The sequence below is a fragment of the Salvelinus fontinalis genome, unplaced genomic scaffold, assembly GCF_029448725.1.
Source record: "Salvelinus fontinalis isolate EN_2023a unplaced genomic scaffold, ASM2944872v1 scaffold_0633, whole genome shotgun sequence".
In the NCBI taxonomy this organism is placed as follows: domain Eukaryota; kingdom Metazoa; phylum Chordata; class Actinopteri; order Salmoniformes; family Salmonidae; genus Salvelinus; species Salvelinus fontinalis.
Window position 1 is genome coordinate 1 of NW_026600842.1, and position 113,926 is coordinate 113,926.

A 113,926-nucleotide genomic window follows, 5' to 3' on the forward strand; every position below is an offset into this window, starting at 1 on the left:
GCTTTTGTTTTCCATCTGTTTCAAAACATATGTTCCATATGTTCCTACCCTGTTCCCTCTCTCTCTGCCATGTGGAGGATGTCATTCATGATCTCACCCTGCTGCACATGTGTTGGAGTAGAGGAAGCACTACCTCCTGCCCCGAACACACACACACACACACACACACACACACACACACACACACACACACACACACACACACACACACACACATCTGGCTCAGCGTCAGGGTTTACATCATGGTTTACTCCTCTCTTGTCTCCCAACATCCTCTCCTCTCACCTCTTCTTCTCTCCCCTCTCAGCTCTGGTCTTTCTTTTTCTTCACTCTCTCTCCTTTCTCTCCCTCTGAGTTAATAACGTTGTTGGGAGCAGAGAGTACCCTCTCAGAGGAGGGGTAGCATCAGATGAGAAGAATGTAGGGATGTAGAGATAGCTAGAGGCCCGGGTTACATAAGGCCCTTAGCCACCCTCTCTCTGTTGTGTTATCAGAGTGACACGGTCACACAGATTCCTCTCTCTTCTCTTCCCTGTGTGAGAGAGAGCCTTGTATCCTGACTGACTGAGTCCTCTCTCTTCTTTTCCCTGTGTGAGAGAGAGCCTTGTATCCTGGCTGACTGATTCCTCTCTCTTCTCTTCCCTGTGTGAGAGAGAGCCTTGAATCCTGGCTGACTGAGTCCTCTCTCTTCTTTTCCCTGTGTGAGAGAGAGCCTTGTATCCTGACTGACTGATTCCTCTCTCTTCTCTTCCCTGTGTGAGAGAGAGCCTTGTATCCTGACTGACTGATTCCTCTCTCTTCTTTTCCCTGTGAGAGAGAGCCTTGTATCCTGACTGAGAGAGTCCTCTCTCTTCTTTTCCCTGTGTGAGAGAGAGCCTTGAATCCTGACTGAGAGAGTCCTCTCTCTTCTTTTCCCTGTGTGAGAGAGAGCCTTGTATCCTGGCTGACTGATTCCTCTCTCTTCCCTGTGTGAGAGAGAGCGTGAGCATAGCCTTGCTATTGAGAGAGGCCGCCGAAGACAGGCTATATGCACACTGCCCACAAAATGAGGTGGAAACTGAGCTGCACTTCCTAACCTCCTGCCAAATGTATGACCAAATTAGAGAAACATATTTCACTCAGATTACACAGACCCACAAAGAATTCAAAAACAAATCCAATTTTGATAAACTCCCATATCTACTGGGTGAAATACCACAGTGTGCAATCACAGCAGCAAGATTTGTGACCTGTTGCCACATGAAAAGGGCAACCAGTGTAGAACAAACGCCATTGTAAATACAACCTAATATTTATGTTTATTTATTTTCCCTTTTGTACTTGAACTATTTCAAGTTTCAATCAAGTTTATTTTATATAGCCCTTTGTACATCAGCTAATATCTCGAAGTGCTGTACAGAAACCCAGCCTAAAACCCCAAAACAGCAAGCAATGCAGGTGTAGAAGCACTATTTGCATATCATTACAGCACTGTCTGTATACATAATATGACATTTGAATTGTCTTTATTCTTTTGGAACTTTTGTGAGTTTAATGTTCATTTTTTGTTTATTTCCCTTTTGTTTATTATCTATTTCACTTGCTTTGGCAATGTAAACATATGTTTCCCATGCCAATAAAGCCCTTAAATTGAAATTGAATTGAGAGCCTTGAATCCTGGCTGACTGAGTCTGGCTCTGGTCAAAGGTAGTGCACTATGTAGGGAATAGGGTGCCATTTGGGACGTACCCTTGTACACTTGCTGACTGACTGGGTCAGTGCCTCCTCTTCAATAGGAACACAGCAGAGAGCAGAAGATTAGCCACCAGCTGAGAGAGACTGGCTGGCAGGTGAAACCCAGTTCCCTGTTCCCCTCCACATCTCCCTGAACTCCAGATGAAACCCACGTTGTCTGTCTCCTTCAGCACGCTGTGTAATGTGCTGCACTGTCTGTTCCGTCTGGCATGGCTCCTGATGCTTTCATTGCTCAGAGGTTATTTATTGGCATTATGTGGAGAAACGTTACTCCCACACTCTCTGCTTTTGCACGTTACTTTAGTCTTACCAGTGTATCAGTAATGGTGGAGGTATATTTGGAGGCCATATATAACCAACAATAACAGTGGTAAGTACCAGAGGTGCATCCATCCACCTTGTGACTGACTTAACATAGACCGTCCTCTGTAGCATGTGATAACGTTCAGCTGGCTGATATAAAGGGACTGTGGACTCATTCAGGAAGTGGCCCAAAATGGCACCCTATTGCCTATATAGTGCACTACTTTTGAGCAGAGCTGTATGGGCCTTAATCATAAGTAGTGCACTGCACTATAAAGGGAATAGGTTGCCAGATTTGAGACCTACACTCTGCCAAACGTCTCGCTGCCTGCCGTACGATAGTCAAGTTGCAGAGGAAGAAGGATACCATGGTGACAAGGTCTGTTCTGGGGGTTCCGGGAAACGGCCCAAGACGTTCTTCGGCCACAATTAGAACTCTGCCTCCTCCTCCAAGCTCTTGTCTCTAGCTCTGGGCTGCGTTGGTTGGAGCGACTTGTAATGAGCTTCACGACATGAATAGCTTACTGTTGACATACCAGGCGGCTCTGTTCACCTCTTAGTAGATGTAAATGGTATTTTTACCCACATCCTCTCTACAGTCTAAGATTCTATTAGGGAGAGATTTACTCTCAAGGTTGTCACAACAGGTTCACCCATTATGGAGTTCTGTGGTCACAACAGACATGCAAATGGCCATTTCTGTATCTTCGGTGTTGTGGTGACTTCTACATATCTTGTTGCCCACAGCTTCTTTAGATGTCCATAGCAGGATGCAGAGCAATTCAAGGCATTTCATGTGAGGTTAGGGTCAGGCCTTGCCATGTACAGGATTAGTGTCATACCTGGAACACTGAACAGAGAGTAGAATGGATCCTGTTGTGGGTTTTGCCTGTGTGTTACTGGTAGGATGGATCCTTTTGTGGGTTTTGCCTGTATGTTACTGATATAATGGATCCTGTTGTGTGTTTTGCCTGTATGTTACTGATATAATGGATCCTGTTGTGTGTTTTGCCTGTGTGTTACTGGTAGAATGGATACTGTTGTGTGTTTTGCCTGTGTGTTATTGGTAGGATGGATACTGTTGTGTGTTTTGCCTGTGTGTTACTGATAGAATGCATCCTGTTGTGGGTTTTGCCTGTGTGTTACTGATAGAATGCATCCTGTTGTGTGTTTTGCCTGTGTGTTACTGATAGAATGCATCCTGTTGTGGGTTTTGCCTGTGTGTTACTGGTAGAATGGATCCTGTTGTGTGTTTTACCTCTGTGTTACTGGTAGAATGGATACTGTGTGCGTCCAAAATGGTGCCCTGAATATCCTATATGTTTCATTAGGGCTGTTTTCCCCAAAAAGTTACAGCCGCGTCATGTTTTGTTTCCTTGTCACGATACTAATGAGTATCACGATACTGGTATGGTCCCAACCCTAGGCTCTGGGTCCTATGACCCGTTTGGGACGCAGCCTACAGTGTCCATGTGGAACGCCCCTTAACCCCAGAGGTGGTTCACACCCAGCACACCTGTTGTTCCCTCACTGGAGATGATCAGAAGGAAACAGGAAACGCTGGCGCTGACGAGACATCCTCTTGTTCATCCTGTAGTATCAGTCCTTCAGATCACTTTCTTGTTTGTTTTTTTAACAGAGAAAGTCCCAGTTGCACCTTTCTATTCATGGCAGTGTGAAATAGTGATGTCATCATAACATCCTTCCCAGCCTGTGATCCACTGGTTCAGCTGAGCCCCCGAGGGCTTTTGAAGGGAGCTGTTGCCTTGGTAACGCATTGTCGTCAATCACACAAGATGTTTGTTCCTGGGAGCAGGTATTGTGGTGTTGGAAGTCCCACTCCACTAGATGATAAGAGATGACTCTCTCTGTCTCTCTCTCTCTCTCTGTCTCTCTGTCTCTCTGTCTCTCTGTCTCTCTGTCTCTCTGTCTCTCTGTCTCTCTGTCTCTGTCTCTGTCTCTCTCTGTCTCTGTCTGTCTGTGTGTGTGTTTTTACATGTAACCTTTTATTTAACTAGGCAAGTCAGTTAAGAACAAATTCTTATTTACAATGACGGCCTACGCCGACCAAACCCGAACGACGCTGGGCCAATTGTGCGTCGCCCTATGGGACTCCCAATCACGGCCGGATACAGTGTCTGATGGGTCTCTAGTGTGACTGATCTAGACACCCATGGTTTCTGCTTTAAGCCTTTATCTGTCAAATGGAGGAGTCAAACAGCTGGTTTGAGCATCCTTGATGCTGTGTGGTGCATTAGGTCTATATCTGACCTGGTGATGGATGTCTTAGTTAATCTACCATCATTGTCTAATCCTTCAATGAAAGAATGTTTGTCATTATAGAGGATGATAGCCCAACATGGCCAGAAAAATACATTGTATCCAACCGACTGATTTAATGTACACTAGCCAAACCAATTAAACGTTGAAGTCAAACAGTTCACCACAGTTCATTCAGTGAAGAAGAGGTAACCACACATCTGTTCTGTGTTGTGGTTCTGCACCAACTACAAACAAACCCTTATAGTGTGTCTGTGTTGACAGAAGTCTTTCCTGATGCTGTGGGTGCTGATGGAACATGGTATGTGTCCCAAATGGCACCCTATTGCCTATATTGTGCACTAATTTTGACCAGAGCCCTATTGTAGTGCACTATATAGGGAATAGGGTACCATTTGAGACACATCTAGGCCCTCAGAAACCACCAGTCGCTGACTGAATGTTCCCACTGTTTGGATGGGAGGTGCTTGTTGAGATGGCAGGAAGAGTGAATGGTGAAGGAAGGACACAGGACAGTGTGTTGTCTGTGGTGACAGTTTGTTCATGTTGAGAGTCATGCTTAGATGACTGAGGTTGGTACACTCTGCGTTCCTCCCTGTTATGTGGGTACAGAGGTCTCATTTCACAGTGTGCAGCGGCTTGGAACCAGTTGTTTCAGACATGCAGCGCTTCACAAACTCTTTTAATACATTCTCCCTCAGTAGGGGATTCTGCTTTGTCTGGTTCCTCAGTTTAGAGTAGTTAGGGGTGCAGTGTAGAGCTGCTTTGTCTGGTTCCTCAGTTTAGAGTAGGTAGGGGTGCAGTGTAGAGCTGCTTTGTCTGGTTCCTCAGTTTAGAGTAGGTAGGGGTGCAGTGTAGAGCTGCTTTGTCTGGTTCCTCAGTTTAGAGTAGGTAGGGGTGCAGTGTAGAGCTGCTTTGTCTGGTTCCTCAGTTTAGAGTAGGTAGGGGTGCAGTGTAGAGCTGCTTAGTCTGGTTCCTCAGTTTAGAGTAGGTAGGGGTGCAGTGTAGAGCTGCTTTGTCTGGTTCCTCAGTTTAGAGTAGGTAGGGGTGCAGTGTAGAGCTGCTTTGTCTGGTTCCTCAGTTTAGAGTAGGTAGGGGTGCAGTGTAGAGCTGCTTTGTCTGGTTCCTCAGTTTAGAGTAGGTAGGGGTGCAGTGTAGAGCTGCTTAGTCTGGTTCCTCAGTTTAGAGTAGGTAGGGGTACAGTGTAGAGCTGCTTAGTCTGGTTCCTCAGTTTAGAGTAGGTAGGGGTGCAGTGTAGAGCTGCTTAGTCTGGTTCCTCAGTTTAGAGTAGGTAGGGGTGCAGTGTAGAGCTGCGTTGTCTGGTTCCTCAGTTTAGAGTAGGTAGGGGTGCAGTGTAGAGCTGCTTTGTCTGGTTCCTCAGTTTAGATTAGGTAGGGGTGCAGTGTAGAGCTGCGTTGTCTGATTCCTCAGTTTAGAGTAGGTAGGGGTGCAGTGTAGAGCTGCTTTGTCTGGTTCCTCAGTTTAGAGTAGGTAGGGGTGCAGTGTAGAGCTGCTTTGTCTGGTTCCTCAGTTTAGAGTAGGTAGGGGTGCAGTGTAGAGCTGCTTAGTCTGGTTCCTCAGTTTAGAGTAGGTAGGGGTGCAGTGTAGAGCTGCTTTGTCTGGTTCCTCAGTTTAGAGTAGGTAGGGGTGCAGTGTAGAGCTGCTTTGTCTGGTTCCTCAGTTTAGAGTAGGTAGGGGTGCAGTGTAGAGCTGCTTTGTCTGGTTCCTCAGTTTAGAGTAGGTAGGGGTGCAGTGTAGAGCTGCTTTGTCTGGTTCCTCAGTTTAGAGTAGGTAGGGGTGCAGTGTAGAGCTGCTTAGTCTGGTTCCTCAGTTTAGAGTAGGTAGGGGTGCAGTGTAGAGCTGCTTTGTCTGGTTCCTCAGTTTAGAGTAGGTAGGGGTGCAGTGTAGAGCTGCTTTGTCTGGTTCCTCAGTTTAGAGTAGGTAGGGGTGCAGTGTAGAGCTGCTTTGTCTGGTTCCTCAGTTTAGAGTAGGTAGGGGTGCAGTGTAGAGCTGCTTAGTCTGGTTCCTCAGTTTAGAGTAGGTAGGGGTGCAGTGTAGAGCTGCTTAGTCTGGTTCCTCAGTTTAGAGTAGGTAGGGGTGCAGTGTAGAGCTGCTTAGTCTGGTTCCTCAGTTTAGAGTAGGTAGGGGTGCAGTGTAGAGCTGCTTAGTCTGGTTCCTCAGTTTAGAGTAGGTAGGGGTGCAGTGTAGAGCTGCTTTGTCTGGTTCCTCAGTTTAGATTAGGTAGGGGTGCAGTGTAGAGCTGCGTTGTCTGATTCCTCAGTTTAGAGTAGGTAGGGGTGCAGTGTAGAGCTGCTTTGTCTGGTTCCTCAGTTTAGAGTAGGTAGGGGTGCAGTGTAGAGCTGCTTTGTCTGGTTCCTCAGTTTAGAGTAGGTAGGGGTGCAGTGTAGAGCTGCTTAGTCTGGTTCCTCAGTTTAGAGTAGGTAGGGGTGCAGTGTAGAGCTGCTTTGTCTGGTTCCTCAGTTTAGAGTAGGTAGGGGTGCAGTGTAGAGCTGCTTTGTCTGGTTCCTCAGTTTAGAGTAGGTAGGGGTGCAGTGTAGAGCTGCTTTGTCTGGTTCCTCAGTTTAGAGTAGGTAGGGGTGCAGTGTAGAGCTGCTTAGTCTGGTTCCTCAGTTTAGAGTAGGTAGGGGTGCAGTGTAGAGCTGCTTTGTCTGGTTCCTCAGTTTAGAGTAGGTAGGGGTGCAGTGTAGAGCTGCTTTGTCTGGTTCCTCAGTTTAGAGTAGGTAGGGGTGCAGTGTAGAGCTGCTTTGTCTGGTTCCTCAGTTTAGAGTAGGTAGGGGTGCAGTGTAGAGCTGCTTAGTCTGGTTCCTCAGTTTAGAGTAGGTAGGGGTGCAGTGTAGAGCTGCTTAGTCTGGTTCCTCAGTTTAGAGTAGGTAGGGGTGCAGTGTAGAGCTGCTTAGTCTGGTTCCTCAGTTTAGAGTAGGTAGGGGTGCAGTGTAGAGCTGCGTTGTCTGGTTCCTCAGTTTAGAGTAGGTAGGGGTGCAGTGTAGAGCTGCTTTGTCTGGTTCCTCAGTTTAGATTAGGTAGGGGTGCAGTGTAGAGCTGCGTTGTCTGATTCCTCAGTTTAGAGTAGGTAGGGGTGCAGTGTAGAGCTGCTTTGTCTGGTTCCTCAGTTTAGAGTAGTTAGGGGTGCAGTGTAGAGCTGCGTTGTCTGATTCCTCAGTTTAGAGTAGGTAGGGGTGCAGTGTAGAGCTGCTTAGTCTGGTTCCTCAGTTTAGATTAGGTAGGGGTGCAGTGTAGAGCTGCTTAGTCTGGTTCCTCAGTTTAGAGTAGGTAGGGGTGCAGTGTAGAGCTGCTTTGTCTGGTTCCTCAGTTTAGAGTAGGTAGGGGTGCAGTGTAGAGCTGCGTTGTCTGATTCCTCAGTTTAGAGTAGGTAGGGGTGCAGTGTAGAGCTGCTTAGTCTGGTTCCTCAGTTTAGAGTAGGTAGGGGTGCAGTGTAGAGCTGCGTTGTCTGATTCCTCAGTTTAGAGTAGGTAGGGGTGCAGTGTAGAGCTGCTTAGTCTGGTTCCTCAGTTTAGATTAGGTAGGGGTGCAGTGTAGAGCTGCTTTGTCTGGTTCCTCAGTTTAGAGTAGGTAGGGGTGCAGTGTAGAGCTGCTTAGTCTGGTTCCTCAGTTTAGAGTAGGTAGGGGTGCAGTGTAGAGCTGCTTTGTCTGGTTCCTCGGTTTAGAGTAGGTAGGGGTGCAGTGTAGAGCTGCTTAGTCTGGTTCCTCAGTTTAGAGTAGGTAGGGGTGCAGTGTAGAGCTGCTTTGTCTGGTTCCTCAGTTTAGAGTAGGTAGGGGTGCAGTGTAGAGCTGCTTTGTCTGGTTCCTCAGTTTAGAGTAGGTAGGGGTGCAGTGTAGAGCTGCTTTGTCTGGTTCCTCAGTTTAGAGTAGGTAGGGGTGCAGTGTAGAGCTGCTTAGTCTGGTTCCTCAGTTTAGAGTAGGTAGGGGTGCAGTGTAGAGCTGCTTTGTCTGGTTCCTCAGTTTAGAGTAGGTAGGGGTGCAGTGTAGAGCTGCTTAGTCTGGTTCCTCAGTTTAGAGTAGGTAGGGGTGCAGTGTAGAGCTGCTTAGTCTGGTTCCTCAGTTTAGAGTAGGTAGGGGTGCAGTGTAGAGCTGCTTTGTCTGGTTCCTCAGTTTAGAGTAGGTAGGGGTGCAGTGTAGAGCTGCTTAGTCTGGTTCCTCAGTTTAGAGTAGGTAGGGGTGCAGTGTAGAGCTGCTTAGTCTGGTTCCTCAGTTTAGAGTAGGTAGGGGTGCAGTGTAGAGCTGCTTAGTCTGGTTCCTCAGTTTAGCTTAGGTAGGGGTGCAGTGTAGAGCTGCTTAGTCTGGTTCCTCAGTTTAGAGTAGGTAGGGGTGCAGTGTAGAGCTGCTTTGTCTGGTTCCTCAGTTTAGAGTAGGTAGGGGTGCAGTGTAGAGCTGCTTTGTCTCGTAACAATGGGCTCCCTCAGAGTGCCAATGCTAATCAGCTGTTTCTGTCAGAGAGACAGAATTGTACTGTTTATGATGTGTGATGCCGAAGACCAGTTCCCACATTGTGTAGACAATTACATTGTTTTCTAATGTGAATGTATTTGTATGTTTTCCAGGACTGGGCCTTTGATGACGGTGCCCCTCCGCCCACTAAGATCGTAGATGATTGGCTGAACCTGCTGAAGACTAAGTTCCGTGAGGACCCTGGCTGCTGCGTGGCGGTGCACTGTGTTGCCGGGCTGGGACGGTACGGATCATTAATACTCTTCTGTCTTAGGGTTCTGATTGGGTGAGACAGTTGAGCCAAGCTCACAAGGCTGCAGTGTCACCCACCCACTGTGACGGCCACTGTCTCAGCAGCCACCAGTCTCTCCCCTTCTCCTACAGCCTGACCAGGTCCCTCTCTCTGCATGCAGACAGACCCAAGCCAAAGTCAACTGTTAGCCAAGGACCACTCCTTCTCAACTAATCCACCGTTTATTATTCAAAGCACAGAGGTTGAGGTCTGAAAAACGTTGAAGCAGCATTTCTATTGTGTCTCTAAATGTATCCTCTCAGATTGGATCTCTACTAGTCAGCTCACCAGAACTCTGGTCAAAAGTAGTGCACTATGTAGGGAATAGGCTGCCATTTGGGATGTAGCCAGTTGTCTTGTGAAATGTCTGTTAGCTGTATTCTGGTTGGCCATGCCCAGACCTGTAATGTATGTTCTATAGTTGAGCCTCTGGACTCCCGTTGGCCACGCCATACATTACTTCTAATGGTTGGCATGCCATACATTAGTTCTTATGGTTGGCATGCCATACATTAGATCTTATGGTTGGCATGCCATACATTAGTTCTTATGATTGGCATGCCATACATTAGATCTTATGGTTGGCATGCCAACCAACATAAGAGGAGTTGACTAAATAGAAGCACGAACTGATCTGGTTACCAGGCTCATTTTAGCCCTGTCCTGTCTGGTGTTCCTTCAGGTGTCCTCTATGTCAGAGGAGAGACAAGACAACGAGTCACATCTGTACTGATGAAGTATTAGCTAGCTAGTAGAGGAGAAAATGTCTCAAATGGTACACTATTCTATACATAGTGCACTACTTTTGACCAGAGCCTTGTGGGCAATAGAGAGCCATTAAACCAGGTTAAACCAGGCCTTTGGTACTAATAATGGTTGAGCTCATTGGTAGGAAGCTGAAGGAGACCCTCTTCCCCTCCCCTCCAGCCCCCTGACTTCCCCAGCCTCTTCCGTTCCCCTTCCTGTGTTAGCTGAAGGAGCCCCCTAGCCTCCCCAGGCTCTTCCCTCCCTCCCCTCCTGGGTAAGCTGAAGGAGCCCCCCAGCCCCCTGGCCTCCCCAGCCTCTTCCCTCCCCTCCTGGGTAAGCTGAAGGAGCCTCCCAGACCCCTAGCCTCCCCAGCCTCTTCCCTCCCTCCCCTCCTAGGTAAGCTGAAGTAGCCCCCCAAGCCCCCTGGCCTCCCCAGCCTCTTCCCTCCCTCCCCTCTCTGGGTAAGCTGAAGGAGCCTCCCAGCCTCTCCTCTCTGGGTAAGCTGAAGGAGCCCCCCAGCCTCCCCTCTCTGGGTAAGCTGAAGAAGCTCCCCAGCCTCCCCTCTCCGGGTAAGCTGAAGGAGCTCCCCCAGCCTCCCCTCTCTGGGTAAGCTGAAGGAGCTCCCCAGCCTCCCCTCTCTGGGTAAGCTGAAGGAGCTCCCCAGCCTCCCCTCTCTGGGTAAGCTGAAGGAGCTCCCCAGCCTCCCCTCTCTGGGTAAGCTGAAGGAGCCCTCCAGCCTCCCCCCTCTGGGTAAGCTGAAGGAGCTCCCCAGCCTCCCCTATCTGGGTAAGCTGAAGGAGCTCCCCAGCCTCCCCTATCTGGGTAAGCTGAAGGAGCTCCCCAGCCTCCCCTCTCTGGGTAAGCTGAAGGAGCCCGCCAGCCTCCCCTGTCTGGGTAAGCTGAAGGAGCCCGACAGCCTCCCCTGTCTGGGTAAGCTGAAGGAGCCCGCCAGCCTCCCCTGTCTGGGTAAGCTGAAGGAGCTCCCCAGCCTCCCCTCTCTGGGTAAGCTGAAGGAGCCCGCCAGCCTCCCCTGTCTGGGTAAGCTGAAGGAGCCCGCCAGCCTCCCCTGTCTGGGTAAGCTGAAGGAGCTTCCCAGTCTCCCCTCCCTGTGTTGGTGAAGCATCGTCTATCTGTGACGTACTGGAGACCTCCTCTGGGACTCGTCTGTGGTTTTTGACAGGGCGCCAATGTTTACTTTACTCTGAACTGTTTGTTGTCCTGTTAATCAGCTGGGGAGTTTTTGGCGTTCAGCTGGTACCCTCTGTGACATCTAAGTGGTCTGGAGGCTGATATGGCTCGACAGGGTAGAGTTAGATAGATGAATCTAGTTGAATGTCTCGTGTCCAGGCAGGCACCTCATCCAGCTTCAGTGATTCCTAGAAGTCCAGTGTTTGTGTTAGTGGTGTTATGCTCTTCAGCTTTCTATTTCCACACTGACTTACCGTAACCACAGCAACAACCCCATGTAAGGCTAGAAAAGGGGAAAGTGGGCTACAGCTTTTCCTAATGATTTGTTACCTGTAAATATGAGTGGCCAAATACAGCACAACCAGTTGCAGCTGTCAACCCACAGCAGGGCTTTCCTTTGTCCAAAGCAGAACAGTTTAAACCAGAATGAACTCCATTCCCTGGGAACTGGCTGTGTTGTGACAACATGGAGAGGGACGTTGCTGGGGGCATAACAGGAAGGACACGAATGGATGTCTTTAATAAAGTCTTACTATGTGAATGCTGTTTCTATGGTAACGTCCCAAATGGCACCATATTCCCTATTAAGTGCACTACTTTTGACCAGGGCCCATAAAGTTCTGACTGTGTCTTTAAGTCCCAGTATTAGCAGCAGCGTGACTGTGTCTTTAAGTCCCAGTATTAGTAGCAGCAGTGTGACTGTGTCTTTAAGTCCCAGTATTAGTAGCAGCGTGACTGTGTCTTTAAGTCCCAGTATTAGTAGCAGTGTGACTGTGTCTTTAAGTCCCAGTATTAGTAGCAGCGTGACTGTGTCTTTAAGTCCCAGTATTAGCAGCAGCATGACTGTGTCTTTAAGTCCCAGTATTAGCAGCAGCGTGACTGTGTCTTTAAGTACCAGTATTAGCAGCAGTGTGACTGTGTCTTTAAGTCCCAGTATTAGCAGCAGCGTGACTGTGTCTTTAAGTACCAGTATTAGCAGCAGTGTGACTGTGTCTTTAAGTCCCAGTATTAGCAGCAGCTTGACTGTGTCTTTAAGTCCCAGTATTAGCAGCAGCGTGACTGTGTCTTTAAGTCCCAGTATTAGCAGCAGCTTGACTGTGTCTTTAAGTCCCAGTATTAGCAGCAGCGTGACTGTGTCTTTAAGTCCCAGTATTAGCAGCAGTGAGACTGTGTCTTTAAGTCCCAGTATTAGCAGCAGTGTGACTGTGTCTTTAAGTACCAGTATTAGCAGCAGTGTGACTGTGTCTTTAAGTCCCAGTAGTAGCAGCAGCGTGACTGTGTCTTTAAGTCCCAGTATTAGCAGCAGCGTGACTGTGTCTTTAAGTCCCAGTATTAGCAGCAGCGTGACTGTGTCTTTAAGTCCCAGTATTAGCAGCAGCTTGACTGTGTCTTTAAGTCCCAGTATTAGCAGCAGTGTGACTGTGTCTTTAAGTCCCAGTATTAGCAGCAGCGTGACTGTGTCTTTAAGTCCCAGTATTAGCAGCAGCATGACTGTGTCTTTAAGTCCCAGTATTAGCAGCAGCTTGACTGTGTCGTTAAGTCCCAGTATTAGCAGCAGTGTGACTGTGTCTTTAAGTCCCAGTATTAGCAGCAGCTTGACTGTGTCTTTAAGTCCCAGTATTAGTAGCAGTGTGACTGTGTCTTTAAGTACCAGTATTAGTAGCAGCGTGACTGTGTCTTTAAGTCCCAGTATTAGCAGCAGCATGACTGTGTCTTTAAGTCCCAGTATTAGTAGCAGCAGTGTGACTGTGTCTTTAAGTCCCAGTATTAGTAGCAGCAATGTGACTGTGTCTTTAAGTCCCAGTATTAGTAGCAGCAGTGTGACTGTGTCTTTAAGTCCCAGAATTAGCAGCAGCGTGACTGTGTCTTTAAGTCCCAGTATTAGCAGCAGTGTGACTGTGTCTTTAAGTACCAGTATTAGTAGCAGCAGTGTGACTGTGTCTTTAAGTCCCAGTATTAGTAGCAGCAGTGTGACTGTGTCTTTAAGTACCAGTATTAGTAGCAGCAGTGTGACTGTGTCTTTAAGTCCCAGTATTAGTAGCAGCAGTGTGACTGTGTCTTTAAGTCCCAGTATTAGCAGCAGCGTGACTGTGTCTTTAAGTCCCAGTATTAGCAGCAGTGTGACTGTGTCTTTAAGTCCCAGTATTAGCAGCAGTGTGACTGTGTCTTTAAGTCCCAGTATTAGTATCAGCAGCTTGACTGTGTCTTTAAGTCCCAGTATTAGCAGCAGCTTGACTGTGTCTTTAAGTCCCAGTATTAGCAGCAGTGTGACTGTGTCTTTAAGTCCCAGTATTAGTAGCAGCTTGACTGTGTCTTTAAGTCCCAGTATTAGCAGCAGTGTGACTGTGTCTTTAAGTCCCAGTATTAGCAGCAGTGTGACTGTGTCTTTAAGTCCCAGTATTAGCAGCAGTGTGACTGTGTCTTTAAGTCCCAGTATTAGTAGCAGTGTGACTGTGTCTTTAAGTCCCAGTATTAGTAGCAGTGTGACTGTGTCTTTAAGTCCCAGTATTAGCAGCAGTGTGACTGTGTCTTTAAGTCCCAGTATTAGCAGCAGCTTGACTGTGTCTTTAAGTCCCAGTATTAGCAGCAGCTTGACTGTGTCTTTAAGTCCCAGTATTAGCAGCAGCTTGACTGTGTCTTTAAGTCCCAGTATTAGCAGCAGCTTGACTGTGTCTTTAAGTCACAGTATTAGTATCAGCAGTGTGACTGTGTCGTTAAGTCACAGTATTAGTATCAGCAGTGTGACTGTGTCTTTAAGTCCCAGTATTAGCAGCAGTGTGACTGTGTCTTTAAGTCCCAGTATTAGCAGCAGTGTGACTGTGTCTTTAAGTCCCAGTATTAGCAGCAGTGTGACTGTGTCTTTAAGTCCCAGTATTAGCAACAGCAGGTAAAGGCTGTTTCTTTGTGTTTCTCCCTCCAGGGCTCCTGTGCTGGTGGCTCTGGCTCTGATCGAGGGCGGGATGAAGTATGAGGAGGCAGTTCAGTTCATCAGGCAGTATGTACACCTCACCTCCAGATTCAGTTCATCAGGCAGTATGTAATCCTCACCTCCAGATTCAGTTCAGTTCATCAGGCAGTATGTAATCCTCACCTCCAGATTCAGTTCAGTTCATCAGGCAGTATGTACACCTCACCTCCAGATTCAGTTCATCAGGCAGTATGTACACCTCACCTCCAGATTCAGTTCATCAGGCAGTATGTACACCTCACCTCCAGATTCAGTTCATCAGGCAGTATGTACACCTCACCTCCAGATTCAGTTCATCAGGCAGTATGTACACCTCACCTCCAGATTCAGTTCATCAGGCAGTATGTACACCTCACCTCCAGATTCAGTTCATCAGGCAGTATGTACACCTCACCTCCAGATTCAGTTCATCAGGCAGTATGTACACCTCACCTCCAGATTCAGTTCAGTTCATCAGGCAGTATGTACACCTCACCTCCAGATTCAGTTCAGTTCATCAGGCAGTATGTACACCTCACCTCCAGATTCAGTTCATCAGGCAGTATGTACACCTCACCTCCAGATTCAGTTCATCAGGCAGTATGTACACCTCACCTCCAGATTCAGTTCATCAGGCAGTATGAACACCTCACCTCCAGATTCAGTTCAGTTCATCAGGCAGTATGTACACCTCACCTCCAGATTCAGTTCAGTTCATCAGGCAGTATGTACACCTCACCTCCAGATTCAGTTCAGTTCATCAGGCAGTATGTACACCTCACCTTCAGATTCAGTTCATCAGGCAGTATGTACACCTCACCTCCAGATTCAGTTCAGTTCATCAGGCAGTATGTACACCTCACCTCCAGATTCAGTTCAGTTCATCAGGCAGTATGTACACCTCACCTCCAGATTCAGTTCAGTTCATCAGGCAGTATGTACACCTCACCTCCAGATTCAGTTCAGTTCATCAGGCAGTATGTACACCTCACCTCCAGATTCAGTTCAGTTCATCAGGCAGTATGTACACCTCACCTCCAGATTCAGTTCAGTTCATCAGGCAGTATGTACACCTCACCTCCAGATTCAGTTCAGTTCATCAGGCAGTATGTACACCTCACCTCCAGATTCAGTTCAGTTCATCAGGCAGTATGTACACCTCACCTCCAGATTCAGTTCAGTTCATCAGGCAGTATGTACACCTCACCTCCAGATTCAGTTCAGTTCATCAGGCAGTATGTACACCTCACCTCCAGATTCAGTTCAGTTCATCAGGCAGTATGTACACCTCACCTCCCGTCTCTTGATGTTTTTAAGGAGAGTGGAAGTCCACACAACCTTTTTAGTGTTGTTCCTGTTTCATCTGACAGTTGTATATTTAGATGGGGACATCATGAGGAGGGATAAAGGGATTGAACCGCTCTCCACTGAGGAGGTTTATGGGACATCATGAGGAGGGATAAAGGGATTGAACCGCTCTCCACTGAGGAGGTTTATGGGACATCATGAGGAGGGATAAAGGGATTGAACCGCTCTCCACTGAGGAGGTTTATGGGACATCATGAGGAGGGATAAAGGGATTGAACCGCTCTCCACTGAGGAGGTTTATGGGACATCATGAGGAGGGATAAAGGGATTGAACCGCTCTCCACTGAGGAGGTTTATGGGACATCATGAGGAGGGATAAAGGGATTGAACCGCTCTCCACTGAGGAGGTTTATGGGACATCATGAGGGGGGATAAAGGGATTGAACCGCTCTCCACTGAGGAGGTTTATGGGACATCGTGAGGAGGGATAAAGGGATTGAACCGCTCTCCACTGAGGAGGTTTATGGGACATCATGAGGAGGGATGAAGGGATTGAACCGCTCTCCACTGAGGAGGTTTATGGGACATCATGAGGAGGGTTGAAGGGATTGAACCGCTCTCCACTGAGGAGGTTTATGGGACATCATGAGGGGGGATAAAGGGATTGAACCGCTCTCCACTGAGGAGGTTTATGGGACATCATGAGGAGGGATAAAGGGATTGAACCGCTCTCCACTGAGGAGGTTTATGGGACATCATGAGGAGGGATAAAGGGATTGAACCGCTCTCCACTGAGGAGGTTTATGGGACATCATGAGGAGGGATAAAGGGATTGAACCGCTCTCCACTGAGGAGGTTTATGGGACATCATGATGAGGGATAAAGGGATTGAACCGCTCTCCACTGAGGAGGTTTATGGGACATCATGAGGAGGGATAAAGGGATTGAACCGCTCTCCACTGAGGAGGTTTATGTGGTTTGAGCCGGGAGTGTCTTTCACTCAGCCAGGGCTCTGCACACCTCTGGATTCTTCTGACACTCATAGGCTCCACATTATGGGTCGGGTTCTCTGGAAAAACATCAAGCCTACTGCCCTCCCGGACTGAGCACCATGCTCAATGGAGAATCTGAATTGAAAGTGCTTTATAGTCAAGGAATAAATAGGCTTCGTGTGGATCCGGGAAAATCATCCCCTAAGTGAATTATAAATGTCTCTTTACATGAGAGCCTGTGGGCCCCTAGTCCCTAAATGTTCAACTGCTTTTAACCAGAGCCCTGTGGGCCCCTATTCCCTAAATGTTGCACTGTTTTTAACCAGAGCCCTGTGGGCCCCTAGTCCCTAAATGTTCAACTGCTTTTAACCAGAGCCCTGTGGGCCCCTATTCCCTAAATGTTGAACTGCTTTTAACCAGAGCCCTGTGAGCCCCTAGTCCCTAAATGTTCAACTGCTTTTAACCAGAGCCCTGTGGGCCCCTATTCCCTAAATGTTGCACTGTTTTTAACCAGAGCCCTGTGGGCCCCTAGTCCCTAAATGTTGTACTGCTTTTAACCAGAGCCCTGTGGGCCCCTAGTCCCTAAATGTTGTACTGCTTTTAACCAGAGCCCTGTGAGCCCCTAGTCCCTAAATGTTGTACTGCTTTTAACCAGAGCCCTGTGATCCCCTAGTCCCTAAATGTTGTACTGCTTTTAACCAGAGCCCTGTGGGCCCCTAGTCCCTAAATGTTGTACTGCTTTTAACCAGAGCCCTGTGGGCCCCTAGTCCCTAAATGTTGCACTGCTTTTAACCAGAGCCCTGTGGGCCCCTAGTCCCTAAATGTTGCACTGCTTTTAACCAGAGCCCTGTGAGCCCCTAGTCCCTAAATGTTGTACTGCTTTTAACCAGAGCCCTGTGGGCCCCTAGTCCCTAAATGTTACACTGCTTTTAACCAGAGCCCTGTGAGCCCGTAGTCCCTAAATGTTGCACTGCTTTTAACCAGAGCCCTGTGGGCCCCTAGTCCCTAAATGTTGCACTGCTTTTAACCAGAGCCCTGTGGGCCCCTAGTCCCTAAATGTTGCACTGCTTTTAACCAGAGCCCTGTGAGCCCCTAGTCCCTAAATGTTGTACTGCTTTTAACCAGAGCCCTGTGGGCCCCTAGTCCCTAAATGTTGCACTGCTTTTAACCAGAGCCCTGTGAGCCCGTAGTCCCTAAATGTTGCACTGCTTTTAACCAGAGCCCTGTGGGCCCCTAGTCCCTAAATGTTGCACTGCTTTTAACCAGGGTGGACACTGGTCAGAGGTAGTAAACAGGGTGGACACTGGTCAGAGGTAGTGAACAGGGTGGACACTGGTCTGAGGTAGTGATCAGGGTGGACACTGGTGAGAGGTAGTGAACAGGGTGGACACTGGTCTGAGGTAGTGATCAGGGTGGACACTGGTCAGAGGTAGTGAACAGGGTGGACACTGGTCAGAGGTAGTAAACAGGGTGGACACTGGTCAGAGGTAGTGAACAGGGTGGACACTGGTCTGAGGTAGTGATCAGGGTGGACACTGGTGAGAGGTAGTGAACAGGGTGGACACTGGTCTGAGGTAGTGATCAGGGTGGACACTGGTCAGAGGTAGTAAACAGGGTGGACACTGGTCAGAGGTAGTGAACAGGGTGGACACTGGTCTAAGGTAGTGATCAGGGTGGACACTGGTGAGAGGTAGTGAACAGGGTGGACACTGGTCTGAGGTAGTGATCAGGGTGGACACTGGTGAGAGGTAGTGATCAGGGTGGACACTGGTCAGAGGTAGTAAACAGGGTGGACACTGGTCAGAGGTAGTGAACAGGGTGGACACTGGTCAGAGGTAGTAAACAGGGTGGACACTGGTCAGAGGTAGTGAACAGGGTGGACACTGGTCTGAGGTAGTGATCAGGGTGGACACTGGTCTGAGGTAGTGAACAGGGTGGACACTGGTCTGAGGTAGTGATCAGGGTGGACACTGGTGAGAGGTAGTGATCAGGGTGGACACTGGTGAGAGGTAGTGATCAGGGTGGACACTGGTGAGAGGTAGTGAACAGGGTGGACACTGGTCAGAGGTAGTGATCAGGGTGGACACTGGGACAGAGGTTCCTGTAGGGAGTAACAGTAGACCTGTCTTTCTCTCCTCAGGAAGCGCAGGGGAGCGATCAACAGCAAGCAGCTGACCTACCTGGAGAAATACCGCTCCAGACAGAGACTACGCTTCAAAGACCCTCACAAACACAAGAACAAGTGCTGCGTGATGTGATGATGTAGTGACCCCGCAGCCCGCCTGTTCTGACCCATATAGAACCACTACATGAACTTTAATATTGGACCGACCTCCACCCCTCCCCTACGATGCGTTTAGGACTTGACCTGTTGTCTGTCTCCATGGGGACAGTTAGCTGCCACTGTTCTGTTGGGATTCTTCTGCTTCTCACTCTCAGGGCTGTTGGAGACCATCTCCTCTCCGATGTCTTTGAATGAACACGTTTGTCTCTAACAGCCGGCCAATTGAACTCGTAGAGAGGAAAAGTAAACAAGCCCGATTTACATCAAGTACACACACACACACACACACACACACACACACACACACACACACACACACACACACACACACACACACACACACACACACACACACACACACATTGACATAAACTATTTTGCACTGATTGTGACATACTGTGACATACACACACAGAGCCATTGACCACCAGTCCAACCCCTCAACCAGCAGCAACACTGTCAGCTTGGTCCCAGGTCTGATCGTTCCTCTTTCCTCCCTGCTGCTAGGTAGCACTGACCCAACCCAATGAAACACACCGACCCACCACTAGCTGTCACAACAGGTCTGCATCACCACACACCATGTTAACTGAAAGCCCCTGCTAGCCATGATGACATGAATGAAATAATCATGAAAAAGAACAGATTTTATGCTGTCTGTGTGTTTTTATCTCAATGTTTCAAGAAAATCCAGTTTAACGTCTTTGTTAAATTGAATGCCATCCACAGAGCTCAGCCATCTTGCTCCGTTTTCATAATGCATGTAAGGTAACACTTGTTAGAATCATTTCCTTGTCTCCTTCTTCTTTGAGGATATGGGGATGTGGGATGGGACTTAATATAGGACAAGGTTTTGTGCTGAGTCGCTGGTTTTTAAAAAGCAATATTTTTTACCTTGTGATATGAAATACTCTGGGATTAGGATTCTTCACCACTGGCTGCTTCTGTTGTACAACATGAAGGCTCTCAGTGTATCATGTAGGAGTGAGCTGAGCCTGGGTAGGCTTGGTAGGCAACACTGTCTGTGTCCCAGATGGCACCCTATTCCCTATATAGTGCACTACTTTTGACCAGAGGTCTATGGGCTACAATGCCTTGAAATATATACACACACATGGACTCGCACTGACCCTATGGGCTCCGGTCAAAAGTTGTGCACTCTATAGGGAATAGGGTGCCATCTGGGACGCGTACTATGCTTTGTGAACGTAAACATGGCGGTGCACCGTAGTCGTCTCTGGGATGAAGAACAGCCAACTGAACCGTCTGCTCTGAAATAACGTCTTGGCTCTGTATCTGTCAGTGTGGATATAAATGTCACTCATCTTGCCTCCGAAATGGCACCCTATTCCCCTTTTATAGTGCACTACTATATAGCACACTTTTGACTATAGTCCTATGGGCTCTGGTCAAATGTAGTGCACTAAATGGGGAATAGGGTGCAAGACGCAGTCTCAGTTAAGGACAGGTACTGAAGGAATGACTCGTATCCTAGGAAGAAAGCTGTCACATTTATCTGCTGCCTTGGAAGTAACCCACTTCAGATTGTTCACAGTTAATGAAGTACAAGAAATAAAGTAATTGTTTAAAGTATGCTGGACTGTTTTGTGCTTTATTCAGGAGTTGACTTGTGGGAGAACGAATCATTTAAAACAACCACTTTTGCCTTGTGAAAACAAGCTAAATGCCGCCATCTAGAGGCCATGTGTAGTTATTCACACATTATTAGTAGTGGCATTGTTGGCCTGAATTAAGAGTTTTTGCAATTTCTGAAATAGATTTATCGTTTTCTCTTCAATGACCATATTGTTAATTTGAGATTATAATATGGCACATGTATCATCTATATTGTTGATTTAAGTCATCACCTTATTATCGCAAACATTCCTGTTTGTACAACTATGACGTATGATGAACAATATACAGGCTACTTCCGGACTGAATCTACTTACAATTGAGAAAGAGGGCAGAGCTCGAGCGGCACATTCTATGTTCTTTGTTGTATTATAGAAATGTTTTGTCCGTGGTGATATTGTCTATATAAATCACGCAGGTTTTTTTGCTTGTGGCACGTCCGATACAGCTCATTCTGGAAAGGACCCGAGATAAGCGCAAGGCACAGTGCAGACGGTAGGCTAATTAAAATGCATCTTTGTCTCGCATGAGCATCCTTATTAGCCGGCACCCAATGTAGGCCAAGACTATCTAACGGTTAAAAATGTGTTCTGGTCATTGTGTGAAAACCTAGGCGCACCACGATTTTAACTGGAGAATACATGGTTTTACTGGTGACGGGGAGAACAATCTTGAAGAGAGATTTATTCAATGTGCTGCAAATATAGCAAAACATGTTCAATGTATTTACAGCGTAATAAGCCTACCATGGCATCCAGGGCCATTGCCTTTTCGTTTTTATTCATTCATTGGTTGTTGTTATAATAGGCTAGTCCACACTGTCAAATACTGCATGATGTACAGTATTTGGAATGCATTATATCAACATTTCTCGACCATCATGCCATAGGCTACAATCCTCATTTCTGTTTGTCTTGTTGTGCATGCCTCGTCTGCTCGGTCATCCATCAGGATTTTAAATAAAGTTATTTCTTTGTCTCATAGTGTTTTGTCATTTTATTTATGTTTTGCATGACGTTCCCACTTCTAATTTTCATAATTTAATAGCACCTACTTACTGATCATGCAGGCAAAGAAAATATTTGTACGTTGTTCATTTAGTATCAAATGTATCATTTTCTTTCAAAATGTACTTGCCACTTTCCAATGTAATAGCTGCATCTTTGGGAGTTGTATGTCCTTGGCTCCTAGTGCTGTAAATAGTTCCATCCATATAATTAGAATCAATTATATTCCATTCTCACTATGCTTTGTCAATCCAATCATACAATTTCATGTAAAATTAAACATTCCAACCATTCGCCCATACATTAGTTTGTGTTTCCGGCATTGATAGATACACAATGACACCGATACAGAGATTAAAGTTATAGGTGGACATCAAATCAAATTTTATTAGTCACATACACATGGTTAGCAGATGTTAATGCGAGTGTAGCGAAATGCTTGTGCTTCTAGTTCCGACAATGCAGTAATAACAAGTAATCTAACCTAACAATTCCGCAACTACTACCTTATACACGCAAGTGTAAAGGGATAAAGAATATGTACATAGAGATATATGAATGAGTGATGGTACAGAACGGCATAGGCAATGGTGCAGTACATGGTATAGAGTACGGTATATACCTATGAGATGAGTACTGTAGGGTATGTAAACATAAAGTGGCATAGTTTAAAGTGGCTAGTGGTCCATGTATTACATAAGATGGCAAGATGCAGTAGATGATATAGAGTACAGTATATACATATACATAAGAGATGTGTAATGTAGGGTATGTAAACATTATATTAGGTGGCATTGTTTAAAGTGGCTGGTGGTACATTTTTACATAATTTCCATCAATTCCCATTTTTAAAGTGGCTGGAGTTGAGTCAGTATGTTGGCAGCGGCCGCTAAATGTTAGTGGTGGCTGTTTAACAGTCTGATGGCCTTGAGATAGAAGCTGTTTTTCAGTCTCTCGGTCCCTGCTTGGATGCACCTGTACTGACCTCGCCTTCTGGATGATAGCGGGGTGAACAGGCAGTGGCTTGGGTGGTTGTTGTCCTTGATGATCTTTATGGCCTTCCTGTGACATCGGGTGGTGTAGGTGTCCTGGAGGGCATGATACTGATACAGAGATTAAACCTATAGGTGGACATGGCACTGATACAGAGATTAAACCTATAGGTGGACATGATACTGATACAGAGATTAAACCTATAGGTGGACATGATACTGATACAGAGATTAAACCTATAGGTGGACATGATACTGATACAGAGATTAAACCTATAAGTGGACATGGCACTGATACAGAGATTAAACCTATAGGTGGACATGACACTGATACAGAGATTAAACCTATAGGTGGACATGATACTGATACAGAGATTAAACCTATAGGTGGACATGGCACTGATACAGAGATTAAACCTATAGGTGGACATGACACTGATACAGAGATTAAACTCATAGGTGGACATGATACTGATACAGAGATTAAACCTATAGGTGGACATGATACTGATACAGAGATTAAACCTATAGGTGGACATGACACTGATACAGAGATTAAACCTATAGGTGGACATGATACTGATACAGAGATTAAACCTATAGGTGGACATGATACTGATACAGAGATTAAACCTATAGGCGGACATGATACTGATACAGAGATTAAACCTATAGGTAGACATGGCACTGATACAGAGATTAAACCTATAGGTGGACATGATACTGATACAGAGATTAAACCTATAGGTGGACATGATACTGATACAGAGATTAAACCTATAGGTGGACATGATACTGATACAGAGATTAAACCTATAGGCGGACATGATACTGATACAGAGATTAAACCTATAGGTAGACATGATACTGATACAGAGATTAAACCCATAGATGGACATGATACAGAGATTAAACCTATAGGCGGACATGATACTGATACAGAGATTAAACCCATAGATGGACATGATACTGATACAGAGATTAAACCTATAGGCGGACATGATACTGATACAGAGATTAAACCTATAGACGGACATGATACTGATACAGAGATTAAACCTATAGACGGACATGATACTGATACAGAGATTAAACCTATATTTATTTAATTTAACCAGGCAAGTCAGTTAAGAACAATTTCTAATTTACAATGACTGCCTACCAAATGGCAAAAGGCCTCCTGCGGGGACGGTGGCTGGGATTAAAAATGTAAAATAAATAAAATATGAATATAGGACACAACACACATCACGACAAGAGAGACAACACAACACTACATAGAGAGAGACGTAGGTGGACATGATGCTGTGCACAACCCCTGGATTGATGTGTAATCAACTTTAATGGTAGTATTGAAGGGTTTTGTAGAACACCTATGTTTAGTGCTAGAAAGGGTATTGTTAAACTTGTCTACCAGCCAGCTTTCTGAACCTACAGTCCCAGTCAAAGGGACACACCTACTCATTCAAGGGTTTTTCTTTATTTTTTACAATTTTCTACATTGTAAAATAATAGTGAAGACATCAACACTATAAAATAACACATATGGAATCATGTAGTAACCAAAGAAGTGTTAAACAAATCAAAATATATATTAAATAAGAATATGTTCCTAACTGACTTGCGTAGTTACATAAAGGTTCAACAAAAATATAAAATTATGATAATTCCGTTATCCATGCTGTTCTGTAGCCTGGTCCCAGGTCTGTTGTCTCCTTCTGTAGCCTGGTCCCAGGTCTGTTGTCTCCTTCTGTAGCCTGGTCCCAGATCTGTTGTCTCCTTCTGTAGCCTGGTCCCAGATCTGATGTCTCCTTCTATAGCCTGGTCCCAGATCTGTTGTCTCCTTCCATAGCCTGGTCACAGGTCTGTTGTCTCCTTCTGTAGCCTGGTCCCAGATCTGTTGACTCCTTCTATAGCCTGGTCCCAGGTCTGTTGTCTCCTTCTATAGCCTGGTCCCAGGTCTGTTGTCTCTTTCTGTAGCCTGGAAAATATCTTCTGTAGATCTGGAAAGATCTGTTGTCTCCTTCTGTAGCCTGGTCCCAGGTCTGTTGTCTCCTTCTGTAGCCTGGTCCCCGATCTGTTGTCTCCTTCTGTAGCCTGGTCCCAGATCTGTTGTCTCCTTCTGTAGCCTGGTCTCAGATCTGTTGTCTCCTTCTGTAGCCTGGTCACAGGTCTGTTGTCTCCTTCTGTAGCCTGGTCCCAGATCTGTTGACTCCTTCTATAGCCTGGTCCCAGGTCTGTTGTCTCCTTCTATAGCCTGGTCCCAGGTCTGTTGTCTCTTTCTGTAGCCTGGAAAATATCTTCTGTAGATCTGGAAAGATCTGTTGTCTCCTTCTGTAGCCTGGTCCCAGGTCTGTTGTCTCCTTCTGTAGCCTGGTCCCCGATCTGTTGTCTCCTTCTGTAGCCTGGTCCCAGATCTGTTGTCTCCTTCTGTAGCCTGGTCCCAAAACTGTCTGTGCTCTTGCCAACTCATTTGCTCATTGTCAAGCCAAACACACATGACAAGGAAGGACAAGGAGTTGGCATGTTAGCACAAACAGACTGGCACTCAGGCTAGCAGTTCTCATAGAGAATTGGTCCTACTGTGTTGTATGTATCAACATGCAGAATGAACCAGGCTAACTGCTGTATGTATCAACATGCAGAATGAACCAGGCTAACTGCTGTATGTATCAACATGGAGAATGAACCAGGCTAACTGCTGTATGTATCAACATGGAGAATGAACCAGGCTAACTGTTGTATGTATCAACATGCAGAATGAACCAGGCTAACTGCTGTATGTATCAACATACAGAATGAACCAGGCTAACTGCTGTATGTATCAACATACAGAATGAACCAGGCTAACTGCTGTATGTATCAACAGGCAGATTGCTGCTTTCTTATCTATCTAGTAGGACGAAGATGTCTGACAAAAGTGACCTGAAAGCTGAGCTGGAGCGAAAGAAACAGAGGCTAGCTCAAATACGAGAGGAGAAGAAGAGAAAGGAGGAGGAGAGGAAAAGGAAAGAGGTGAGGAGACATCTCTATTAATTTGAATGTGATGTGAACTTCTTTGTTTTAGTTCAGCATCTCAAATGAGGATGAATAGAGCATTTCTACAACAGGTTATAAGAAGTCTGATTTGGGTTGGTAGTGTTTCTGGAGTCTTTGTGGAACTACACTGGCTCCGATCCAAATGACACCCTATTCCTTAATAGTGCACTTTAAAATGCACTCTATTCCCTATATAGTGCACTTCAAATGACACCCTATTCCCTATATAGTGCACTTCAAATGACACCATATTCCTTATATAGTGCACTTCAAAAAGCACCCTATTCCCTATATAGTGCACTTCAAATTGCACCCTATTCCCTATATAATGCACTTCAAATAACACCCTATTCCCTATTATAATGCACTTCAAATAACACCCTATTCCCTAGATAATGCACTACTTTTGGCCAGTGCACCACGTAGGGGATAGGGTGCTATTTGGCACAGAGACAGTGAAACTGAAGTTCTCCCCAACATCTGTTCAGTCTGAGAGTCTGCAGCAGAAAACAGAGAATGTCTCTGAAGATTCTGACTTGGACCGCAAACGAAGAGAGACGGAGGCGCTGCTGCAGAGTATTGGGATCTCACCAGAACCACCATTAGGTATACCAGTCATATCCTTATTGCTTTCTGAGATCATCCTATCCTACCATCCTACTGACCGTTCTGAGATCATCCTACCCTACCATCCTACTGACCGTTCTGAGATCATCCTACCCTACCAGTGTACTGACCATTCTGAGATCATCCTACCCTACCATTGTACTGACCATTCTGAGATCATTCTATCCTACCATTGTACTGACCATTCTGAGATCATTCTATCCTACCATTGTACTGACCATTCTGAGATCATTCTACCCTACCATCCTACTGACCTTTCTGAGATCATCCTACCCTACCAGTGTACTGACCATTCTGAGATCATCCTACCCTACCATTGTACTGACCATTCTGAGATCATTCTACCCTACCATCCTACTGACCTTTCTGAGATCATCCTACCCTAGTGTATCTTGTGGTAATGGTCTCCATACAAAAATAAATCATGTCATGAAATGATCTTCAGTTTACACTATATCATATATTCAAACGAATAATTTACATTATTAATTGACTCAAATGTTTTCCTTTATGGTAAAAGCACATTAAAATTCCATTGTGTCATTGCCAAAAGCTTAGTGATAAAAACTCAGTGATTTGGTTGGCAGGGTTATATATTCATGGCTTTGATGCCAGCTCTCTTTTTGAATGAAGATGTATTTTAAGAGACGACTGCAGGTGTGAATCTATGTATTCAGTTCAGATGGTTAGTTTGATACGATATGTCAACACATTGAAAGATTTCACACTAGTTTGGCGGTCGTGCATTATTATGTCACAAACCAGTTGGGTTTCCATCAGAAAGTAGGTTTGACCATTTTTCCCCCTCTTTTCTTGTGAATTCTTCTTCCTTTGCTTTGAACCATTTCAATCCATCCTGTTGATTTGGAACCCTTCTGGTTTGGCTGTGGGGGTCTGACTGCTGGCCACCAGTGCAGCCTCTGCAGCTCTTAACATGGGATACCTGTTATTTTCATTATTTAGTCCCAACCCCTATGTCTCCCTCTTCACAATCAGTGAGCACCACCAGTGATGCTGGCAGCCAGGAGTCTGTAGATGGAGGGGCAGTGGGAAGGTATGGAACATGCTCTTTACTCTATCACACACACACACACCGACACACACCGACACACACACACACACACACACACCGACACACACACACACACACACACACCGACACACCGACACACACACACACACACACACACACACACACACACACACACACACACACACACACACACACACACACACACACACACACACACACACACACACACACACACACAAACTGCTATCAGATGTAGTATTGATGTCATGGAAAATGTTCACTGTTACAAACAAGCAGAAGGTATTTTAGTACTGTTCAATTATTTTCTATATGAACACATAGACAAATGGATGTACAGCTGGAAAGAATTGGTATTGGCATTCTATACAACAACAACAAGGTATATTGTATGCTAAAAGCTTCTCTCTTTGGTTCTAACAATTTGTAAATGTTAGTTTATCAATGTAGCTAACGTCATGAACATATGACATTGAACATGAGAACTGTGGAAATGTCTACGTCCCAAATGGCACTCTATTCCCTAACAGTAAATAATATAGTGCACTACTTTTGACAAGGGCCCATAGGACTTCTGGTCAAAAGTAGTTCACTATGTAGGGAAAAGGGGTGCCATTTGGGACTCAGACAATGTATATGTGCACAGTGGCACAGAGTATCTGATGTTTATCCCTTCTCTTTTCATCTTGTAATGGGACATCAGATATAGGTAAGAACCAGAGTCCATGTACTAGTGATTATGGAGAAGATGTTTCTGTTCAGGGAGACTTCAGTGTCTTCGTGCAGTGACATCAGTTGATTATGTGACATCAGTGACATCAGTTGATGATGTGACATCAGTTGATGATGTGACATCAGTTGATTATGTGACATCAGTTGATTTTGTGACATCAGTTGATTATGTGACATCAGTTGATTTTGTGACATCAGTTGATTTTGTGACATCAGTTGATTATGTGACATCAGTTGATTTTGTGACATCAGTTGATTATGTGACATCAGTTGATTTTGTGACATCAGTTGATTATGTGACATCAGTTGATTATGTGACATCAGTTGATTTTGTGACATCAGTTGATTATGTGACATCAGTTGATTATGTGATATCAGTTGATTATATGACATCAGTGACAGCAGTGGAACTGTGAATGTAACTTCTATTGAGGCAGTGGAACTGTGAATGTAACTTCTATTGAGGCAGTGGAACTGTGAATGTGTCTCTGTCCAAAATTCCCTCCTATTCCCCATATAGTCAACTATTCTTGACCAGAGCCCTATGAGCCCTGGTCAAAATGTGTGGCCTACTACATAGAAAATAGCGTGGCATTTGGGATCCATCCTGTGTTTTGTTTAATGTTAGTTTTGCGTACACACTGTCATGCATGAATTCATATGTTCTAAAAGTGATGTCCCTTGAGTTGATGTATGGACTCATTTGTGTTGTTTTGGCGCCCCCCTGCTGCTGTGTTTAGGACCCTGCAGTGGGACACGGACCCCTCTGCTCTCCAGCTGCAGGCAGACTCTGAGCTGGGGTAAGTCTTTCCTCTTGATTATGCTCCCAAATGGCACCCTATTCCCTATATAGTGCACTACTTTTGACCAGAGCGCATAGGACTTACACAAAGGTTATATTTTTCTTGACTGATAGCAGAGTGTTCCCTGTATGTCTTCTAAATTTATTTATTCCATCTTTCAGGCGCAGGATGCACAGACTTGGAGCGTCAAAAATAGTACAGATCGACTTCGTTCCCAAAGAGCTTGTGACCTACACTAAAGAGACCCAGACTCCTTCAGCAGCACATCAATCTGAAGGTAATGAATATTGCGTTGGATGTTGAGTTGACTCTTGAATTTGAGTTGACTCTTGAAGTTGACTCTTGAGTTGACTCTTAAAGAACTCTTGAAGTTGACTCTTGAGTTGACTCTTAAAGAACTCTTGAGTTGACTCTTGAAGTTGACGCTTGAAGTTGACTCTTTAGTTGACACTCGAAGTAGACTCTTGAAGTTGACTCTTGAAGTTGACGCTTGAAGTTGACGCTTGAAGTTGACTCTTGAAGTTGACTCTTGAGTTGACACTTGAAGTAGACTGTTGAAGTTGACTGTTGAAATGTATACTTTTAATGTAGAGCTCTAGGTTGGTTAGTATGAATGGGTATGGTTGATATTTTCAACATGCTCTCTCCCCACAGAGTGAAAGAATGTTGAAGCCTATGTTGTATGTATGTGTGTAACACAGGAGGTTGGTGGAACCTTAATTGGGGAGGACTGGCTCGTGGTAATGACTGGAGTGGAATCAGTGGAATGGTATCACATACATCATACACATGGTTTCCATGGTTTCCAGGTGTTTGATTCCTATCCATTTGCTCCGTTCTGGACGTTATTATGAGCCGTTCTCCTCTCAGCAGCCTCCTGTAGTGTAGAACATAAAACACGTCTTTCCTCCCAGAAGAAGAAGAGGATGAGGAGAGCAGTGAGCCTAAAGCTTCCCCTCAGACTGACCAGCCGGAAGAGGAAGTAGAGGCAGAGGACAGTAAAGAGGGTAATAATGACTTTATGTTCTTCTTTAACACACTGCTGTTAGGAAAAGCACTCACAACCTCTGAGGTGACTTGTTGCATAGCTAAACATATACAACCAACATATATCCTCAACACTGGTATCACAATGTGGGTGATCCCTCTCAGCCCATCCCAGAGAGCTGACGGAGGAGGAGAGGGAACAGATCCTCCACTCAGAGGACTTCCTGGTGTTCTTTGAGCGGTCGGTCTCTGTGGTGGAGCGGGCGCTGGCCGAGGAGGGAGACATCTTCTTCGACTACAGCGGCCGGGACCTGGAGGACAAAGAAGGGTGAGAACATTGAGCATGGGCGTGTCCCAAATGGCACTCTGATCCCTATGTAGTGCACTACGTTTGACCAAGGTCCATAGGGCTCATCAGCTCATCACAGCTTTGTACTGAATTTCCATTAATAAAAAAATGTAAAACTGAAAAGTCACAGTTATTGCAGGATATCCAAGGAATAGGGCCATTTAGGATGCACACCATGTTCCCTGTTGATGGATGTTATGGGAGGAATAAGTACACATTACACTGGAGTAGCACTGGAGTAGCACTGGAGTAGAACTGGATTAATACTGAGTAGAACTGGAGGGGCACTGGATTAATACTGAGTAGAACTGGAGTAGAACTGGAGTAGCACTGTAATAGAACTGGAGTATAACTGGATTAGAACTGGAGGGGCACTGGAGGGGCACTGGAGTAGCACTGGAGTAGAACTGGAGTAGCACTGGAGTAGCACTGGAGTAGAACTGGAGTAGCACTGGAGTAGAACTGGAGTAGAACCTGAGTAGCACTGGAGTAGCACTGGAGTAGAACTGGAGTAGCACTGGAGTAGCACTGGAGTAGAACTGGAGGGGCACTGGAGTAGCACTGGAGTAGAACTGGATTAGAACTGGAGTAGAACCTGAGTAGCACCGTAGTAGAACCGGAGTAGAACCGGATTAGAACCGGAGTAGCACTGGAGTATAACTGGAGTAGAACCTGAGTAGCACCGTAGTAGAACCGGAATAGAACTGGATTAGAACTGGAGTAGCACTGGAGTAGAACTGGAGTAGAACTGGAGTAGAACCGGAGTAGAACTGGAGTAGCACTGGAGTAGAACTGGAGTAGCACTGGAGTAGAACTGGAGTAGCACTGGAGTAGCACTGGAGTAGCACTGGAGTAGAACTGGAGGGGCACTGGAGTAGCACTGGAGTAGAACTGGATTAGAACTGGAGTAGAACCTGAGTAGCACCGTAGTAGAACCGGATTAGAACTGGAGTAGCACTGGAGTATAACTGGAGTAGAACCTGAGTAGCACCGTAGTAGAACCGGAATAGAACTGGATTAGAACTGGAGTAGCACTGGAGTAGAACCGGAGTAGAACTGGAGTAGAACTGGAGTAGAACCGGAGTAGAACTGGAGTAGCACTGGAATAGAACTGGAGTAGCACTGGAGTAGCACTGGAGTAGAACTGGAGTGGAACTGGATTAGAACTGGAATATAACTGGAGTAGCACCGGAGTAGAACCGGAGTAGAACCGGAGTAGAACTGGAGTAGAACTGGAGTTGAACTGGAGTAGAACCGGAGTAGAACCGGAGTAGAACCGGAGTTGAACTGGAGTAGAACTGGAGTAGAACTGGAGTCGCACTGGAGTAGAACTGGAGTTGAACTGGAGTAGAACTGGAGTAGAACTGGAGTTGAACTGGATTAGAACTGGAGTAGGACTGGAGTAGAACTGGAGTAGAACTGGAGTAGAACCTGAGTAGCACCGTAGTAGAACTGGAGTTGAACTGGAGTAGCACTGGAGTAGCACTGGAGTAGAACTGGAGTAGCACTGGAGTAGAACTGGAGTTGAACTGGAGTAGAACTGGAGTGGAACTGGATCGAACATCTTTCCCATTTCCCTTTCTGTCCTATCAGGGACATGCAAGGTGGATCCAATCTGTCTTTCAACCGTGTGTTCCATGACGATCACTGGTCCAAACACCGAGTAGTCACCTGCTTAGACTGGTCCCCACAGGTACAATGGAACTTTCTCCCAGTTTAGAACATATCTGATGCATCTACTTCCTTAATTTCCTTTATGTGTCTATGTCAAGACCACAGAACTAGAATGAATGCCACTTTGAGTGCACCCCTGAGTTTACAGTCATGGTCAGAGGTTCCAAGCCCGTTCTGTTCATTCCATTTCTATGGTCAAGACAGAAGAAGAAGACTTGGTTGAAGTAACAATCCAGTCCTGTTCTATACTATATTGTGTCTTTGCAGTACCCTGAACTGATGGTGGCCTCTTACAACAGCAACGAGGATGCTCCACACGAGCCTGATGGGATAGCGCTGGTGTGGAACATGAAGTTCAAGAAGACCACTCCAGAGTATACATTTCACTGCCAGGTCAGCAGCTGTTTGTTGATCTGATGTGACGTAAGACTGATGCTTGAGAGAGGATGGATGACATTTCATCATACAACGGTGAAGTCATTTTACTTGCTAACATTTAGAACCACAAGTTAAAAACATAATGGAAGGGAATATATTGTTAAATATCACACGATATAATGGCAGGCGGCCTAGTGGTTAGAGCGTTGTAGCAGCAGCGTGACTGTGTCTTTAAGTCCCAGTATTAGTAGCAGTGTGACTGTGTCTTTAAGTCCCAGTATTAGCAGCAGCGTGACTGTGTCTTTAAGTCCCAGTATTAGTAGCAGCTTGACTGTGTCTTTAAGTCCCAGTATTAGCAGCAGTGTGACTGTGTCTTTAAGTCCCAGTATTAGCAGCAGTGTGACGGTTTCTTTAAGTCCCAGTATTAGCAGCAGCTTGACTGTGTCTTTAAGTCCCAGTATTAGCAGCAGTGTGACTGTGTCTTTAAGTCCCAGTATTAGTAGCAGTGTGACTGTGTCTTTAAGTCCCAGTATTAGCAGCAGCGTGACTGTGTCTTTAAGTCCCAGTATTAGCAGCAGCTTGACTGTGTCTTTAAGTCCCAGTATTAGCAGCAGTGTGACTGTGTCTTTAAGTCCCAGTATTAGCAGCAGCTTGACTGTGTCTTTAAGTCCCAGTATTAGCAGCAGCTTGACTGTGTCTTTAAGTCCCAGTATTAGCAGCAGCTTGACTGTGTCTTTAAGTCCCAGTAGCCTAGTGGTTAGAGCGTTGGACCAGTAACCGAAAGGTTGCTAGATTGAATCCCTGAGCTGACAAGGTAAAAATCTATCGTTCTGCCCCCACTGTTCCTAGGTCCTCATTGTAAATAAGAATTTGTTCTTAACTGACTTGCCTAGTTAAATAAAGGTAAAATAAAAACTAACATGGTTTAACTAGATTCAAATAATTATTATATTGTTCTAGGTAGTTTTGCTGTATATTGGCCATCTCATGTTACTCTCTCTCTCTATCGCTCTCTCTATTTCTGTCTCTGCCTCCTCTGGTTATCTGCCTCTCTCTCTTTCTCTCTCTCTGTCTTTCTCTCTGTCTCTTTCTCACTTCTCTCTCTCTCTTTCTCTCTCTCTGTCTTTCTCTCTGTCTCTTTCTCACTTCTCTTTCTCCCTCTTTCTCTCTCTCTCTCTCTCTCGCTCTGTCTTTCTGTCTCTCTCTCTCTCTCTCTCTCTCTGTCTCTCCCTCTTTCTCTCTCTCTCTCTTTCTATATCCCCCCCCCCCCCCTCTCTCTCTCTCTCTGTCTCAGTCGTCAGTGATGTCTGTGGGCTTTGCTCAGTTCCATCCTAACCTGGTGGTGGGGGGAACGTACTCTGGACAGATTGTGTTGTGGGATAACCGTAGTCACAGGAGGACCCCCGTCCAGAGGACCCCTCTGTCTGCTGCGGCACACACTGTAAGTTAACAGACACCTCCCTCCACACATTGTAAACCAACAGACACCTCCTCCACACACTGTAAACTAACAGACACCTCCCTCCACACACTGTAAGTTATCAGACACCTCCCTCCACACACTGTAAACTAACAGACACCTCCCTCCACACACTGTAAGTTAACAGACACCTCCTCCACACACTGTAAACTAACAGACACCTCCTCCACACACTGTAAACTAACAGACACCTCCCTCCACACACTGTAAGTTAACAGACACCTCCCTCCACACACTGTAAACTAACAGACACCTCCTCCACACACTGTAAACTAACAGACACCTCCCTCCACACACTGTAAGTTAACAGACACCTCCCTCCACACACTGTAAACTAACAGACACCTCCCTCCACACACTGTAAACTAACAGAAACCTCCCTCTACACACTGTAAACTAACAGACACCTCCCTCTACACACTGTAAGCTAACAGACACATCCCTCCACACACTGTAAACTAACAGACACCTCCCTCCACACACTGTAAGCTAACAGACACCCCCCTCCACACAATGTAAACTAACAGACACCTCCCTCCACACACTGTAAACTAACAGACACCTCCCTCCACACACTGTAAACTAACAGACACCTCCCTCCACACACTGTAAACTAACAGACACCTCCCTCCACACACTGTAAACTAACAGACACCCCCCTCCACACAATGTAAACTAACAGACACCTCCCTCCACACAATGTAAACTAACAGACACCTCCCTCCACACACTGTAAACTAACAGACACCTCCCTCCACACACTGTAAACTAACAGACACCTCCCTCCACACACTGTAAACTAACAGACACCTCCCTCCACACACTGTAAACTAACAGACACCTCACTCCACACACTGTAAACTAACAGACACCTCCCTCCACACACTGTAAACTAACAGACACCTCCCTCCACACACTGTAAGTTAACAGACACCTCCCTCCACACACTGTAAACTAACAGACACCTCACTCCACACACTGTAAACTAACAGATACCTCACTCCACACAATGTAAGTTAACACACTGTAAGTTAACAGACACCTCCCTCTGCCTCTCATATACTCTACTGTAATGTGTTCATATCAGTGTGACCTCTGGGGCCGTATCAGACATTTAGAGTAGGAGTGTATCAGGTATCAGGTATCCCGTGTCCATGGAATCTTATTCATGGTCATCTGAAAACTCCTCCTCTCAGATGCTTCATATATACGGCCTCTGATCTCTGATTCAAGCTAGTTTGTTTGGCTTCTTTTTTTTTACTAATCTAATTCAAACAGATTTCAAACAGATTTGTGTTAACCTCGTCCCCAGGCCTCGTCCCCAGGCCAATTGCGTATAAGAAGCGTTGGGAAGAAGTGTCTGGGGAACAACATTAGATTTGTGGTAACATATCTAAGAACCCACTGTTCTTTCCTCTAGCACCCAGTGTACTGTGTGAACGTGGTGGGTACCCAGAACGCCAACAACCTGATAACAGTCTCTACTGATGGGAAGATGTGCTCCTGGAGTCTAGACATGCTCTCTCAGCCTCAGGTGAGCAGAGTGGCATAAGTCTGCTTCCCACCCTATTCCCTTCATAGTGCACTTCTTTTGACCAGGGTCCATTGGGTAGTAGTACACTATAAAGGGAATAGGGTGCCATTTGAGACGTATGTATCGCAATAAACTCCTATTAATTCTCCTCAGAGAATTTATCTAAATAAATTATTTCATTATATATTATTTTTTATCCATAAAGAAAATTACTAGTATTTGTCTTTGTTCCATGTTTATTGAGGTAAACTATATGAGCATGCATTTAACAGGAGAGTATGGAGCTGGTGTATAATAAGTCCAAGCCCGTAGCAGTAACAGGAATGGCCTTCCCTGCCGGAGATGTTAACAACTACGTGGTGGGAAGCGAGGAAGGGATGGTGTACTCTGCGTCCCGCCACGGCAGGTTAGTGAGCTGAGGCGCAACAGGGACAGTTATATAGAACATTAATGTGTCTTCACGTTTCCATAGAAACAGCACATGACACTGGGGGATGTGTGTAATGTCAATCTCTCACATGATCAATATTTTACAATGTTTTTTATGGTTACAAATGAATGCAACCTCATGAAGTTGATGTTATTTATGTTTCCAATGAAAACAGAGCAAGATGTTTGCGATATGTGTGTGTCCTTCGACCAACCAACCTACTATATCTGGAATGATAGCTTTATCTTAAGGCTCATTGAATGTACCTATGTGAAGGCCGTGTTATGTTGTTGTGTGCAGTAAAGCAGGTATAGCTGAGATGTTTGAGGGCCACCAGGGCCCAGTGACTGGGATCAGCTGCCATAACGCTGTGGGCACTGTCGACTTCTCACACCTCTTCATCACGTCCTCCTTTGACTGGACAGTAAAACTGTGGTCAATCAAGGTAAGACAAGTCACATTACTCTACTCAGGGTGTTATCCCTGTTCCCTGATCTACATTTTAAACTAACAATTACAAGATAGTTATAACTGCCACCTAAGGCCCCAAAGAACCCTCAGCAGTAGCAGCATTCTAGCGCTGTCTCCGTAGAATTACAATGTGTCTGTCTCTCTCTCCAGCACAACAAGCCACTGTACTCTTTTGAGGATAATGCAGACTATGTCTATGATGTCAGTTGGTCCCCTGTGCATCCGGCTCTCTTTGCCTCCGTGGATGGGATGGGTCGTTTGGACCTGTGGAACCTCAACAATGACACTGAGGTGAGTCACACAATCTCATTGGTTACTTAACTTACTTATGGCCCATCGTTCCTTTGGGAACATAGGTCATCGACGGCTCCTCTCCATCACACTCTGTTCTGGGCGGTCTCCTCCAGCTGGTTCCTCTCCATCACACTTTGTTCTGGGCAGTCTCCTCCAACTGGTTCCTCTCCATCACACTCTGTTCTGGGCAGTCTCCTCCAGCTGGTTCCTCTCCTACACACTCTGTTCTGGGCGGTCTCCTCCAGCTGGTTCCTCTCCACCACACTCTGTTCTGGGCGGTCTCCTCCAGCTGGTTCCTCTCCATCACACTCTGTTCTGGGCAGTCTCCTCCAGCTCGTTCTTCTCCGTGACGGTTTTTATTAGTTAATTGTTTACCACTGTACCACTTTCTTTTATCCTGGACTGGATGTGTATGATGCAGAATAGGATTTGATCATATTTCTACATTGCTATCTGTTGTTGGTATGTGGTTGTAAGATAATATGACACTTTTTTTTAAAAGGTGCCCACAGCGAGTGTGACGATCGAGGGGGCATGTGCTTTGAACCGTGTGAGATGGGCGTCGGGAGGCAGAGAGGTTGCCGTGGGTGACTCGGATGGGCGTGTCTGGATCTACGATGTGGGAGAGGTGAAATAATTAAGTCCATCATTTAAAGGGTTCTAACGATGAGAGAATGGGTGCTGTAGCTGAAACAAGATGGAACTCATGGCCTTGTTGTACTGCCTTGGATTCTTATTCACTTCTTTGCTGAAATGTGATACATTAGTTAGCCTACTGTTGTTTCTATCCAATTGTTTTTCTGTTTTTTTTCTTCATATATATGCTCATCCATATATTTTATACTTATATATTCTTATCCCATTCCTTTACTAGATTATGTGTATTGGAATTTGTTAGATATTACCTGTTAGATACTGCTGCCCTGTCGGATCTAGAAGCATAAGCATTTCGCTACACTCGCAATAACATCTGCTAACCATGTGTATGTGACCAATAACATTAGATTTGCTTTGATTTGATATGTGACTGACCGTGTTTGTCTCCTGTAGCTGGCAGTGCCACACCCTGAGGACTGGAGCCACTTCGCCCGCACCCTAGTTGAGATCCGCGCCAACCGCGGGGATGGAGAGGAGGAGGGGGCCGTGGAGCTGGCAGCCTGAAACCTTCTCACCCTCTCATCAATGGATGCAACGTTTCAGGACTGACAGCCTGATAACAGACATTTACAGATAACAAACCATCATTTACTGACGTAACAACAGCAGCATGCATGCTTTAGTGAGATTCAAGTCATTGTGATAGACTGACTCCAAGCTTATGCTCCATAGATGAAAGTAAGAAACACTGATTTGCCCGTGGGAACAGCTCTTCTTACTAGAGTTATTTATTTGTTATTGGTTAATTAAACAGTTGATATGTATATACTTGATATCAAAATCATATGGCTTGCAATGATAATGTGCTTATGGGTCTAACGTGGGTCTAAATGTTGGAGTGAGCTAGATATGATCCTTATATTATACTCATGAGGTTTAATGATCAGATTCCTGTGATCTGTTCATTTTGTTCTTTCTTCAAGGTCATAAAAGCTGCATTAATAACACATTGGATCATTGTTTTCTTAAGATATCCAAGTTAACCTTTAATACTGTTTTTAAGTAGCTTCGGGCTTTACAGTGCATCAGCATGATAATTCTTAAATTTTGGTTGCTGTTAAACAATTTTGTTTTGTTTTAAGAAATATGTCTAAAAATGTATGGCTTTTTGCTGTAAGGACAACAATTTACAATAAAATAAGGATAACTTAAATACTGAGGGGGATGTATGCCACAAATCTCACAGACCAGGCTATATGGGCTACTGTGGTACTGTAGTAGAAGTTTTAGGGTTATGGTTGAAGATAATACATTTACAGTGTGTATTGCATTTTACATTTTGTTACCATTATTTCAATATTCCACCTATGCCATTCTGTGTTTGATATTGAATCGAAACATTTGTACATGATTTTGATGTAAACCATCCCCAGTCAGCTACTGTAAGCTATTGATTGAGGTCAGTTGTAGTATCATCGTGTGAATGTACTGTGCGTCCTACTTTGAGAATTGACCTATTGCGATGGTATGAAAGGGGTAATCTTGGTAAAGAGGTGGCTTTACTCTTTCTTTGTCCACTGTCGTTGACATCTTATTATAGCTCAGTGGTCATTTTCGAACGTACGCGAATCCACGTAGCAGGCGGAGTTCTGTTTCCATGACAATTACGTCAATATTAGTGTCGGGTAACTAAAGGTCATGCTAAAGACAAGCGCGAGTCACAGAAGGAAACAGAATGGCGGAGGTAAACTTAACTGTTGTGCTTTAAAACGGCAAGATATTATCGTATGGTGAGGCTTCAGTGTCGTTTCGTTTTCGTGGTACTTGGTTTATTCTATGCATGGTCGCGGGAAGGACAGTCTGAGCGGAGCAAAGCCTCGCTAGTAAGCCTGAAGGAGTTTGACTTTACTCGGAAGGATAGCTCAGCTGGCTAGCATGTTTGACTTTACTCGGAAGGATAGCGCAGCTGGCTAGCTGAATATGCTAATCTACTAGATTACTTTTTGACTGTTTTTTGCAAGTCAGTTAGCTAAATGACGGGCGACTAAAGTCAAGTAGAGAACTGTAGTTCGCTACCTAGCAATCCATGTTTACGTTCAATATTGTGAAGCTACTTGTCGGCCTTTCTCCAGCGTACTTCTGCCCGTGTTAGCTTGCTAGCTTTGTGCTTGATTGCACTCTGCAGAGGTTAGCAGCACTAGCGGTAGCTAGCAGTACAAGTTCGTTTCGTTCTTTTAAAAACCACACAAACAAGCTAGCTTCTCTATTTTCTAGGAAGCTTGTTCTAATGCTGATTGAATTGATCAAATACTATAACTAGCTTTTTTGTTACCTAATGTTTCTAACTAGCTTGTTTTTAGATTTATGATGTAGCAGGGCTCTGAAAAAATATAGTAATGCAGATCAAGATTTGAAATGGAATGTTTTTCACACAACCCAGGTTCTGAGTTAGTTACACCATTATTCTGGCAGATCGTTGAAATCCAACGTCAAGTTGTTCGCCATCTCTGCTGTTTCTAAAATGACACCGTATGAGGGAGACATAGTCAATGGAATAACAACAACACTGAATGTTGTAATATATGGATAGATAAACTTGTCAGTATTGTCTTATTTGACTTGTTCATGTTTTCTCACAGCCCTGTAGGGGGCGACCAAGGTCAAAGTTGAATTCCAATTTCCTTAGCTGCTATTATCAGTGACAGACTGCATACAGTAGTATCATCTTTACATATATGTTCAGTGTGTTGTCAAGATTGGTTGCCTGGTACTGTAAACATCCCCGACTGGAAGCTGTGATGTACATGTTCTAGCTTTCAGTAGGGTGTTTGCTGCTCCAGGCATCCTCAGACTCCTAGACTAGTGTTGTTGTTTGTAGATCTAGGGCTGCATTCCAGATCTAGGGCTGCATTCCAGTCAAAATTAGCACCTTCTCTTCCTCCCATCACTTGGAGCAAACCCTCCAGTGATGTATGTATGGCGGACTGGGTGAGGGAAGAGGTTGCAAGTAAAAGTGGATTGGGACCACAGGAGGCTGCTAAGGGGAGGATGGCTCATAATAATGGCCAGAACTGCATGAATGGAAGGGCATACAAACGCATGGAAACCATGTGTTTGATGTATTTGATACCATTCCGCTCCAGCCATTACCACAAGCCTGTCCTACCCTATTAAGGTGCCACCAACCTCAGGTTTGCATCTTCATTTAAATAACTGAATGTTATTGTTTGTACATCTGTTTCCCAGACACAAAAAGTGTGTCTGACTCAAGTGAGTGCGCTTTACTTCCAGTTCTACTGCTGTGGGAATGGAAGTATCCTAGCTTCTCCGTTCTGAGTGGAGTTACTGTAAACATCCTACACTCAGCTATAGCCTGTATGGAAGGCTGGGGAGAGGGTGTTTACTTTGACTGGCTTGGACAGCTTCAATCTGCATGGATGGGATTTAATGGATCACTCATGAAGAGATGGAAAAATTTATTTTTGTACAAACAGAAGAAGGCTGCAATTAATTCCCATTGGTAGTTTTTATGAGAAACCTAACATGTAGAAGATGCAATCAATGGATGATATTTGGATGCATTGTCACCGATCAATAATGACAATACAGTTTGTTATTGCAAAAAATTAAACTTTGCAAATGTGTATTGATTGATTGACTGTTTCTTTTATTCCTTGGAATGTTTATAATGTATATCACAGTTTATAGCATACTATTAGCCTAACATTTTTATGGACCTGGTTGAAAATGGTAGTGATTGCTGAAGAAAATGCACATTCATTCACAAATTTAAATGTTTTGCCAGTTAACACACCTGTATTCAAAATCCATGTAGGCTACATTCATTTTAAGCTTAATCATTTCATCACATTATTTACATAAATTACAGTTTTCTACTGTTATGGGAACAAGTTTAATAACCATTGAGCATATATATCTTGGCGTGAGTAACCAATCATGATACTGTACACGATTCCATTCAAAAGAGAAGAATAGAGTGGAAACCTTTTACAAATGTATCAATGGTAGACTATGTCTTCTGGTCATCCCAGCCACAGGGGGAGGGCATCCCAAACCAGCCTGCTTTTCTCTCCACAGGAAGACTATCCGCCATATTTGTTGTCGCAGATTCGCCAGAAACCTTCCTCAAAACAAATAAAAATACGATTTTCAATTACTTATTCAATAAGTAATGTAGATATGTACATTTATTTATGTAACTCTTAGGGTATTACGTTTTATTTTACAAACATGGAGACGTCAACTGCAGGTAAGTACTCGACTCGATTGTTTATCTCTTCGTACAGTACTATCTCGGAGAAATAACATTTCTTAGCTAGGTAAAAGTAGCAAGCTAGCCAACAGATGTAGACAAATTACTCATGTGGAATTTATTCTATGCTAAAAGTGGGGCACATAATTACCGTGACCAGCCACAACATTGACAGCACATTTATTGCGGGTAAATGTCCGGCCTAGAGTTATTGGATTTAGTTTGTAAAGAAAGTATTTATCACGAAACTGTTCCTGTTTCTCCCAGCGTTTAGCTAGCTTTATTCATACTGCTGAGGAGTCAGGAGTTCAACCATCTTTGCTGTTGCAGTGGTAGCTAAACCTGTCTGGAGAGCTACAGAGTTTGCACAGAGCAAACCAATAAACTATATTGCACTGACCTCATTCCATTTCAGTGTTCTCAGCTTGTAGTTGCTAGGCTGGCTTGGATCATGTAGGCCCTAGCTAGGATTGAATTCAGTATTTTGAATGAAAGGTAGGTAGCTAGATGAAAAATATACAGTCCCTGACCAAAGAATGAACCACGCAGAACTAACACTAAACACACTAGGACACACACACGCACAATGTAAAGGCCAATTCACTGCCAGCCTATTGAAAATATCTAATTTCCATTGAAGTCATTTAGCAGACATTCTTCTCCAGAGCGACATTTTCATTCTCTTTTTCTTGCGTACTGGTCCCCCGTGGAAATCGAACCCACAATCCTGGCGTTGCAAGCACCATGCTCTACCAACTGTCAATTAAACGTTCAATGTGTAATGATCTTATTATTAGGCCGTCAACCTTTTCCACAGTCAAATTTGTACATAAACACACATTAATCTTGGCCTGCCTGGCTGTTAATTCACAGGTGGGACTTCCTCCATCTTCATGTGTAAACTGTGCAACCTGTTCTCTCCACACCGAGCACAGCTCCTCTCCCATGTGTCTGAGAAGCACCACACAGAGGGGCTCAACCCTGATGACATCATTGTGGCCCTCATGCCATTGACAGCTCCACTGGAGAAGGGTGGAGGTGAGCACCTCCTCAAAGCAACCAGGGATACCAAGGGTGGAGGTGAGCACCTCTTCAAAGCAGCCAAGGATACTAAGTGGGTGGAGGTGAGCACCTCTTCAAAGCAGCCAGGGATACTAAGGGTGGAGGTGGAGGTGAGCACCTCTTCAAAGCAGCCAGAGATACTAAGGGTGGAGGTGAGCACCTCTTCAAAGCAGCCAGGGATACTAATAGTGGAGGTGAGCACCTCTTCAAAGCAGCCAGGGATACTAATAGTGGAGGTGAGCACCTCTTCAAAGCAGCCAGGGATACTAAGGGTGGAGGTGAGCACCTCTTCAAAGCAGCCAGAGATACTAAGGGTGGAGGTGAGCACCTCTTCAAAGCAGCCAGAGATACTAAGGGTGGAGGTGAGCACCTCTTCAAAGCAGCCAGGGATACTAAGGGTGGAGGTGAGCACCTCTTCAAAGCAGCCAGGGATACTAAGGGTGGAGGTGAGCACCTCTTCAAAGCAGCCAGGGATACTAAGGGTGGAGGTGAGCACCTCTTCAAAGCAGCCAGGGATACTAAGGGTGGAGGTGAGCACCTCTTCAAAGCAGCCAGGGATACTAAGGGTGGAGGTGAGCACCTCTTCAAAGCAGCCAGGGATAATAGGGCATTGCAACAACCGACCGTATTATGGTGTTTCTTTGTTTTTCACCAAAGTTCAACGATCTGAATAATTGGCTACTGAGTGCCTCGGTAGTCCTTCAAACATTTGTAGCAGATTGTAATCTGATTTTGACAGCGTTTTTTAATCCAGGACTAGGCTTAATTTGTGTCTGGGAAACCAGCACTATAGGTCTGTCTTTGTGTAATAGAGTGATTGATGGCAGTGATCATATTTCCCCCACAGATAGCCCTGTTAAGAGAAAACGAGGACGTCCTAAGGGCTCAACCAAGAAGATTGTAGCTGATGGGCCCAATGCAGAGACAACTAGCCCCAACCAGAAAAAGCAGAAACAACAGACAGTAGAGGCCCAATCAGAAGCTGGGCCAGTGGACGAGGAAGAACCAGAGGACGACAATGCCCTGGACTGCAAGAAGTGCAACCGAGTGTTCGGCAACAGACGACAGATCATGAAACACATCTGCTTGATAGACCTCAGAGAGGATGAGGATCAGGAGGAGGACAATGGTATGTGTGAAGTCAACTGTTTTATGTCTGTTTAGAACAGATCGGAATAGAATAGTGCTTTATGATCCATCTAGGGATACGTCCCAAATGGCATCCTATTCCCTATATAGTTCACTACTTTTTACCAGGGCCCATACACGACATGGCCAAAGGTATGTGGACACCTGCTTGTCAGACATCTCATTCCAAAATCATGGGCATTAATATGGGGTTGGTCCCCCCTTTTGCTGGTATAACAGCCTCCACTCTTCTGGGAAGGTTTTCTACTAGATGTTGCTGGAACATTGCTGCGGGGACTTGCTTCCATTCAGCCACGAGTGAGGTTGGGCGATTAGGCCTGGCTCGCAGTCTGCGTTCCAATTCATCCCAAAGGTGTTCGATGGGGTTGAGGTCGGGGCTTTTTGCAGGCCAGTCAAGTTCTTCCACAACGATCTCGACAAACAATTTCTGTAGGAACCTCTCTGTGTACCCCACGTATTGTCATGCTGAAACAGGAAAGAGTCTTCCCCAAACTGTTGCCACAAAGTTGGAAGCACAGAATAATCTAGAATGTCATTGTATGCTGTAGCGTTAAGCTTTCCCTTCTCTGGAACTAAGGGGCCTGAACCATGAAAACAGCCCAGACCATTATACCTCCTCCACCAAAGTTTACAGTTGGCACTATGCATTGGGGCAGGTAGTGTTCTCCTGGCATCCACCAAACCCAGATTTGTCCATCAGACTGCCAGATGGTGAAGCGTGATTCCACTGCTCCAGAGTCCAATGGCGGTGAGCTTTACACCACTCCAGCCGACACTTGGCATTGCGCATAGGGATCTTAGGCTTGTGTGCAGCTGCTCAGCCATGGAAACCCATTTCATGAAGCTCCCGACGAACAGTTCTTGTGCTGACGTTGCTTCCAGAGGCAGTTTGGAACTCGGTAGTGAGTGTTGCAACCGAGGACAGAAGATTTTTACGTGCCACGCGCTTCAGCACTCGGCGGTCCTTTTCTGTGAGCTTGTGTGGCCTACCACTTTGTGTCTGAGCCGTTGTTGCTCCTAGACGTTTCCACTTCACAATAAAAGCACTTACAGTTGACCGGGGCAGCTCTAGCAGGGTAGAAATTAGACAAACTGACTTGTTGGAAAGGTGGCATCCTATGATGGTGCCACCTTGAAAGTCACTGAGTTCATCAGTAAGGCAATTCTACTGCCAATGTCAATCTATGGAGATTGCATGGATGTGTGGTCGATTTTATACACGCCCTTCCCGTCAAAGTGTTCCACAGGGATGCTAGCCCATGTTGACTCCAATGCTTCCCACAGTTGTGTCAAATTGGCTGTATGTCCTTTGAGTGGTGGACCATTCTTGATACACACAGGAAACTGTTGAGTGTGAAAAACCCAGCAGCGTTGCAGTTCCTGACACAATCTGGTGCTCCTGGCACCTACTACCCTACCCCATTCAAAGGCACTTAAATCTTTTGTCTAGCCTATTCACCCTCTGAATGGCACACATACAAAATCCATGTCTCTGATTGAAGTGGATTTAGCAAGTGACATCAATAAGGGATCATAGCTTTCACCTGGATTCACCTGGTCAATCGATGTCATGGAAAGAGCTATATCTATATGTTCACCATCTAAATGTCTATATCTATACAATCTAAATTTCTATATCTATACCATCTAAATGTCTATCCATATGTTCACCATCAACTAAGATGCTTAGTTTTCATGATCTCTCCCCCACAGACAAAGAGTTTGAGGCTCAACCTGGCGCAGCAGAAGGCAAAGAGGAGGATAGGGAGAGAAGCTCAAAGAGGCCACGGCCACTCCGCTCTGAGAAGGTTTCCCTTGTGAAGGAGCAGGAACCAGCAGGAGGCACCAAGAACCCCATCATCAGTGTGGTTCTGACCGCTCATGAGGCACTTCCTGGTAAGTTACAACTACATTATCATCAGTGTGGTTCTGACCGCTCATGAGGCACTTCCTGGTAAGTTACAACTACATTATCATCAGTGTGGTTCTGACCACTCATGAGGCACTTCCTGGTAAGTTACAACTACATTATCATCAGTGTGGTTCTGACCACTCATGAGGCACTTCCTGGTAAGTTACAACTACATTATCATCAGTGTGGTTCTGACCGCTCATGAGGCACTTCCTGGTAAGTTACAACTACATTATCATCAGTGTGGTTCTGACCGCTCATGAGGCACTTCCTGGTAAGTTACAACTACATTATCATCAGTGTGGTTCTGACCACTCATGAGGCACTTCCTGGTAAGTTACAACTACATTATCATCAGTGTGGTTCTGACCGCTCATGAGGCACTTCCTGGTAAGTTACAACTACATTATCATCAGTGTGGTTCTGACCACTCATGAGGCACTTCCTGGTAAGTTACAACTACATTATCATCAGTGTGGTTCTGACCACTCATGAGGCACTTCCTGGTAAGTTACAACTACATTATCATCAGTGTGGTTCTGACCGCTCATGAGGCACTTCCTGGTAAGTTACAACTACATTATCATCAGTGTGGTTCTGACCGCTCATGATGCACTTCCTGGTAAGCTACAACTATATGGATGCGCCCCAAATGGCACCCTACTACTTACATGGTGTGCTACTTTTGACCAGGGCCCATAGGGAATAGGCTGTAGGGAATAGGCTGTAGGGAATAGGGTGCCATTGGGGATGCACATGGATCAACCAGAGGATCTTCAGATTTTATCCAGAGAAGTACAGATTCACAGTGTTGCTGTTGGTACATTTTCAGAGTTTTATGTATGAAAAATCAGGAAAGTTTATAGTCTATGTATTCCCGATGACTTGTCTTTGTACCTAGGGTGTCTAAACGTTTATCTGTCTGTGTATTTGTTTATTTAGGTGCGACAAGGATAGTGCCGATCGAGGCCACCCCGGCTGAGCCGGTTGCTACAGCAGACACAGACCCTCAGGAGGCAGGACAGAAGAGAGGATTTCAGGAATATTCCATACAACAAGCTGCTTATGAAGTGCCATTAAAGTCAAACAGGTACAGACGTTTGGGTTGTATGCCACACAGCAGATGAAGATAAAGTACCCAGACTGTATTGTGGCATTAAGAAACATAATGATGGCTTGAGTGAACTGAATCAATGGCATAGTCTAGGCTACTATATGTAACACTTTAATGGATGTGTCAACAACAGATTTCCGCATTGTTACTGTAGATACAAACATGTTTTTGCTATAGCTCAAATAGAATTTTGGCAAGTTACTTTGTAAAAACAGCAACACATATTTGGTTGTACTGTATGTGTATTGCAACATTCCTCGTTCATACAGAATAGGACAGACCCAGTTGAAGATCTTCACCTGCGAATACTGCAACAAGGTCTTCAAGTTCCGCCACTCCTTGCAGGCCCATCTGCGAACCCACACCAACGAGAAGCCCTTCAAGTGCCCACACTGCGACTACGCCAGCGCCATCAAAGCCAACCTCAGCGTTCACATGCGCAAGCACACGGGAGAGAAGTTCAGCTGTGAACACTGCTCCTTCCAGTGCCTCAGCAAGGGCCACCTCAAGGTGCACGTGGAGAGAGTTCACCACAAGATCAAGCAGCACTGTCTCTTCTGCAAGAAGAAGTACTCTGATGTGAAGAACCTGCTCAAACACATGAGGGAGAGCCACGACCTAGAGGACAAGAAGGTGAAGGACCGCTCTCTTTTTACAAATCTATCATGTGCCTTTATACTGTCTTTATTATGAGATGTTATTAATAACATGTATTATTATGAAGGTGAAGGACTCGTACCATGAGTACAGTCTACAGACCAGAGAAGGCAAGAGGCAGCTCCTCTACGACTGCCAGATCTGCGACCGCAAGTTCAAGAACGAGCTGGACCGTGACCGCCACATGATGGTCCACGGTAGCGAGAGGCCGTTCGGCTGCGAGCTGTGTGACCACGGCTGCACCAAGTTCCAGGCTCTCCAGGCTCACGTCCGTAAGCATCCCTTCCTCTACGTGTGTGCCGCCTGCCAGCAGAAGTTTGTCAGCTCCGTGCGGCTGAAGGCCCACCTGAAGGAGGCTCACCCAGAGTCAGAGGAGGCGGCTGGGTTCTCAGAGTCCATCAACAGCAGCTTCTGTCTGCTGGAGCCGGGGGACGACATCAAGAGAGAGATGCTGAGGCAGGATGAGATCAGAATGGCTGAGGAGCTATCTCTACTCAACGCCCAGCAGGATGAGGAGGAGGCCCTCGCTGGTGACCCTTCAGAGGAGCAGGAGGAGGCCCTCGCTGGTGACCCTTCAGAGGAGCAGGAGGAGGCCCTCGCTGGTGACCCTTCAGAGGAGCAGGAGGAGGCCCTCGCTGGTGACCCTTCAGAGGAGCAGGAGGAGGCCCTCGCTGGTGACCCTTCAGAGGAGCAGGAGGAGGCCCTCGCTGGTGACCCTTCAGAGGAGCAGGAGGAGGCCCTCGCTGGTGACCCTTCAGAGGAGCAGGAGGAGGCCCTCGCTGGTGACCCTTCAGAGGAGCAGGAGGAGGCCCTCGCTGGTGACCCTTCAGAGGAGCAGGAGGAGGCCCTCGCTGGTGACCCTTCAGAGGAGCAGGAGGAGGCCCTCGCTGGTGACCCTTCAGAGGAGCAGGAGGAGGCCCTCGGTGATGATCCTTCAGAGGAGCAGGAGGAGGGGGAGGGAGAGGAACAGGAGGAAGGGCTGGCAGAGGGGGAGGAACAGGGAGAGGGGCTGGGGGATGAGGAGGAACAGGTGGTCCCTGATCCGGGCCCTGAGGGGCAGACTGTAGAGACATGTGTGTTGAACCAACCTGTACAAGAGACTGAGACTCTACAAGACAGAACTGAGCCAATCAGTCCTGAACAAACCCAGACAGCAAGCAAAGGCACGACCCAGGAAGTAATCAGTGAGGAGAGACTTGATAAGACACTGGTGGAGGAAGACAAGCGTCATGGGGAGAATAACGTCATTGTGGCTGAACAATATACTTTGGTAGAAAGGCCTTCAGGCAAGGAGGAGTCAGTGGGCCACCAGCAGCATCCAGAAGAAGACAAAAGTTCTTCATCAACATCACAAGGTCATGTTGAGGAGACTCTCCGGTCTTTGGTTCTGATTCAGGGGGAGGTCATAGGTCAAACAAACGCTTCAGCTGGCCCACAAGGAGAAGATGGCACAACGGAGGAGAGGAGCGCTTTCCAACAGATTCTAGATAAGTTGCAGAAAAGGCAGCTGAACATGGTTGTCTTTGACAGAATCCGAAAAGTATACGGGGACCTGGAATGTGAATACTGTGGTAAGAATATATCACACAAATATATTGACATACAAATAATTTTTCTAGCAGTATAAGTTGCATTTTTACAAGTTTGTAATTTCTGCTATTTCATCATGTCCTATGTGTTGGTAATTCATCTGTAAAGCAGCTGGTTTTTTAGCCACGTGTTTGTTTGTTCCCCGTCTAGGAAAGCTCTTCTGGTACCAAGTGCACTACAACATGCATGTGCGTACTCACACAAAAGAGCATCTACATTACTGTACCCAGTGCAGCTATTCTTCCATCACCAAGAACTGTCTGAAGCGACATCTGATCCAGAGACACAGTAACATCCTGCTCCAGTGCCCCATGGAACACTGTCAGTACTGCACACCTGACAAGTACAAGCTGCAGGCTCACCTCAAAACACACTTTGACAACGTGAGTCTGGGGCCCAAATGGAACCCTACTTTTGACCAGGGCCCATAGGGGTCACATAATCTGATCATTATTACATTGAAATGTCTGTTTGTTGACAATTGTTGACTCTTAACATCATTTAATCCAATATTAAGGAGAAGAAAAGCTTTGCTTGCCCTGTGTGTGAGGAAACGTTCACTGAAGATAAACTTAAACATCATATCAAGAACTTTCATCCAGGTAAGAGACCGGAACTAAGCCCCATCTTTGTTTGGTGTTCTATTACAACAGCAGAACGTTAATGATGTTTAAATCCAAAATATCATACCCATTTCCTGATTGGGGCCAGGAAGGTAAATAAGCCTTGTCAGAGCCAGAACGGCCCATAGGGCAGGAGCCTATCCTATTTCTGAATCTTGAGGCAGCTTTAATGTACATGTACAGCCCCTGGACAGGACACTAGCTATGTAGGTAAAATCATCTCTTACCTGCAGATACGCCGATGAACACCATCTCCGAGACGCTTGGGGTGAGGGTGCAGATGAAGGGCTTGATCGGGAAGAGAGCTTCTAAGTGTCCTTACTGTGACAGCTACTTCATGAGGAATGGCGCTGATCTGCAGCAGCACATCTGGGCTCACCAAGGTAGGACAATCAATCTCATTAGGCTGCGTACCAAATGCCATCCTATTCCCTATAATGACTTTTTCTGTTGGACTCTGTGGCGGCCCGAAGTGGATTTCTACACCAGCTAAAAGGCAATAGCAGCTACCACACTTTTTAGAGGAAAGTTTTACTTGCAACGAATGTGATGTGTGGTTGTCTTATCACTGTGATGTGTGGTTGTCTTATCGCTGTGATGTGTGGTTGTCTTATCACTGTGTCTTATCGCTGTGATGTGTGGTTGTCTTATCGCTGTGATGTGTGGTTGTCTTATCACTGTGATGTGTGGTTGTCTTATCGCTGTGACGTGTGGTTGTCTTATCGCTGTGATGTGTGGTTGTCTTATCACTGTGTCTTATCGCTGTGACGTGTGGTTGTCTTATCACTGTGATGTGTGGTTGTCTTATCGCTGTGATGTGTGGTTGTCTTATCGCTGTGATGTGTGGTTGTTCTACCTACCTTAGTTGAATGCACTGTCTGTAAATCACTCTGGATTAGAGTGTCTGCTAAATGACCGAAATGTAAAAGCCACTGTATCTCTTCCCTGTTAGGAGTGAAGCCCTTCAAGTGTTCCCTGTGTGACTACGCCAGCCGCAGTAAGAGCAACCTGAAGGCCCACATGAGCAGACACACCACGGAGAAGACACACCTGTGTGACATGTGTGGCAAGAAGTTCAAGTCCAAGGTCACTCTGAAGAGCCACAAGCTGATGCACACAGAGGACGGTGAGAGAACCCACAAACACGTTGAGATCTAGGATGCGTCCCAAATGGTACGCTATTCCCTATATAGTGCACTACTTTTGACCAGAGTTGCTGGTCAAAAGTAGTGCACTATATAGGGCTCTGGTCAAAAGTAGTACACTATATATGGAATAGGGTGCCATTTGGGATCTAGTGGGGGTAGTTAACATGTAAGTATTTTATCTTTGACTGTACTAACCAGCAGGTGAGTATTGTCGTCTTGTCTCTGTCCCTCCATACTGTAGGTAAGCAGTTCAAATGTACAGAGTGTGATTACAGCGCTGCACAGAGACCTCTACTGGTACGACACATGGAGCAGCACGCCTCTTTCAAGGTAATCAGGCTGTCTCTATATAAAGCTTTTATAATACAGTCACTAGCATCAATGTATCAACACCAGCCTCTAACAAGTTCAACTTCCACTGCCATGAAATACACTGGACAGATTAAGGGAGCACACAATGTTCCTTCAGGAAAAAAAAAAACTTTCTAGTCTTCATTATTGTTGGAAGCTAATTGGAATGTGTTTTCCACAGCCCTACCGCTGTGGCCACTGTCACTACTCCTGTAACATAGCAGGACCCCTGAAGAGACATTACAGCAAGAAGCACCCCAACCAGGAGTACTGTAACGCAGGGCCTGGGCCAGCCACCTCTGAGGCTGTGGAGCAGCAAGGTGAGTCGCTCAGCAGAGACACACTTAGCAGACGCTCTTATCCAGAAAGACTTAGTCAATGTATTCAACTAAGTTTAATAGGGGAAAACAAGTCTTGTTTTCTCTACCTTCTTGCCCTTTGTGCTGTTGTCTGTGCCCAATAATGTTTGTACCATGTTTTGTGTTGCTACCATGTTGTGTTGTCATGTGTTGTTGTGTTAGGTCTCTCTTTATGTTGTGTTGTCATGTGTTGTTGTGTTGGGTCTCTCTTTATGTTGTGTTGTCATGTGTTAGGTCTCTCTTTATGTTGTGTTGTCATGTGTTGCTATGTTGTTGTGTTAGGTCTCTCTTTATGTTGTGTTGTTGTGTGTTGCTATGTTGTTGTGTTATGTCTTTGTTGTGTTGTCATGTGTTAGGTCTCTCTTTATGTTGTGTTGTTGTGTGTTGCTATGTTGTTGTGTTAGGTCTCTATGTTGTGTTGTCATGTGTTGTTGTGTTAGGTCTCTCTTTATGTTGTGTTGTTGTGTGTTGCTATGTTGTTGTGTTAGGTCTCTATGTTGTGTTGTTGTGTTAGGTCTCTCTTTATGTTGTGTTGTTGTGTGTTGCTATGTTGTTGTGTTAGGTCTCTATGTTGTGTTGTCATGTGTTGTTGTGTTAGGTCTCTCTTTATGTTGTGTTGTCATGTGTTGTTATGTTGTTGTGTTAGGTCTCTATGTTGTGTTGTCATGTGTTGTTGTGTTAGGTCTCTCTTTATGTTGTGTTATGTTGTTGTGTTAGGTCTCTATGTTGTGTTGTCATGTGTTGTTGTGTTAGGTCTCTCTTTATGTTGTGTTGTTGTGTGTTGCTATGTTGTTGTGTTAGGTCTCTCTTTATGTTGTGTTGTCATGTGTTGCTATGTTGTTGTGTTAGGTCTCTCTTTATGTTGTGTTGTCATGTGTTGCTATGTTGTTGTGTTAGGTCTCTCTTTATGTTGTGTTGTCATGTGTTGCTATGTTGTGTTGTCATGTGTTGTTGTGTTAGGTCTCTCTTTATGTTGTGTTGTCATGTGTTGCTATGTTGTTGTGTTAGGTCTCTCTTTATGTTGTGTTGTTATGTTAGGTCTCTCTTTATGTTGTGTTGTCTCTCTTGTCGTGGTGTGTTTTGTTCTATATTTACATATATATATATTTTTTTTTTTAATCCCAGCCGCCGTCCCCGCAGGAGGCATTTTGCCTTTTGGTAGGCCGTCATTGTAAATAAGAATTTGTTCTTAACTGACTTGCCTAGTTAAATAAAGGTTACATTTTAAAAAATCAGTCATGTCAGTTCCAGTAGACCCATCTCCAAAATAAAACCTGGAATCAGTCTTTACTCAGTAAAACAAACAGAGGACCTGGAATCGGTCTTGACTCAGTAAAACAGAGGACCTGGAATCGGTCTTGACGCAGTAAAACAGAGGACCTGGAATCGGTCTTGACTCAGTAAAACAGAGGACCTGGAATCGGTCTTGACTCTCAGTAAAACAGAGGACCTGGAATCGGTCTTGACTCTCAGTAAAACAGAGGACCTGGAATCGGTCTTGACTCTCAGTAAAACAGAGGACCTGGAATCGGTCTTGACTCTCAGTAAAACAGAGGACCTGGAATCAGTCTTGACTCTCAGTAAAACAGAGGACCTGGAATCAGTCTTGACTCTCAGTAAAACAGAGGACCTGGAATCGGTCTTGACTCTCAGTAAAACAGAGGACCTGGAATCGGTCTTGACTCTCTGTAAAACAGAGGACCTGGAATCGGTCTTGACTCTCTGTAAAACAGAGGACCTGGAATCGGTCTTGACTCTCTGTAAAACAGAGGACCTGGAATCGGTCTTGACTCTCTGTAAAACAGAGGACCTGGAATCGGTCTTGACTCTCTGTAAAACAGAGGACCTGGAATCGGTCTTGACTCTCTGTAAAACAGAGGACCTGGAATCGGTCTTGACTCTCAGTAAAACAGAGGACCTGGAATCGGTCTTGACTCTCTGTAAAACAGAGGACCTGGAATCGGTCTTGACTCTCTGTAAAACAGAGGACCTGGAATCGGTCTTGACTCAGTAAAAACAGAGGAGAAACCTGCACACTGTTTCTGTTCCCTATGAAAATGTTCTTATTAAATTACTAATACAAGTGCTTTGGTACATGTCTCTCTCCAACCAGGTAGTGTCCTGTGTGAGACTATGTCCTGTATCTCTAGGTAGAGTGAAGAGTCCCATGTGAGACTGTCCTGTATCTCTAGGTGGAGTGAAGTGTCCTGTGTGAGACTGTCCTGTATCTCTAGGTGGAGTGAAGTGTCCTGTGTGAGACTGTCCTGTATCTCTAGGTAGAGTGAAGTGTCCCGTGTGAGACTGTCCTGTATCTCTAGGTAGAGTGAAGTGTCCTGTGTGAGACTGTCCCGTATCTCTAGGTGGAGTGAAGTGTCCCGTGTGTGACTGTCCTGTATCTCTAGGTGGAGTGAAGTGTCCTGTATCTCTAGGTGGAGTGAAGTGTCCCGTGTGTGACTATGTCCTGTATCTCTAGGTGGAGTGAAGTGTCCCGTGTGTGACTATGTCCTGTATCTCTAGGTGGAGTGAAGTGTCCCGTGTGTGACTGTCCTGTATCTCTAGGTGGAGTGAAGTGTCCCGTGTGTGACTATGTCCTATATCTCTAGGTGGAGTGAAGTGTCCCGTGTGTGACTGTCCTGTATCTCTAGGTGGAGTGAAGTGTCCCGTGTGTGACTGTCCTGTATCTCTAGGTGGAGTGAAGTGTCCCGTGTGTGACTATGTCCTGTATCTCTAGGTGGAGTGAAGTGTCCCATGTGTGACTATGTTCTGTATCTCTAGGTGGAGTGAAGTGTCCCGTGTGTGACTATGTCCTGTATCTCTAGGTGGAGTGAAGTGTCCCGTGTGTGACTATGTCCTGTATCTCTAGGTGGAGTGAAGTGTCCCGTGTGTGACTATGTGTACGGTACCAAGTGGGAGATGAACAGACACCTGAAGAACAAGCATGGCCTCAAAGTGATTCAGAGTGACGTGCTTGGTCTCAACCAATGGGAGGTAAGGTTTCATACAGTCACGGCATGGTGATATATATATATGGTCAATATTAAGATGTTTTTCTATGTCTAGACCCCGTGTTAAGTGTGTGTTTGTTCTGAGGTGGTGGAGCAGTCGGTGGAGGAGCCCCTTACCCAGTACCTTCACATCACTGAGACAGAGGACCCTCAGGGGACCGAAGCTGCCGTGTCGGCCCTCCAGGACCTCAGGTTCACAGAGAACGGTTAGGACAAGTAGTCAGCACTTAAGTTAGCCTGGTCCCAGATCTGTTTGTACTCTTGCCATTGCTCCTTGTCAAGCCACATACAACAAAGAGTTGATGTATCCTTGGTTTCCCTCACTGTGTTTAATGTATTGGAATGCTCTGCTTAGGGGTGGTGTCGACCACCACAGAAGGGCTGGATCCCACAGCGGTTAACATCCTGCAGCAGATCATTGAGCTGGGGGCAGAGTCTAATGATGCCACAGCAGCCTCCATGGTAGCCATGGTCCCTGGCAGAGTGACTGTGGTGGAGCAGGTAAGAGCAGTGTCAAACGTAGTGCACTATAAAGGGAATGGGGTGCCAATAGTGCACTACTTTTGACCAGGGCCCTCTGGTCAAACGTAGTGCACTATAAAAGGGAATATGGTGCTTGGGCCCTTGTCAATAGGGAATATGTTGCCATTTAGGACATGCCTCTTCAACACATTCCAATCTTTCCACCATCTTCCAGGTGACTGAGGAGGAGGAGCAGGGGAGCCACACTGTGATGATCCAGGACCCCTTCCAGCAGACAGCCTCCATGGGGCTGGGTGAGGAGCACCATCTGGTGGTGTCGTCTGATGATGTGGAGGGCATGGAGACGGTCACCGTGTACACTCAGGGAGAGGACGCCTCCCAGTTCATTGTCTATGTCCAAGAGGCTGTGCAGACCGAGGAACATACTGTGGAATCTATCTGAGCAGGACAGAGCGTTGGTGCAGGCATGGAGGAGCAGTCAACAGTTTCATCCCGGGTCATTCAGTAGGTGGAAGACGGGGAGATGTTACCTGAACTTGTCCAATTAGAACATAGATTTGTATTGTACCGTTGCTAGACATTTTTCTACAGTGTGCCCTATTGAACTCCACCCTGGCTTGCTCTATGAAACCCACAACCAATCTCCAATGGCTTTGATTGGAATAACATAGTGGCTTGAAATGTATCATTTCATCGCGTATGCCTTTTCTCTGTGATTTAGCATTTCCTTATGTTAATTCAACTTAATACATCAAAGGCTTTTCTTAGAAAACAAGATTGGAATGTACTTTTTATACAAGTGTATAAGTCATTTAGTAAGGGAATAAAATGTGGATAATTCAAATATTCATGGCGGGATTCAATCTGTAACGCTGTCGACAATGAGCCTTTGAAAGGCTATGTTACCGCGTTCACAGAGATCCCATTCAAGGCAAACGCTGCAGAGGTCATGTTAATCGGAAATGACCTTTTAAAATGACAAGAGCCTTTTCAGATTGCATCTCAGCCTTACTTAGCTTACATCATAGTTGCAGTTTTGGCATGATGTGCCTTTAATGTTTACAACGGATCATTTACAGGACTGGATTCTTTATAGGACTAGATTGTTGATCATGCTTTTCTATACACCCCCCCCATCCTGTTGACTAATATTTCTACACCTATTGGAATGGTAGTCAATGAACAATTAAATGGATCATGACAAACTCAATACCTTGAAAGTGTTTATTGACATGAACAATTCACCCATGTCTGATCTCTGGTGTAAAACAACCAAAACACACATGTAAGAAGAGTGGATCTCCAGCACACTGGTCATGTTGCCTTCCAATGCTCCTCGGAAGTGAGAAATACAAGGTTCAGACGGAGAAACAACCACTTGAACGACTCTCCCAAGTTGGACTTCCAAATAGGAAAGTCTGTGATGGAGATGATAACCGGGATTACAAGTTGTGATGTTTCGTCACTGACCTTTCACCTTTTCAACTAAGCATCTAGGACTTCCTGCTCTCCTCAGCCATGAGTTCTCTGACCTGGTCGTCTTCCTGGCTGAATGCCCGGCCGTCCTCCTCCTCCCTCTCCTGACCCTGGCTGCGTCTGGACAGAAGGTACTCCTTAGGGGTGATGTCATCGTCAACGGGCCGTTTAGACTTCTTCTTCTTCTCCATTATCTTCTGCTTCCTGTACTCTGCCAGCACCTCCAGCTGCTGCAGCGTGAGCTCTGGTGCCAGGGTGTTTGAGGTAGTGTCTTTGACCCTCAGTTTGTAGTCCAGGATCTGTTTGTTGAGAGCGTCGTGGTCAACCCCGGACAGCACAGGTTTTTTAGACGTGGTGGGCTGTGCTGATTCCACTACATGTTGTCGTTCTCTGTAAGAAATTAGATGTATTAAGTCAACTTCAAAAACTCACTTGACTGTATTTACTATTTGAGCCCCAGTCATCATTAAGACTTTCTCACCCCAGTCCATCTTCAGGACCAAAGTCAGCCATCTTGAGTAGGTTTTCAACCTAACAGTACAGTCCACAAGCACAAAGTTCATCAGCACAGTCTTTCATGAAATGTTGAATATTGTTTGTGTTTTAATGAATATGAAATGCCAATTACCTCAGACATGGCTGCGTACTGTTTATCCTTTATGAAAACCAAAGGAGGGACACCACCGAGGGTTTGATGAGCCATAATGAGGTACCTGTTAACAACAGAACAGCCCAGGGGTTCTCTCTAACATCATCCTGAAACAACCTAGCCTGAGTGTCAGTCTCTCTGTGTGCTGTCATGTTTTGTCTTGACATGGACCGTTGGCAAGAACACATAGATCTGGAACCAGGCTAGAAACAATCATCACAGAAAGAGAAGAGTACTGATATTTTCTGAGCGAGTGCTTACCTTATACGAGGGCTGCTCTTGTCCAGTGCTTGCTGAATCTGGTCATCCCTCTCTGACACACCACTGGTTTTCCAATAGACCCGGCAACTAGAGAAGTCTGCAGGCAGTGACACCTGATGTGACACACACGCAATATTATAACAACTCAAACAGAAGGACTTTGCATTTTGGCGCAGTGCTGAGAGGGATAGGATGGAACTGTACACAATACTAGCACCAATTTTATGAAGCTACCTTGCATTACCAAAAAGTCATTGAATATTTCAGACCAAGCTGAAGTACTTCCTAGTCTGGTCCCAGATCGGCAACTGCTCAATGCTGTCATTGTCCAGCCAAACATGACAGGGAGTTGGCATGATTGCACAAACACACCGGCACCCAGGCTAGGTTATTCCTACCCTTGAGATGTCCACACTGTAGTTGTAGACCTCATAGTTGACTTCAGGGGAGCTCAGTAGATCAGTGATGGCCTTGTACAGGATGGAGTTGAGGATTCTGGTGCGCATGTTGTCCTCTTGCCTTCGTTTCTTAGGTGGCTTCAGAGCACTGAGCTGACTGGACGGTGGCCCCTGTCAGAATTACACAAAGGTTAAAGTGTGAAACCGGATACAGCAAGCCTGAGTGCCAGTCTGTTTCTACTGTCTTGACAACTCCTTATGGAATTGGTATGCCAATGACAACAGAACAGGCGTTGCACAAACAGATCAGGGAACAGGCTGAGAATAAGCACAAATACAATCTAAATCATGACATGAGACAGTGTACCAACCTGGGGCGGTGTTTCATACCAGAGCTTCTTCCTGTTGAAGACATGCAATGAAGAAAACGTTACTCAAGTCATAGCAGAAGAGGAGCCTGGTACCTGATCCGTTTGTGCTCATGCCAACAACTGTCATTGTCAAGCCAAACATGTTTGGCGTGACAAGGATAGCTAGGCTAGCAAGACATGATGAATCAAATCAGAAAACTCAGGGCTTGCTACCATAACGTTCTCTTACTTTGTTTTGTTGACAAACTTCCTCAACAGGTTTTTACCAGCACACTTGGAAGAAGTGTGAAAATCTCTTCTGTCAGGACAAACTGATGAGACGGAACGGTGCTCGAAGTTCAAATGATGGACTCGACGCTGAGGATCAAGTTCGACACTGCCGCTGGTCCGTTTCTTCATAGCCATACAACTGCTCGCGTAATGCTGAAGAACTAGACATTGTTTTATTCTTGAGTATGTATTAATTCCAAACATAATCAATATGTTACTCAAACCTTTAAAAAGCTAGTGATTTCTTCTGTCGCACACCAGCTACCTAGCTAGCATGTATATAAACATCACCCTGCGCAACTAGTAATGTCTGTCTGAAGAACGGGTTAAGGCAGAAGCAATCGTTGTCAAAGCTACTTCTTTTTTGGTATTGTGGCAAACAAATGATATAGGTGCAAGCCGCCACCTACTGTATTGGCTGTGTATCTGCCTACTGTTCTGTAGTATGTATTCATTACACTTTGTGAAACAATTGCCCTACCAACTAACCCTGCACCCATTAAAACCTCACCACTACTTTAGCCCGATCTAAACCTACTCCAGACCAGCAGCCTGGGAGAACGGGACACTATCGTTAAAAATATCTTGTAACTCTTCTGAAGTAAAATGCCTGTACACCCAATGTCAGCTAGGAATTATCGATTGTGGATTTACACCACAGATAAGGTTAGAGAATATTAATTCAAATTGTTAATACAATTTGTATAAATCTACTAGTAGCCTTGTTGGGTGTATTTCAAGGCAGGACATACTATATTTTAATCCACATGCCAAACCCAATAAAGAAACAAACTAACATTTTACAAATATGGTAATTTATGGGCAAAACAAAAACACAGATCAACGAGGTCATCTCTAGAAAAGAAAAACACACATCCTTTAATTTAGCCCACCATGGAAACAATGGTTCATTTGAGCATGAAAACTTCTATAGGAGAACCGAGGCACTTGTACTATGCATCTTGAATGTCACTTTATTATATACTACAGTATATTATGCTAATAAACTGCTTTAGTTTTGAGCCAAATAGTGCGTGTTTACAAGCTGCCCAGGCTATACTGTACAAATAGTTATCAATGACATGAGGTTCCAAATAAATATTGTATGTGTTCACAAGTTCTTGGGTATATTAACAGATTGTATAAAATATCTACACACATTTCAATTCTACTAAACACTCTTTACAATTGTACAAAACAAATTGGTCCACACTGTCGTTTTTGTCAAAATGGGTACATGTATAAACTCAAGTGTTAATTGACAAATACTAGTTACTTTTTTTTCTTCTCATGACTCTTTCTCATCTTTAAATGTTGTCTAGATGACATTGTTTTCTTTAAAATTCCCTTTTTATAATAAGAAAATAATGACAAGGTCTATCACCATTTCTTTCTATACATCCAAAATATATCTTCTAGATAAACACAGCTTGCAATTTGGTTAATATATTTCTTTTTTGCACACTGGCTCACTTTGAAGGCATTCTGTCTGCAGAATGACTGTGCATACAGGAAGTTAGACATCTACTTTCCCTGGCTCAGCTTTCTCTTCAGGTTCAATCTCTGGAACAACAAGGTCGTGCTTCAGCTTGCTCAGCTCAGTCCAGTTAAACCCCATCAGAACCTTAGTCTTCTTCTGTCGGAGCGCTTTCATACACCGGCTGCGCTTCGCTCCAAACAGAGACGCCACATCAGTCCTCTGGAACCACAGGCGGCCTGCCAGGGCCTCCATCTCTTTCCTAGACAGGTAGGGCCTCTGGTGGAAGTATCTGGTGAGGAATTCCTTTCTATCCTGGAAGGGAAGCATCTCCATTCCTGTGGGATCCAGCACCAGGGACACAGTGGGGTCGAATGTAAAAGCACCAGGTTTGGATTTGTGCCCCACCTGCTCCTTGGTGGCCCCCCCTGTCGCTTCCCTAGACCTACTCTGTCTGCTCTGATCCAGGGCAGCGGCCGGCACGCCACCGTTGATTGTCTGGGCATTTGGATCAGGGTTGATCAATCTCTCTGCATCCTTGGCTGCCTTGGGGGCACACCTGCAGCGCTGGACGTGTATGGAGATGGTTTTGGAAGTGGACTTGTCTGTGTACACCCCCAGGCAGTATACACACTTGAAGGCTGGGGCCTTTAGTATGGCATGTATAGTGGGTACAATGTGGTGCTTTGTCTTCAGATGGAGCTCGTAATCCTCCCCGTTCTGAGGCTTCTCTGGACAGAAGGGACAACCGTCTTTTGCTAGGTTTTGATATGCTGACTTGATGGACTCTCGTCTCAGCTTCAGATAGATCCGGTCTTTAGTCGACGTGACCAGAACCACGTTCAGCTCCTTGTCTGCCAGCAGGTCTTTAGGGACAGTTGCGCTCATGTCAAAAAAGGGAAACAAAAGGCCCCCCTGGGGATTGATGCCCAGACGATATTTCTCTTTGAGGACATCACAGTTGGATTTGTCTGAGAGCTTGTGTTCCTTACCCATGTGTTCCATGACTTGCTGGATGGAATAGAACACCAGTGGGCAGAGCAAACACTGCAGACCATGCAACAAATGCTGAAAAATACCCTTCTCCGACAATAACGTTTTACATCTTGTGCATTTCACTGTGTTATTCTCCATCTTCTTCAGAAATTGTGTCTGCACAGCCAACTCTTTGGGTTTCTCAGTGCCGTTGTCACCTTGTGTCTGGTTCATCACGGCTGTGCTAGGCGTTTGATTGGACACCGTACCGTTTCCCATGACGATAATAGTCGACGGCTTGTTCTGCTGTTGTAGAGTGGTCATGTTCTGCGTCACAAGCACACCTTTATTGACAATTTGGGTGACCCCAGCAGACTGGACTGGCATGGCAACCTGAACAGTTTCCAGTGTGTAGGTTGGCATGCCGTTTACCTTGTTGCCAGTAGGGACCAGACGGACAGACTGGGAGGACATGACGGCTCCTCTGGGACCAGACTGGGTCAACATAAGGGGCTGGGAACCACCACCCATCTTGTTTTGGACATTGATTTGGACACCAGGTGGAAGTAGGACCTGTCGGGGCTGTTGTTGTTGTTGTGGAACTCTAATTGTTATTGGTACCGGTTTGGTGGCATTCTGCTGGGTGTTGGACAGCATCATTCTGATGGGACCAGCTTTGACGAGTGTGGAGGTGGGCAAGGCAGCACGGTTCTGAAGAGAAGTCACAGCCTGCTGAGTGAGTATTAAGCCGTTTCCTCTTGGGCCCTGTGTTGGGAGGAACACGTGCCTCTGGTCTGGACCACACACAAGGGCCGTTGTGTTACTTGGAGCGGCCAGAAGCATAGTACCGGTGGAAGGGTTTTTTGATATGGACCTTCCGTTGGGTTGTTGTTGGTTACTGTTCTTGGAGACCAGAGAGACTACCTTTTGGACAGCCCTGGGAGCCAGGTTCGGAAGCTTCTGCTGCGGGCCGTTCCTTATGCTAGTTTTGAGGTTTGTGTTGACGTGTTCGACGATGAAGGGCCTGATGTGCGCGTGCAGTTCCTTGTGTTTGTCTGAGCTCAGAATGTGGTAGAGCAGGTGCTCTGACGTCTCCGCCGGCATGTTACACACCCTGCAGAAGAACGTGGACAATTTGACCCCGCCCGCTGTCTGTTCCGCTTCGTTCCGGTGACCATAGTAACGTTTCAACAACGATCCGTAGTGGTTCACCAGGACGTGTTTTCTCATGACATAGAACAGCGAGTCGTGGTACCCACAGCCTCGACACGAGTACTTGTCTCCTACGTCAGTGGTGGAGACTGAGTGGATGGTAGTATGGGACGTGGTGGAGGTTAAAGTACATGGGACACTGGTGGTTTTGGCTGAGCCCCCGTGGAACAGCTTGATGTGTTGATTGGTGACGTCAGGCTGGCTGATGAAGGAGCAGTTGGGGCAGGAGGACAGGGCGCTGATGTCCTCCTCCTCCTCGTGACAGCGCTGGACGTGTCCTCTGAAGGTGTACCATGACCGGGTAGAGAACCAGCACAGGGCACAGCATAGCATCTCCCTGCGATATGGCCACTGAGGGATTTAAATAATAATGATGAAGTGAGCATGTGATTTAAATATTAATGTTACATTTAAACTATAAAGTTAAGACATATTACTGTATTGCAACAGCTATTATGACAGAATAATAAATGACTTGTCCTCCACAATGATGAGCGTACCCTTTTTCTCCTTTTGCCATGGTAACCGTCCGTTAAATCCTCCCAGTCTGTGTTCTCAAAACAGTCGTCTCCTGCATCAAAGCATTTAAGATCCTGGAAAACAAATTATACCAAGAGAGGGTTAATGCAAAATGAATCTATCAATATTCTATTAAGAGTAGCCACAGTGAACAAAGTCCCACTAATATCTGTGCTTGAACATTTGTAGTGTAAAAACAGAACTTACATCCAACAACTTTTTGCAGTTGTCAAGTCCAATGTCACATAGAATATCTTTTACTCTCTTCCTTGATTGTCTGATTTTGTCCAATTTCTCCACTGGTAGTTGGTACATCTTTCCCCTGCACGAGCAAAACACAGCAGTAAATAAAAGGTTCATTTCACAAGCCAGAGGTAGGCCTAGCAACAAAAACAAGACATTTTAAATCAGTTGTTTTTGTATATACTGTAAACAATAACCACTTCAGTGTCAGTGATACAACGTAGCATTTAGTGGAGGTGTCTCTGGACTAGTAGGCCAAGCAAGCGGTTGCCCCTGAATCCCATAGTTATATATAAAATGATAACAACTTTGTCATTAGTCATTGTTGGCGGAAATGGTACTTTCCTCGATTTTCGTTACTGGCTACATGAACGCCATGCCAGCCAAAATGATCAGGCAAGTAATAAAACTTATAATTTGGTCACATCGTCTGCTGCGGAAAACTGCAGTTAAGACAAGTTACATAATTCTGTGAATGGCACACTGACAGTTGAATGTTACTGGCTAGCAAATAACTAGGAAGAATGAGCAGAGAAATACTAAATCACTGATAGTCAGGATGTATAATAATACTGCATCTACGCAAGCCAGCTAAAACAGTTGTTAGCTAGCTGGATGACTGATGCTAGCATCGCATTTTGCCTAATTTGCATGCACACACAGACAGGTCACTGAGGTAACTTCACCGCTCATACACATTTGGCGGCAGGATTTAAATATTTGGTGAATTGCAGCAACGTTTTGGACACAATGTTAATCATGCAGATATATACTGAAGATACATTTGGGAAAGTGTACCTTACACGACCTGGCAGTCGAAGAGAAAGCTCTCGACAGAGTGCGTGCTCGTGAGTCTGTTTTCACCAATCCGAGTGGAGAAGAGCTTAGGCGCGCGCACTACACGGCTATGAAAAATATACCATGAAATACTCGGCATGCACTTATCAAATCGTTTTCTTCGCCTATAATACCAATAATGGCATAATTTCCTCTATTTTTAGTCAACCATTTCTTTTGTTTGTTCTGTTGAAGAGCATCATCCAACTATTGATAGGAAACATGGCGCACAGGAAGTGAGGAAGTGACGTTTGCTCATTAACATATTGCATGGTCATGACCCTCCAATCAAATGAGTGTGTCTCTAATTCTTACCCTGGACCATTTTGAGCACAGTAGAACAATTGAGTTGACCTTGATCACCACTGGGGACCACACCTGTTGCCACCAGGTGTATCACACCCATCAATTCATATCATACCTGTTGCAGCTTGAGGCCCCCTGTGAAATCACACCTATGGGGAATAAACTACAATAAGTAAACATGGCATATCTTCATATTGAATATAGAATACATATAGATTTTTTTATGGAATACATATAGAATTCTAGAATTCAAATGGACACATTTGCCTGGTTCAATGAGAGACTTCTGCAGCTCTAAGTATTTCTGGTCAATGTAATTTCCCATAAGCAGAACATTATGACAACAAATATCATACCAGGTCAGAGGTGAGCTCTAGACAGGGTCAAGCATTAGGTACTTTAACAATATTTTTGATAACTTATCAGCAAGCATGGTCTACATCTGTATTGTTGAAGTGGGTCAGGGAGACTGTTTTGTTTCATCTTTGAGTTATCCCTATAGGCCTACTGTAAGCAAATCACAAATCACTGAAACTGTGGTTGATATTTAGCCCACATACTCTTTAATCAAAGCCTGTGGACAAAAGGGCTGAAAACTCACAGAAAACAAATGCCAGTGGCTCACACAGTTCATAATGTCACAGTTCATTATGTCACAGTTCATTATGTCACAATTCATAATGTCACAATTCATAATGACACAGTTCATTATGTCACAGTTCATTATGTCACAGTTCATAATGACACAATTCATAATGACACAGTTCATAATGTCACAGTTCATTATGTCACAGTTCATTATGTCACAATTCATAATGTCACAATTCATAATGACACAGTTCATTATGTCACAGTTCATAATGACACAGTTCATTATGTCACAATTCATGTCACAGTTCATAATGACACAGTTCATAATGTCACAGTTCATAATGACACAGTTCATTATGTCACAATTCATGTCACAGTTCATAATGACAGTTCATAATGACACAGTTCATAATGACACAGTTCATAATGACACAGTTCATAATGACACAGTTCATAATGTCACAGTTCATAATGACACAGTTCATAATGACACAGTTCATAATGACACTGTTCATAATGACACTATTCATAATGACACTGTTCATAATGACACAGTTCATAATGACACAGTTCATAATGACACAGTTCATAATGACAGTTCATAATGACACAGTTCATAATGTCACAGTTCATAATGACACAGTTCATAATGACAGTTCATAATGACACAGTTCATAATGACACAGTTCATAATGACACAGTTCATAATGACACAGTTCATAATGACAGTTCATAATGACAGTTCATAATGACACAGTTCATAATGACAGTTCATAATGACACAGTTCATAATGACACAGTTCATAATGACACAGTTCATAATGTCACAGTTCATAATGACACAGTTCATAATGACAGTTCATAATGACACAGTTCATAATGTCACAATTCATAATGACATAGTTCATAATGTCACAGTTCATAATGTCACAATTCATAATGACACAGTTCATAATGACACAGTTCATTATGTCACAGTTCATTATGTCACAGTTCATTATGTCACAGTTCATAATGACACAGTTCATAATGTCACAGTTCATAATGACACAGTTCATAATGACAGTTCATAATGACACAGTTCATAATGTCACAATTCATAATGACACAGTTCATAATGACACAATTCATAATGACACAATTCATAATGACATTGGGACACACGTAATGGCTTGATATTTTGGTAAGGGGATAGTTAAGGATTTATTCCTCATAAATGGCATTAGACATATTTATTTAACCTTTATTTAACCAGGCAAGTCAGTTAAGAACAAATTCTTATTTACAATGAGGGCCAATTGTGCGCCGCCCTATGGGACTCCCAATCACGGCCCGGTTGTGATACAGTCTGGAATCGAACCAGGGTCTGTAGTGACACCTTTAGCACTGAGATGCAGTGCCTTAGACCGCTGTGCCACTTGGGAGACATAATAGAACCACAACAGTGCTGTAGCTTTAATAATACATTCCCTCTACTCAATGCATCAGCAGTACATATAAAGGACATGTACATTCCCAGTATAACAACAAGTGCCAAAACTGGATTTACTAATAATACATAATGGTGTTTCATGACTATTTCCATATTAAATGCTGAGGCGCTCCGCTTTGTGGTTTCACATGTGCTGAGAGACTGACGCTGAGAGGGACAACATTTAAGTGGGTTCTAAAGGTCAGATCCCTGAATTCACAATGAATCATCAACACCCTATTCCCTTTACAGTGCACTACTTGTGACCAGGGTCCAGGTCAAAGCAGTGCGCTATATAGGAAATGGGGTGACATTTGGAACCCAGCCAATAACAAACGTCTCCTCAGTCTCAAGTATAGAAAAGGTATAACAAAGGCTGGCAGTGTCTGTAGCACAGGAGGTTGGTGGCACCTTAATTAGGGAGGACAGGCTTGTGGTAATGGCTGGAGCAGAATGAGTGGAATGGTATCAAAAACATCAAACACGTGATTTCATCAAACACGTGTTTTATACCATACCATTCACTTAATTCTGGCCATTTTTATGTGCCGTCCTCCCCTCCCTGTGGTTTGTAGTGTTCTAGAATCTGACTGTAGAATCAGAAGGTGATGACCATTCCGTCCTCTCCCCAGCATCGCCCTGTGGTTTGTAGTGTTCTAGAATCTGACAGTAGAATCACAAGGTGATGACCATTCCGTCCTCCTCCACCCCTCCCCTCTGTAGCACCAGGCTGCGTCGTAGCTCTGTCCTCAGGGTGAGCAGGCTGCTGTGGTTAAACACACCTCCATTCATCTCCCTGATGGCTGGGCTGCTGCCATAGTGCTGCTGCAGGGTCAGGTCTCGGTTCAGTCTGAGGTTCAGGTTAGTGAGGCTGGGCTGTGAGTGATAGGAGGTTGAGGAGATGACAGAGTAAGGCCGACGGGGAGGGCGCCGGGTGGATGGCCTAGGAGAAGGCCTAGGACTCTGCTGGGGCTGGGACCAAGCCTGGGAACGGGAGGCTGTGGAGGTGGATGCACTGGAGCGACGGGATGAGTTTCTGAGTCTTCTCTCAATCACAATGTCCAAGTCCTCGTCGCTCTGCAGCTCGTCATCAGTGAAGCTGTAGGCTCCCACACAGATGGGCATGCTGTGGTAACTCTGACAGATGGGCATGCTGTGGTAACTCTGGTAGTCTAAAGAGCTGACACTGCCTGAGTTTATCCCCGACATCCAGCTGCCGGTACGCACTATGTTATTACGCTGGTTCACCGGCTTCACCGTGATGATAAGATTGTGACTGTTTGCGATCATCATGTCTGTCACCTGGTCTAACACCTTGCCCATCACCTCAATCCCATTCACCTCTAGCACCTGGTCGTTGATGGCCAGCAGCCCTGTGCTCTCAGCCAGGCCTCCAGGGACCAGCCGTGAGATGAAGATCCCAGGTACCTTCTCCAGGCCGTGGGGAGTCACCCTCACAGTGGTCCCATCCCGGATATAGAACCCCAGGGGCCTCTCTGAGCCCTGGCGGTAAAGGCGCACCCGGCGCTGAGATGCGGGCAGGAAATCTGTGTCAATAATGGACGAGATGGGACGGAAGTCTTGCGGCCTGCTGATGTGGACCGTGGGCCTTTTGCGGTTCACGTCGACGCGTGGGAGGGGGATCACTGGCACCTTCCTCCGGCGTGTCACAGTGGCATTAGGGCAGAAGGTATTGTCGTCTACTTCCTCTGTGAACAGGAAGTCTGTTAGTACACGTCTTGAAAAGCAAAACTTATCAAATGCCTCAACTAGTCTAATTACCATAAGGGCTACAATGCAACTAAACGGATGCATTTTGTGTTTTACTGTGTGGGTCAATGTGGGCAAGAAACAACTTCTGACTGAGCACAACAACCAGGGCATAAATCATACTGTCAACATCAGAAAGGATTGCAGCAGAATATGTTCTGATTCACTACAAACTATATAAACAGGAGTTCCTGAGGTTACATAAACAAGGGAAACAAATGTAGTTAGTCCATCATGTTAACAAACATACAGAAATAGCAGCGCACAGCAATTACATGAAAATAAACATAAACCCTGGACAACTAAATGACTTCCCCTTCTGCTGCTGGTGGAGACACACATAAACAACTTTCCTGATGCAAACTCTGATAAATCCCTTGTGAAGAAAGCATGCAAGAAGGATATTTGAATTCCAGTCTCAGTCTTGGATGATATGTTATCTCAGTGTTATTGAAGCCTATCGATGTTACCTGGTTTTTATTACATTTTTAATGACAGACAACCATAATAACTGGCTTAGTCTTGCATAATTACAGTTAGTTGTGTTTAGGGCTTTAGAGTAAAACAACTGGCTGGTCTGGTCTGTTCTGGGTGTATACCTTGTCTCTGTATGAAGATCCGCAGTAAGGTGGGAGCAGTGGACACGGCCTTGCAGAAGTTGTCATCGTTATTGATGGGTAGTAGCTCTCCCTGGATATCTGCATAGCCAATTATGACATCAATGCTGGTTAGACGGTGCAGGCACAGGATGAGCTTGTAGAAATCTTGGAACTCCCCAGGGTTGGAGCGGTCAATGGAAAACCTTCTGAACTCTGCTCCATACTAAAGACACAATTTTTCGGAGAAACTTTGAACGATAAAGAAAAGCTGTCCTTTCCATACAATTCATTGACCAATGTGATTTTGATATTGAGTGTCAGCAATGTATTAGGCTACTGGACTAAACTAAGATGATATGGAGCAATATATATATATATATATACATGTACCTGTAGCTCAGCCAAGGACTGTGAGCAGAAAATCTATCTAGTTTATAGCCATAATATTGGCTATTACATATGCAGGTAATAACACATTACTTATAATCTAAAAAATAATGTTATGACAGGTAAAAATAGAAATTAATGGGTGGATGGACCAACAAATTGATGGTAAACAGATGATCTCATACCATAAAAGCATTAAAAAAACGACAGTAGCCTACACTAGGATGACATATTGGTTGTAGAACTATATATAATTTTAGTCAAGTACCGTTATTCTTCTATTTATCCGGAGGTCATTGCGCAGCTAGACAGCATCCTCTCCAAATGGAACAATAGTCAGCCCATAAAACAGGATGCCCAACTCCCGCCCGGCTACTTACTTTGCTTTTCACTTCCACTGTCGCACGATACTGCAAAGACTGCGATTTACTTAAGCTCCGATTCATTTTCTTATTCTTCAGAGCCCCACGGGTTCTGTGTGGGTTGTAGACTACTACGTCTGTGGGTTCAGTTTGATCCACTGTCTGCTGCCTGTGCGTAAAGTTACGCTTCTTCATACAAAGCCGTTTTCCCGTACTTCTGCGGGAGGAGTTACTGCTTTCTTCTGTCACATAAAAAGACTGTGTTGTTCCCCGCTGACTGGTGCGGGACCGGGGCAGACGGATTGGGTAAAGTTAACCATCATGACATCACCGCCCCCATCCTTTCCATAGCTTCCCTCTCCTCTCCACCGGAGGACGCAGTTTCTTCTCTTAAGTGCTGTAGGGATTGATTACATTGACCTACTAAATATCTTGTAACCTTGCTTCAGATTGACTAAATATTTATAACATTTGAATTACATATTTGTGACGCATTAATACACAAAATAATACAGATTTGTCAAGTTGTTTATTGTGCAGTTAGAAATAGAGTATGCATAATGCTCTAAACCTTTATAATCAGTGGTTATAATTAGTTAAATCAACAGTCAATATGAAGTGATATAAATTACAGTACATTTCCATGTACTGTATGAGAAGGCATATTCACCATTGAGAAGCAATATATTCCATTTCTATCCAACATTGTATTATCTATAGTGTCATAACTTATATAGAATTGTCCAGGGCGGAGCTATGATTAGGTGCTTATTAATGTGGATGGTGAAGACTTCTCTGATCAGTGACACTGCTGCATTGTGGTGCCTAAGTTTCAATACTAAATATCTTATTTTCCTCCTCTCCTTTCCTTCATCCCCGCTGGATAGATTTACCGCATCGTCCTCCTTCCTTTCACATTCTGCTAGATCAGTGATCGTGGAAGTTAGGACCCTCTAAGGCAGGTCTTCTACAACAATGGTTCCTGAGGGGTCGGCAGGGGGAGTGCGGGGGTCTCCCCCAATTATTATTATTTTTTATTTTTTAAAGGAATTCAGTCCGGCTTTAAACTTACTTTTGAAAGTTGTAATAGTAGAATGCACAAGGTGCAATTTTGAAATAGGGTAGTGCATCATCAGTTCCTCTTGTCATGTCAGTGATTGCAGACCTTAGAGAGCTACTTATAACTTGTCAGAAATGTCCAGATCAACTAGCCTATGTCAGCTAATGTTTTTTTTTCTTTAGGTTTTTTTAACCCATAGGTATTGTTGTAAAAAAAAATCACACAAATATCACATGAATACACATTAGACATGACAAAATGGGTAGAATTGCAGGAAATAGGCTTTAAACCTGCAACATTCTCTCCACCAACAAGAGGAGTGTGAACAGTTTGTGTCATGAACATTGCTTGTGCCCATAGAAATAGACGTGGCGCGGGATGTTCCCCAAAGCTGGAAGGGGGGCACCCCGAGGGCCGCACTGAAAGTGTGTTGTATTTCCTTGCCGTCAAAATGTGAGAGAAAAAAATAGTCCTTTATCCATCATTTTAGAAATTTGCTCCCTGACTGTGTAGCTTTAATTTCGGGGATTATTAGCGAGCTGGACACAGTCAAGATACTGTATGAATGTTTCCTAAATATTTGAGGCTATTCAAACCACCCATGGGCCGGATTGGACCCCCTCGTGTGCCGGGGCCGTATGTTTGACACCCCTGCTCTAAGGCAGCTAGTTAAAACTGGCATGGAGGGTCCAGGGAGATTCCTGAGGAATAGGGTGAAGTTGCCCCTAGATCCCGATTTTGGTTTAAAACTTTGCATTTTGCCCACTAATGGTTCAGGTTAGGATTGGGGGAATGGAAACTGATCCTAGATCTGTGCCTAGAGGAAACTTCTGTGACCTACACCTTGACCTCATCAGGAGGCTGGTTCCCTCCTAGTACTGCCAGGGCGTTGGTCACCATCTTCTCCACCATTATCTGCGTCGTCTCAACGGAGTGGGTCCCTATGTGGGGCAGGATGATGACATTTGGAAGAGCAGCAAGGGGGTGGCCTCTGTCCAGGCAAAAACAAACAGAAATGTGTCATTTGAGGGTTATACAGTGCCTAAAGAAAGTCTTTTCAAAAATGTAACTTGGCCACTCAGGAACCTTCACTGTCTTCTTGGTAGATTTGGCTTTGTGTTGTAGGTTATTGTCCTGCCGAAGCAGGTTTTCCTCTAGGATTTTGCCTGTGCTTAGCTCCATCCTGCTTTTTTTCATCCTGAAAAACACCCCGTCTTTGCCGATGCCAAACATACCCACACCATGCTTGAAAATAAAGAGGCAGTTACTCAGTGACGTGTTGGACTTGCTCCTAACATAAAGCTTTTAGGACAAAAAAGTATATTCCTTTGCCATGTATTATTTTAGTGCCTTTTTGAATGTTATGGGAATATGAATGTTTTGGGAAAAATGTATTCTGTATATTTGTATTCTTCTTTTCACTCTGTCGTTTAGGTTATTGTGGAGTCACTACAATGTTGTTGATCCATCCTCAGTTTTCTCCCAGCCATTGAGCTCTGTAGCTGTTTTAAAATTCCCAATGGCCTCACGGTGACATTCCTAAGCAGTTTCCTTCCTGTCCTGCAGCTCAGTTCAGAAGGACGACTGCATCTTTGATGTGTTTGTGTGATTTAATACATCATCCACAGCATCATTATTAACTTGACCAAGATATATTTAAAGTCCGATTTGTTATTGTTACCCATCTACCAATCACTGCCCTTCATTATGAGGCTTTCGGAAAATTCCCTGGTCTTTGTAGTTGAATCCGTGCTTAAAATACTTGACTGAGGGACCTTACAGATGGTGTATGTATGGGGGACAGAGGAAGGGGTAGTCATTCAAACATCATGTCAACCTCTATCTACAACCTCTCACTCTCACACAGAGTGAGTCCATATAACTTAATATCTACAACCTCTCACTCTCACACAGAGTGAGTCCATATAACTTAATATCTACAACCTCTCACTCTCACACAGAGTGAGTCCATATAACTTAATATCTACAACCTCTCCCTCTCACACAGAGTGAGTCCATATAACTTAATATCTACAACCTCTCACTCTCACACAGAGTGAGTCCATATAACTTAATATCTACAACCTCTCACTCTCACACAGAGTGAGTCCATATAACTTAAGTGATTCCTTAAGCCAAATTTGACTTCCGAACTAATTTAGGCTTGCCCAAACAAAGGGGGTGAATACTTATGAAATTTCTATATTTGAGTTATGTCATTTGTATTAATTTGTAACATTTTCACCTTGACATTATGGCGTACTCTGGAGCGCTTGATGAATACAGGCCTTGGAGGCTAAAAGGAGTCGTCAGGTTTTACAGACACGGCCATTGGTAGGGGTTCAGGGTATCAGTCTAACATTGGTAGAGGTTCAGGGTATCAGTCTAACATTGGTAGGCGTTCAGGGTATCAGTCTAACATTGGTAGGCGTTCAGGGTAGCAGTCTAACATTGGTAGGGGTTCAGGGTATCAGTCTAACATTGGTAGGGGTTCAGGGTATCAGTCTTACATTGGTAGGGGTTCAGGGTATCAGTCTAACATTGGTAGGGGTTCAGGGTATCAGTCTTACATTGGTAGGGGTTTAGGGTATCAGTCTTACATTGGTAGGGGTTCAGGGTATCAGTCTTACATTGGTAGGGGTTCAGGGTATCAGTCTAACATTGGTAGGGGTTCAGGGTATCAGTCTAACATTGATAGGGGTTTAGGGTATCAGTCTAACATTGGTAGGGGTTTAGGGTATCAGTCTAACATTGGTAGGGGTTCAAGGTATCAGTCTTACATTGGTAGGGGTTCAGGGTATCAGTCTAACATTGGTAGGGGTTCAGGGTATCAGTCTAACATTGGTAGGGGTTCAGGGTATCAGTCTTACATTGGTAGGGGTTCAGGGTATCAGTCTAACATTGGTAGGGGTTCAGGGTATCAGTCTTACATTGGTAGGGGTTCAGGGTATCAGTCTAACATTGGTAGGGGTTCAGGGTATCAGTCTTACATTGGTAGGGGTTCAGGGTATCAGTCTAACATTGGTAGGGGTTCAGGGTATCAGTCTTACATTGGTAGGGGTTCAGGGTATCAGTCTTACATTGGTAGGGGTTCAGGGTATCAGTCTAACATTGGTAGGGGTTCAGGGTATCAGTCTAACATTGGTAGGGGTTCAGGGTATCAGTCTAACATTGGTAGGGGTTCAGGGTATCAGTCTAACATTGGTAGGCGTTCAGGGTATCAGTCTAACATTGGTAGGGGTTCAGGGTATCAGTCTAACATTGGTAGGGGTTCAGGGTATCAGTCTTACATTGGTAGGGGTTCAGGGTATCAGTCTAACATTGGTAGGGGTTCAGGGTATCAGTCTTACATTGGTAGGGGTTCAGGGTATCAGTCTAACATTGGTATGGGTTCAGGGTATCAGTCTAACATTTGGTAGGGGTTCAGGGTATCAGTCTTACATTGATAGGGGTTCAGGGTATCAGTCTAACATTGGTAGGGGTTCAGGGTATCAGTCTTACATTGGTAGGGGTTCAGGGTATCAGTCTTACATTGGTAGGGGTTCAGGGTATCAGTCTAACATTGGTAGGGGTTCAGGGTATCAGTCTTACATTGGTAGGGGTTCCGGGTATCAGTCTTACATTGGTAGGGGTTCAGGGTATCAGTCTTACATTGGTAGGGGTTCAGGGTATCAGTCTTACATTGGTAGGGGTTCAGGGTATCAGTCTTACATTGGTAGGGGTTCAGGGTATCAGTCTTACATTGGTAGGGGTTCAGGGTATCAGTCTTACATTGGTAGGGGTTCAGGGTATCAGTCTTACATTGGTAGGGGTTCAGGGTATCAGTCTAACATTGGTATGGGTTCAGGGTATCAGTCTAACATTTGGTAGGGGTTCAGGGTATCAGTCTTACATTGGTAGGGGTTCAGGGTATCAGTCTAACATTGGTAGGGGTTCAGGGTATCAGTCTAACATTGGTAGGGGTTCAGGGTATCAGTCTTACATTGGTAGGGGTTCAGGGTATCAGTCTAACATTTGGTAGGGGTTCAGGGTATCAGTCTTACATTGGTAGGGGTTCAGGGTATCAGTCTAACATTGGTAGGGGTTCAGGGTATCAGTCTTACATTGGTAGGGGTTCAGGGTATCAGTCTTACATTGGTAGGGGTTCAGGGTATCAGTCTAACATTGGTAGGGGTTCAGGCTATCAGTCTTACATTGTTAGGGGTTCAGGGTATCAGTCTTACAATGGTAGGGGTTCAGGGTATCAGTCTTACATTGGTAGGGGTTCAGGGTATCAGTCTAACATTGGTAGGGGTTCAGGCTATCAGTCTTACATTGTTAGGGGTTCAGGCTATCAGTCTTACATTGTTAGGGGTTCAGGGTATCAGTCTTACATTGGTAGGGGTTCAGGGTAGGTCACATCCAGTGCAGCGGCTCGGATCACTTTCTTCTGGAGGGCTTCCACCAACGCATCTTGGTCTACAACAAGGCCTGTGAAAACGAATGCTCCAATGTTTATTACATTTGTTATGGCGAGTTAGAGTCTGATCACAATAACTATAGCGTGAATCTAACTTTAGATCCTTGTGTGTGGCTCACATTTTGTACAATGCTCTAATTTACACCAATGCATGATTTACGTGAAAGTTGTAAGTTCATCTGCCCATAGATCTCAAGTCAGGATTTAGTCTTATGTGTGTCAGGTCCATAGATATAGAATCACTGATTTACTGCTACGGGGACACTCATAATGACCTGAATGGGGAGGGCCATTCTACTTATTCTAACTCTATGGTCTGGTTATACCTCTACTGATGTTGATGAGAGTGCTGGTAGGTTTCATCATGGCTAGTTCCTTGGAACCGATCAGTTTCTGGGTGGCAGGTGACAGGTTCACCACCACCATCACAAAGTCTGACTGCTGGAGCAGATCCTTCATGTTGGCACAGTACATCGCCCCCACTGCTCTCTCTTCCTCTTTCCTGGAAAGAAAGAAAATATGAAAATATAAGTAAAGAAACCACAATCACATTGTCTTTAGAATAAATTAAAGATTAAAGAAGTCTGTTTGGGTACAGAGTCTGTGTTACAGTGAGTTTAGAGATAAATCCTTAGTTTGAATAAGTAAATGAGTAGTAAATGAATGAACAGGGTGAATATGTAGCTTTCAGAATCACACAGCAGACCCATGTCTAAAACTTAACCACAGCCATACTACTGTCTATAACAAGGTCCTGCATCATACAGCAGACCCATGTCTAAACCTTAACCACAGCCATACTACTGTCTATAACAAGGTCCTGCATCACACAGCAGACCCATGTCTAAACCTTAACCACAGCCATACTACTGTCTAGATTGAATAACGTCCTGCTGATTTAATTTGACCTGCATTTGATGTACTTTTGATGTAAAGTGTCTTTGAGTGTTTGGAACGTATGTCAAATAAAGTGTATTATTACTACCTGCGGTTCCTGTTATGATAGAGGATCTTCATATCAAATGCCTGGGCCCTCCTGGCCACCTTGTATCCTATCCTCCCCATACCGATGATGCCCAGGGTGGCCCCGCTGACGTCCATACCCATGGAGCTCTCTGGCAAGTTCTCATTGTTGTGGGTTAGGGAGTAATGGTGACCTGTAGGAATATGATAAGGAATAGAAGGGGTTTCATTCTCTCACTTTATGGGCGGGTTCCCCCGGAAACAGATTAAGACTAGTCCTGGATTAAAAAGCACTTTCAATGGAGATTCTTCATTGAACATTCTTTTAAATCCAGAATTTGGCTTCATCTGTGTATGGGAAACTGGCCCTATATGTTGAATGAGAAACAACTAACTCTGAGTCTCTAACATACAGTAGGCCTACCTTCGACGATCTTCCTTGCAGACGCCAGCATCAGACCCATCCCGATGTCGGCAGTGGCGTTGTCAACAACATGAGGGGTGTTGCACACCTTCACCCCAAAGCTGTTGATCATGGGTATGTCCAGATGGTCCACTCCCACCCCTCCGTTAACCACCACCTTGAGGTTAGGCAGAGACTGCATCAGACCTCTGTCAACTTTCAGGGCAACGCTCCATACAAATACTGCTTTGACCTTTCCTGACAGATTCTTCTGGTCTAGCGGGAATGTCTCGTATGGGATAATGGTGAAGTGTTTCTCGACAACAGGTGCAAAGCATTTGTAGATGCCTCCAGGCGCTCCGAATGTAGTGGCCAGTATGCAGGGCTTCTCCATGTTGATCTGAATGAGGATAAAATCAACCATAGTATTTGAATGATTCTATATATATTCTATATATATTCTAATCATTCTATTTCAATGGCATTCAACATAACGTTTATGGAACAGTACACGGAGAAGAACGCTTTGGATATCCTATAATCGTGTTTTCTGTTTTCACAATTGTTTCAAAATGTAGAATACAATAGAGTAGTTATTTCAGAATGCAAATGCATTTTAACCAATTCTAAATTTCCAAAAGATCATTCACTGTTTAAGTAAACTTTCTGCAGGTTTAACGGTCAATCTACTGTATGTCAAGATTCGTCTGCAACAGTCGGCTATCAAAGCTCAGAGGTCACTACGTAAACAAAATAGTCTAAAGAAACATTTGCTTCGTCAAAACATGATCATAAAAGTATATTTCACTTCCTTACCAGTTGGGATATTGTGCGCGTTCCTCCAAATGACAACAGTGGAGTCTTCAATCTGTGTATCAAATGGAACATGTCATGTCTGTCTGACAGCCAGGCGCGATTAATCCACTACCGTTTCACCGATGAAAGGAGGCTTTAGTCTGTGAAATATTCACAGAGCTCTGTACAACATGCCAATGGGAAGAAGATAAACATTAATCCACTAACCCACTCTGTCCTAGATAACAGAGTATGTAGCGACAGATAATCAACTCAAGAGAGATAGAGTTCTAAAACTTCTCTCTCAAATGAATAACCTCTAAAACATCTACATCAGACTGTCCTAAAAAATCATCATCATCAGACTGTCCTAAAACATCAACACCGGACTGTCCTAAAACATCAACATCGTCAGACTGTCCTAAAACATCAACATCCGGCTGTCCTAAAACATCATCAACATCAGACTGTCCTAAAACATCAACATCAGACTGTCCTAAAACATCAACATCAGACTGTCCTAAAGCAACAGCAGACTGTCCTAAAGCAACAGCAGACTGTCCTAAAACATCAACATCAGACTGTCCTAAAACATCAACACCAGACTGTCCTAAAACATCAACATCAGACTGTCCTAAAACATCAACACCAGACTGTCCTAAAACAACAGCATCAGACAGTCCTAAAACATCAACACAGACTGTGTGTGTGTGTGTGTGTGTGTGTGTGTGTGTGTGTGTGTGTGTGTGTGTGTGTGTGTGTGTGTGTGTGTGTGCGCGTTAGCTTCATGAGAATCAGAGTTTGTATTGTTATTTTTTTTATTTTCTTGTAATGACCAAGATGACTAAAAGTAAATAAGTGCAGTTCCAGTCAGCCTGTCCATATGTCCAGCAGGGGGCATACTACACACACCTCCCACAGAGCTACAGATCTGCCTCATTCATTTCTAATGATCAGCTAAAGGGCAGGGAGTATTCCTCTGGTCATGTTATAGTGCCCTTCCTTACTTTTCCCAGAATGACTGACTGAGTGATTTACTGAGTGATTTACTGAGTGAATGACTGACTAAACGACTGAATGAATGACTGAGTAAATATTATACTTTACTGAAATAAATGTTTTCTTAACTCTATTTTCTTAAAACTTCATTGTTGGTTAAGGGTTTGTAAGTCAGCATTTTAAGGTGCTTATTCGGCAGCATGTGATAAATTAAATTGGATTTGAGTGAATGACTGTCTTCTTTTAGTCAAACAGATGCAACTCATTTCCGTTAACCTGTTTGGGCCCTTGTGCCTCATACCTCACATGCCATGCACAATCTTGGTGAATTCACACACCTGCTATTCCTATCACTCGTTTATTTCCCTTCATGGATTTTAAAGGAAATGATTTGTGTGTATGGAAACTTTTTCTAGCCCAAATGCTTGCCCCAATCCTATGCTTTAAACCCCTGACGACGTGAAGAGTGTGCAAGTGCACACTCCTGGAAAAGGGTGCAAAATCGGGACGCAACCATTCAGAAGTGAGAGAGGCAGCTCAAGTTCTCTACATGGATCCTCCCTTCCTTTTGCCGGCTGGTTCAGTGACAGCCTGGCCCCAGGCAGTCACCCCTGTGTCGGCCCCATAATTAATGCAGGTGTCCAATGCCCCCTATGGTCTTCTGGGCTTGGGGCCCGTCTCAAGCATCTCGTCAAAAGTAGTGCACTACATAGGGAATAGGGTGCCATTTGGGATACAACATTAGTCTCTTATAGAAGGCTGGTGAAATATCTTTCTATGGGCTGAAGGGACTTGAATGGTGGTTCCTGGGGGGTTTAAGAGGCCCTGTCAGTATAATCAGGCCCCAGATGTAATCCCTGAAGGACTGTGTCTGTAGACAGACAGTAGAGGCCCTGTCAGTATAGTCAGGCGCCAGATGTAATCCCTGAAGGACTGTGTCTGTAGACAGACAGTAGAGGCCCTGTCAGTATAGTCAGGCCCCAGATGTAAGCCCTGAAGGACTGTGTCTGTAAACAGACAGTAGAGGCCCTGTCAGTATAGTCAGGCCCCGGATGTAAGCCCTGAAGGACTGTGTCTGTAGACAGACAGTAAAGGCCCTGTCAGTATAGTCAGGCCCCAGATGTAATCCCTGAAGGACTGTGTCTGTAAACAGACAGTAGAGGCCCTGTCAGTATAGTCAGGCCCCAGATGTAAGCCCTAAAGGACTGTGTCTGTAGACAGACAGTAAAAGCCCTTTAAAGCCCAAACTGTTGGTCTGAGGCCTACTATAGAATAACACAGCTTTACAACACTAAAAGTTTATCTCTACAAATGGAAAACAACATGCTTTAAATCAGCGTTGAAGGACAACAGTCCCTCTAATGATGCTGCTGAAACCAGTCTATAAATCACCAGAGGGTTTGTGTTGTATAAAAAGGCTAAGCTCAACATCAAAATAAATAAAATATGACTGTAACATATTAGTAATGTGTGTACGGCCTTGGGCCACAGCTAGATTCTTGTCTCAAAAGCCCCTAAGAAAACATACAGGAATGTATTGGGATTCTGAAAAATATTAGAAAAAACTGGAGGGACTCCTGCAATGATCAGTCTAGATGCTTGTAAATCAAAGTGCCTCTTTGGGCCCGTCCCAAATGGCACCACATTTCCTTTATAGTGCACTACTTTTGACCAAAGCTCATAGGACTGGTCGAATGTAGTGCACTATATAGGTAATAGGGTGTCATTTGGAATACAGATTATATTACCAATTTATAGCTAGGGATAATGGTCAGTTGAGTTGAAGGATGTGGTTGACTGCAGGGCCTAATGAATTCTGCATCAGCTCCAGTCAGTGGACCTTTAGAGGCTGACTACCAGATCATTTATCAACTCAAGTCTAAACGCCAGTTCACATGATTGTAATATGGGGTCCACCTTAGCCTATACACTTGAAATCAAGTCGTCATGACAAACGTCACCAACCATCCTGTCCCGTCCCCCCCCACACACTTTAAATAAACCAGTGAAATCATTAGAATGTGAATATAGACATTAATAGTCTACAACCTCCCCCTTTCTTTCCTCATTCGCAGTCTAACAGTAGGCTCTCTGTTTCTAATTTAGAAATGTAAACTAAGGTCCTCATTTAGACAGGCTTTGAGGACCTGCCAAACTTTCTTTAGCATTGTCCTCATGCAGCTGCATGTACTTTCCTTCTCAGTTTATTCCTGCAGAGAGACATGACTCCACCCCTGCATTAGTCTCTCTCTCTCTCTACCCCCCCTCTCTCCCCCCCTTTCCCCCTCTTTCATGTTCTCTCTCTCTCTCTCTCTCTCTCTCTCTCTCTCAATTAAATTAAATTTAAGGGCTTTATTGGTATGGGAAACATATGTTTACATTGCCATAGCAGGTGAAATAGATAATAAACAAAAGTGAAATAAATAAATCATAATTAACAGTAAACATTACACACAAAAGTTTCAGAGGCATAGAGACATTCCAAATGTCATATTATGGCTATGTACAGTGTTGTAATGATGTCTCTCTCTCTCTCTCTCTCTCTCAATTCAATTCAATCTCAGTTTAAGAGCTTTATTGGCATGGGGAATGTATGTTTACATTGCCAAAAGAAGTGAAATAGATCATTAACAAAAGTGAAATAAACAATAATCTCTCTCTCACGTTCTTGTCTGTTGGTCAGAGTGATTTCAAGAGGAGGTGTTGGAAATGCCGTTTTTTCCCAGTTTCTTATTTGACACCAGACTCAATATAACTCCATGTAGCATGTTTATCTCACACTCAAATCAATACATATATAGACTGTGTAGCCCTTGTTGTGCAACTCAAAAAATAAACATTGTCATTCTTATGGTAAATACATTGTGGCCATTTAATTACAATGTTAGCGGCTACATTGTTTGTATTTTTAACTTGGTTATTATGTGCGCAGTCTTTAATGATAGGCCTATTTTAATAGTTTTTTAATTATGAATAAAGGAACATTACAATAATATAGTATATTGCATTGTAAATGTTATTTATTGATACGGAAATCATTTAGGAGGGCCCGTCCATGGATCTTCGAGGGATGTAACGCGACATTGCTCCTCACGCCAGATGACAGTGTTTGTATTTTCACCCAGTCCCTAACGTGGTACTGTATTCCTCGAGACTCACCGCTGGGGCATATTCCCCGGTCTATCGCGGTAGAAAGACACTGCAGATAAACCCATGCCGTTACCATTACTAGCGGTGTGGGAGAGTTAACTCGTCGTCTGGCAGACACCGCTGAAACGTGTTTCTGGATTTTGTATTGACATTTTTTTTTTAGGGGGGGGGGGGGGTATTTTTTTGTACCTTTTAACTCCCGTCTGTGATATTCTTCAACACGGAATCTGCTGGGCCCTCAAAGCGTGTTTGATTTGTGCCTCGAGGATATCCAGGATACATGCCCTTTTCATTCGCATAATGGGAGATTGTCCGGTTCGTTGTTATGCATATGTTATAACGCCGTGATTTTGGTGGTGTTTAAATTTGTGTTTCTTGCCGTGGATTGCAAAATTGGAATTTCTCTCCCAGGCGACTCAGCGAAAAGGGAAGTAGACAGCGTGAGAGAGAGAGAGAGGGAGAGAGTGGGGATAAAGACACTCTGCCACCTCGCTGGATCACACCACGGGATTTAATAATTGCATGTTCTAAAAAAGGATATACATGTGCCTATTCGGTGTTTAACCGACCCAATCCGGTTTGCAGGATGAGTAAAGACAGACCCAAAAGGAACATCATACAGAAGAAATACGTAAGTATATTCTAAATGTGTTCTGAAATGCTTAATATCGTTCCAAAACTTCTCTCTTGCTAACGGATAACGTCATATACACTGTGTGTGGTATCAGACTGTCCTATGTGTGTTTGCATATTGGTTTCATGTCATTTTTTTGTCCTAAAACATCGACATCAGACTGTCCTAAAACATCAACATCAGACTGTCCTAAAACATCAACACCAGACTGTCCTAAAACATCAACATCAGACTGTCCTAAAACATCAACATCAGACTGTCCTAAAACATCAACATCAGACTGTCCTAAAACATCATTACCAGACTGTCCTAAAACATCAACATCAGACTGTCCTAAAACATCAACATCAGACTGTCCTAAAACATCAGACTGTCCTAAAACATCAACATCAGACTGTCCTAAAACATTAACACCAGACTGTTCTAAAACTTCAGACTGTCCTAAAACATCAGACTGTCCTAAAACATCAACACCATACTGTTCTAAAACTTCAGCCTGTCCTAAAACATCAACATCATACTGTCCTAAAACATCAACATCAGACTGTTCTAAAACATCAACACCATACTGTTCTAAAACATCAGACTGTCCTAAAACATCAACACCAGACTGTCCTAAAACATCAGACTGTCCTAAAACATCAACACCATACTGTCCTAAAACATCAGACTGTCCTAAAACATCAACACCAGACTGTCCTAAAACATCAGACTGTCCAAAAACATTAACACCATACTGTTCTAAAACTTCAGACTGTCCTAAAACATCAACATCAGACTGTCCTAAAACATCAACATCAGACTGTCCTAAAACATCAACATCATACTGTTCTAAAACTCCAGACTGTCCTAAAACATCAGACTGTTCTAAAACATCAACATCAGACTGTCCTAAAACATCAGACTGTCCAAAAACATTAACACCAAACTGTTCTAAAACTGCAGACTGTCCTAAAACATCAGACTGTCCAAAAACATTAACACCATACTGTTCTAAAACTCCAGACTGTCCTAAAACATCAACATCAGACTGTCCTAAAACATCAACATCAGACTGTCCTAAAACATTAACACCATACTGTTCTAAAACTCCAGACTGTCCTAAAACATCAACATCAGACTGTCCTAAAACATCAACATCAGACTGTCCTAAAACATCAACATCAGATTGTCCTAAAACATCAACATCAGACTGTCCTAAAACATCAACATCAGACTGTCCTAAAACATCAACATCAGACTGTCCTAAAACATCAACATCAGACTGTCCTAAAACATCATTACCAGACTGTCCTAAAACATCAACATCAGACTGTCCTAAAACATCAGACTGTCCTAAAACATCATTACCAGACTGTCCTAAAACATCAACACCAGACTGTTCTAAAACATCAACATCATACTGTTCTAAAACATCAGACTGTCCTAAAACATCAGACTGTCCAAAAACATCAGACTGTCCTAAAACATCAGACTGTCCTAAAACATCAGACTGTCCAAAAACATTAACACCATACTGTTCTAAAACTTCAGACTGTCCTAAAACATCAACATTAGACTGTCCTAAAACATCAGACTGTCCTAAAACATCAGACTGTCCTAAAACATCAGACTGTCCAAAAACATCAGACTGTCCTAAAACATCAGACTGTCCTAAAACATCAGACTGTCCAAAAACATCAGACTGTCCTAAAACATCAGACTGTCCAAAAACATCAGACTGTCCAAAAACATCAGACTGTCCTAAAACATCAACATCAGACTGTTCTAAAACAGCAACATCAGACTGTCCTAAAACAACAGACTGTCCAAAAACATCAGACTGTCCTAAAACATCAGACTGTCCAAAAACATCAGACTGTCCAAAAACATCAGACTGTCCTAAAACATCAGACTGTCCAAAAACATCAGACTGTCCTAAAACATCAGACTGTCCTAAAACATCAGACTGTCCAAAAACATTAACACCATACTGTTCTAAAACTTCAGACTGTCCTAAAACATCAACATCAGACTGTCCTAAAACATCAACATCAGACTTTCCTAAAACATCAACATCAGACTGTCCTAAAACATCAACATCAGACTGTCCTAAAACATCAACATCAGACTGTCCTAAAACATCAACATCAGACTGTTCTAAAACATCAACATCAGACTGTCCTAAAACATCAACATCAGACTGTCCTAAAACATCAGACTGTCCTAAAACATCAACATCAGACTGTCCTAAAACATCAACATCAGACTGTCCTAAAACATCAACATCCGACTGTCCTAAAACATCAACACCAGACTGTCCTAAAACATCAACACCTGACTGTCCTAAAACATCAACATCAGACTGTCCTAAAACATCAACATCAGACTGTCCTAAAACATCAACATCAGACTGTCCTAAAACATCAGACTGTCCTAAAACATCAACATCAGACTGTCCTAAAACATCAACATCAGACTGTCCTAAAACATCAACATCCGACTGTCCTAAAACATCAACACCAGACTGTCCTAAAACATCAACACCTGACTGTCCTAAAACATCAACATCAGACTGTCCTAAAACATCAACATCAGACTGTTCTAAAACATCAACATCAGACTGTCCTAAAACATCAGACTGTCCTAAAACATCAACATCAGACTGTCCTAAAACAACAGCAGACTGTCCTAAAACATCAGACTGTCCTAAAACATCAACATCAGACTGTTCTAAAACATCAACATCAGACTGTCCTAAAACATCAGACTGTCCTAAAACATCAACAGTAGACTGTCCTAAAACATCAACATCAGACTGTTCTAAAACATCAACATCAGACTGTCCTAAAACATCAGACTGTCCTAAAACATCAGACTGTCCTAAAACATCAACATCAGACTGTTCTAAAACATCAACATCAGACTGTCCTAAAACATCAGACTGTCCTAAAACATCAGACTGTCCTAAAACATCAGACTGTCCTAAAACATCAACAGTAGACTGTCCTAAAACATCAACATCAGACTGTCCTAAAACATCAACATCAGACTGTTCTAAAACATCAGACTGTCCTAAAACATCAACATCAGACTGTCTTAAAACATCAAACAGCTTTTCTCAGTCAGTTACTTAATTCTGAGAATAAGATATTTTCACCATTTTATATTAAATTTTATATGACCAATCCAGTGCTGTCTCCCAAATGGAGACCTATGGTGGTTCTAATGTGTGTGTGTGTGTGTGTGTGTGTGTGTGTGTGTGTGTGTGTGTGTGTGTGTGTGTGTGTGTGTGTGTGTGTGTGTGTGTGTGTGTGTGTGTGTGTGTGTGTGTGTGTGTGTGCGTGTGTGTGTAAATCCCAGAATGGGCCCCTATCCACGATTTACAAAATCACATCAATATTTGATGATTTGTATTTAATAACCGAATTGTCTTTCAGAAAATGTAATATATTTTATGACTTGTAGTATTATCATATGGGGGCTAATGCAGGCTGTAAGACATTAGGGGCCTGTGGCGAAAGTTAATGTGTCCAATTTCCTGTGTATATGTTGATTTGAAGATGTTTAAACAATTTGCAACCTATCCTCATTTCACTTCTTCCCCAACTTAGCTCATTTATTGTGCCCATTGTTCCAACAATATTATTGCATTAATTCATCATTTACTTTCCAATCAACCTTATTCAGCAAGTATCAGATAGGACATTTATTTAATAGCTCTACCTAATAATAGGTGGAATTTTCCTTGAATCCTACAGCAACAGGAGCTATTTTTATGGTGTTAATATTATTCACAATTAGTGTCACACCTACTGTAATTACATTCCTTTTCCAGTTGTCTTCCACTTCAACAGGGCTCCCGGGTGGTGCAGCGGTCTAAGTGCAGACCCTGGTTTGAATCCAGGCTGTATCACAACTGGGCGTAATTGGGAGTCCCATTTTGCAGCGCACAATTGGCCTGTCTGAGTTTGGCCCAGGGTAGACTGCCATTGTAAAAAATCATTTGTTCTTAACTGACTTGCCTAGTTAAAGATACATTTAAAAAATAATTCTGACACATGAGGTGTCATGTCCTAAAGTGCTTCCTAATGTTCCTGTTCACTCCTATCTCTTCTATTGTTCATATTTTCCAAGAAGGCAACTCCTGTCTAGCTTTCGGTAAAAGTTTGTCAGAAATGCAGTAAGCCGGCCACTAAAACAAACAAAGTGGACTCTTTCTTTGAACCTGGACTCAGACAATCACTTGCCCTTGTAGTTTAACTTCCTCTCAATGAGTGTAAGACTGTTATTACTGTTGCTTTGTTTAAGGGCTGAGACTCACCAGTAAGCGGTTCCTGGCTGAGAGTAATAGAACGTCATTTGCCAACCCGAGTGCGCATGTAGTATCGCGTGAAAAATGTCGGCAGACGTCTACAGCGGGTGGTCCCTAAAGAAATGTGTGCTGAACGATCGGGCAGACGAACGCTAGATACATATTCGGTGCGATACGAGCAAGCTGAAAGAAGGGCAAGCTGAAAGAAGGGCAAGCTGAAAGAAGGGCAAGCTGAAAGAAGGGCAAGCTGAAAGAAGGGCAAGCTGAAAGAACAAGCCGGCTCTGATGGCTAAAATCATACCTGATTTGTGAACAGTTCTATGCCAACGACTTACTGTGTTAGTATGATATAATGAACATAATCAGACCAAGAACAGGAATCACTGATTTCCCATAACACAAAATTGCATTTTAAAGTGTCAAAGTACATACATTTTTGCACTTTTAAGTCATTTTGGTTTGAATACCATATTACCCCTTTAACGATTGAAAATTAATTTGGGTATCGAGTTTCTTGGGCAACATATTAGCAGGACTTTTTAAATGATTTCCTCTGATATTTGATGGACTTTTCTCTTTCTCTAGTTATTATTCACAATTCATAAAGAAAAACAACGTAATGAGAGATGAGAGGTGTTAAACATTGAATCTGTTGTTTTAACGAACGACAGTAAAGCTTCAGAACATCACAGGGGCTATTATAGAGGATAACAGGGTTCCTCTGTGTACTTGCCTCAGTGCAGCTACTCAGCCGGTCTAGAGCCTAATTCATTGGTGTGTGGTGGGGTAAGCACAGCTGCCACTGCTGGGCCTTTACACATGTAAAGAGGCTGTCACAGCCTACGTCCCAAATGGCACCCTATTCCCTATATAGTGCACTACTTTTGACCAGGGCCCAATGGGGCAATTGACCAAATCCCAGTGGGCAATTTGACCAGAGCTCTATGGTCCCTGGTCTAAAGTAGTGCACTATATAGGGAACAGGGGGACATTTGGGACACAGTCACGTTGTTTTATCCGGCGCACAAGTGAGGAGAGCCAAGTTGAAGTATGTGCTTCAGTGTGTGGCGGAACCAGACGGACACAAAGCAGCAGAGGGGTGTGTGGCCTGGCCAGCGCCATGGAGAGAGAAGACAGACACAGAGCAGCAGAGGGGTGTGTGGCCTGGCCAGCGCCATGGAGAGAGAAGACAGACACAGAGCAGCAGAGGGGTGTGTGGCCTGGCCAGCGCCATGGAGAGAGAGAGGACAGACAGACACAAAGCAGCAGAGGGGTGTGTGGCCTGGCCAGCGCCATGGAGAGAGAGGACAGACAGACACAGAGCAGCAGAGGGATGTGTGGCCAGGCCAGCGCCATGGAGAGAGAGAGGACAGACACAGAGCAGCAGAGGGGTGTGTGGCCTGGCCAGCGCCATGAAGAGAGAGAGGACAGACAGACACAGAGCAGCAGAGGGGTGTGTGGCCTGGCCAGCGCCATGGAGAGAGAGGACAGACAGACACAGAGCAGCAGAGGGATGTGTGGCCTGGCCAGCGCCATGAAGAGAGAGAGGACAGACAGACACAGAGCAGCAGAGGGGTGTGTGGCCAGGCCAGCGCCATGGAGAGAGAGGACAGACAGACACAGAGCAGCAGAGGGGTGTGTGGCCTGGCCAGCGCCATGGAGAGAGAGGACAGACACAGAGCAGCAGAGGGGTGTGTGGCCAGGCCAGCGCCATGGAGAGAGAGGACAGACAGACACAGAGCAGCAGAGGGGTGTGTGGCCTGGCCAGCGCCATGGAGAGAGAGAGGACAGACAGACACAGAGCAGCAGAGGGGTGTGTGGCCAGGCCAGCGCCATGGAGAGAGAGGACAGACACAGAGCAGCAGAGGGGTGTGTGGCCAGGCCAGCGCCATGGAGAGAGAGGACAGACACAGAGCAGCAGAGGGGTGTGTGGCCTGGCCAGCACCATGGAGAGAGAGGACAGACAGACACAGAGCAGCAGAGGGGTGTGTGGCCTGGCCAGCGCCATGGAGAGAGAGGACAGACAGACACAGAGCAGCAGAGGGGTGTTTGGCCTGGCCAGCGCCATGGAGAGAGAGAGGACAGACACAGAGCAGCAGAGGGGTGTGTGGCCTGGCCAGCACCATGGAGAGAGAGGACAGACAGACACAGAGCAGCAGAGGGGTGTGTGGCCAGGCCAGCGCCATGGAGAGAGAGAGGACAGACACAGAGCAGCAGAGGGGTGTGTGGCCTGGCCAGCGCCATGGAGAGAGAGGACAGACACAGAGCAGCAGAGGGGTGTGTGGCCTGGCCAGCACCATGGAGAGAGAGGACAGACACAGAGCAGCAGAGGGGTGTGTGGCCTGGCCAGCACCATGGAGAGAGAGGACAGACAGACACAGAGCAGCAGAGGGGTGTGTGGCCTGGCCAGCGGCATGGAGAGAGAGGACAGACATACACAGAGCAGCAGAGGGGTGTGTGGCCTGGCCAGCGCCATGGAGAGAGAGAGGACAGACACAGAGCAGCAGAGGGGTGTGTGGCCTGGCCAGCGCCATGGAGAGAGAGGACAGACAGACACAGAGCAGCAGAGGGGTGTGTGGCCTGGCCAGCGCCATGGAGAGAGAGGACAGACAGACAGGAGGCCTGCAGCTGGAAAGAATAAGGCATGTCCCAAATGACTCCCTATTCCCTATATAGTGTACAACTTTTGAGCAGGGCCCATAGGGAATGAAGTGCCATTTGGGACACTGCCTTAAACCCTCCCTAACTACAAGGCTGACTCATTGTGTCAGAGCCAAAATAGATTTGATTTGATCTAAATACTGTTTTAGACGCGGGAGTGGAGTTATCGTGAAGACAGATGGAAATGTAACTAGAATGACACATAGTTGCAACAGGAGAAGCCCAGGGAGATATGAATGGAGAAATGGAGGAATGAACTCGTATGAAGGAACAAGACAAGTTTGTTATTTTATTCCTTGGCCTGGGAAGTTGTGAGCTGTGATTTTGCTGCCAATAGGGAATGTTCCACCTCGCTGCGTAGTCGCCGGGGTTTCTCCCTGAATTAGATGTGCAGTGTCAGCAGTAGACAGTGTTTCTCCTAACACAGTGGAGCAATCGTTTTGCTTTTGTTTACACAGTTTGACAGTTGTCTGTTATGTAATGGGCGTACGAGCTGTCTACAGGGCAGTTACAAATGACATAATCAGAGGAGCTTTATCAGTGTCATACAGTCTCATGGCTAAATCAGTGTTCAGGATATTACGGTTAATCAAATAGCTACTTTGATTTTGATTTAAAGGCCTACTTTGTTTTAAAGGCCTACTTTGTTTTAAAAGCCTACTTTGATGTAAAGGCCTACTTTGATTTAAAGACTGACTGATTTAAATGCCTACTTTGATTTAAAAGACTACTTTGATTTAAAAGACTACTTTGATTTAAAGACTGACTGATTTAAATGCCTACTTTGATTTAAAAGACTACTTTGATTTAAAGACTGACTGATTTAAATGCCTGCTTTGATTTAAAGGCTACAAATTTCTACTCTTGTATTAAAGGGTTTTCAGGCCCTTTTTATAGAGTGGAGTGTGATTTGATTAAAGCAGTGAAAGAACTGCCAGTGAAACAGACGATCAGATGTCAGTCAGTAGCTTTATTATTCAAATCAGGTTCATAGAAACTAGGGGATTTGTCAACGTCTTCTAGATAATTGTATGGGATTTATAATACATTATAATACATCTGAGCTAGATTACAGCAAGCCTTTTGGAATATTTGATCATTTCCTCAATCTCTACGTTTAATCCATACTGGCAGATGTTGAGAGAAGTGAAAAGATGGAAAGAGACTTTTACTTTCAGATGAATTTATTGTTCAGTATTTCTGTCCTTCAGGAAAAGCAGCAGCAGCGATGTTTATTGACAAAACAGAGGTAGTTCTGATACAGAACAGGATCTTACAGTATTCTACATAGAATGTGAGAGTGGGACACAAAGGAGAGACACTTTTCATTTTAGGGATTTTCAACAGACAAATCCAGACTACTCCCCACAGACAGATCCATACAGACTACTCCCCACAGATACATCCAGACTACTCCCCACAGACAGATCCAGACTACTCCCCACAGACAGATACATCCAGACTACTCCCCACAGATACATACAGACTACTCCCCACAGACAGATACATATAGACTACTCCCCACAGATACATCCAGACTACTCCCCACAGACAGATACATCCAGACTACTCCCCACAGACAGATACATCCAGACTACTCCCCACAGACAGATCCAGACTACTCCCCACAGAGAGATACATCCAGACTACTCCCCACAGACAGATCCAGACTACTCCCCACAGACAGATACATCCAGACTACTCCCCACAGATACATCCAGACTACTCCCCACAGACAGATACAGACTACTCCCCACAGATACATCCAGACTACTCCCCACAGATACATCCAGACTACTCCCCACAGATACATCCAGACTACTCCCCACAGACAGATCCAGACTACTCCCCACAGACAGATACATCCAGACTACTCCCCACAGATACATCCAGACTACTCCCCACAGATACATCCAGACTACTCCCCACAGACAGATCCAGACTACTCCCCACAGACAGATACATCCAGACTACTCCCCACAGACAGATACATCCAGACTACTCCCCACAGATACATCCAGACTACTCCCCACAGACAGATACAGACTACTCCCCACAGATACATCCAGACTACTCCCCACAGATACATCCAGACTACTCCCCACAGATACATCCAGACTACTCCCCACAGACAGATCCAGACTACTCCCCACAGACAGATACAGACTACTCCCCACAGACAGATACAGACTACTCCCCACAGACAGATACAGACTACTCCCCACAGACAGATACATACAGACTACTCCCCACAGACAAATCCAGACTACTCCCCACAGACAGATACATCCAGACTACTCCCCACAGACAGATCCAGACTACTCCCCACAGACAGATCCAGACTACTTCCCACAGACAGATACATACAGACTACTCCCCACAGACAGATACATACAGACTACTCCCCACAGACAGATCCAGACTACTCCCCACAGACAGATACATACAGACTACTCCCCACAGACAGATTTATACCTCAGCATTGTTACGAGGTGATGATGAATCGCAGATACATACAGACTACTCCCCACAGATACATACAGACTACTCCCCACAGACAGATACATACAGACTACTCCCCACAGACAGATTTATACCTCAGCATTGTTACGAGGTGATGAAGAAGGACAGATACATACAGACTACTCCCCACAGATACATACAGACTACTCCCCACAGACAGATTTATACCTCAGCATTGTTACGAGGTGATGATGAATCGCAGATACATACAGACTACTCCCCACAGACAGATTTATACCTCAGTATTGTTACGAGGTGATGATGAATCGCAGATACATACAGACTACTCCCCACAGATACATACAGACTACTCCCCACAGACAGATACATACAGACTACTCCCCACAGACAGATTTATACCTCAGCATTGTTACGAGGTGATGATGAATCGCAGATACATACAGACTACTCCCCACAGATAAATCCAGACTACTCCCCACAGACAGATACATCCAGACTACTCCCCACAGACAGATACATCCAGACTACTCCCCACAGACAGATACATTCAGACTACTTCCCACAGACAGATTTATACCTCAGTATTGTTACGAGGTGATGAAGAAGGACAGATACATCCAGACTACTCCCCACAGACAGATACATACAGACTACTCCCCACAGACAGATACATTCAGACTACTTCCCACAGACAGATTTATACCTCAGTATTGTTACGAGGTGATGATGAAGGACAGATACATACAGACTACTCCCCACAGACAGATACATACAGACTACTCCCCACAGACAGATACATTCAGACTACTTCCCACAGACAGATTTATACCTCAGTATTGTTACGAGGTGATGAAGAAGGACAGATACATACAGACTACTCCCCACAGACAGATTTATACCTCAGTATTGTTACGAGGTGATGATGAAGGACAGATACATACAGACTACTCCCCACAGATACATCCAGACTACTCCCCACAGACAGATTTATACCTCAGTATTGTTACGAGGTGATGAAGAAGGACAGATACATACAGACTACTCCCCACAGACAGATGATACCCTTTTGATATTTGTATTTTTTTTTTTAAATGTAAACTTTATTTAACTAGGCAAGTCAGTTAAAGAACAAATAGTTATTTACAGTGACAGCCTTCCCCCGGGCCAAACCCTAACCCGGACGACGCTAGACCAATTTGGCGCCACCCTATGGGACTCCCAATCACGGCCGGTTGTGATACAGCCTGGAATCCAACCAGGGTCTGTAGTGACACCTCTAGCACTGGGATGCAGTGCCTTAGACTGCTGTGCCCCTCGGGAGCCCTATATGTAGGGAATAGTTTGTCATTTGGGACGGATCCCCACTGTATCTAGACTAACTAACAGTGGTAAAAAATATAATCATCTCCCCAAGGTCTTAAAATGTTTCAATCATTTATTATAAGGATGTAAACACAACATGGCCTATTTATTGTGTGATTTTGTGATACACTATGTACAGTGTTTTCAGTATGGAAACTATTTTCAGCCATTCTCTAAATTAATTTATTAGGTTATCGTTCTATAATGTCAAAGACAGAATTAGAAACAGGCACTAATTGGCCCAGGCATAATTTACATTTGCTCATTGTAAATAGTTTGAATACATTATGAATTTATGTGAAAGTAATTTTTTATTACACTGTATCAAATCTCTGTTCATAAGCTTAGCCATGTCCAACAGAGCTGCTATTAAGGTAGTGATTTGTAGGATCAACACAGACTCCATTGAGAGAGTCTGAATGTGTTGGTTAAAATGAGGTGCTGTTAATCCACCTCCTTAATGATGTGGATCAAGCTGTTTTACTGCAGCTCTAGGTTGACATGGGGCCCCAGTCATGAAATCCTGGCATGGTGGCAAAGCACTGAACAGAGACAGGCACTACTTCTTACTTCCATGTTGTATGGAGAGGTAGGGTGGACAGCATGTTGTATGGAGAGGTAGGGTGGACAGCATGTTGTATGGAGAGATAGGGTGGACAACATGTTGTATGGAGAGGTAGGGTGGACAGCATGTTGTATGGAGAGGTAGGGTGGACAGCATGTTGTATGGAGAGATATGATGGACAGCATGTTGTATGGAGAGATAGGGTGGACAACATGTTGTATGGAGAGGAAGGGTGGACAACATGTTGTATGGAGAGATAGGGTGGACAACATGTTGTATGGAGAGGAAGGGTGGACAACATGTTGTATGGAGAGATAGGGTGGACAACATGTTGTATGGAGAGGAAGGGTGGACAACATGTTGTATGGAGAGGTAGGGTGGACAACATGTTGTATGGAGAGATAGGGTGGACAACATGTTGTATGGAGAGGTAGGGTGGACAACATGTTGTATGGAGAGATAGGATGGACAGCATGTTGTATAGAGATATAGGGTGGACAACATGTTGTATGGAGAGATAGGATGGACAGCATGTTGTATAGAGATATAGGGTGGACAACATGTTGTATGGAGAGGAAGGGTGGACAACATGTTGTATAGAGAGATAGGATGGACAGCATGTTGTATGGAGAGGAAGGGTGGACAGCATGTTGTATAGAGAGGTAGGGTGGACAGCATGTTGTATGGAGAGATAGGGTGGACAGCATGTTGTATGGAGAGGTAGGGTGGACAGCATGTTGTATAGAGAGATAGGGTGGACAGCATGTTGTATGGAGATATAGGGTGGACAACATGTTGTATGGAGAGTAAGGATGGACAGCATGTTGTATGGAGAGATAGGATGGACAACATGTTGTATAGAGAGGTAGGGTGGACAGCATGTTGTATGGAGAGGAAGGGTGGACAACATGTTGTATGGAGAGATAGGGTGGACAACATGTTGTATGGAGAGATAGGGTGGATAACATGTTGTATGGAGAGGAAGGGTGGACATGCAATGAATACAAGTTTGTTCTTGCTTAGTCTTTAGCCTACATTTTTTGAATTCAGTAAATGGCTGCTTAATTTTTCAAGGGATGCTGGGAGAGAAAAAAAAAACATATCCCTGCTCTTTCCCCTCCCGTTTCTCAACCAAAAAGGTTTGAAGGAAAAGGTTATCCTCAAATCCTTCTCCTCACTCACTCTCTGCTTTTGGAGATTCGTGCAAAGTAGGTCATTGTAAAGGAACCTCACACAGTGTTTCCTGCAGAGCCAGGCAGCCAGCTGACTGCAGCATTATGGGATGTGACTGTACGTTAAGCCCCACGACATCAAGCAACCCGAGCCTCCTGATAAAAGCTTGGCTCTGACAACAGAACAGAGAGATGGGGGGGGGGTGCTCAGTGAAAACACTAAAGGCCACGGGTACAAGTACAGGCCCTGAGTGGCTCTGTTCTGTTTAAACCCAAACAGAATCCACAGGGTCAGGGTGAGGCCAAGCTATCCGCCGGACCATCTGATTCACAGAGAAGGTTCACACTGTGTCAGAACCAAGATGACGAAGAGGTCTACGACACAGATAGAGAAACGGGCAGGCGTGTACAAAAACGGCTTGTTGCCAGGGAGAGCTGGAGAGGAAAGGAGGGGCTCTCTCTCTCGTTCTGCTGTTGTCTGGCTGGGTCCATGCTGATCCATCTTGCGGCGCGAGGTGACTGATTGGATAATTCTGTCACGGAGAACAAAGTGCCCTTGATGAGCCAACTCCGGATCTCTGTGTGGCGTAATCGGACGCATCAGGAGTCCGCAGAGCATTGTCCTTTTGTGTTTACACTGCTAAAAACACAGTGAACAAGAGCCCCTCAACACACAGGTTGTAGCAGCTAGCAGCACCACTGGACAGGTCTGACTGACACATGGAGAGACTAGCAACACACAGACAGGTTGTAGCAGCTAGCAGCACCACTGGACAGGTCAGACTGACACATTTAGAGACTAGCAACACACAGACAGGTTGTAACAGCTAGCAGCACCACTGGACAGGTCTGACTAACACATGGAGAGACTAGCAACACACAGACAGGTTGTAACAGCTAGCAGCACCACTGGACAGGTCTGACTGACACGTGGAGAGACTAGCAACACACAGACAGGTTGTAGCAGCTAGCAGCACCACTGGACAGGTCTGACTGACACATGGAGAGACTAGCAACACACAGACAGGTTGTAGCAGCTAGCAGCACCACTGGACAGGTCAGACTGACACATGGAGAGACTAGCAACACACAGACAGGTTGTAACAGCTAGCAGCACCACTGGACAGGTCTGACTGACACGTGGAGAGACTAGCAACACACAGACAGGTTGTAGCAGCTAGCAGCACCACTGGACAGGTCTGACTGACACATGGAGAGACTAGCAACACACAGACAGGTTGTAGCAGCTAGCAGCACCACTGGACAGGTCTGACTGACACATGGAGAGACTAGCAACACACAGACAGGTTGTAGCAGCTAGCAGCACCACTGGACAGGTCTGACTGACACATGGAGAGACTATCAACACAAAGACAGGTTGTAGCAGCTAGCAGCACCTCTGGACAGGTCTGACTGACACATGGAGAGACTAGCAACACAAAGACAGGTTGTAGCAGCTAGCAGCACCTCTGGACAGGTCTGACTGACACATGGAGAGACTAGCAACACACAGACAGGTTGTAGCAGCTAGCAGCACCACTCGACAGGTCAGACTGACACATGGAGAGACTAGCAACACACAGACAGGTTGTAGCACCTAGCAGGACCACTGGACAGGTCAGACTGACACATTTAGAGACTAGCAACACACAGACAGGTTGTAGCAGCTAGCAGCACCACTGGACAGGTCTGACTGACACATGGAGAGACTAGCAACACACAGACAGGTTGTAGCAGCTAGCAGCACCACTGGACAGGTCTGACTGACACGTGGAGAGACTAGCAACACACATACAGGTTGTAGCAGCTAGCAGCACCACTGGACAGGTCTGACTGACACGTGGAAAGACTAGCAACACACATACAGGTTGTAGCAGCTAGCAGCACCACTGGACAGGTCAGACTGACACATTTAGAGACTAGCAACACACAGACAGGTTGTAGCAGCTAGCAGCACCACTGGACAGGTCAGACTGACACATGGAGAGACTAGCAACACACAGACAGGTTGTAACAGCTAGCAGCACCACTGGACAGGTCTGACTGACACGTGGAGAGACTAGCAACACACAGACAGGTTGTAGGAGCTAGCAGCACCACTAGACAGGTCTGACTGACACATGGAGAGACTAGCAACACACAGACAGGTTGTAGCAGCTAGCAGCACCACTGGACAGGTCTGACTGACACATGGAGAGACTAGCAACACACAGACAGGTTGTAGCAGCTAGCAGCACCACTGGACAGGTCTGACTGACACGTGGAGAGACTAGCAACACACATACAGGTTGTAGCAGCTAGCAGCACCACTGGACAGGTCTGACTGACACGTGGAAGACTAGCAACACACATACAGGTTGTAGCAGCTAGCAGCACCACTGGACAGGTCAGACTGACACATTTAGAGACTAGCAACACACAGACAGGTTGTAGCAGCTAGCAGCACCACTGGACAGGTCAGACTGACACATGGAGAGACTAGCAACACACAGACAGGTTGTAACAGCTAGCAGCACCACTGGACAGGTCTGACTGACACGTGGAGAGACTAGCAACACACAGACAGGTTGTAGCAGCTAGCAGCACCACTGGACAGGTCTGACTGACACATGGAGAGACTAGCAACACACAGACAGGTTGTAGCAGCTAGCAGCACCACTGGACAGGTCTGACTGACACATGGAGAGACTAGCAACACACAGACAGGTTGTAGCAGCTAGCAGCACCACTGGACAGGTCTGACTGACACGTGGAGAGACTAGCAACACACATACAGGTTGTAGCAGCTAGCAGGACCACTGGACAGGTCTGACTGACACGTGGAAAGACTAGCAACACACATACAGGTTGTAGCAGCTAGCAGCACCACTGGACAGGTCAGACTGACACATTTAGAGACTAGCAACACACAGACAGGTTGTAGCAGCTAGCAGCACCACTGGACAGGTCAGACTGACACATGGAGAGACTAGCAACACACAGACAGGTTGTAACAGCTAGCAGCACCACTGGACAGGTCTGACTGACACGTGGAGAGACTAGCAACACACAGACAGGTTGTAGGAGCTAGCAGCACCACTAGACAGGTCTGACTGACACATGGAGAGACTAGCAACACACAGACAGGTTGTAGCAGCTAGCAGCACCACTGGACAGGTCTGACTGACACATGGAGAGACTAGCAACACACAGACAGGTTGTAGCAGCTAGCAGCACCACTGGACAGGTCTGACTGACACATGGAGAGACTAGCAACACACAGACAGGTTGTAGCAGCTAGCAGCACCACTGGACAGGTCTGACTGACACATGGAGAGACTAGCAACACACAGACAGGTTGTAGCAGCTAGCAGCACCACTGGACAGGTCTGACTGACACATGGAGAGACTAGAGAAGAGTTTATTCTTTCCTTTTTAAAATGTTAACCTAAAGAAAGTGTGACACTTAGACCCTCTCTCCGCTCCCCATGTTAGGCTTTGTAGTGTAATGCTTAATGATGTACAACCCAGGGGCGAGTGGATTTGTTTCTGCCTTGTTCATGGGGATATTTGTGTTTTTGTCTCTGTCCCAAATGCCACCCTAATCCTTATGCTCCTGGTCTAAATTAGTGCCCTACATAGGGAATAGGGCCATTTGGGATGCTTTATCTCACATTGTGTGTCGTGCTTGTCTGTGGGTCTCCGAGGGGGACATCTAGGCCCCACTGTGGAATGTCCTTTGTGTCAGGGAGGGAGGGAGGCAGCCAGGGAGGGAAGGTGGGTGGGTGGGTGGGAAGGAGGGAAGGAGGCAGGCAGGGAGGGAGGCAGGGAGGGCAGGAAGGAAGAGGGAGGGAGGCTGGGGGCCAGGGGAGGAGGCATCACTAGCTCTTCCCATTAGCCCATAGGGCTCTGGTCAAAAGTAGTTCACTAACACTATATAGGGAATAGGGTGCCATTTGGGACGAATCCACTAGCTACATGGCTGCCACGGTAACTGACTTCCTTAAAAAAACACCTCACGTTCACATCTCTTCACATTTACTAGCGTGTCTAACAGACAGACAATGATTGGACAGAAATCCCCTAGAATACTCTGGGAATGATGTTTGACAAGTGAAGTGAAATCTGATTACGTTCAGTCAGGAGGACAGGTCCTGGAAGTGTGAGGAGGACAGGACCTGGAAATGTAGTGTGTTCAGTCAGGAGGACAGGACCTGGAAGTGTGGTGTGTTCAGTCAGGAGGACAGGACCTGGAAGTGTGAGGAGGACAGGACCTGGAAATGTAGTGTGTTCAGTCAAGAGGACAGGACCTGGACATGTAGTGTGTTCAATCAGGAGGACAGGACCAGGAAGTGTATTGCAAGTAGGACAAGACCAGGAAGTGTAGTGTGAGGAGGACAGGACCAGGAAGTGTAGTGTGAGGAGGACAGGACCAGGAAGTGTAGTGTGAGGAGGACAGGACCAGGAAGTGTAGTGTGAGGAGGACAGGACCAGGAAGTGTAGTGTGAGGAGGACAGGACCAGGAAGTGTAGTGTGAGGAGGACAGGACCAGGAAGTGTAGTGTGAGGAGGACAGGACCAGGAAGTGTAGTGTGAGGAGGACAGGACCAGGAAGTGTAGTATGAGGAGGACAGGACCAGGAAGTGTAGTGTGAGGAGGACAGGACCAGGAAGTGTAGTGTGAGGAGGACAGGACCAGGAAGTGTAGTGTGAGGAGGACAGGACCAGGAAGTGTAGTGTGAGGAGGACAGGACCAGGAAGTGTAGTGTGAGGAGGACAGGACCAGGAAGTGTAGTGTGAGTAGGACAGGACCAGAAAGTGTAGTGTGAGGAGGACAGGACCAGGAAGTGTAGTGTGAGGAGGACAGGACCAGAAAGTGTAGTGTGAGGAGGACAGGACCAGAAAGTGTAGTGTGAGTAGGACAGGACCAGAAAGTGTAGTGTGAGGAGGACAGGACCAGGAAGTGTAGTGTGAGGAGGACAGGACCAGGAAGTGTAGTGTGAGGAGGACAGGACCAGGAAGTGTAGTGTGAGGAGGACAGGACCAGGAAGTGTAGTGTGAGGAGGACAGGACCAGGAAGTGTAGTGTGAGGAGGACAGGACCAGGAAGTGTAGTGTGAGGAGGACAGGACCAGGAAGTGTAGTGTGAGTAGGACAGGACCAGAAAGTGTAGTGTGAGGAGGACAGGACCAGGAAGTGTAGTGTGAGGAGGACAGGACCAGGAAGTGTAGTGTGAGGAGGACAGGACCAGAAAGTGTAGTGTGAGTAGGACAGGACCAGAAAGTGTAGTGTGAGTAGGACAGGACCAGGAAGTGTAGTGTGAGAAGGACAGGACCAGGAAGTGTAGTGTGAGGAGGACAGGACCAGAAAGTGTAGTGTGAGGAGGACAGGACCAGAAATTGTAGTGTGAGGAGGACAGGACCAGAAATTGTAGTGTGAGGAGGACAGGACCAGGAAGTGTAGTGTGAGGAGGATGTTTAAAGAGGTGTAGAATAAACTTAATAAAAAGGTTGGCTTGGTTTATTCATCACCGTCATTGTAGCTGCACTTAGATGGCGGACGGATTGACACACATACTCACACACACACGCACATGCACACACACACGCACATGCACACACGCAGAGAGAGAGAACAGACCAAGACAGACATCTATAAAACAGCTATTCTTTGTGGTCAGGCGCCATGCTCATTACCGGCTGACTAAATTGCTGACAGGAAGTCAGAGGTCAACAGTCCCCTTTGACCCCAGGGCTGGCAGGGGTGAGGGGGATTGAGTCCAGCAGACCAGACAAGACCAACCTGAAGGGAGCAGAAGGGAGAGAAGTGGGACAGGACCAGGAAGGTTTTTTAATATATATATTTTTTTATTTCACCTTTATTTAACCAGGTAGGCTAGTTGAGAACAAGTTCTAATTTACAACTGCGACCTGGCCAAGAATAATTACACATGGAATAACAAACATACAGTCAATAATACAATAGAAAAAGTAAATATACAGTGAATGCAAATAGGTAGGATAAGGGAGGTATAAGGCAATAAATAGGCCATAGTGGCTAAATAATTAACCACTGGAGTGATAAATGTGCAGAAGATGAGTGTGCAAGTAGAGATACTGGTGTACAAAGGAGCATTTAAAAAAAAAATAACAGTATGGGGATGAGGTAGTTGGATGGGCTATTTACAGATGGGCTATGTACAGGTGCAGTGATCTGTGAGCTGCTCTGACAGCTGGTGCTTAAAGCTAGTGAGGGAGATATTTTTCCAGTTTGTTCCAGTCATTGGCAGCAGAGAACTGGAAGGAACGGCGGCCGAAGGAGGAACTGGCTTTGGGGGTGACCAGTGAAATATACTTGCTGGAGCGCGTGCTACGGGTGGGTGCTGCTATGGTGACCAGTGAGCTAAGATAAGGCGGGGCTTTACCTAGCAAAGACTTTAAGCGAGGGCCAGCCAACGAGAGCATACAGGTGGCAGTGGTGGGTAGTATATGGGGCTTTGGTGACAAAACAGATGGCACTGTGATAGACTGCATCCAATTTGCTGAGTAGAGTGTTGGAGGCTATTTTGTAAATGACATCGCCGAAGTCAAGGATCGATAGGATGGTCAGTTTTACGAGGGTATGTTCTGCAGCATGAGTGAAGAATGCTTTGTTGCGAAATAGGAAGCCGTTTCTAGATTTAATTTTCGATTGGAGATGCTTAATGTGAGTCTGGAAGGAGAGATTACAGTCTAAACAGACACCTAGGTATTTGTAGTTGTCCACATATTCTAAGTCAGAACCGTCCAGAGTAGTGATGCTGGACAGGCGAGGCAGTCATTTGAGAAACCAAGGCTGTTAAGTCTGCCGATAAGAATATGGTGATTGACAGAGTCGAAAGCCTTGGCCAGGTTGATGAATACGACTGCACAGTAATGTCTCTTATCGATGGCAGTTATGATATTGTTTAGGACCTTGAGCGTGGCTGAGGTGCACCCATGACCAGTTCGGAAACCAGATTGCATTGCGGAGAAGGTACGGTGGGATTCTAAATGGTCGGTGATCTGTTTGTTAACTTGGCTTTCGAAGACCTCAGAAAGGCAGGGTAGGATAGATATAGGTCTGTAGCAGTTTGGGTCTAGAGCGTCTCCCCTTTGAAGAGGGCAGCTTTCCAATCTTTGGGGATCTCAGACGATACGAAAGAGAGGTTGAACAGGCTAGTAATAGGGGTTGCAACAATTTCTGCGGATAATTTTAGAAAGAGAGGGTCCAGATTGTCTAGCTCTGCTGATTTGTAGGGGTCCAGATTTTTTTCCAGCTCCTTCAGAACATCAGCTATCTGGATTTGGGTGAATGAGAAATGGGGGAGGCTTGGGCAAGTTGCTGTGGGGGGCGCAGGGCTGTTTACTGGGGTAGGGGTAGCCAGGTGGAAAGCATGGCCAAAATGAAAAATGCTTATTGAAATTCTCAATTATCGCAGATGTATCGGTGGTGACAGTGTTTCCTAGCCTCAGTGCAATGGGCAGCTGGGAGGAGGTGCTCTTTTTCTCCATGGACTTTACAGTGTCCCAGAACTTTTTGGAGTTTGTGCTACAGGATGCACATTTTTGTTTGAAAAGGCTAGCCTTTGCTTTCCTAACTGCCTGTGTATATTGGTTCCTAACTTCCCTGAAAAGTTGCATATCACGGGGGCTTTTCGATGCTAGTGCAGTACGTCACAGTATGTTTTTGTGCTGGTCAAGGGCAGTCAGGTTTGGAGTGAACCAAGGGCTATATCTGTTCCTGGTTCTACATTTTTTGAATGGGGCATGCTTATTTAAGATGGTGAGGAAGACACTTTTAAAGAATAGCCAGGCATCATCTACTGATGGAATGAGGTCAATATCCTTCCAGGATACCCTTGCCAGGTCGATTAGAAAGGCCTGCTCGCTGAAGTGTTTTAGGGAGCGTTTGACAGTGATGAGGGGTGGTCGTTTGACCGCAGACCCATTACGGACGCAGGCAATGAGGAAGTGATCGCTGAGATCCTGGTTGAAGACAGCAGAGGTGTATTTGGAGGGCAGGTTGGTTAGGATGATATCTATGAGGGTGCCCGTGTTTACGGATTTGGGGTTGTACCTGGTGGGTTCATTGATAAAAAGTGTGAGATTGAGGGCATCAAGCTTAGATTGTAGGATGGCTGGGGTGTTAAGCATGTCCCAGTTTAGGTCACCTAACAGCACGAGCTCTGAAGATAGATGGGGGGCAGTCAATTCACATATGGTATCCAGGGCACAGCTAGGGGCAGAAGTTGGTCTATAGCAAGTGGCAACGGTGAGAGACTTGTTTCTGGAAAGGTGGATTTTTAAAAGTAGGTGCTCAAATTGTTTGGGCACAGACCTGGATAGTAAGACAGAACTCTGCAGGCTATCTCTGCAGTAGATTGCAACTCCGTCTCCTTTGGCAGTTCTATCTTGTCAGAAAATGTTATAGTTAGGGATGGAAATTTCAGGGGTTTTGGTGGTCTTCCTAAGCCAGGATTCAGACACGGCTAGGACATCCGGGTTGGCGGAGTGTGCTAAGGCAGTGAATAAAACAAACTTAGGGAGGAGGCTTCTAATGTTAACATGCAAGAAACCAAGGCTTTTACGGTTACAGAAGTCAACAAATGAGAGCGCCTGGGGAATGGGAGTGGAGCTAGGCACTGCAGGGCCTGGACTAACCTGTACATCACCAGACGAACAGAGGAGGAGTAGGATAGTGGTACGGCTAAAGGCTATAAGAACTGGTTGTCTAGTACGTTCGGAACAGAGAGTAAAAGGAGCAGGTGTCTGGGCACGGAAGAATAGATTCAATGCATAATGTACAGACAAAGGTATGGTACGATGTGAATACAGTGGAGGTAAACCTAGGCATTGAGTGACGATGAGAGATATTGTCTCTAGAATCATCATTTAAACCAGGTGAGGTCACCGCATGTGTGGGAGGTGGAACTAAAGGGTTAACTAAGGCCTATTGAGCAGGGCTAGAGGCTCTACAGTGAAATAAGGCAATAATTACTAACCAAAACAGCGATGGACAAGGCATACTGACATTAGGGAGAGGCATGCGTAGCCAGGTGATCATAGGGGTCCAGTGAGTGGCTTGGCGGGCCAGAGACACAGTGATTCAGGCAGCTAGCGGGCCGGGGCTAGCAAGCTAGCAGAGCGACGGAAGTCACTTGTAACCCCCTCGTGCTGAGCAGGGCTCCGTGTGATAAAAGTGTAGTGTGAGTAGGACAGGACCAAATGGCACCCTATTCCCATCATAGTGCACTACTTTTGACCAGAGCCAGCTTTGGTGAAATGTAGTGCCCTCACTTTATAGGGACTAGTGTTCCATCTGGCAGATGGAGACTCTCATGGTTGTGTTGTATTCTATAGTCAAATCAAATCGAAACAAATGTTATTTGTCACGTGCGCCGAATACAACAGGTGTAGACCTTAGAGTGAAATGCTTACTTACAAGCCCTTAACCAACAATGCAGTTTTAAGAAAAATAAGTGTTAAGAAAGTATTTACTAAAATAAACTGAGGTAAAAAGAATACATAAATGAAACATTTAAATTTAAAAGAAGAAAATAGAAAAATAACAAATAATTAAAGAGCGACAATAAAATAACAGTAGCGAGGCTATATACAGGCCCAGATTATACCGATGCCCAGATTATATCAAATCATTCACCCTCTTTACCAAAGTAACAATGACAAATCCTAGATGTGTCACATTGTGAACCCATATCGAACTAATTGATCACACCTGGGTCAAATACATTGTCCATTCAAGATGTACTTGGGTTATGCTTGACTTTGTTCAATAGTCCCAAAAGTGCGAACGGTTGGACAGATATGGAGGGACAGTCTAGTGAATGCTTCTAAATCTGCAGTGGGGTTTTGTGTGCACATGGCAGAGAGTGAGTTCCTGGCTGTATTAGTTTACCTTCACATGTTGTGCACCCTGCAATTCCATATACAGTGCACTACATTTTTTACCAGAGCCCTATGGTACTATATAGGAAATAGGGTGTAATTTGGGGAAATCCTTTCACGTCTGTCTCTGCATGAAGCGACATTACAGTGTCTGTGTGTGACGGTTGATTCTGACTGAGCGGTGTGTGCCGTGGTCTCACAATGTGTGGACTGGAAAGATCCAGTTCTGTTAAGGCTGTTGAAATTAGGCCAGGTTTGTCATTTTGGCTCAGCAGCAGCACCCTTAACTCTTCAGCTGCCACAGGAACATGTGCAGATACACTGAGCCAAAAGAAACTGACACAGGGCCGGGGCTCAATCTCATTCCAACTCCGTTAACTCAGGATAGGGAATTTACATTCAATTCACACATTTTGTGACAATTATTAGTCATTTTCAGTTCATGAATTGCATTTGAATCCTATATTGACAGGAAGGAATTGATCCCAAACCTAATCTGGAGTAGAGAGTAGAAAGACAAAGATTGGACTCACTATGGTCCTTACAACATGGTCTTTACAGTTCCCTATTCATCATGTATCAATCAGGACCTACAATATAGAGTGGTGGCTGAGTGGTAGCTAACACTCTGTCTGTGCCCTTGAGCAAGGCATTTTACCCTAATTGCTCCTGTAATTCGCTCTGGAGAAGAGCGTCTGCTACATGTAAATGTAGCCCCCTATAATTTCCAATCTGTCTGAATAAATCTGGAAAATAAGGATGAACAGGACTATTTGACTCCAGTCTCTGTTTCTGTCTGTCTGTCTGTCTGTCTGTCTGTCTGTCTGTCTGTCTGTTTGTCTGTATTTGATGATTAAGATCTTCTAACCCACAGAGAGAGAGAAAGAGAGAGAGAGAGAGAGAGAGAGAGAAAGAGAGAGAGAGAGAGACAGAGAGAGAGAGAGAGAGAGAGAGAGAGAGAGAGAGAGAGAGAGAGAGAGAGAGAGAGAGAGAGAGAGAGAGAGAGAGAGAGAGAAAGAAGAGAGAGAGAGAGAGTGAGAGAGAGAGAGAGAGAGAGAGAGAGAGAGAGAGAGAGAGAGAGAGAGAGAGAGAGAGAGAGAGAGAGAGAGAGAGAGAGAGAGAGAGAAGGGCACGTTTAGCACTTTGACTTCAGTCTCTGGGGGACTGTCAGTCTCGTGACTTATTGAGTCCCAGATGGCACCCTATATTTCCTATTTAGTGCACTGCTGGTCAAAAGTAGTGCACATAAGGAACAGGGTGCCATTTGCGATGCAGCCTCAGTCTAGTCAGTGTTGTTGAAGAGTGTTGAACAGCCTGAAATGCAGGATTGTTTCCCTCTGTGATATCTGCCAGATAACAAGCTCCACTGGTATGTCAGACAGTATCCCACATCTGTAAAACCCTGAAAAGCATGACATGTAAAAGTACTGGATCGTCTACGGCTGAGCAATCCGTACATGTGTGCATCCCAAATGGAACCCTATTCCCTATATAGTGCACTACTTTTGCTCAGGGTCTATACAGTACACAAGGAATAGGGTGCCAGTTGGAACGCAGTCTTTCAAACGCAATCTTTCAGTGGGCTTCTCAAGGGGTGATTCAGGGGTGATGGTTATTTATAGCTGTGTGGCGTTTCATGAGATCAAGTGCAAAGTGTTGATAAATTAAACAGGCTGTGGGTTAGTTAGGTCCTCCCTGAAGGAGTTGATGTGGTTCAGTGTACATGCCTGGGTGAACTGAAGGATGCTCTGGGACAGAAACACAAACCTACACAATGCTATAAATGTAAGGATCACATGACCTGACGTCTCACTCTTCTAAAAGTGCTTTGGGAGAAAACAACGTATAATGTATCCCATTTAGCAGACGCTAAAACACACGTCTACTCTCTCGTTGACATAATGTATCCCATTTAGCAGACGCTAAAACACACGTCTACTCGCTCGTTGACATAATGTATCCCATTTAGGAGACGCTAAAACACACGTCTACTCTCTCGTTGACATAATGTATCCCATTTAGCAGACGCTAAAACACACGTCTACTCTCTCGTTGACATAATGTATCCCATTTAGCAGACGCTAAAACACACATCTACTCTCTCGTTGACATAATGTATCCCATTTAGCAGACGCTAAAACACACGTCTACTCTCTCGTTGACATAATGTATCCCATTTAGCAGACGCTAAAACACACGTCTACTCTCTCGTTGACATAATGTATCCCATTTAGCAGACGCTAAAACACACGTCTACTCTCTCGTTGACATAATGTATCCCATTTAGGAGACGCTAAAACACACGTCTACTCTCTCGTTGACCCCACTGCTGAAACCCTCCTTCACGCCTGGACTACTGCAGTGCAGGTTCTCTACGGACTCCCCGGCAAAACACTGGACAGACTTCAACGTATTCAGAATTCAGCTGCATGAGGACCACATCACCCCCACCCTCATCAAACTACACTGGCTCCCAGTTCAACACAGGACTGCTCATGCTCACCTAGAAAATGCTCAATGGACTGGCGCCCACATACCTTACTGACCTGCTGCACCCCTACATTCCAACCTGTTCAGTGCACTCCTCTGACACTGGCCTCCTCACCATCCCACCACCAGGCTCCTCTCCATGGGAAACCAGGCCACTGGCCTCCTCACCATCCCACCACCAGGCTCTCCTCCATGGGAGACCAGACCACTGGCCTCCTCACCATCCCACCACCAGGCTCCTCTCCATGGGAAACCAGGCCACTGGCATCCTCACCATCCCACCACCAGGCTCCTCTCCATGGGAGACCAGGCCACTGGCCTCCTCACCATCCCACCACCAGGCTCTCCTCCATGGGAGACCAGACCACTGGCCTTGTCACCATCCCACCACCAGGCTCCTCTCCATGGGAGACCAGGCCACTGGCCTCGTCACCATCCCACCACCAGGCTCCCCTCCATGGGAGACCAGGCCACTGGCCTCCTCACCATCCCACCACCAGGCTCTCCTCCATGGGAGAGCAGGCCACTGGCCTCGTCACCATCCCACCACCAGGCTCCCCTCCATGGGAGACCAAGCCACTGGCCTCGTCACCATCCCACCACCAGGCTCCCCTCCATGGGAGACCAGGCCACTGGCCTCGTCACCATCCCACCACCAGGCTCCCCTCCATGGGAGACCAGGCCACTGGCCTCGTCACCATCCCACCACCAGGCTCCCCTCCATGGGAGACCAGGCCACTGGCCTCGTCACCATCCCACCACCAGGCTCCCCTCCATGGGAGACCAGGCCACTGGCCTCGTCACCATCCCACCACCAGGCTCCCCTCCATGGGAGACCAGGCCACTGGCCTCGTCACCATCCCACCACCAGGCTCCCCTCCATGGGAGACCAGGCCACTGGCCTCGTCACCATCCCACCACCAGGCTCCCCTCCATGGGAGACCAGGCCACTGGCCTCGTCACCATCCCACCACCAGGCTCCCCTCCATGGGAGACCAGGCCACTGGCCTCCTCACCATCCCACCACCAGGCTCCCCTCCATGGGAGACCAGGCTTTAAGCAGTGCAGCTCCACTACTCTGGACCTCCCTCCATGTCAGAACCTCACAATCCCCACACATATTCTAGTCCACACTAAAAACACACCTCTTCACACAGGCTTACCCGGATTCTCTGTTTTAGCTTTTGTCATATGTCTAGTTCACTTCCTGGTTAGTCTGTCATCATGTCTAGTTCACTTCCTGGTTAGTCTGTCATCATGTCTAGTTCACTTCCTGGTTAGTCTGTCATCATGTTTAGTGTTCTCCCTGGTTAGTCTGTCATCATGTTTAGTGTTCTCCCTGGTTAGTCTGTCATCATGTTTAGTGTTCTCCCTGGTTAGTTTGTCATCATGTCTAGTGTTCTCCCTGGTTAGTCTGTCATCATGTCTAGTGTTCTCCCTGGTCAGTCTGTCATCATGTTTAGTGTTCTCCCTGTTTAGTGTTCTCCCTGGTTAGTCTGTCATCATGTTTAGTGTTCTCCCTGTTTAGTGTTCTCCCTGGTTAGTCTGTCATCATGTTTAGTGTTCTCCCTGTTTAGTGTTCTCCCTGGTTAGTCTGTCATCATGTCTAGTGTTCTCCCTGGTCAGTCTGTCATCATGTTTAGTGTTCTCCCTGGTTAGTCTGTCATCATGTTTAGTGTTCTCCCTGGTTAGTCTGTCATCATGTTTAGTGTTCTCCCTGGTTAGTCTGTCATCATGTCTAGTGTTCTCCCTGGTTAGTCTGTCATCATGTTTAGTGTTCTCCCTGGTTAGTCTGTCATCATGTTTAGTGTTCTCCCTGGTTAGTCTGTCATCATGTCTAGTGTTCTCCCTGGTTAGTCTGTCATCATGTTTAGTGTTCTCCCTGGTTAGTCTGTCATCATGTCTAGTGTTCTCCCTGGTTAGTCTGTCATCATGTTTAGTGTTCTCCCTGTTCAGTCTGTCATCATGTTTAGTGTTCTCCCTGGTTAGTCTGTCATCATGTCTAGTGTTCTCCCTGGTTAGTCTGTCATCATGTTTAGTGTTCTCCCTGGTTAGTCTGTCATCATGTCTAGTGTTCTCCCTGGTCAGTCTGTCATCATGTCTAGTGTTCTCCCTGGTTAGTCTGACCCCGTAGTTCCACTCTCCGTACCTCTGATACCTCCTTTGTCCCACCCCCCACACATGCGGTGACCTCACCCATTGAGACCAGCATGTCCAGAGATACAACCTCTCTTATCATCACCCAGTGCCTGGGCTTGCCTCCGCTGTACCCGTGCCCCACCATACCCTGGTCTGCACATTATGCCCAGAATCTATTCTACCACGCCCATAAATCTGCTCCTTTTATTCCTTGTCCCCAACGCTCTAGGCGACCAGTTTTGATAGCCTTTAGCCGCACCCTCATCCTACTACTCCTCTGTTCCTCGGGTGATGTGGAGGTAAACCCAGGCCCTGCATGTCCCCAGTCACCCTCATTTGTTGACTTCTGTGATCGAAAAAGCCTTGGCCTTATGCATGTCAACATCAGAAGCCTCCTCCCTAAGTTTGCCTTACTCACCGCTTTAGCACACTCTGCCAACCCTGATGTCCTTGCCGTTTCCGAATCCTGGCTTAGGAAGGCCACCAAAAATTCTGAGATTTCCATACCCAACTATAACACTTTCCGTCAAGATAGAACTGCCAAAGGGGGAGGAGTTGCAATCTACTGCAGAGATAGCCTGCAAAGTTCTGTCATACTTTCCAGGTCTATGCCCAAACAGTTCGAACTTCTAATTTTAAAAATTAATCTCTCCAGAAATAAGTCTCTCACTGTTGCCGCCTGCTACCGACCCCCCTCAGCTCCCAGCTGTGCCCTGGACACCATCTGTGAACTGATCGCTCCCCATCTAGCTTCAGAGTTTGTTCTGTTAGGTGACCTAAACTGGGATATGCTTAACACCCCGGCAGTCCTACAATCTAAGCTTGATGCCCTCAATCTCACTCAAATCATCAAGGAACCTACCAGGTACAACCCTAAATCCGTAAACATGGGCACCCTAATAGACATTATCCTGACCAACTTGCCCTCCAAATACACCTCTGCTGTCTTCAATCAAGATCTCAGCGATCACTGCCTCATTGCCTGTATCCGCCACGGGTCCGCGGCCAAACGACCACCCCTCATCACTGTCAAACGCTCCCTAAAACACTTCTGCGAGCAGGCCTTTCTAATCGACCTGGCCCGGGTACCCTGGAAAGATATTGACCTCATCCCGTCAGTTGAGGATGCCTGGTCATTCTTTAAAAGTTACTTCCTCACCATATTAGACAAGCATGCTCCGTTCAAAAAATGCAGAACCAAGAACAGATATAGCCCTTGGTTCACTCCAGACCTGACTGCCCTCGACCAGCACAAAAACATCCTGTGGCGAACTGCAATAGCATCGAAGAGCCCCCGCGATATGCAACTGTTCAGGGAAGTCAGGAACCAATACACGCAGTCAGTCAGGAAAGCAAAGGCCAGCTTTTTCAAGCAGAAATTTGCATCCTGTAGCTCTAACTCCAAAAAGTTCTGGGATACTGTAAAGTCCATGGAAAACAAGAGCACCTCCTCCCAGCTGCCCACTTCACTGGGGCTAGGTAACACAGTCACCACTGATAAGTCCGTGATAATCGAAAACTTCAACAAACATTTCTCAATGGCTGGCCATGCCTTCCTCCTGGCGACTCCAACCTTGGCAAACAGCCCCGCCCCCCCCGCTGCTACTCGCCCAAGCCTCCCCAGCTTCTCCTTTACCCATATCCAGATAGCAGATGTTCTGAAAGAGCTGGAAAACCTGGACCCATACAAATCAGCTGGGCTTGACAATCTGGACCCCCTATTTCTGAAACTGTCCGCCGCCATTGTCGCACCCCCTATTACCAGCCTGTTCAACCTCTCCTTCGTATCATCTGAGATCCCCAAGGATTGGAAAGCTGCCGCGGTCATCCCCCTCTTCAAAGGGGGAGACACCCTGGACCCAAACTGTTACAGACCTATATCCATCCTGCCCTGCCTATCTAAGGTCTTCGAAAGCCAAGTCAACAAACAGATCACTGACCATCTCGAATCCCACCGTACCTTCTCCGCTGTGCAATCCGGTTTCCGAGCCGGTCACGGGTGCACCTCAGCCACGCTCAAGGTACTAAACGATGTCATAACCGCCATCGATAAAAGACATTACTGTGCAGCCGTCTTCATCGACCTGGCCAAGACTTTCGACTCTGTCAATCACCATATTCTTATCGGCAGACTCAGTAGCCTCGGTTTTTCTAATGACTGCTTTGCCTGGTTCACCAACTACTTTGCAGACAGAGTTCAGTGTGTCAAATCGGAGGGCATGTTGTCCAGTCCTCTGGCAGTCTCTATGGGGGTACCACAGGGTTCAATTCTTGGGCCGACTCTTTTCTCTGTATACATCAATGATGTTGCTCTTGCTGCGGGCGATTCCCTGATCCACCTCTATGCAGACGACACCATTCTGTATACTTCCGGCCCTTCCTTGGACACTGTGCTATCTAACCTCCAAACGAGCTTCAATGCCATACAACACTCCTTCCGTGGCCTCCAACTGCTCTTAAACGCTAGTAAAACCAAATGCATGCTTTTCAACCGTTCGCTGCCTGCACCCGAACGCCCGACTAGCATCACCACCCTGGACGGTTCCGACCTAGAATATGTGGACATCTATAAGTACCTAGGTGTCTGGCTAGACTGCAAACTCTCCTTCCAGACTCATATCAAACATCTCCAATCCAAAATCAAATCTAGAGTCGGCTTTCTATTCCGCAACAAAGCCTCCTTCACTCACGCCGCCAAACTTACCCTAGTAAAACTGACTATCCTACCGATCCTCGACTTCGGCGATGTCATCTACAAAATAGCTTCCAATACTCTACTCAGCAAACTGGATGCAGTTTATCACAGTGCCATCCGTTTTGTTACTAAAGCACCTTATACGACCCACCACTGCGACCTGTATGCCCTAGTCGGCTGGCCCTCGCTACATGTTCGTCGTCAGACCCACTGGCTCCAGGTCATCTACAAGGCTATGCTAGGTAAAGTGCCGCCTTATCTCAGTTCACTGGTCACGATGGCTACACCCACCCGTAGCACGCGCTCCAGCAGGTGTATCTCACTGATCATCCCTAAAGCCAAAACCTCATTTGGACGCCTTTCCTTCCAGTTCTCTGCTGCCTGCGACTGGAACGAATTGCAAAAATCTCTGAAGTTGGAGACTTTTATCTCCCTCAACAACTTTAAAAATCTGCTATCCGAGCAGCTAACCGATCGCTGCAGCTGTACATAGTCCATCTGTAAACTACCCACCCAATTTACCTACCTCACCCCCCATACTGCTTTTATTTATTTACTTTTCTGCTCTTTTGCACACCAGTATCTCTTCTTGCACATGATCATCTGATGATTTATCACTCCAGTGTTAATCTGCTAAATTGTAATTACTCGATTTATTGCCTACCTCATGCCTTTTGCACACATTGTATATAGATTCTCTTTTTTTTCTACCATGTTATTGACTTGTTTATTGTTTACTCCATGTGTAACTCTGTGTTGTTGTCTGTTCACACTGCTATGCTTTATCTTGGCCAGGTCGCAGTTGCAAATGAGAACTTGTTCTCAACTAGCCTACCTGGTTAAATAAAGGTGAAATAAAAATAAAAATAAAAAAATGTCTAGTGTTCTCCCTGGTCAGTCTGTCATCATGTCTAGTGTTCTCCCTGGTTAGTCTGTCATCATGTCTAGTGTTGTCCCTGGTTAGTCTGTCATCATGTCTAGTGTTCTCCCTGGTTAGTCTGTCATCATGTCTAGTGTTCTCCCTGGTTAGTCTGTCATCATGTCTAGTGTTCTCCCTGGTTAGTCTGTCATCATGTCTAGTGTTCTCCCTGGTCAGTCTGTCATCATGTTTAGTGTACTTCTATATACTTACTTGTATTTTATCCTGCTGATTTTCTTTTGTATGTAAAGTGACTTTGGGAGTCGTGAAAAGCGCTTAACATTTTTAAAAATGATTATTACACAGACACAGTACTGTAAGTGTGAAGATTACCAGCCTGGTGTCATAGACTAAATGTAACATAATAAAAAGTAAATCCGGGACACTACATTTGTATTAAATATTACGATTGGTATGGTTGCATGAACAGATTAAGGCAAAAACAAAAGTAAGGTGGTTGGGTGGGCGTATAACGAGAACGTCTAGCAACCCAAATGTTGAGAGTTCGAATCTCATCATGAACAACTTTAGCATTTTAGCTAAATAGCAACTTTTCAACTACTTACTAATTTGTAACAATTTTGCAACTACTTAGCATGTTAGCTAACCCTAACCCTAACCTTAACCCTTTTAGCTAAACCTTCCCCTAACCTTAACTCTTTAACCTAACTCCTGAACTTAACCTTAACCCTAAGCCCGAGCCTAGAGAACGTTAGCCACCTAGCTAGAATTCGTAACATACCATACGTTTTGAAAATTTGTAACATTGTACATTTTCCAAATTCATAACATTCAGTATCATACGAATATGTAATGGACATCCACAAATGAATACATACCATACGAAACTTAAGGTCTCATACTAAATTGACTGTCTCTGATTTACGTACAGAATAATACGAAATGCTCTGAGACCAGGTTGAGATCACATGACTTGATGTCTCATTCTTATAAGAGTGCTTTGGGAGAAAACAATGTATAATGTATCCCATTTAGCAGACGCTTAAACACACGTCTACACAGCACTGTACAGTCGTGGCCAAAAGTTTTGAGAATGACACAAATATAAATTTTCACAAAATCTGCTGCCTCAGTTTGTATGATGGTAATTTGCATATAATCCAGAATGTTATGAAGAGTGATCAGATGAATTGCAATTAATTGCAAAGTCCCTATTTGCCATGCAAATGAACTGAATCCCCCAAAAACAGCCCTGCCACAAAAGGACCAGCTGACATAATGTCAGTGATTCTCTCGTGAACACAGGTGTTGATGAGTGTTGATGAGGACAAGGCTGGAGATCACTCTGTCATGCTGATTGAGTTCGAATAACAGACTGGAAGCTTCAAAAGGAGGGTGGTGCTTGGAATCCTTTTTCTTCCTCTGTCAACCATGGTTACCTGCAAGGAAACACGTGCCGTCATCATTGCTTTGCACAAAAAGGTCTTCACGAGCAAGGATATTGCTGCCAGTAAGATTGCACCTAAATCAACCATTTATCGGATCATCAAGAACTTCAAGGAGAGCGGTTCAATTGTTGTGAAAAAGGCTTCAGGGCGCCCAAGAACGTCCAGTAAGCGCCAGGACCATCTCCTAAAGTTGATTCAGGTGCGGGATCGGGGCACCACCAGTACAGAGCTTGCTTAGGAATTGCAGCAGGCAGGTGTGAGTGCATCTGCACGCACAATGAGGCGAAGACTTTTGGAGGATGACCTGGTGTCAAGAAGGGCAGCAAAGAAGCCACTTCTCTCCAGGAAAAACATCAGGGACAGACTGATATTCTGCAAAAGGTACAGGGATTGGACTGCTGAGGACTGGGGTAAAGTCATTTTCTCTGATGAATCCCCTTTCTGATTGTTTGGGGCATCCGGAAAAAAGCTTGTCCGGAGAAGACAAGTTGAGTGCTACCATCAGTCCTGTGTCATGCCAACAGTAAAGCATCCTGAGACCATTCATGTGTGGGGTTGCTTCTCAGCCAAGGAAGAGGGCTCACTCACAATTTTGCCTAAGAACACAGCACTGAATAAAGAATGGTACCAACACATCCTCCGAGAGCAACTTCTCTCAACCATCCAGGAACAGTTTGCTGACGAACAATGCCTTTTCCAGCATGATGGAGCACCTTGCCATAAGGCAAAAGGGAGAACTAAGTGGCTTGGGGAACAAAACATCAATATTTTGGGTCCATGGCCAGGAAACTCCCCAGAACTTAATTCCATTGAAGACTTGTGGTCAATCCTCAAGTGGCGGGTGGACAA

At 45.2% G+C, this 113,926-nt stretch overlaps 7 protein-coding genes across 21 annotated transcripts; 3 read left to right on the top strand and 4 right to left on the bottom strand.

Moving 5' to 3' along the window:
* Positions 1–8,897: 8,897 nt before the first annotated feature.
* On the top strand, positions 8,898–20,135 carry LOC129846874 (protein tyrosine phosphatase type IVA 3-like; the record flags this gene model as incomplete). Its single annotated transcript, XM_055914665.1, is given in 3 exon segments — positions 8,898–9,028; positions 13,932–14,006; positions 18,399–20,135. Coding segments are annotated over 3 exon segments (324 nt in total), but the record flags the coding sequence as incomplete, so codon positions are not given.
* Positions 20,136–20,219: 84 nt separating this feature from the next.
* Positions 20,220–37,835, top strand: LOC129846869 (cytoplasmic dynein 1 intermediate chain 1-like). Of its 7 annotated transcripts, none has more exons than XM_055914653.1 (17): positions 20,220–20,672; positions 25,046–25,191; positions 25,704–25,821; positions 26,806–26,896; positions 28,366–28,425; positions 28,590–28,705; positions 29,343–29,435; positions 29,581–29,743; positions 31,358–31,457; positions 31,706–31,831; positions 33,111–33,257; positions 34,717–34,830; positions 35,103–35,236; positions 35,561–35,705; positions 35,882–36,022; positions 36,528–36,653; positions 37,076–37,835. In XM_055914653.1, exons 2-17 carry the CDS (start codon positions 25,084–25,086, stop codon positions 37,184–37,186), a joined length of 1,893 nt encoding a protein of 630 aa, XP_055770628.1. In that variant the 5' UTR covers positions 20,220–20,672; positions 25,046–25,083; the 3' UTR covers positions 37,187–37,835. The 7 variants fall into 7 exon arrangements, with proteins under 7 accessions (XP_055770628.1, XP_055770633.1, XP_055770634.1 ...); XM_055914658.1 differs by having other exon boundaries at positions 29,346–29,435; XM_055914659.1 differs by having other exon boundaries at positions 26,839–26,896.
* A 90-nt stretch (positions 37,836–37,925) lies between these two features.
* Positions 37,926–55,558, top strand: LOC129846867 (zinc finger protein ZFAT-like). Of its 6 annotated transcripts, none has more exons than XM_055914644.1 (17): positions 37,926–38,366; positions 41,769–41,975; positions 42,805–43,086; positions 44,820–45,002; positions 45,961–46,108; positions 46,402–46,765; positions 46,857–48,360; positions 48,530–48,762; positions 48,897–48,981; positions 49,236–49,385; positions 49,955–50,128; positions 50,392–50,480; positions 50,683–50,821; positions 53,724–53,848; positions 53,951–54,071; positions 54,221–54,366; positions 54,563–55,558. In XM_055914644.1, exons 1-17 carry the CDS (start codon positions 38,321–38,323, stop codon positions 54,788–54,790), a joined length of 4,224 nt encoding a protein of 1,407 aa, XP_055770619.1. In that variant the 5' UTR covers positions 37,926–38,320; the 3' UTR covers positions 54,791–55,558. The 6 variants fall into 6 exon arrangements, with proteins under 6 accessions (XP_055770619.1, XP_055770621.1, XP_055770623.1 ...); XM_055914646.1 differs by lacking the exon at positions 37,926–38,366 and adding an exon at positions 38,378–40,892; XM_055914648.1 differs by lacking the exon at positions 37,926–38,366 and adding an exon at positions 38,378–40,892 and having other exon boundaries at positions 41,769–41,933.
* LOC129846871 (putative ribosome-binding factor A, mitochondrial) lies at positions 55,559–58,103 on the bottom strand. The gene is made up of 7 exons (XM_055914662.1): positions 57,733–58,103; positions 57,504–57,534; positions 57,133–57,303; positions 56,735–56,847; positions 56,453–56,537; positions 56,306–56,355; positions 55,559–56,214 (listed from the first exon to the last, which is right to left on the bottom strand). Exons 1-7 carry the CDS (start codon positions 57,975–57,977, stop codon positions 55,842–55,844), a joined length of 1,068 nt encoding a protein of 355 aa, XP_055770637.1. The 5' UTR covers positions 57,978–58,103; the 3' UTR covers positions 55,559–55,841.
* Positions 58,104–58,566: 463 nt separating this feature from the next.
* Positions 58,567–63,482, bottom strand: LOC129846868 (activity-dependent neuroprotective protein 2a-like). 3 transcript variants are annotated; one of them, XM_055914650.1, is made up of 4 exons: positions 63,003–63,482; positions 62,164–62,278; positions 61,938–62,030; positions 58,567–61,788 (listed from the first exon to the last, which is right to left on the bottom strand). In XM_055914650.1, exons 1-4 carry the CDS (start codon positions 63,134–63,136, stop codon positions 59,290–59,292), a joined length of 2,841 nt encoding a protein of 946 aa, XP_055770625.1. In that variant the 5' UTR covers positions 63,137–63,482; the 3' UTR covers positions 58,567–59,289. The 3 variants fall into 3 exon arrangements, with proteins under 3 accessions (XP_055770625.1, XP_055770626.1, XP_055770627.1); XM_055914651.1 differs by having other exon boundaries at positions 62,998–63,094; XM_055914652.1 differs by having other exon boundaries at positions 63,008–63,091.
* Positions 63,483–63,882: 400 nt separating this feature from the next.
* On the bottom strand, positions 63,883–68,856 carry LOC129846870 (partitioning defective 6 homolog gamma-like). Its single transcript, XM_055914661.1, has 3 exons — positions 68,541–68,856; positions 67,774–67,996; positions 63,883–67,113 (listed from the first exon to the last, which is right to left on the bottom strand). The coding sequence occupies exons 1-3, from the start codon at positions 68,715–68,717 to the stop codon at positions 66,080–66,082; spliced, it is 1,434 nt and encodes a 477-aa protein (XP_055770636.1). The 5' UTR covers positions 68,718–68,856; the 3' UTR covers positions 63,883–66,079.
* A 176-nt stretch (positions 68,857–69,032) lies between these two features.
* Positions 69,033–76,479, bottom strand: LOC129846873 (putative 2-hydroxyacid dehydrogenase SE_1879). Of its 2 annotated transcripts, none has more exons than XM_055914663.1 (6): positions 76,224–76,471; positions 75,429–75,807; positions 75,027–75,198; positions 74,368–74,543; positions 73,956–74,052; positions 69,033–70,573 (listed from the first exon to the last, which is right to left on the bottom strand). In XM_055914663.1, the coding sequence occupies exons 1-6, from the start codon at positions 76,293–76,295 to the stop codon at positions 70,420–70,422; spliced, it is 1,050 nt and encodes a 349-aa protein (XP_055770638.1). In that variant the 5' UTR covers positions 76,296–76,471; the 3' UTR covers positions 69,033–70,419. The 2 variants fall into 2 exon arrangements, with proteins under 2 accessions (XP_055770638.1, XP_055770639.1); XM_055914664.1 differs by having other exon boundaries at positions 70,526–70,573; positions 73,926–74,052; positions 76,224–76,479.
* Between the last annotated feature and the right edge of the window lie 37,447 nt (positions 76,480–113,926).

Coding starts and splice junctions, on each gene's coding strand:
- LOC129846869 (XM_055914653.1), top strand. CDS start 25,084: ATGTCTGACAAAAGTGACCTGAAAGCTGAGCTGGAGCGAAAGAAACAG. Junction 29,744..31,357: donor GACCTGGAGGACAAAGAAGG/GTGAGAACATTG, acceptor CTGTCCTATCAG/GGACATGCAAGGTGGATCCA. Junction 31,458..31,705: donor GCTTAGACTGGTCCCCACAG/GTACAATGGAAC, acceptor GTGTCTTTGCAG/TACCCTGAACTGATGGTGGC.
- LOC129846867 (XM_055914643.1), top strand. CDS start 41,021: ATGCTAAAAGTGGGGCACATAATTACCGTGACCAGCCACAACATTGAC. Junction 50,481..50,682: donor AGCAGCACGCCTCTTTCAAG/GTAATCAGGCTG, acceptor TGTTTTCCACAG/CCCTACCGCTGTGGCCACTG. Junction 50,822..53,723: donor TGAGGCTGTGGAGCAGCAAG/GTGAGTCGCTCA, acceptor CTGTATCTCTAG/GTGGAGTGAAGTGTCCCGTG.
- LOC129846871 (XM_055914662.1), bottom strand. CDS start 57,977: ATGTTTGGAATTAATACATACTCAAGAATAAAACAATGTCTAGTTCTT. Junction 56,848..57,132: donor ACAGTGTGGACATCTCAAGG/GTAGGAATAACC, acceptor GTGTCACATCAG/GTGTCACTGCCTGCAGACTT. Junction 56,538..56,734: donor AAGAGCAGCCCTCGTATAAG/GTAAGCACTCGC, acceptor TGTTGTTAACAG/GTACCTCATTATGGCTCATC.
- LOC129846868 (XM_055914650.1), bottom strand. CDS start 63,136: ATGCCGAGTATTTCATGGTATATTTTTCATAGCCGTGTAGTGCGCGCG. Junction 62,279..63,002: donor CTCTTCGACTGCCAGGTCGT/GTAAGGTACACT, acceptor TTGCTCGTGCAG/GGGAAAGATGTACCAACTAC. Junction 61,789..61,937: donor ATGGCAAAAGGAGAAAAAGG/GTACGCTCATCA, acceptor TAAATCCCTCAG/TGGCCATATCGCAGGGAGAT.
- LOC129846870 (XM_055914661.1), bottom strand. CDS start 68,717: ATGAAGAAGCGTAACTTTACGCACAGGCAGCAGACAGTGGATCAAACT. Junction 67,997..68,540: donor CAGTGGAAGTGAAAAGCAAA/GTAAGTAGCCGG, acceptor TTGTGTCTTTAG/TATGGAGCAGAGTTCAGAAG. Junction 67,114..67,773: donor GATCTTCATACAGAGACAAG/GTATACACCCAG, acceptor TCCTGTTCACAG/AGGAAGTAGACGACAATACC.
- LOC129846873 (XM_055914663.1), bottom strand. CDS start 76,295: ATGTTCCATTTGATACACAGATTGAAGACTCCACTGTTGTCATTTGGA. Junction 75,808..76,223: donor CGCGCACAATATCCCAACTG/GTAAGGAAGTGA, acceptor ATCCTCATTCAG/ATCAACATGGAGAAGCCCTG. Junction 75,199..75,428: donor TGCAAGGAAGATCGTCGAAG/GTAGGCCTACTG, acceptor ATATTCCTACAG/GTCACCATTACTCCCTAACC.